Source organism: Syzygium oleosum, unplaced genomic scaffold, assembly GCF_021117445.2.
Source record: "Syzygium oleosum isolate NSW1041296 unplaced genomic scaffold, Sole_v2.1 Sole_v2.34, whole genome shotgun sequence".
Taxonomy (NCBI): domain Eukaryota; kingdom Viridiplantae; phylum Streptophyta; class Magnoliopsida; order Myrtales; family Myrtaceae; genus Syzygium; species Syzygium oleosum.
The window spans coordinates 85011-204435 of record NW_026607518.1 but is presented as its reverse complement, the minus strand read 5'-3'; the positions used below and the strand labels follow the sequence as shown (position 1 = coordinate 204435).

The window sequence follows — 119425 nt, the reverse complement described above, 5'->3', positions numbered from 1 at the left end:
TAGAAAGCTTTAATCTTAGTAACATCCATCACCAGAATCTTCTGAATTTCTTCATCCGTAGATTATAAAGCTTTAATCTTAGTCTGGATTTCTAGTTCAATCCTTAGCGTGGCTAGCAAACTCGAGACTTGACTTACTTCAAATCTAAATTTCGAGTCTCGCACTTTTTCCAACAAGGTCCATTCCTTGACCATCAAGTGTGCGATGCTTGACTTCCGACTCAATGCATCCGCTATCCGGTTAGCCTTTCCGGGATGATACAAAATATCACAATCATAATCTTTCAGCAATTCCATCCAACGACGCTGCCTCATATTTAACGCCTTTTGAGAAAACAGATATTTGAGGCTCTGATAATCTGTATATATATGAATTTCTCTCCGCATAGATAATGTCGCCAAATCTTAAGGGCGAATACTATAGCGGCTAATTCCAAATCATGCGTCGGGTAGTTCAACTCATGCGGTCTTAACTGACTTGATGCGTAGGCCACTACTCGTCCATTTTGCATGAGTACACACCCCAGTCCTTTTAACGACGCGTCGCTATAAATTTCATATCCTCCGGGTCCTGATGGAATAGTTAACACCGGTGCCGTCGTCAATCTATGTTTTAATTCTTGAAAGCTCCTTTCACATTTGTCGGTCCATTCAAACCTTGTTTCCTTTTTAAACAAATATGTCAACGGTGTTGCTATTGCCGAAAACCCTTCCACGAAGCGTCAGTAATATCCTGCCAAACCCAAAAAGCTTCGAACTTCTGTTACCGTCGTTGGTCTCGGCCACTTCATTACAGCTTCAATCTTTGTTGGATCTACTGAGATTCCTCCCCCAGAGATCACGTGTCCAAGAAATGATACTCGATTGAGCCAGAACTCGCACTTACTAAACAGAGCATACAGTGCGTTCTCTCTTAAAGTCTGCAAAACTTTACTCAGATGAAACTCATGCGCCTCCGGGCTCTTCAAGTACACCAATATGTCGTCTATGAAGACTATGACAAATTGATCTAAAAACTCCTTAAACACCCGATTCATTAAGTCTATAAATGCAGCAGGGGCATTTGTCAACCCAAACAGCATTACCGTAAATTCATAGTATCCATATCTCGTCCTGAATGCCGTTTTCGGTATGTCCTCCTTCCTAATCCTCAATTGATGGTATCCCGTCCTTAAGTCAATTTTAGAAAATACCGAAGCCCCTTGTAACTGGTCAAACAGGTCATCTATCCTCGGCAAGGGATATTTATTTTTAATCGTCACTTGATTTAACTGCCGGTAATCAATACATAATCTTAGTGACCCATCCTTCTTCCTCACAAATAAGACTGGCGCTCCCCATGGAGACGCACTTGGACGGATGAATCCTCTGTCTAATAATTCCTGCATTTGCACCTTTAACTCCTTTAACTCCGACAACGACATTCTATAAGGTGCCTTCGAGATTGGCTCAGTCCCAGGGGCCAACTCGATTACAAACTCCACTTCTCTTTCAGGTGGCAATCCCAACAATTCCTAAGGAAAGACATCGGGAAAGTTGCACACCACGGCTATGTCCTCTAACCTTGGTTCCTCAATGGTGGAATCAACCACTGCCGCTAAAAATCCTTGACACCCTTCGTCCAACAACTTGGTCTCTTCCAGTGACGAAATCTAGGGAATCGAGGTTCCTCCTCGATTTCCTACAAATTCGAATCTAGGATGTCCTACTGGATTAAATTGGATCACTTTGCTACTACAATCCATAACAGCCCTCTGCTTAACTAACCAATTCATACCCACAATCACATCGAAATCAAACATAACTAAAACCGCTAGATCTATCCTTTCCTCCCTATCACCAATCACAATCTTGCAATTCGGGCACCCTAACGAGATTAGCACCTTATCATTCAATGGGGTGGTAACACATAACACAATGTCAAGCAATTGTGGTTCCATACCAGTCAATTTAACAAACTGTTCTGACACAAACGAATGTGACGCCCCCGGATCGAATAAAGCATATGCAGCATAATCACAGAGAGAGACCATACCTGTGACCACGCCTGGCGCATTCTCAGCTTCCCTTCTAGCCATCGCATACACTCGTCCTTGAGCCGGTGGTCTGTTCTGGTTCGTTGGTAAGGGAGTTCCAACTTGATTTCCAATTCGGGGCGGTTGCGGTAGCACAGACGACCTAGCTTGTCTGTTATTGGGACAATTCCTCACTTGGTGGCCCACTCCGCCACATCTATAGCATATAATACTCCTACTCGGACAAGGTCCAGTCCCATGTCGTCCACCACACAACTGACACACCGCACCCTGATAACGGTTCGGCTTTCCGATGTTTCTCTTAAAGGAAGGAATAAAACGCTGATTCCCCGACATCGGTCTCTTCCCGAGATTACGATTGTCCCTAGCCAGAGCGTATCTCAATCCAGAAGCAGTGGCTCTATCCGCTAAGTCACGCTCAATCGCTTGAGCCCGCTCATAGATCTCATTATAATCCCTCAAATTCAGTGAAATCATTTGGCTGCGAAGGTCCGGCTTCAAACCATCTCGGAACCTCCGAGCTCTATCCAATGGGTCCTCCACCATCCTCGGGGCAAACTTAGATAACCGAGTGAACTCAGCCTCATACTGATCCACAGTCCTCAATCCCTGACGAAGCCTCATAAACTCAGCTAATTTCTGTTCCTTGGCACTCTCAGAAAAATACTTACTATTAAAGACTTCCACAAACATCGCCCAAGTCTGGGCGGCACCAACAGGGAACACCCTTCCTCTGGTGGCTTTCCACCAATCACTTGCATTGCCTTGGAGTTGGTATACCTCCAAGGTCACTTTCTCTTCCTCGGTGCACCCTAATACCTCAAAGGCTTTTTCCAACTCCTCTACCCAAAGCGATGCAACCTCAAGATCGCCTCTACCATCAAACTTAGGGGGCTTTAACTTCAAAAATTGCTCAACTAGCTGATGCATCTGCCTATTCATATTCACTTGCCCTTGCCCTTGATTCCCATTATTATTATTGGCGGCGGCCACAGCGGCCTCGGCAGCTTGGGCAATAGTGGCAGCTCGTTCCTAAGTCTGCCGTGCTATCAGACTACCAATCTCCTCGAGGATCCTCATGACCGCATCCATTCTCGGATCTCCTGCAGGTCGGCCTCGTGAACTGGATGGACCCCCGGTTCCTCTACCTCGCGAACTCATCCTCACGGTTTCTATCACTCACCCACCTGCTATAATTCCTCTCAGGAATTAGAGACCTAGGCCAGCTATACCAGTCTAGTCCTAGGCAGCCAATTAACATAATAATTCACTCAGCAGGTAATTATTCACAACAGCACAAGGCCACAATCAATAAGATTTGTGCACTTACCTTAGGTCCAGACGCACCTGCATTCCAATCATTATAACACTCAATTCATTCAGCAATCACAACAAACAGTATGGAGGCACACGTAGCTCATTCCACCCTATGACTCGCTAAGGTCTCCCTAGATGACTACCCCAAGATCTCTGCTTCTTATCACTCCAAGCTTCGACCAACTTAGATTGAGCTGTCCTTGCTCTGATACCAATTCAACTTGGGATGTCACGCTCCGAACCCCATCGAACTCGTGACTTACCTTTATGGTCGAATATTGCGACGTCCCAAGATGTCGCCAACCCCACACATCAGAGATGAAGCACTAGCGGAAGTAACATACACCCAGACAATACTTAAAGAGGGGTAACAGGGAGAATATATACATCCATCACCAATTCAAACTTATACAATACACCATTTACAATCCACAATAAACATGCACACCACACTTCTAGAGTTTATACCACCGATAACAAAAAGGATCAGCAGCCTGGGCATACCCTAACTCCAAAAATGGGACACTTCAAAACCTTCACTCTACCCCTTAACTATCCCCTACGCCCCCTGGATGGCGTCCACTCCGAGTCCGACTCCCCAGAACCCGAGTCTGAATCCCCTTGAGCAACCTGCTCCTCTTCAGACTCCGAATCAGCCTTGATCTCAATCGGGTATTCTACCACGTTATGGTCGGTGTGCATCGGTATTCCAAAACGCTGAGGAGGCGGCGGTGGAAGATTCATGGTTCAGGCCGGGGTTTTGAAATTGTTTGGTTGAAACAACCATGAGACACGTCTCAGCAAGTAACACCCTAAACCCCACCTAGGCTAACACGTACCTCCAGACATGACCAAACATAATATCACCCAATAAACACATCATGCACACAATTGCACTTACCTGGCTTTTGATACGCATAATCTGCAGGTTAGTCTCAAATATATATAATTTCCAATCACATGCACATTTCAATTTAACTTCACGCCCAATACCCAAGTCGAACACGTGGCATTTCATTTCTACATTTCATACACTCATTCATGCCTCATCACACTATTTTCACTCAACTCGCCAGTGACCCGCGTAGTAGTACCGCCTCAGATTCACTGCAACCATCTCGTATTTTTGCTCGACTCGCCAGTAACCCGCGTAGTAGTACCGCCTCAGGTTCACTGCGACCAACTCATATTCACAACACTTCTTAGCTCGCGTAATGGTACCGCCTCAGGCTATGTATCTTGCCCGCGTAATGGTACCGCCTCAGGCTCAACATCCACCACCTACGGCACAACCCGCGTTATGGTACCGCCTCAGGTTGGTCGTCTTCCGGTAATACCGGGCATCGTCCCGCGTAGTGGTACCACCTTTGGACGGCACAATTCCCCGCGTAATGGTACCGCCTCAGGGATTTTCGTAGCCACACATACAGCATCACACACAATTTCTCACTCGTTCACTCGCTGAACTTACATGCCAACATGCCAAATTACCAGCCGATTAAATTCGGCCCATGCACGCATCTAACCTCACGCATTTCACATGCTCAATTAACACCATTCATGGCCAATTGCCAGTCAATTCAATTCAGCCCATGCGCGCATATAACGGTCCACATTTCAATCAATCAATTCACAATCCAACGAGCATGCAAGGTCGCCATCGGGCCCACAATCACAGCCAATATCATGAGCATAAATTCAGCATTTCCAGGTCTATTTCAATCCATAATAAGCATCACAACCAGCCACGACACCACACACATCAACCGACACTTTTAGTCCTCGAATCGGACGATATTGCTCATCATTACGAGCCACAATTTCCAGCCTTCAATTCAGCATTAAATCAGCCCCGAAACATCACAATTCCATCCACAAACTAGCCAATCCAAATCAATTTGCACGTGCACAATTAACTCGAGTTTTTTGCATTTTAAGCCGAATTTCACCATTCACGGGCGTCGTACTCCTACCGACAACCCCCAAACCAACACGTACTTTATTTTAATCACTAATATGCACTAATTCGGCCACTGAATGAACAATAATCCGGCCACCATAGAAAATCACCATAACGGCACATTTAGGCCCGTTTTTCACGCAATAAGCCACAATAATCACCCGGAATCATTCCGATTACCTAACCAATCCATTCTAACCTCAATTCCACCTCAAAAACTATCACAATTCCATCCAAACCACTCAGCCAAATCAGTCCATCCATTAGTCCACGATTAACCCCTAAAACTCGCTAAAATGGCCCCAAACTAACCCGAAAATACCCGTTATCCTAGGCGAGAGTTAGGATATCACTTACTTGTGATTTCTACATGAAATTGAGGCCTCAACGGTGGCTGGACAGAGGGCAAGCAGCAGCGGCAGCAGTGTCTCACGAAAGGGGATACCGGCGACTCACCGGCATTCACGAGCGGCGGCGATCGGCGGCGATTGGCTCTTGGTTTTCCGCGGCTGAATAGGGGCTGAGATGGGGCTGGTGGTGTTTCGGTGGGGGAAAAATAGGGGAGAGAGACGGTGAGGCGGTGGTGTTGTGACACGGCAAAAAGGCGAGCGACGGTTCGACGAAACGGCGATGATTGGCCAACTCACGTGAGGGAGAGGGGGAGGGGAGCTCACGGCCAAGAGGAGAGGGAGAGAGGAAGATGGCGTGAGAGAAAATGAGAGAGAGAAATGAGAAGAAATAAGGATAATGACACCAATAATTGGTATCTAGCCCCCTAGGAAAAGACCATCCTACCCTCCTCTCTATTTCTAAATCAACGGCCACGATTCAATCTTATCCTAAGATCGACGGTCAAGATCAATCCTTTCCAAAAATATCCAGGGGCAAAATTGGAATTTCACAAAATTTTCAAGGGCAAAATTGTCTAAAAATTTCTATTTCTAAAGTTGGTGTGAAATGACCAAAATGTCCCTCTCACATAATACTTGGCCTTAACAAAATCCCAGTGGTAAAACGGTCATTTTCCATTTCTCGCCAGAATTCGATTTTTCTGAAGAATCCGGACAAATCTGAGGTTGACTAAGCCAATAACAACGTCGTCCAATTATCCTGTCGTGACCTTCATAATTTTCGAGGCCCCAAACTTGGTCTCTAATTAATGATCAAATTTAATTAACGTAACTTGAGCGTATCTGGAACTAACGGGTGGCTTTTGGGGGAAATTCGCATGTTCGACCCGTGGCCGATACTGAATCAAGCTACGTTTAAGTTCACTCGGGTCGTGACGACCTCGGTTGTCACTTAATCGCGAGGATCGATCGCTAGTTCCGACGGGCACGATCATTTGGTATAGGTTTGGGGTCATTCGTCAATTCATTTCGTGGTCAAGCGGAATCACCCGCGATCCACTCATATGACAATGGCGAACTGATCCCTAACTATCCTTGGATCGGCCTACATTGGCTCAAAATGTCACCTCGACAATTTTCATGGTCAAAAGTCGGTTCACAATCGAGTTCTTTGGTCGCGCGAATTTAAATCCCTAATTAGCCTTTCCCTAACGGTTAGTATCCCAGGAGTGATCAATTCCGGGCGAGATCTAACTACAAGCACGTCCATAAATCATCCATTTTGTAAATCCCAAGTGGGTTGATTTTCAGAATGTCACATTTATCATATCAGTATGCATATGCACAGGATAATTTAACTCTAGTGCTATACATGGGGCGTCAATGTTTCATTTTTTGTCACTTCAATTAAAAAGCATAAAAGTTTAAAGATTCAGAATAAACCTCAAGGAAATTGTTTGGATGTGGCATATTCTGTATCGAATCACCGTATCCCCTACCCACTTAAAGAAACTTTAGGATGGACATCAGCCGCTCAATGAATGAATTTTGTATCTGATGTACATAGAGAGACGGTTTCCGTGTGTTCGTAGGGATTAATCAAGACGAAGGTTTGATACCCTGTGTTATAAAATGACATAATTTCATTATTAAGTTCCCCAAAAAAAGATTTTTTTGTGCTGATAGATTTCTATAAGAGTTGGTAAGTGTCGAAAATTGTTAGTGAAAAAAATTACTTGTTACCGAATTTCCCAGTGACTTATTGATAACTTACCGAAACTTTTATGAAATATCAACTCTTTTAACAATTGAAAATTACTGAACTTTTTTTTTCTTTTACCAACTTCTTACCGCGTTTCTTACCTATACCTTAAATTTATTAACTTTTATATGAATTTACCAAATTTTATACGATTGACTCTAGTTTTTTCCCTATTCAATTACCAAGTAATTTCAGGTTAGCAACTCTCAGTTGAGTTACTAACCAATGTTCATTTGGTTTTATAATTTACCAACTTTTATTATCATTTACCAACATTTATTTGGAAAAAATTACAAATACTCCCCCGATCTTGGAGGGTAGTACACATTTGCCTCTAAACTTTTGATCGTTACACCCTACCTCTTGAACTTTCATTATGTTACAATTGATAACGCTCAGTTGTATTTTAGGTTAGCGCGTGCAATGCACATGAAGCGGTAAAATAGTTGCTTACCATGTGTTGGATTATTTTTTAAATTTATTGACTTATCTATTGAGTTACCACTTTTCATTGTGTTGCTGACCATTTTTTTTTTCAAATTATCAACCTTAACTAGATTGAATACCAACTTTTCTCCGATGAAGTACTAGTTTTGTGTTCTCGACTTATATCTGAGCTAGTTACTAATGTTTACTTTTTCAAAAAATTATTAATTTCTCTTATCTTTAACAAAAGAACTTCTCTTATCACCCAATGGCTTATGAAAGTAGAACTTCTCTTATCACCCAATAAACACATCGGAAGTTGAAATTTGATTCAACTTCCTTACCAATGGCTTATGAAAGTATCGACATTTATTTGCGTGATTTACCAACTTTTCTCTAAATAAGTCCCCAATTACTTTTGAGTTACCAACCCTCATTCGAATTGCTTACCATGGATTTTTTTGTCAAATTTACCAACTTTCCTATTGTGTTCACCAACTCGTTGGAGAAATTGTCAACCTCAATTAGAGTTATTACCAAATTTTCTCTTATACCAACTAGTTTTATGTTACCAATTCTTATTTGAGTTGTTTACGATTGTTTATTATTATTTTTAAATTACAAACTTCTCTTATTTCTGACTTAACGAAAACTTCTTTTATCAACTTTTATTTACCTTTCTTATCAACGCCTTAAAGTTTCCAATTACTATAAGGAATTACCATTTTTATGTCACTTATAAACTTTTCTCCGATTGAGTTGCCAATTACTTTTGAGTTATGATTTCTTATTTAAGTTGATCACCGACATTAATTTTTTTTTATTTACCACCCTTTCTATTTATTTTCCCTGCTTATTAATCCTTTTCCACGATATAGTTACCAATTAGTTTTGTGTTACTAACTCTTCTTTGAGTTAATTACCAATTATATTTGCTTGTTCTAAATTACTAACTTCTTTTATCTTTGAGAAAGAAAAGAAAATTCTCTTATCTTTTACTAAGTTCTATTTACTTTTCTTAATTACTTCTTAAATTTACCAACTATTATATACAATTACCACATATATTTGTATGACTTATTAACCTTTTCCCGATCAAATTATCCAAAAGAGAAGTTAGTAAATTAAAAAAACCAAATAAATGTTGGTAGCTAATTAAAGTGATAGTTGGTAACCTAGAACTAGTTGTTAAAGTACGTCAAGAAAATCTAGTAAAGATAGAATAGTTGGCAATTAGAAGAAAACTACATTTGGTTAAGTAACTCATGAAAATCGATAACCCAAAACCAGTTAGTAACTTAATAGAGAAAAGTTGATAAGTCACTCTAATTAAGATTGGTATCATAAAAGAGTTGGTAAATTTGAGGCATTGCCAAGAAACGCAAATAAAAGTTCTTAGATAAATTTAAGGCATTAACAAATGATAAGGGAAGTTGAAAAATTAACAAGAAAATAAACATAGATAAATAGTTCAAATCAGAGTGAGTAATTCAACCCTAGGTGGTAATTTAATGGGAGAAAGTTAGTGAGTCACACTAAATTTATTTGGTCACTTTGAAAAGGAGTTAGTAAATGTGAAGGTTTTTTAACTAAGGTAAATAAAAGTTGGTAACTCAATAGAAAAATTGATAAATTTGAAAAATGCCAAATGTTAGTAAGTAACTCATATGAGAATTGTTAACCAAAAACTAGTTGGTTATTTAATATGAAAAGTTGGTAGTTACATTGATTTTGTTTAGCAACTTACTGGCCCTTCGAATTTACTGACTCTTGTTTTAACTTAACTTATAATCAATAAGTAATTGCGAAAACCTTAACACAATATGAGGGAAAAATACATATGGCCAATCAAAATTTATATGTCTAGAAAAGAAGATGGATTTTCACAATAAACTCATTTTTCTACTTTTTTTTGGCTGAAAATCCAAGATAAAATGCTAATCAGGGGGCGGTTGTGGATTGCAAAACCTGTGGAGTTCTACATCTTCCACTGACACTGGCTCACTTAGAGCCTGTTTAGTAATGTTTCTGTTTTTCTGTTATTTTGTTCATCGGAACAGAAAAAGAACAGAAATCCGTTTAGTAACGTCAGTTAGATTTTTTGTTCCCCTGAACAGAAAAGTGGTCAGGAAATAGATTTGGAACAGAAATAAGAAGGAAAAAAAATCTACTTTTCTGTTTCTGGAACAAAAAAAGAAACAATAGAGAAACAAGATCAGCTTTATTTCTTTTACAAGATATTCTCATACTAAATTATAAACCCTAAACCTTAACCCTAAACCCCAAAACCTTAAACTTCAATACCCAAACCCTAAAACCCATAACACTAAAATTAAAAACCCAAAACCCCAAAACCCAAATCCCTAAAACCCTAAACCTTCTAAACCCCAAATCCTAAACCCAAACCCTAAAATCCCAAACCCTAAAATCCTAAACCCTAAACCCCAAAACTCCAAACCCTAAAACCTAATCCCTAAAATCGTAACTCCAAACCCTAAATCGGAAAAGGCTAAACCGCAAAACCCTGAACCCTAAACCATAAATCACAAATCCTAAATTGTAAACCCTAAACTCTAAATCCCAATACCCAAAACCCGAATTCCTAAAACCTTAAACCACTAAACCCCAAACCCAAAACCTCAAACCCGAAACTCTAAAACCTAAACCCCAAAATCCAAAACCTAAAACCCCAAACCCTAAGCCTCAAAACCGAAATCCTAAAACCCTAACCCCTAACCCCAAATCCTAAAATCCTACTCCCTAAACTGCAATTTCCTTGACCATCACTCGGTATTTGCTTTGTCTATAAGGACTAATTTTCTTAATGATTGTATTAAGGCCGTCCAATTCTATATCATAATGTATTATTATTCTATTTCTAGTCCAATTTTATCCAAACATGAATTGTTAAGTCCCCTAAACTGCAATTTCCTCGACCATCACCCGATATTTGCTTTATCTATAAGGAGTAATTTTCTTTATGATTATATTAAGGTCATCCAATTCTATATCAAAATATATTCTTATTCTATTTCTAGTTCAATTTTATCCAAACATGATTTGTTAAGTCTCCACCGACAATTTTATAATTAAATGAAAAAATTGGGAGTAGAAATTTTTAGTGTCCTACCAAATGAATTACTGTTCTTTTTCTACTCCAGAAATAGAAATTTTGCGCAGTTACTATACGCGTTTTTTTGCCTATAAACTTGTCTATGGAATAGAAATAGAAAAAACTATTTCTGAACAGAAATTGTTTCTAAGAACAAAAACGTTACTAAACAAACCCCAAACGTTACTGATTATGGAATCTTTGATGTGAGCCTCTGTCTGATCCCCAAATGGAATTGCAGCAAGAGGAAGAAGATAAGCCACAAGCCCTCGTGAGTGCTTGTACTCGGTCCTTGTAACAAGCCCCAGTTCTAATCACAGGTGTCTCAACATGGTTTGAATTTTTAGTGTCCTACTAACTATGGAATCTTTGTGCGTCTTCTTTTACAAAAGCTAGTTGCTTTACACATATGCCTAATGTAGTAGACATTGAAAGTATGCCTACCATGACAATGATCATTTTAGTTCTAGCTTCAAAATGTTTAGCAGGTCGAGTCCATTTCCATGTGCAGATGCTACTAGAAGTTTGGCCTAACCTAAATTTCTTTCTTAGGACATGCGATGTCTCAAAATTTCGCGTCAAATAGACAAGGTTCTATTGGATGGTTCATAAATATACACAAGCTCCCAAAACGATCACCATCTTGTCCAGTTACTCAAGAGTACTACTTTCGAAAGCTTGACCCAAGTGGAGCCAATAAAGTCATCAAAAATAGTGCCTAAGCACGACCCCATCATATAAATGTGGGGTTCGCGAATGGATTAGGCTTAGTAAATGTCTGGTTACTAAGTGTGGTTGGTTTTGAGAGTTAGAATGTGCTTGGAGGGCAATTTTATCCCTTTTCCACGAGGTTTTATCTCAAATGCAAAATCGCATTTTTAGAGATAGAGGAGGGAAAGTGGCGATGAAGTAAAAGTTGAGGATGGTATTTGGTATTTTCTCCATTAAAAATCTATCGTTTGTACCTTAAAGTCTAACACAATCAAGAAAAAGTACGAAAAAACTATACGGACAACCTAGAGCCTCCATGTTCCTCCCCGTCGTTTTTCCTCGTGGGGAGGAAGGAGTTTCCCCTTACGCTTTTACATCCTCTAAAACCTAAGGGAGAGATCTTAGGAGATGGAGCCTTTTAAGGACGTACTCAAGTCCAATACCTTGAAGTCTAACACGACCAAGAAAAAGTTCGAAAAAACTAGACGACCAAAGCCATTATGTTTTTTAAATATCGCATCATGCAAAATACACAGTTCTTAGATTTTGAAGCTAGAAGGTGCAAATATATGTACAAAGATATGTGTAGCATGAGTTTTGTATTTCCTTTGATTAAAAGTAAGAAACTTAAATATAGCAGAATTATCTAGAGGAACTTTCTTAGAAAGATCTTACTATTGACGGTCTAATTCCCTAAAAATGCTCAACTTTAGATCCAATCTCAATTATACTCGTAACTTTTTTTTTGTCTAAAAATATGACAAACTTTTACTCTAATCCTAAATCTATCCCCCGTCCAAAAATCGCCATTGATTTCCTCAAAATTATCAACATCAGAAGATTGTCGTTGTTCCATAAGAAAGTGCGAGTATTGTTGAAGACACAGGTTCTGATAATGAATCTCTAATTAGCCCTAATGTTGATAATTTAAAGAAACTATTGGCGATTTTTGCACATAGGGATAGATTTGGAAATATGGTGGAAGTTTGTGATTTTTTTACACAAAAAAATTGGGGCAAAAGTGAAATTGGACCTAAAATTGACGAATTTTTCTGGGAATTAATGCTAATATCATCATATATGATGATATATCAAAGGAAAAAGCCGTTCATAAAAAAATGATAGAGCTGAGATGATTGTCCTCCCCTCCTAGAATAAAGTCCCCACGATGACTGATAGCTTTGTCCCCCTGTCAATTCCATACTATAACTAGAAAACGGTACATCAATCATTGAATTATTTTCTCTTAATCAATTTATATGTGTTGCATCATATGCGATCGGTCCATCTATTTCTTTAGAGGGTTTTGTACGTTTAGAGCCCATCTTAGTTTCCAAAAATTGATTGGTTGGCTGGATATTCCATTGTTTTGTGTCTATGTAAAAATACTCATCAATCACACAAATTGAGCAAAAGAGAGAGAAAGATGATATCGGTTAGCATATCCATGTAAATGAAATAATATGTTCCGAACATTTGAATTTCTTTTTTGGTTAATAACAATCTTTGCTCACCGAGCATTTTCTCATTCTTCAATATCATCACTAAAAATAATCCCTTTTGTTAACCAGTTCATGAAACTTTAAGAAATCGGCTCAATGAGTTTTTATATGTTAAGTGCAGTGTCATGTCACGTGTCTGTTTTTTTTTTTTTTTTTTTTGACATGGATTGCAAGCTCAATGTTAACTAGGCAAAAATATCATGTTGACAGTAAGGGTGAGCATCAAGTCCGGTTCAACTCGAGAATCGGATCGAGCCAGCCTTGACCGACTAGTTCAAGGCCGATTCTAAGGAGAATAGGTTCGATTCCCAGTTCCGTGAACCTAGAACCGGCCTATGACTAGTTTGGTTCCTAGTTGCAACATTGTGGAATGGGTTCAACTAATGCAGCTCTCGAGTTGAACCAGTTTTGAAGCCTCTTTTAAAAACAAAAACTTGTGTGCCTATGGAGAATCGAAATCCCAGTCTTTAACATGAGCAAACACCAACATGACCACTTGGCCAACATATTTTTTATAGTGAGATTATGCAACTTTTATATTTTATTACAAGAATTTGATGTTTTACCCAAAACACAAAATTTTCGAAACTTGACTGGCTTGATTAACTGTTCCAATCTTTTGAAGCCGACCTGGTATGAAACCGATCACCCATAGCTAACAGACATTTTATATTTATTTTTCCAAGTTAGGAAAATCTTTTTTTTCTCCTTTTATCTCCTTTTTATTACTTGCCTATCTTCCTCCTTCTACCTTAGCTGCTAGTGCACTCTGCCAATCAACCGTCAATACCTGCCTCGCAGCGCCCTGGCATTACAGCGATCACCTCCCTCCTAATGTGGGAGCATCAAGCTCTATCGATCAACCCTCAAGCTCTACTCATATTTGGTCAATTCAACCAACCCATTCACAATTCGTGCAAGCGAAAGCCAGTTTTTGTCACAATTTAATTATGTGAGTTCAAGTATGAAGTTGTGCGTTGTGCAACATAGTTGGCGAATTACAAGGCTTGTTGCCGATTTCGAGACCCCTCATCGACAACTTAGGGCCCGTTTGGCAACGTGCCAAACAGTGAAAATTTCTGTTCTTTTGTTCCTAGAAATAGTTTGGGAACAGAAATGCGTTTAGTAAACTTTGTGTTCCCGAGCACATTTTTGCAAAAATTTGTGCCGAGAAACAGTTTTGGAAGAGAAACAAGAAGTAAAAAAAAATTTCTTCTTGTCTTTCGGCACAATTTTGAGAATCAGTTTTTTTTCTTTTTTTTCTTTTCTTATTTTTGTGTTGTTCTTCCCTGGGCTGGGCCGGCCGCCGGCGACCGGCCACAGCCCAGGGCCGGCGAGGGCATCACGGCCCTCGCCGCCTGGGCGAGGCGGCCTCACCCAGAGACGGCGAGGCTGAGCGACCCACGGCGAAGCCGATCTCGCCGTCGCGACCCACGGCGAAGCCAACCTCACCGTGGGTCTCGACGGCGAGGCTCGGCCTCGCCCAGGCGGCGAGGGTCCAGCCCTCGCCCTCGCCGGCCCTGGGCTGTGGCCGGTTGCCGGCCGCCGGCGACCGGCCATGGCCAAAGAAGAAAATGGGTAGAAAGAAAAAAAAAATTAAACAATTCAAAATATTATTAAAATATTATTTGGGAACAGAAATTTTGTGTAGTTACCAAACGCATTTCTGTTTTTTTCTACTCTATGAATAGAAATTTTGGACAGTTTATCAAACGCCTTCAAATACTCAGAAATTGTTTCCGGGCACAGAATAAAAAAAAACCATTTCTGTTCAGAAATAGTTCCCGGGCACAGAATGGTATTCATGCGCACCTTTAATGACTGGAGGCTATATTGGTCAATTTCCACAGTTGTTAGATTATCCTCTACAACGACTGCTCTACTTTCAAGACTAGTACACGAATTTAGAGAGTGTTACAAGTTTCAATGCATCTAATAATTAGTCTCATGCATCTAAGTCTCTTTATTCACAATTTTTATGAGTCTTTATTGTGGTGTTGCTTTTAAGAGTCATAATTATTTCCCAAGAGTATGTTCGGTTTTCAGGAATTCGAAGAGTCTTCCCTTTTATTTAGCATTATCTCTATATATAGAGGCATAATACTATTATAAAACAACGAAGACTTGAATATTGAGAGTATATAATATTTTCCTATGTGTGAGTGAATATCTTTAGAGAGCGAATAACTCATATCCCGATTTCTTTATCCTTTGAGAGTGGATTATTACTTGGTGGTTAACCAAGAAACTCTTTATTATCGGCTGGTAATTTTTCTCTAAGTCTTGATGATGAGCTTCTCCTATCTCAAAGTCCTTTATTATTGGCGAGTGGTTTAGCCTTTAAACCTTGGCAGTGAACTTTGTTAATCCCGATCTTCATCCTTGGCTAGTAGTGAGTCCTTTTAGGCATTGGTGGTGATCGTATTCTATCTTGTAGTTACGTTTATTCATCAACATTCATCTCCGCACACTTTGATCAATCCGTACTTCGTTCAACATCACTCAAAACACACTCGCCTGCTCCTGCAACCGCATCACCTCCACCCTTGCTCCCTCCCTCCCACCCCTATGATTGTAAATTACTCTATTGTTTTTTTAGGGTGGGGGATAATGACACAAATGGTCCGTGAACTTTGATCCAATGTGCAATATGGTCCATGAATTTTAGCCCAATGTGCAACGTTGTCCTTTGACTTTTGATACATGTTCAATTTAATACCTGAACTGTATAAAAATATTCAATGTTGTGCTTCCATTAATTCAAGTTCATAAACAATATGGAACATTTCATATAGTCTAGGGACTAAATTGAACATGTATCAAAAGTCTAGGGACAACATTGCAGATTAGGCTAAAGTTTAGGGATTATATCGAACAAATTTAAAGTTCAGGGACCATATTGCACAATAAACCAAAATTCATGAACCATTTATGTCATTTACCCTTTTTTTCCAAGAGAATCAAAGACAATTGAATATTGACAATGAGGGACACAAAGTTATTGCTTCAAAATAGATAAGTAGATAAATATCAATACGTATCAAAAGATAAAAGATTCTAAGAAGCAAATACATATATTTGAAATAAAATAGCAAAAAACATTGGAATATTAGCAGTAGCTTTCAAGGATGAATCTTCATAAAAGAGTTCGGCAAGAAAGCTATAATGTAGAATAGAACTTAACCAATAAATATGGTAAAAGATTGCAATGTAATAATTTAAATCAAGCCGATAAATAAAGCGGATACAATTACAATCCAAGGGATTACTATCCTCAGCTCCATGAATTGTTGAAACTCATAACATATGCGACTAGTAATGAAGATGAACTCGGATTTTGTCGGAAATTGGAAGGACCACCATCCTTGTCTCCTCCGAGCCTTAGCCCGTAATCTCCGTATCCGTCACTTGTGTCGCAAGCCGAAAGAGAAGGTAGGTTAACGTCGTTTTAGAACAAAAGAAAAAAGTAGGAAAGGATAAATTTCATGCGAAAAGTACAAACCGTCTTAATCAAAAGCCTCCAAAAAGGAAAATCACGGCTAAAAAGAAAGAAATCGGGTTACAAGAGAAGAAGGTAGCTAACGTCACTTTCGTGACAGTGACACCGAAAGCCTTTCGAATGGAGATTGTAGCTTAGCCGGCGCCTCGTCATGTGCCGGGGCGGGACCCGGCGCGAGGGGCGGTGCATTCCGGTTCACACGTTGGAGCAGTCACGATCTCGCAACTCCGGGGGGAAAAAAAACGATCCGACGGTCCCGACGCCTCCTCCTCCGACGTCGCCGCCCGCTCCGGAACGGTACGGGAGGAACCTCCACATGCCGACGTGGAAGCTTCTTTGACACCTGGGTGGGCCCCACGGAGCGTGGGAGTCCAGCTCAGCGTCACCGTTGGATGGAGCGGACGCGACGTGGGATCCAGCTAATCCAAGGGCGCACGTGTGATCTCACATGCACCGGAGATGGATATCGACCGGTCGGCATCGAGGGGCGGGGAGCGAGGACACGTGTCGGCGATCGGGAGGGCCGGTGGGGGATCGAGGACCCTGCGAGGAGGAGCTGGTACGGCGCGGCAATCTCCACGGGCGGTCGGGAAGATACTGCCCCTTGATTTGCCGTCATTGTTGGGTCTATCAACATGAAAAGACAAGTTGACGTTGCCCAGACACCATTGGCCAAACAAGGAAAAAAAAAATTAATATAACGGAAAATTTCAAACTATCCATATATGATAAATTTATTTTAAATTAATTTTTTTTATCATTAAAAATCTCATATTATTACACATAAGATAATTTTACTCTCCGTTAGTTTCCGTTAAATTTTACCTTCAAATTTTTGAGTTGAATAATACATGGCAGTTGACGGGTACCGTTTTGGGTTTTTACCCTTGATCTGTGATTTTTCGTGGTATTAATTCAATTTAACGGAGGCTAAATTTGTCACAAATGTATCAATTTGAGGTTTTTAGTGGTCAAAAAATTAGTTTGGGGTAAATTTATAACAGATATACCAGTTTAGGATTTTTGGTGGTCAAAAAATTAATTTAGAGTAAATTCATCGTAAGTGTACAAGTTTGGAGTTTTTCGTGGTATTAACCCCCCTAAAAAAAGAACTCCAGAAAACTAGGTCAACCAACGATGACTTTTGATCAATACCCACGATCATCGCCGGTCGCTGGATCGTCAATCGTCAATCGTCGCCTGTTCGATCGGCCCGGTAACTTTGCCGTGTTATTGCCATGGCATTATAGAAGTGCCTGGTACAATAACTATAGTTGGTCATTCTTCCGAATAAGTACGCGAGCTTTCAAACTGCGACTCAATGTGGTACCTCCGTAGAAAGGCAGATGGGTTCCATGTTAAGGAACGTCAACGGCTTTTTAAGTGGCGATTAAATTGTTCACGTCGGCGAGCCCGTGTCTGATGCGGCATCTCTCTCTCTCGTTCTGTCATATTGCTAATACTACCCTACCCACCACCCTCCCCTACTCCGGTCACCGCCACCATGCTTGCACCGGCGCTGCCATTGGTGGGTACGTTTACTTTCAGTTTATCTCTTGATCTCTCTATTGTCTGAGAGAGAGAGAGAGAGAGAGAGAGAGAGAGAGAGAGAGAGAGAGAGAGAGAGAGAGAGAGAGAGAGAGAGAGAGAGAGAGAGAGAGAGAGAGAGAGAGAGAGAGAGAGAGAGAGAGAGAGAGATTATGGGAAAGTTCTAGTGCAAATGACATTGTATTAATAGTTGTATCAAGTAAAACTGGCTTAATTGATTGGTGAAACCAACTTTATTAATTAATCGATAATGTAGAAAAAGAGATTCACTACAATCGGCCTAAATTTCGCTAAATAGGGGCCAAAAAGACTTGTCTAACGGGGACAAAGGCCCTCGGCTTAGTAAGAAGGGGTGCTGCGCAAGGGAAAGGGCACGTTGGGTTGATCGACACCGGTGCAAGGTCGACACTGTTGACCACTGGCCCTCGGCGCCCAGGTAACTAGCCAATGCTAGCCTGGCACTAGAAGCACTTTGCATTGCGTGCCCCTATGACATGTGGCGCCCAGACCTCGTCTGTGACCAGTGAGAGTTGCCCAGATCTAGGAAAGGGCTGGGATGCCCAAACCTAGATCTGGGCGATGGCCCGACGCCCTCGCCTGCAATCCTCGCCGACCCTCTCCTATCGGCCGGCAAGGTCTGCATCGCCTAAACCTGGATCAGGACGAGGGCCCCCGACGCCCTCGCCGGCCCAGAGTTGTAGGGAAAAAAACACAAAGAAAGAAAAGAAAAATATATATTTAACAAAATATTAAAAATTGTAAAATTTGTTCACGTCGTTGCCAATCGTGTCACGTAAGACAGCTGGTGTTCGTGTCATCGATTTTCAGCTAAAATTTACCGGATAGATTACATTGGCAAATCATCAAAAAATTTAAAAATCAATTGGTACAATTGAAATGTTTATGACTGAACTTGCACAAATGCAATAGGTTTAGGACTTTTTTTTGTACTTTTCCGTCATTTCCAAAACTTGAATTCCACCGACCAAGCTCGAGTCTTGTTTTTGCACTTATTCCTATACTTAATCTGCGCACTATCCAGATGGCTCTCGCTTCATAATTTATCGATGAAGTTACTTAAGCACTTCATAGCTTCGAAATTTATCTATCTAAGGCGAGTTTCTCTTGTCAAGCAATTATCATAAGTCTACTCAACAAGAGTCCATGTGCTGTAAGTCTTTGTATGTCCCACGTCTTCAAAAAAGAACAAAAAGGAATAGCATAGTCCAAGCGAACTCAATAACCAAGTTGCTGTAGCAACGTGCACGGATGTGCCACGGCTCTTGCTTGCTTTCTGCTGTATTTCGTGAAGCACTACCTACCTGCTTCTGCAAAAGGCATCGCAACAGATGGTTCGAAACGCTTGGTCTTGGTGGTCATACATCAATCATCACGAACAAAAATGGCCAGAGGGATGCTTATCTTTTGACGTTTCTTGCCCGAATGATTGCTTTTCTCTATATCCATTGAATCCCAATAGCTCAACCAAGAGTTATTCCCATGTGACTCGATTACCAAATGGAGGTGTGCTGTAAAAAACCTGCAAAATCTAGGGTATCTACGAAGAGGATATGGTTGGGTTAATTTTAGGATGGAGAATTATTTATCATCCTTTATCCTTTAGCTGCTTTAACTGTGACCTACAAAAATTGTAACTTTTCCAAAGATAGATATCTATGTCGTTGTGAATGGATAAGCCATTTTCTTTAGTAGTAACTCTAGAGACGCTAAGACTTCTTACTGAAACATGCTTTCCAAGAGCGTGTCACATTTTTTGGCGGATGTTTGGAAACGCCAATCATTAAAAGTGTGGATCTCGCTTATTCGAGCAAATAATCAAAAGAGTGACACATTACTTAGCATTATTCTTTTGCTTTTGTCCTCGATAAGAATAAGCATTTATCAGATCTATGTATGATATGACAACAAGTTCTTTCGTAAGAAGAGTCTATGATTGTGCCGTGTGTATTCAGTTGGTTAGACTTTAGACTGCGTTTGATGGATCGGATAAAACTCCGGATAGGATAACTTTTATCGTATCGGGTATTTTTTTTTTTGGTCAGAATCATATCCAGTATTTGGAGTGATGCGAAATTAGGATATGAGCGGATATAGTCCGGATAAACAAAATCCCATGTAGGAGGTCGAATGGACCTGGATAGAATATGTGAAATTTGGAAACTAAAAAAATAAGGGGTCATGCGTTCTTTCCCCATTTCTGCGCCTGCTAATCGTGCCACCATCATCATCATCATCACCATCTCTCTCTCTCTCTCTCTCTCTCTCTCTCTCTCTCTCTCTCTCTCTCTCTCTCTCAACTAGCACATTTTTTACTATACCTTTATAACAAAACTTAAGGTTTTCCTCTTAATTAGCAAACAAAAGCTTCTATGGAGATTATCTCATATGCTTTTTTGACATGGGAAATAATTTACGAAATGTAATAGTTCATATTACGTTCTTGGTTTTTTTGTGTACTAATTAGTTTCTCCAAATTCTAATAATTACTTATCCATCTATCTTTGGAAACATCTGATAAAATTGGTACAATATTTGTTAAAATATGCATAGTTTTATCATATAATGATACATTAATATAACACGTATCTTAATTTATATATTTCATACACCATTTTAACTATATATAGTATTATAATCCACACAATGCACGAGTATACGTCTACTTTGCATTAAGACTGGTAGCATGTTATCTAAGAAAACTTAGATGTAATATTTCACTAATGGTCATAGTTTTATGGGCAAAAGCCACTAAAAACCCTAAACTATGCCCACATTGACACATTTACCCTTCACTTTTTTTTGTGATACCAAAAATCCCAACACATTTACCCTTCATCAAAGTTCTATCAATAAGAACCGTTAAAAATATGCCTACATGGATGCCATAAGCAGACAATGTTGACATGGCATCCCTATAGCTTAAGTGAAAAAAAAAACGGCATTGTTTTGGTTGAAAAATAATCTAAAAAAACCTTAACGGAGGGTAATGGTGTTACATAGGTACAAGTTTAAAGTTTTTGTTGTCATAACAAAACAAATTAGAGTAAATGTGGCACAATAGGTATAATTTGGGATATTTGATGTCACAAAAGAAAGTTCGTGATAAATATGTCATACTGAGTATAATTTGGGATTTTTTGTGGGTTTTTTTCATAATTTTATACATTAAGTCTCCTTTCATCAAATTTTTCGAACTTCTAGTCTAGAATTTCTATTGTACTATCAAGGCTAGGTTTCAATTTGCCATGCTCCGTCTAAGTATATTTCATGCGGGGTTTCTCACTCCTCGATACGTGTGTTCTTCACAGAATTCAAATCAATTTGCACACGAGATAAGACTGCTAAAGAATTCTCCCACATTGCTTAAACAATGACTTTTACATGCATATAATTTTCTTTCACCTAACAGTTTAAACTTTTAGGTTAGAAATTCTGACACCATTAAAGGAAAGCAAAACAACATTCAAAAGTTCACTTTGTGCTCAAGCATGACCGAATAAAATTTGTTTTCGAAGTTGGCAAACTTATGACCTTTTAATTAACAACAGTAGTTAAACTTTCCTGCTTCCCTTATTGGAGGAAACTCTTATTCGAGGGTTCTTAAAAATATTTACAACATAATGACTTTCATCCCCGCAAATACAACACAATTAAAGAATCTCTCTCTCTCTCTCTCAATCACCCGCTTTGCTCAGCCATGCCCCCCTACCCACCCACGTCCACCCCCGCCGCACTCCGCCAGCCTCGACGGTGCCGTCGCTTCCGCCTTTTCCTTCAAAGCACTAAATAGTGCGGCCATGCTCACATCTCCTATCTCTATCCTATAAAGAAATCCATGTTGCTAGGGTTTTCGACGTCGCTCCTTTTTGGATTCTAGTCTGAAGTCGGCAAAACTCTATCCATAACGTACATATAAGAAGGTAGGCAAAGCATTTAGCAAAAAAGTGAGATATGGAAAAGATGCAATAGCCTCATGAGCAAACCGTGCTTTCAAAGAGGATCTTTCTTATAGATGTCTCTTTCCTTGACGCCACAAAATCATGATTGTCTTCCCCTTTCGGACGAATGCCCTATTCAATTGCTAGTTTTACAAGCAGCTCTTATCAAAGCCAAATACCCCTCAACCTCATGTAGGCACAGTTAATTTTGAGGCGTTGGGACATTATCGACTCGAAATGGCATTGGCAACCCACTTTGAGAGTTCCCTTAAGGATCTGACTACCGTTACGGAATATTCGGATTAAGTAATAATTCGCATAACGCGTAACCCAAAGGTCTGAAGTTGGCGAACCAATTATCATAACCTTCGCCAAGATGTTAACAGTCAGAAAATCTCTCCACACGAGGTATATGCCGCAGTTAGATAACGTAGCACGAGCTATTTAGAGATAGACTCACGACGTAAATCTAACTTGTGATCTAGTGAAAGACAAGTGGCCCTTTACCGCTAAGCCAACTATCTTAATGGAGTGCATGGATATGCATAGGTAAACCAGGAGAGTCTGCACTCGAAGTTTACAGCAAATATTATCTTTGACCAATTTTGTCTAAGCTGATGGCTCAAGAATCTCATGAAACTTAGCTTATTTTTTTCTCTCATCCGTATAAGGTAAAAGATCTCATTGACTAGTGTCCCAAATGCTCCAAGGGCACTAGTTAAGACTGCTAATTGGTCATAACTTATGAATTCAAAAAAGTAAGATGCTCCAAACAGAAATGTTCATATTTAATCCAAAGCACAATTTCTTGACTGTTCGCTTGAAAATCGCTTTCCTCAAATTGTCAACTTGACAATGGAAATTATCGTGCCTTGACTGATCAACAAAACATCATAGTCCTCATTCTTCCATATTGACAGACAATTGTGCACTAAGAAAGGAACAAGAACTTGATGATTGGGTTCTCATACTAATCAAAGTGAATTCATTAACGATAGCACAAATGTTTCCCAAAGAACAACAGCAAAGGTTGGATCGACTAAGGAAAATGAACAACTCAAATGACTATTTGCGTGTGCCTCTTCTTGGTCCGAATCTCCTTTTTATACTTGTCATCCATAACCGCTCCAAAGTCTTCATTGATCGCTCAAGTAATCGTCTCTACCCTTATCCGATGATATTATCCATTCCTGATCCGGCGCAGCAATAATCTTTGACTCTCTGTCATGACGAGTGTACGTGACTAATCTTTCTGCTGATCGCTCCGATCCGCCTAGACTCATCCCCATCCGAAATCTTCCCTTTAGCTCGATCGATGCCTAATTAACACTCTTTAACACTTTCCTAAATGGCACCATTCCCAACTAACTTCCAAGGTACTTTAAAAGAACTCTTTCCATTTATCTCCTTATCAGCCCCCATTGGAGCTCGTTGTTTCTTTCGATATAGTTGTTATTGTGAACATCGGGATTATTTATCACAATATAAAATCGTAATTCCTTTATGTAAAGACATGTTTATACACTGAGGTGTCTCATATATGTGTTTCGTCGTATGATTACTTGAATGAATCAGAACAACGTCACTATATGATAGCGACCGACCACATAGGGACAATGTATGGCAAATATTCGATGGAAATCCCACGTCATTTAGTTATCATTTCATCCTTAGTCATGCCAAGACGAAGGGAACTGCCTCTTTTTTTATTTTATTTCCCATGGTGGAATGACCACCTAACTCTTTCAAATTAGTCTCACGTCTTGTACTTAGAGAGGGGGGGGAAGGGGGGTAAATGAGTGGGTTAAGTCCAACTTAATTTGGATCGGGTCACATTAGGTTAAAGATCAAATTGATCTCTTTAACTTATATTGACTCGTTTTACATACAATACATTATAAGTGACCCTAACCCAATGCAGCTAACCCTAGGTCCAACCCAAGTTCTTGCAAATAACTCATTAAAAGTGCATTGGTGAAGTTACCACTGCCACCCCTGTACCCCTATTGCTACCGCCACTGCCACCGCCATCGCCACTTCTATGTGTTGTTGTCCTCACTTTAGTATCGGTGCAAAATATAGAAAGTCGAACGGCAAATTCCACAAAATTAACAAATATATGCAAACTAGCAACTCACATATTAGGCCAAAGAAGTTCAAAAAAAGGGAAGAAATTTGGGGAAAAAATGGCATATTTGCCTCATGTAGATTTGCATGCTGCAATCGCGATAACCACTCCGAGGTGGTCGTCGCACGCGATCAATCGTCTTACGGCGGTCGCTATCTAGGCTATCAACATTGTGGTGGTCATCAAGCTCTGTGTGTGTGTTTATTGGCCGAGGATGTGACTAACTCGTCATTGAGGACGGGGTGGCTCACAGTCATTGTCCTCTAATTAGGGCTTTTTACTTTTTTCGAAAAATCTAATGCCCGCGTCTTCTTTGTTTTAATTTCGCCAAATTGATCAAAATGAGTCAAAAATGGTATATTCTAGAGCCCTTAGACTCATTTCAAGTCTTTGATTTGTTTTATAACCTATATTTCAACTTATATAATAGAAGCTTATTAACCCATGTACATTATGGCCTAACAAATTGTGGGTTAAAAAATTCGTTACCGACTCATTTCGCCACCTCTGCTTTTATGATAAAGCTGATAAGACAAGGACAACGGAGAGAGCTTTTCTCAAACAAAGTCTTCACAATCCACAAGATCTCGAGTAGCCAAGTCAACCGGAGGCACTAATCCACGGGCCCATGAGCATAGTTGGCGTGTAAAAGCAATCCTCACACAAATATCTGCATAAAGTGAAGACAAAAACCCTAGAAAGAGAAGGAGAAAGAGTGCTTCAAGATCCCCACAATGATATCCATATCTCACCCATTTTAACCCATTCAAGAACCCATCTCCCCTGACGCTTTGATTCCATTTTTGGTGCATACGGCACTCCGCTGCTGCGCCTGTCACTCTTCAGAACATGATGCTGCTGATGCAGATGTGATGAGCTGCACTTTCTGTGAGGTGAGATCTTTGTAATGGGCCATTTGCAGGCGCTTTCCCAGTAGTGCATGGACACTTGGAACTCTAATCTTTATCCCAAAGAGATTGTGAAAAGCATTTTCTAAAGTCTAGATCTTCAGTTAAACATAAGACATTTTAGTCATTGATGCAGATGTGAAGAGCTTCACTTTCGTGAGTGTGAGATCTTTGTAATGGGCCATTTGCAGGCACTTCCCAGTAGTGCATGGACACTGTGAAATGCACTCTCTAAAGTCTAGATCTTCAGTTACACTTCAAGACATTCTAATCATTGACACACTGAAAATTCGTTAGGTAAAATCGGAAAAGACAAGCGCTGAAAATTTAATTACTGAATTTTAATTGCCGATAACATGAAGCGCTGAACATGAAAGTATAGATAGTTTTTGCAAGAGCCGGATATCGAGTTTTGAGTAACATTGACCTCTTTCAACATATGAAATGAAGAATATTATTGGTAGCTTTTAGGCTTTTAGCAAGGTAATAGGTAAGATTTTGATACCTTTTTAAGATGTCTACATTATTGAATGGCTTAAGTAATACACAATCTTACTGAGTAAGTTAAGTGTTTTTGTTACTTAATTGAAATAATTTAAGTAAAAAAACTATGGTTATCCAACGGGCTTAATTGCTTTGAATGCTGAATGTGTTAATTTTTAGCACATGTTAAAGCTATCAAACAGGCTGCAAAAGGAGGTTTGGACTGTTTTGAAGTTTGATCGACGGATATTATTGACTTGTTTCGACTAGATAATGGAATAAAGTCATAATGTAATACCAATTTAATTAGCTTTAGGTGATAGTCATTGCATGAATTGCCATGTAATATCTACACAAATACTTGTTGAGATAACGATCGCAAATATTAGTCGTTATTACTAAATAAAGCTATGCTACTGTATTGGGATCATCTTTCTCCGAAGTTACTTCTTATTCTTGATAGCCAGTCATTCGCTATTTGATTCGAGGAGTAAATGCAAACATCCTTGACGTTCGTGGAACATTTCTAATAGATACTACTACGAGATTAGGGGCGCGCATGGTAACATTTCTATTTCTCTGTCTTTCTATTTTTCTGTTCTCGAGAATAGGTTTGGAACAGAAATCCGTTTGGTAACGCAATTTCATTTTTCTATTTCTTGAACAAATTTATATTTCGGAAATAAGTTTGGAACAGAAATCAGAAGTAAAAAAAAATTACTTTTCTATTTCTGGAACAGAAATGAGAAATAAAAACTCTTCTTATCGCTTGCACTCGCTACTAGCTGGTTATCCCCTTGCCACTCGCTATTGGCGTCGGCCGCCTACCGCCTGCGTCCTTCGCCGACCGCCTACCGCCTCCTCCCACCGTCATCCTCCGTCGTTCGCCATCGCCCAACGTCGGCTGCAACCCGCCCACCGCCACCTCCCGCCGTCCTTCGCCGCTGCCGGCCACCTCTCGCTCGTCGGCCGCCTCTTGCCGCCGACCACCGTCCTCTGCCACCCGACGCTGGCTGCCTCTTGCCGCCAACCACCGTCCTCTGCCGCCTGACGCCGGCAGCCTCCCACCCGCCGGCTGCCTCTTGCCGCCGACCACCGTCCTCCGTTGCCCAACGCCGGTCGCCTCCCACCCGCTAGCTGCCTTTTGCCGCCGACCACTGTCCTCCGCCGCCCAACGCCAGCCGTCACCCGCCACCGGCCGCTGTCCTTCATAGCCGGCCGCCGTGCTCCACCGCCCGACGCTAGCCGCCCTCCGCCTCTTGCCATCGGCCGCCCTTCGTCGCCGGCCGCCTCTTGTCGCCAACCGTCCACCACCGACCGCCGTCCTCCACCGCCAGCCGTCGTGCTCCACCTCCCGACGTCGGCCGCCCTCCACCCCCGGCAACCACTACTGCTATCCGCCGCCGGCCGACATGCTCCACCACCCGACGCCGGCCGCCGCCCGCCGCCGGCAGCCGTCATCCGTTGCCACCGGCCGGCCGCCTCTCACCGCCGGCCATTGTCCTCCGCCCCTTGCCGCCACCCGCCATCCTCCGCAGGCCGCCCGAAAGGGAGAAATTTTATATCATTGTCAAACGAATTCTATTTCGGAAATAGAAATTTTGTGTTGTTATCAAACACACATTTTTGCTCAGAAACTCGTCCACGGAATAAAAATAGAAAAATCTATTTATGGCCAGAAATTGATTTTTGAAATAGAAATGTTACCATGCGCGCCCTAGTTGTCTGGTGCCATAGAATTAAAAGCCTTCAGTAATAACTAGTATAATGGTGACGAGACTAACACCATCTGTCAATGAAATGCAAAGAGTTCACAACTGCCTCCTCTAACTAGGGCGTATAATTTATTTCAATCAGTGTTTCTAATGGGTAGAATTTAAGTTATAGGCATTACTCATATAGAAACTTAACTAAGGGCCTATTTGGTAAAGCTGTAATTGAACTAGGGGTAATGATTTTCAAGGTCGATCGGTTCCAATGCCAAAATCTGGAACTGACTCTACGGGTCCCGGTTCCAAATTTTTAGAATTGGGAACCGAAGTGGTTACACTTAGAACTGGCTTGGAACCGAACTGATTAGTTCTAGGTCGATTTCAGTTCGGTTCCCGAGTTACACAAAAGAACTGGGTTTATTGTGTGAAAATCGAATTAAAGATAGTAACTCATGTCGAGTGATCTTTTGTTAGCAGAGTGGAAATACATGCTAACCTCGTAGCATGAGGCCATGGGTTCCACTCCTTAAGGCGGCAGCTTTATATTTTTCCAATGTAAGGTGTCAAACGGCATTTTAAAGCATTAACTTGAGAAGTGAATCGGCCTTGGCCGATATGAAGGTTTTTATAACGAAGGACCTGCTTGGTTCACCTGCATAGGTCAGTTCCCTAGTTAATTTGAGACCCATGCTCACCCCCTGGGTTGAACTATAGCTGTATATTATACATTTTTAAACTCACGGTATCTCAAAATCGGGTAAGTTAGTTTCCTAAAGCTATCGTAAGCTGCTATAACTTTGGAGTTGCTGCAGCTATTGAGATGTTTACTAAACACTTTTAAAAGCTGCAACACTCTTCTCATAAGATAAAATCATTCAATCTTCTTCAATCAGTTCCTGTCCTTAAAAATCAAGCTCGTCTTCCTCCTTCAATTCCCTGACTCATCAATCCAAGGCCAAATTGAAAGAAAGTTTCCTCCTATCTGGAATGAAAGAAAAACTTAGAGAACTTGTAAGAAATACTTGTCATTTCATACTACAAAAGTTCACGTTGGCAACAAATTCTTTCGAGGTCCTTATGGTTGAAATCAACGTCAAAGTTTGCACATGTGGTCACCTAGAGAATCCTGTGTATATCCTATCGACCCATATGAAACAACAAACTCCTCCATGCTTTTCAACAAGAGGTTAGGCATATGACTTCTTCTTCCTTTCTCTTTTGGATTTATGTACACGTAAAAAGTTATTCTGACACAATCCTCGAACAAATGAAAAAGATGTGCGCAAAGAGATGTCTCTTTTTTGTTTGTATTGGCCTACAATTTACCAAATTATGGGGAAAAGAAAGGAAGAAGAAAGCAGCCTCTTTGAAGTGAGAGACACAAACCCTGATTGAAAATAAAGTTAAAGCACAAAATGGTAATTAGGACAATTTATTACAGCTTCAACAGGTTAATGTGGAGCCCAAATTGGATCAGATGTCAATTTAGTTAGCTTGAGAGAGACCTTTCATTTCTCACTTTCAGCCCCTTGATAATGTCCTGAAAACTAACATTGTCCTTTCGGCAGGATAAGGAATATAACACTTTCTGTGTTGAACAGTCAGAATTCATCCATTCTAGGTTCGAAGTTTTCCATTTGATTCAATCAGATCCGATCCGAGTATGAATGCCGTGAATCTACTATGTGATGCTAGAATCCATTTTCTATACGTACCTTTCGGGATTCAAACTATATACATAGTCCCAGGAGCCCATAGATTTCATGCCTTTCTACTTTTGAGGGCGGGGAGTTCATGCAAAGGCTTTCAGAATGAAGATAGCGTGGAATATTTTAGTGCACAAACTTTTTTCAATCTACCTCTTATTCAAAATTAATTCATGAATAAAAAAGGCTAAGTTGTCCTTTCGACAATACTTTTATTCTTCTATATATGTAATTCACTGTAATATTCTAACAAAGCTAATTCGACCCTCATCACATTCTGGTTTTTGACCCCAGAAATTGATTTTGGCCACCAATTTTACCTCATAGATTACAATGAAACGAGTAGTTCTGTGAGCTAGGGTTCTCAAACTCTTGAGGGCCTTCTCAATAGTTGGGCTGCAAGATGATCCACAAGAGAAGTAAGATCCAACAACTGTAAGTCCTAAACTAATTTCAGCAACCCAATTTAACAAGCAAGATACTCTTTTTGTACCACTAGCGCAAGCGAAGTAAATTGGATTTTTCTCTACCTATATGAGCTGCTTAGGTGAATAACTTTCGAAATTCGGGTTTAGCTACGAGAACTCCCATGCTAAACTAGTGTTTCCCGCTCTCGAGAAGATTCCAATTAGTTAGATTTTGTAGACAATCTATTGACACATTGATCTTTACACATGAACAATTTTGTGTTACATTTGTATAGAACTTCATAACACAGATTACAAGATCAACCAAACACTATTACACTTCCATATTGAACATATGAGAAATCTTAGACACCTCCAGTTATTGGATACTAGGCAATATAGAACCTCGACATGAATCTTCTTTTCGCTTTATATTAATTTAAAGGGAGTGAATTTACCATATACCTCCTCTCTTTTTTGTTGATTTGCATAATGAACAATGCATGTGCTTAATTGGTTTGGAGACTTGATGTCATTAAATATTAACTGATAGGGAAATTTATTTCTTTACCCTCTCTCTCTCTCTCTCTCTCTCTCTCTCTCTCTCTCTCTCTCTCTCTCTCTCTCTCTCTCTCTCTCTCTCTCTCTCATATATATATATATATGGGTCATGGCCACTTGAGCTCGAGCTCGCAATGTCCATGTCCCCTTGTGATGACCATCGCCATGATCCACTTCTGCTCAAGCTCACTGCATCCAAGGCCACCTAAGCTCAAGCTCGCGGCATCCATGTCTGCCCAAAGCTCAAGTTTGTTGCAATGGCCACTAGATTCGAGCAACATAGCAACGAGGAGCGTGGTCGACATCGGCGAGAGGGCAATGACCAATGGTGAAGGTAAAACATTTTAAAAAGTAAAGAGACGGTTTTGAACCAAATAAAAAGTAGAGAAATGGTTTTGAATTTCGGGCAAGTGCATTTCACTTAATATTTAAAGGGGTTAGGGTGCGGGCGTTTCATGGGCAGATGACTAAATCAGAAATGCCCGACCCTGGCCTGGTTGGAATTGGGCTGAGTTGGGCCCATGGGCCCTAATGGGCTGGGCCCGGCTCGTCTTTCCATTTTTTGGGATTCGGACTTGGAGGCCGAATCCAAAAGTTGGGCTCAGGTGGTCATGGGACACGTAGGCCCAACATTAACTCTATTTTGGGGCCTCAGCTCAAAAGATTGCGTCACTGGATCATAGCACTTCCTAACGCTATTGCTCGATTTCATTTTTTTTTTCTTTCTCCTTATGACGACTTAACCGCGATTTAAATAATATAATGGAGAACAATAACAACTATTTCTTACCATCCAAACTCAGTCCGGACTTCACCGTGCAATTATCGTGGGACTTATTCAGTGAGTTTCGCGACGTGCCGGCGATAACGCTTACATGCCAGTTTCATCTCAGCAACAAGCCAAATTCGACAACGACGAGACACAACAAGCCGACAATCGGGAAGAATTGCAAGGGCAAACGCCACAAGCTAATCCCCGCCAAGATGATTTCCAAACCTAACCCCTAACCACAAGAAAAAACCCCAAGCCACTGTGGTGACGGCTAAGCAAAGAACCTGAGGACATTTCGGCTTAAGACTGATGTTAATGGTGTCAAGAATCGTTAAGTGGGACGGACCACTTGAAGAGACACCAAGCAAGATATGATACAGAAGTGTCCAGAACTGCGGGGAGCTCTTCAAGTACAATGCCATATACTAGAAACCTGTTCAAGTACTATATGTCAAGGAATTAGTCGGAGCTTACATTTAATTGTCTTATCGCCGAGCAATCCTCTAGCTTCGCCAAAGATCTCGACTTTGTCTGCTACATGTAGACATCTCTGTAACATTAAATGAAGCTCATTTTGTAGACAACAAACAACAGAAACTGCAAAGTACTGTACAAAGAAAAAAGGGCCGCGTCGGGGCATTTACTGACCACAGACTACTTTCGAGTCTCTTTAAGTTTTGATTTAGGTACTAGCTCTACAAATTACTTGCACTTTGACGTCACCGGCCATTGGGACGATAACAAATGGGAATTATGCCACCAAACTCTTACTTTAAAGAAGTTAATATTTCTAGATGATTCCCGAATTGTGGTCACCAAAATGGTGAGACTTGTCAATGAGTTTGACATCTCCAATAAAATCTTCGGATATGTACAGTAGAAGTCCTAAAACTTGTCACAAAAGTGCAATTGAGTCCTAAAACTTACAAAAGGTGCAATCGAGTCCTAAAACTTATCAAACTGGTTCAGTCGAGTCCTAAAGTTAACACTGTCTAATGTACTAATGGAAAATACTGACGTGGTGCTGACGTGTCTTATTTTATTACTTTTACTTGAGACATATGGCATCTAACAAGCGCCACATCATAAAAAGTTAAAAAAATATATAAAATAAATTAGAAAAAGCTAAAAGTAAAAAAAAAAAAAACAGAGAGCCACAACCAGCGGCTGTGGCGGTGGCCAAGCCCTCGCCGGTGGCCCTCGCCAAGCCATCGGGAAGGGCCGGCGGAGGTCGTCTAGGCCTTTTTGAAGCCCGGCCACCCTCGCCGGCCCTAGGCGAGGCCCCGATCTGGGGGAAGGTCGCCGACCCTCGCCCTCCCGCAGATCGGGGCCTATAGGCCCTCGAGGGAGCCTCGTCGGGGCCGACGTGGGTCGCCGGGCTTCGAGAAGGCCCAGGCGACCTCCGCCGGCCCTTCTCGGCGGCTGTGGCGGCGGCCACCAGCGAGGGCTTGGCCACCGCCACAGCCACTAGTTGTGGCTCTCTGGTTTTTTTTAAAAAAACTTTTAGATTTTTCTAATTTATTTTATATTTTTTTAACTTTTTTTTGACGTGGCTCTTGTTGGATGCCGCATGTCTCAAGAAAAGTAATAAAATAAGACACGTCAGCATTTTTTGTTAGTAAATTAGAACAGTCTTAACTTTAGGACTCGATTGAACCAATTTGACAAGTTTTAGGACTCGATTGCACATTTTGCAAGTTTTAGGACTCAATTGCATTTTTGTGACAAGTTTTAGGACTTCTACCACATATATCCCTAAAATCTTCAAGATCACCTTAAAAAAATGCCAATGTGAACACTTACCCGATCCGGACTTGATCATACAACTAAATGTTCTTTGTAATGGAATTTTTTTTTCCATGTGTTATGTGTGTGCCATTTCATTAACCTGCGCATGCAAGACTCTCCGCAAGTTTTACCATTGTATGGCTATTATAGGGATAAAGACTCCACAAGTGCCATAGCTTTTGTATAGCGCTTGGTTGAGTTTCATAACCCTTTTTCGACCACTTGATTGTCATGACTTCTAAAAAAACGTTCATTTAAGTACTATAATTTTCAATTGATCACTTGAGTGCCATAAATATTTGCAAGCATTCACCACGAGTAAGTTGAGTACATAAGTTATGGCACTTAAGTAATGGAAAAAAATTATGGCACTCAAGTGAGCGCCGTATGAAATTTATAGCACTTGTCCTTTTCCCGGCTACTATATGTGGACAGATTCAACACGTTAGGTCAAACCTGTTAGAACATGTTGTATAGTTTTGTAGGTTTTCCTTTACATCTCTTCTTTCTCTTTGGTCCCACATAGGAAGAATGCTAGGCTCCTTTACTCCTCTAAGCCTATATAAAGGCTTCTCATGTACATTGTTTCCTACACCATTATAAGAGAATAAATACCATTCTCTTTTAATCTTTCTTTCTTATCATGGTATCAGAGCCAAGATCATTGTCTTGAAGAGTATGCTCTGCGGTGCCATCAATTGGATCTTCCGCATCAGAAATTAAGACAATGAGCTCATTATCTTTTAAAGAATGCTCTGCGGTTGCCATAAATTGGATCTTCCGCATCAGAAATTAAGATAATGAGTTTAGGGCTTTTGGGCCATCATCCTTGCTCGTTCTAATCCGCGCTTCTTCTTTCTCGATTCTTTCGATCACCTCAATCCATATTTCTAGCTTTGCTAGTGATTTCTTTTTCTGTCGTCATGGGTGATTCTAGTGACCGTATTGACGTCAAACTCGATGGTTCAAACTATTCTCTTTGGAAATCATCGGCAATGGCAGCACTTGTTTACCGCGACTTGTTTGAGCATGTTGAGGGACTTTGTCCTTGTCCTGGTGCTCTTAAAAGTGAATCATCTGATGAAGTTACGAAACGTGCCGCTGAAATTCGAGCATGGAATGTTGCTGATCGGAAGGCATGGGCTATCATTTTTGGTTCCATTGATCCTGCTCTTCGCCCACAATTTTCTAATGTTGTTGAGGCGAAAAGTTTATGGGATCAGCTTGCCGAGATGTTCACCCAGACAGGGGACATTCGAGTTTATCAGTTGGAGCAAGAAGTTTACAGTGCTACGCAAGGGTCTCGCTCTATTCGAGATTTCTACAATTACATGCACTCACTTTGGAGTCAATTGGATATTCTTGCTCCTATTCTCTACCCATCATGCCTGAACTGTACTCGGTGTCCATCTACTCGACTTCAGACTCAAGATAGGCACCGTCTACATTCTTTTCTTATGAAGCTCGGCTCTCCCTATGAAGGTGTTCGCAGCCAACTTCTTCACCGCTCTCCAAGACCATCCCTCCTTGACGCTATCAAAGAATTACAGTCTGAGGAAACTCGTCTTGGTCTTCTTTCCTCCTCGGCAGTTTCTGATTCAACTGCTATTTTGTCTGCTCCACCACGTGTTCCGCCTACAGTTTTGGCTGCTCCACCACGTCCTTCGCCTACTCGTGGTCCTCGCCGCCTTTCATGTACGTATTGTCATCGTCCTGGTCATGACGAGTCACATTGTTGGAAGAAGAGGAATGCTTCACGCCTTTCTGCATCACCACGAGTCACTACCGCATCTCCAATCTCTCAACCTATTACTCTGGTTTCTCCCTCTACGAATGACCGTATTGCTGCTCTTGAGGCCCAACTTGCCCGTTTGAGTCCTTCTCTGCCCAGGTCTTTTCCCGATTCTGGTACTTCTACAACTCTCTCATCTGCTGGAAGCACCGCTGCAGCTACTCCACCTTCAGGTGATATTTCTACTACTTGGGTACTTGACTCAGGAGCTGCTAGACATATGTCTACTTCCGCTGTTTTTCTCACTAAGCTCTCTGAGCTCAAGCAACCAGCACATTTCTTTACTGCTAATGGTTCTCCTCTACTAGCTACCCGACAGGGTACTCTTACTGTCTCTGAAGATTTCAATGTCCCTGATGTGTTACATGTTCCCTCTTTGGCTCTCAATTTATTATCTATTTGACAACTCACCGATGCTAGATGTACTGTAAGCTTTACAAATAGCTCTTGCTTTGTGCAGGATCGTTTGAGTGGCAAGATGATTGGCAGGGGCAGTAGACGGGATGGACTTTATATTATGCAACATCTCCATCTTCCAACTTCCTCTCTTCCTCATCTTGTGTTGGCTACCCTCGATCTTGTTCGGTGGCATCAGCGTCTTGGACATATTCGGTCTTCTCGTCTCACCGTCCTTCACCAACAAGGTGCTTTGGGTCCTATTTCTTCTGGTAGTCTTCCTCCATGTTCTATCTACCCTTTGGCCAAGCAATCTTCTAAGCCTTTTCCTGTTAGTAACTCTAGAACTAGTGCGATCTTCGATCTTGTTCATTCTGATGTTTGGGGTCCTGCCCCGCTTTCTTCCAAGAGTGGTTTCAAATATTATATATCTTTTATTGATGATTATTCTCGTTATACATAGGTCTATCTTATGCGTCAACGTAGTGATTTCTGTACCATCTATCAGTCTTTTACTTCCATGGTTTCCACACAATTTAATACAAAAATCAAAGTTTTCCGTTCGGATTCGGGGAGAATATCTCTCTGGTGTCTTTCGTTCCCTCTTAGCTAGTGATGGTACACTTCCTCGGTTATCTTGTCTGGGGTTCCAGCTCAAAATGGAGTTGCTGAACGCAAGCACCGTCATATTCTAGAGACCACTCGAGCTCTCTTACTTGGCACATCCGTTTCCACTGAGTTCTGGGCTGAGGCTCTTCTCACGGCTGTTCATCTAATTAATCGTCTACCCTCATCTGTTCTCCATCAAGACACCCCGTTTCAGCGTCTCTACTCTCGACCTCCTAGCTATAATCATCTTCGAGTTTTTGGATGTACTTGTTTTGTCATTCTTCCACTCACTGAACATACAAAGCTTACCGCCCGCTCTATCCCATGTGCATTCTTGGGTTACAGCACTGAGTACAAAGGTTATCGTTGTTATGACCCAAATGCGCAACGTGTACGTATTTCTCGTGATGTTACGTTTCATGAACACATCCCTTTCTTTTCAACAAATACTACACCTCATATTTCGTCTCCTGTTCCATTTATGGATTGTCCTGTTGATCCTCTACCTGATCGTTCTAGTCCCTCTTCTACATCGGATCTAGATATATTGCCACCTTCTCCATCTTCACCTATCCCTTGTGCTGCACCTCATGTTGTATCTGCCCTCGACGATTCTGCACAACTAGAGCTACGCCGTAATCCTCCTCGAGATCGGCGTCCACCTGCCCGGTATGTTGCTGCTACTTCTTATTCTACTGAGTTTGGATCATTTTTAGCTGCTGTTCATGCTGTACAAGAACCTAATAGTTATCGCGAGGGAGTTAGGCATGTAGAATGGCACCAGGCTATGTCTGAGGAACTCTTGGCTTTGGAGAGTACTGGTACTTGGGAGCTTGTGCCTCTTCCTCCAGGTCGCTCCCTCGTATCTTGCCGATGGATATATAAGATTAAGACTCGTTCTGATGGCAGTATTGAGCGTTACAAAGCTCGTCTGGTTGCTCGAGGTTTCTCGCAAGAGTATGGTATCGACTATGAGGAGACCTTTGCTCCCGTAGCAAAGATGACATCTGTCCGCGCTTTATTAGCTGTTGCTTCAATTCGCAGTTGGCCTCTCTTTCAGCTTGATGTGAAGAATGCTTTTCTTCACGGTGATCTTCAGGAAAATATCTTTATGCAACCTCCGCTTGGTCTTGCTCATACCTCTGGACAGGTTTGCCGCTTGCGACGGGCTCTTTATGGTCTCAAACGGGCCCTCGTGCTTGGTTTGAGAAGTTCGGTGATGCTATTCGATCTATTTGGTTTCATTCAAAGTGAGGCTGATCATGCTATGTTTGTTCATACATCTTCTTCAGGCTGCACTATTCTTCTTCTTTATGTTGATGATATGGTCATCACCAGAGATGATCGTGACCATATTGAGCATACCAAGCGGCACCTTCAGCAACATTTTGCCATGAAGGATCTAGGACCACTGCGTTATTTTCTTGGGCTTGAGATTGCTCGCAGTTCACGTGATATTCTCATTTCTCAGCAGAAATATACCGCTGATATTCTGTTCAGGGCTACTCTATCAGATTCACATACTGCTGCCACTCCTATTGAGCTAAATCAAAAGTTTTGCCCAGACGATGGAGAACCTCTTTCTGATGTCACCCGCTATCGGACCTTGGTTGGCAGTCTTATTTATCTTACTATCTCCCGACCCGACATCGCCTATGTTGTTCATGTTGTCAGTCAGTTTGTTGCTTCTCCTCGAACAACTCATTATGCGGCTGTTCTAACTATTCTGCGCTATCTTCGAGGCACTTTATCGCGTTCCTTATTTCTATCATCCTCTTCTGCTCTCAAGTTGCGTGCCTATTCTGATGCTGATTGGGCTTCCAATGTCACTGATCGCAAATCTATCACTGGTTATTGCATTTTTCTTGGCGATTCACTTATTTCTTGGCGTTCCAAGAAACAGCATATTGTCTCACGCTCCTCTACAGAGTCCGAGTATCGTGCAATGGCCGACACTACTGTTGAGATTGTTTGGCTTCGCCGCTTACTTGCTGATATGGGAGTTTCACTTCTGGATCCTACTCCTCTGCATTGTGACAACAAGAGTGCCATTCGTATCAGTGCAAATCCAGTCTTTCATGAGCGTACCAAACATATTGAGATCGATTGTCATCTGACTCGTCATCATCTCCAAGCTCGCACTATTTCACTTCCTTTTGTTGGAACTGAGAATCAACTTGCCGATTGTTTTACGAAGGCTCTTACATCACAACGATTTAAATTTCTTCTTTCCAAACTCTCGTTATTTGATCCACCTTGAGTTTGAGGGGGGGTGTTAGAACATGTTGTATAGTTTTTTAGGTTTTCCTTTACATCTCTTCTTTCTCTTTGGTCCCACATAGGAAGAATGCTAGGCTCCTTTACTCCTCTAAGTCTATATAAAGGCTTCTCATGTACATTATTTCCTACACCATTATAAGAGAATAAATACCATTCTCTTTTAATCTTTCTTTCTTATCAAAACCCACTTAGGCATCAAGAGCTGGAGCTTCTCTACATTACACAAGGAAGGAAAATGGCGAAGTTCTATCTAGACGTAAGAATGAGATGGATTTTTATGTACATAACATCAAAGAAAGCATGCAAGGAGATAGATGAACTCACGCTTTACTCCATCACTCATAGTGGAAGTGTCGGCCTACTGCATCGTTCTGTATTTATATATTATGGCGGTTGAATTAGCACACAATGAGGGTGACTCCTTCAAGGAAAAAATATTAGCCATGATGGTGAAATTTCTCAATTTCTTTCGGTGTGCACTACATCGGGATCCCCGGCCCAAGTTGTAAGGAAATTTCAACAAGTATCAACTTAATGCCACTTTGCATGTTTTATTTTTTCTAAAAAAAATTCTTATCTCTCGTTTTTATATTTAGACATCAGATCACATATCACAACAACCAATCATATGGTTTATTTATGAAATCCAACCTTACTTATCTGATATTCCCTTGCCACTTTTCTTTACCTAATCACTTAGACCTACTTTTTAAATCTTAGCCTAGCTGTTCTTCCCGACACATACCATCTTTAGCCTCTCCCTCTCTCCCTTCTATGATGTCCTTCTGTCCTCTGAGCAAAAATCCAAGTGCAACGGCGGGAGAGTGGGGAACTTAATTTCGAAGAAGGAATTATTTTTTTATCTCATTGATAGAGGTAGAGGTTTCCTAATTAATAATCTGTAATATCGATATAAAAAAGTCTGAAAAAGTTACAAAATTTATATTAGCCCCATTGAGTATAAGTTCAAGACACATAAGGGCCCTACGGTACCCTAAAGGGGTGGGGCTCAACCACTAGGATTGATTCATTAGAGCGCCCACTAGTTTCTATCCAAACAATTCTTTATACAATTTACAATTAAATATTATGACTATGTTACCAAAGGAAAAAGAAATTTATGTTTAGAATTTTTACTTTGATTCCGATAAACTACCTAATTATTAGCTACAAATACAAAAATGTAAATAAATTGAATAAAAATAATTTTACTTAAGGCTCCACTTAACTTAATAAGTGAATTTAATTCAAAGTAAAAATGAGGAAACTCATAGGCGAATGGTGGTAGCAGGTGATGGTGGGTGATGAAAAAGATTAGGGTTTGTGGGTGGTTGCTATCATGGGGCTGCGAGGGATTCAAGTTATTGGGGTTTTTCAAAATAGAGCAATTTAGTCTTTTCAGTCGTGCGTTTTTTTTTTTTTGGGTCAGAAAAGGAACTTCTCATTATCCTTGTTCAAAGTTGGAAAGGCCCGAGAGATGGCATCATTACATAATAACTCCCAAAGAGCTAGGGGAGGGGAGGAAACCCAATTCGAAGGTAAGGTATTTTTCCGGTGGATTTTAGCTACCCAGTCGGCGACTAAGTTGGCCTCTCTAGGGCAATACAAAACATGGACTTTCGAGAGAGTGAGCAGAATTTCTTTGTATTTTCCAATTGGCACATGGACTTCCCAAGTGAGTTGGTGAGGGCACGTGAGAGCATTGACCAAGACCAAGCAATCAATCTCCACTTCAATCGCATCATGCAAGGGAGGGGAAAAGCCATTCTCTTCATTTTGAGGAGAGAGAACGTAATTGAGAGCATCCTCTAAGGCAAGGGCTTTGACCAAGAGAGGCGACGCCGCGGTAACCGTTTTCGCAGCTCCATGCAGCAAACGACCAACGAAAGCACGACATACCCACGCGATTGACCCCTCCATCGTCCTAGGTACAAAAGCCCCATCGATGTTAACCTTAAAGGTGCAAGTTGTAGGAGGTTTCCAGCAACCTGAGGCATTTCCTTCTTTGATTCCAAGTTTGCTCACTGAAAGGCTCCATTTTTGGAAGCTTCTGAGTGTGGTGAGGGCTGTTTCGACAACATCGCTCATGTCTTGGGGTTGGTCTCTGAAGATGGATGCATTTTTGGCTTTCCAAACACACTAGAGCACCGAAAGCAACCATGGCTAGATCTGGTAGGTTGTTCTTATGCTTCAATAGATTGCTGATCCATTCTTCGATTCAAGATATCCATGATTCGAAATTTGCAGATTCACCTCTGGATTTGCCCACACTACCCTGGTCCAAGGACAAAGGAGGCATAGGTGCTCTGCCGTCTCACTGTTCAAATTGCACAGGGGGCATAATGGGTCAGATACAATCCTTCTTCGATACAAATTTTCCTTCGTTGGGAGTGCATTCTGGCATATGTTCCACATAAAAAAACTTAGCTTTTGGAGGGACTTTGAGCTTCCAAATTTCTGTCCATAGGGTGTTAGGTTGGTGGTAAGATGTTGAGGCTTGCTACTCTTGTTGCTTGCTGGTTGATTCTCGGATGTAGTGATAACTGCTCTTTACTGTATACTGCCCTATTCGTGCACCTGTCCACACAAATTGGTCTGTTTCTGTTTAGGGTATGATTTGTATTACCAATATTTCACATAATGTTTGCTCATCAAAAAGCTCCCACAGTACATTTTCATTCCATCTCCCCTCCTCCCTTTCTATTAGCCCTGATACAAACTGAGGTTCGTTAATGTTGGCTGGGCCAATTAGCACTCCTTTCTTCAGCCACTTGTCTTCTCTAGTTCTTATTCTTGTCCCATTTTCTACTACCCACATAACTGATGGTAAGATTGAATCTCTTCCCATCATCAAGCTTTGCCAGCCCCAAGACAGGTGTTGTCCCTTTTCTGCAAACCAAAAGTCTCTATGTGGAAAGTAGAGACCTTTGAAAAGTTTACCCCACAAAAAGTTTAGGTTGTTGCTTAATCTCCAGGCTTGTTTAGCCAACAATACTTTGTTAAAGTCGAGCAGGTCCCGGAATCCCAACCCCCCTTTGTCCTTTCTTGTCTTCAACAACTCCCACCTTTTCTAGTGAATGCCAGCTTTTTTCTCATTAGTCTTCCACCAAAATTGTGCTATTTTCTGTTCAATTGCCTTACACACTGAAACTGGGATTTTGAAAACAGACATGGCATATTATGGTAGCGCTTGCACCACCGTTTTAATCAAAATTTCTTTCCCTGCTTTGGACATTAATTTTTCCTTCCATCTTTCTAGTTTAGCGTTGACTCGTCCAATTATCCATGCAAACATTTGTTTTTTTTATGTTCCCCAATTCGAAGGGATCTCAAGGTACTTCCCTGTCTTCTCTATGATAGGCACTCTCAATTCGCTTGCCATGTTTTCTTTTGATATTTGTTGGCAGTCCTCACTGAAGAATATCCCAGATTTGTTCAAATTTATCTGTTGTCCAGCAGCCATACAGTATTGGTGCAGGATTGAGGCCAAGTTCTGACATTTCAGAATTTTCCCATCCAAAAAAAAGATCAAATCATCTGTGAAGAGTAGGTGGGAGAGAGTGGGGCACCATCTATTCAGTTTGATTCCCCTTATACTTTCTTCATCCACCGTCTTCCTCATGAGCGATGTTAAAACATTGGCTACTAGGATAAATAGGTAGCGGGCGAGAGTGTCCCCTTGCCTAATTCCACGGGAAGGTTGAAAATAAGGAAGGTGCTCCCCATTCACTTTAACATTGAAGGGTACAGTGGTGACGCATTGCATTATCTAGCCCACCCATCGCTCATCAAAACCCATTTTAATCAGGCAAGCCTCCAAGAAATCCCATTCCACTCAGTCATAAGCTTTTTTCTTATCTAGCTTCAAAATGGCCTGAAATTTTTTCCTCCTCTTCCGAATTCTGATTTGGTGTAACACCTCCTGCACCACAAATATGTTATCCTGAATTTGTCTTCCTCCCACAAATGCACTTTGTTCTCTAGCTATGATTGCTGGCAACAGCGGTTTGAGTCTATTTGCCAACACTTTAGCAATTATCCAAAGTTGCACAAACTGATGGGTCGATATTGATCAAGTTTCTCAGGGTTGGGAACCGTCGGAATCAGGGAAATTAGGATCCTGTTGAGGTTTGGCAATATTGTTCCATTTCTGAAAAATTCTTTTACCTCCATAAAAATATCTGTTTTTAATACTTCCCAGTTCTGTTGATAAAAGAGGCCATTCAAACATCTAGCCCCGGTGCTTTCGCCGCCCCCAGTTGAAAAGTAGCATTTTTAACTTCCTCCATACTCAAATCAGCTAGCAATGAGTGCTTCATATCCTTAGTAACAGCCCTGGGGCATTGTTCTAGAACTAGGGAGAAGTTTCGTTGGCCCTTAGATTGGTACAACTCTTTGAAAACATCATTGTAGCTTGTTTAATCAGCCCTGGTTCTGAAATCCAAGTGTCGTCCGAAGTTTTAATCATCGAGATTCTGTTTCTTTGTCTTCGTGGAATTGTTTTTTTTTTGTAAAGGTCTTCGTGGAATTGTTGTCGCATGGAAAAATTTAGTATTTTTATCACCCCATTTCAACCACTTTATCCTTGATCTAGCTCCCAATACATCTCTTCCTGTCTCCACAGTGTCTCAATTTCTCCCTGCAGTTTCTTAACCTTTTCTCTATCGAAAGGACTATCACTTCTGTTCATGTATTGCTGGAGCTCTTGTTTCAGTGAACATATTCTTTTCTATCCATTCCCGAATGTCTTCTTACTCTACTTTGTCAGTGCAAAAGTCACAGCCCGCAGTTTCCCTGTTAAGTTCTTTTTAGCCTAGAGGGGGGAATCCCAAACTTCCTTTATAATTTCCTTACATTGGTTATTTTCAAGCCAAAAAGCTTCAAATTTGAACTCTTTTTTACGTTTCTCATGATTGCCTTGAAGAGATAGAACTATAGGGGCTATGGTCAGATCCTATTGCCGGGAGGGCAAAAGCTTCTGCTTGAGGGAATAAAATCCTCCATTCTATGTTGCATAACACCCTGTCAAGATGTTCTTTGATGTTTTCCACTCCATCTCTGGTATTCGACCAAGTGAAGGTGCATCCTTTGCTTTCCATGTCCATTAACAGGCAAGCATTCAGAAAACCCTGGAATTCTGTCATACAAGAAATTTCAACCAAACACTTCCCCACTTTTTCCCAATAGAACAGTACTTCGTTAAAATCTCCTAGACAAACCCAGGGCAATGAATTTGATAAGCTCATAACACGGAGTTCCTCCCACAGTTCACATCTTTTTTGAAAATGATAACGAGCATGAACAAAAGTGACTCTCATCCTCTTGCCACTCGATAAGTCTTTGCACCAGAGATTCATATAACTCTTTGTTTGCGAATCGAAAGTGAGTTCAACTCTATCATCCCACAAGATAGCCAAACCACCAGCAGTTCTTACCGGGTTAACGACCCTACAATTCTGAAATTGTAGTATCCTCCTTATTCTCTAAAGAACCAACTCTTGGTTTTTAGTTTCCATAAAAAAACCACAGCAGGCCTGAGTCAAGCCACAAGGGCTCTTAATTCTAGGACTGTCAAGGGTGTGCCCAATCCTTGACAGTTCCAGCACAGAAAATTCATAATTCCTTTGGTGGCTTATTAGGACTAGCCACCAAAGCCCATCCAATAGTATCTTTAGTCATCTAGATTGGAGTATCCAGAAGTTGGGTCTCATCCAGCCACCCAAGAGTTAAGGAGTCAGAAGTATAGGGACTGTACCTTTTTTGCTTTTTGAGTGAAGGGGTTTTTGGTTCCTTGCTTCCCTTTTTCTTGTTATTTGAGGATTTTTGTCCCTTGGAGAATGCTGGGAGCATCACAATATCCTTCCCAGCAACTAGTTTCTCGCTTTCAATTGAATTCCTGCTTGGAAATTTAATTTGCAGAAACTCAGATCCCCTTTTCTGTGAAGTTCTCGGGCAAACAAAGGTGCTTGGTCTAGCCTCCTCCGCCACAACTATCTGTCTTTGTTGTTCTTGTGTTTCAGGGATGATCTCCTCCACTTCTTCATTATATTCTTTGGTTTTTTTCTCATAGAATACATCCCAAAAGGGGCTGTGATCTTGAACTTATGCTCGCATCCAATTCCCATAACAGCTTCTCATCTTTGATGTGAACTTTTCTTCATCATAGGGTACCTCTTTACGGTAACTCGCATAATGCCCCACCTTTCCACATAAGTAGCAAAAGAATGGGAGCTATTCATATTTAAAATCTAGCCAAATCTTCCTACCCCCGTGTGTGGCCGACTATCCCACTTGCAGCTTAGCATACATATCTAGCTCTACCTTTGCTTGCCCAACACGTTGGATTGCCGGTCCTTTGTCTTCAAAATTCACTTCCAACACTAGCCCTGCCGTACTCGCGATTTTTGTCACCACAACTTCAAACTTCCATTCAAGAGGAAGGCCGAAAATTCTAACCCAGAAAGCACATTTGTTGAACTCATAGCAATGCAGTGGTTTATCAAGTGCCCAAGTCTTTAACATTAGTAAGTTATTCGAGAAAGACCATGGGCCCCCATTAAGCACTCTTGTTTTGTTCCTCTTCTTTGCTGAAGGTAAAAGAGTAAATGCCATTCTCTAAAGGTTTCACGACTACGTTTTCATTTCTCCACGCCTTTCTCATGGCTATCTGAAAAAGCTTGAAAATTGATGCTAGGGCTTTGGAAAAGATGTCCCACAAGGGTAAACTGACACTCGAGAATTTTTTTCCTCTGAAATATCATCATCCCAAATAGTAATGTCTTGTTTATGCAACAACTTACCCAGTTTATTGCAAAGAGTTTCCAATTGTTCAGAGGCACCACTGTCTTCATCCACGGGTGTGAGCTCTACCTTGAGGATTTTCCAGAAACGTAGGGCAACCAGAGGTACTAAACTTGCAGCACCATTAGCACAGAGCCGAGAACGTGGGAGACGCCGAAGATGCAAGAAAGAGAGGACAACAGAAATTTCAACTGGAGCTGCGACAATGGATGAGAATCGATCTTTCAGTCTGGTTGGGTGGTTAGACGAGCCATGAGGAGGTGTGCGCACAGAGAAGTTGGGAGGGGGAGAAAGCTAGGTTACATTGTGGAGTGGAGTGGAGAATCGAGAAGGGGGTGGGTACCAAGGTTCACTCACGATCACAGGGTTTTCTAGGGTGGTGTAATGGGAATCAATGGTGGGGTTTAGGTTAGCGTTTTGGATGTGGAGAGGGGTGAGAGGAAGCCATAGCTACACAAAAGGTAGAGAGAACAACACAAATGATAGAGAAAGACACCGGTTGTTGTTTTTTCGCCGTCTTCAGTCATGGGGTTATGTTCAAGGATATAATGTTATGCAAAATGGGGGGTTTTTCAAAATAGAGCAATTTAGTCTTTTCAGTCATGGGGTTATGCTCAAGGATATAATGTTATACAAAATGGCGGAAGCGTGGAACAAACCCAAACAATTAAGCGAGAAATAAGTGCGGAAAATAAACCCGATATGAAGCATTTATGTTGTAGCATTCTAAATTCTCTATCTACTAGTGGTATTTAGACTATTAAGATAATAAATGGTCGATTTGGATTTTGGACTGCACTGGAGAAATTTCGATTGGATCAATAAATTTGTGATGTTCGAAATATTCGAAAAATGCTTTGCATTTCCAAAGTCTTCCAAAATGAGACTTCATCGAGTATTATGAAGCTTACGATGAGTTGGAAATATGAGGTTACCAATTTCTTGTTTGCTTAAAGTTGTATTTAAGTTGATTATAGAGAGTGACAAGGAAAAATGTATTAGAATGCTATTCATTGAGGGAGATCGGTACACCACCAAATACTATGGGTAATTCTCAAAATTAAAATCTACTGAGTTAAGATTTCTCTAATTGTAAAACCCTAGCTAATAGTTTAGTGGTTTCATAGTGCTTAGAATGGACGGCAAGTTCCCTGATTATTTACCAAAATATAAAATATCTCCCATATATTACCATTTATGAGCTCTTTTTCTTTATTGAAAACCTTTCATTTGTCACTCAATTATTTTCGTACTTCTTCATAATTTTCACCATAAAATTTAACTAGTAGATGACATCATCCATGACATGTTTTCTTAACATGGTTTGATTGTTCTTTAAAGGTGCAAAATGAGAAAGAATTCATTCCCATCTTTCTTCACTTGGCTGAGTACTACCTCCCTCTACACATCTTTATCTTCAGAATTTTCTATATTTAATTCCCATGCGATTAAAAAATTTCCAACTCACGTTTTATTTGCAACCGGGCTCTAATGTTCACTTTGATTTGAGTTGTCTAAGCTTTTGTTATTACCTATCAACTTTAGTATAAGGTAAAACTTTCAAGGTTTGAGTTCTCAAATCAACTGTCTATTTTCCATTCCCTTGCGATAAAAAAAAATTTCCAATTCACATTTTATTTGCAACCAAGCTCTAATTTTCACTTTGATTTGAGTTGTCTAACCTTTTGTTTTTACCTATCCACTGTCTTATAAGGTAAAACTTTCATGGTTTTCAATTTTATTGACCAAGTTATGCTTTGAAAGATATATAGTTAACTTTTATTATAATTTGTTCTTGATTTCAAGACATTTAAGGCTTTGATTAGTTCCAATTCTTTCATTAAAGATAAATGAAAACTCTAGAGGCTAAACTAGATTGATATACTTGGCACTCTTGAACTTAGATTATTTTTTCGACCAAAAAAAAACTTGATTATTTGATGCTCGCTCATTTAGGTTTAGGTTTGATGTTAAGTTTATAAGAATTTCATGAATGAATTTACATCTTTTTATATTGAGGTATTGGGATCTCTTCGCTTGATTTGAAATTTTTTCTACATGTTTGAATGATTGCCAAAAAGATTACATTGCACTTGGATGGAAAAAGTGTGAAATCGTAAAAAGACGCCTAATAGTGGCATTTTAGTGATTCTTGAGATGTATAGGGGCAAATTTGTTAAAATTATTGAAGTAAAATGGCTCTCTGGGCAATCTTGTTTTATGTTAAGCGTAAATTAGCGGGTTATTGAGTTAGATTAATTAAAGGAAATCAAAATGGTTTAGAATAACTAGATTAAACTTTATGGGCGAATTAGTAGTTTCACAGTGCTAAGGGGACTAATATGCTATAGCTGGAAATTATAGGAGCCGCCGTGATAAGAAACCTTCAAGGTAATAATGATTAGGTTAGTTTTTAAAATCGATTGCTTAATCTACTCAACTGACCTGACTAGTCAAAATTTAGGCTTGATTGCATAGCTAAATCAAAAGTGGGTTGATTTGGTCTTTATAAAATATGAGGCGTGATTCTAGTGTAAATTAAACATTCCTATGGATTAGATAGCAAATGAATGGCCTTAGCTAATTAAATTGATTAGTATAGCTAGATTACAAAAAGAGTGATACTTAAGAATACATTTGTAAAATGAAGAACTTTGTAGGGGCAGTTATGATATCCTAGAAATATGAAATTATAGATAAATAGTTGTAATTTTTTCTATGATATTAATCATGATGTGGTCTCGGTAATGATATTATAAAAGTTAGCTAAAATAATGCCTAATTTCAACTAAGTAGAGAGAGTCATTTGATTTGAAATAGGAATCAAGGAGCATGATACGTAATTTATTCTTATAACATCAAATGAAGTGAGGCACCTTGCTTTTATTTTAGCGGAATATGAGCGAGTCCTTTTGGTAAATTTTGATTACTAAGTAACCTAGTCTATCAAAAAAAAAAAGTTGATGTTATTTGGGTGATGCATGAAATTGTATAAGTTGTTTATTAAATGATGTTGGCATGATAAAAAGGGGATGTGACGGTTATACATTTTTATAATATGTAATTATTTGGTTGCCACTGTTTATATGGGAAATGCCAAAAGATTAATGTGATATTATTTGCACTGTTATGATATAAACGCACATGGCAATTGTTACGTCGATGATTTGCATGTGAGCAATGTCGCGCATTCGATATCTATACCATGACCTATTCATCAAAAAGCAAACTCCACAGCATGAGTATATATGGATAAAACTTGGGAAAAGGACACGCGTTTTACCTTCTAAGACGGGATCTCTACATGGTTGAGTGGACACGAGGTCCCATAATCTGCACTTGAGATGATGTGGCTTGAGTAGCCTGCTATGTGATATTATGGACTTGATGCGAAATTCTAAAATCATTAAGTATCTGGTTGCCACCGTTCATATGAGAAATGCCAAAAGATGCGAGTGTTATATTTGCACCGTTATCATATAAATGATATAAATGTACATGGGAATTGCTATGTTGATGAGTTGCATGTGAGTGATGAGGACATTCGATATCTATGCTACGACCTATTCGTCGGAAAGCAAACTCCCTGGTATGAATATATGTAGAAAACTCTAGAAAAAAAAAAAGGAAAAGTCCCAAACCTATTGCATTGGTTTTGATACTAATTCGGTCCTAAACCTTTTAATTGGACCAATTTAGTCTTAAACATTTTTATATTGATATCAATTCAATCCATCCGGCCAATTTAGGCAAGAAATCATTGACGTGGATGTCGGCGGTCCTACGTGGCACGGTTGACGCTGACGTGGATATATTTAATAATTTTTTTATTTTTATAATTTTTCTTCTTCTTTTTTTTTTTCCGGCATCACCAGCACTCGCCCTCGCTAGCCATGGCCTATGGCCCATGGATGGCAATCGGCTACAAGAAAAGGGAAAGAAAACAAAAGGAAAAATTATTGAAAATGTACACATCAACGCCGGCTGTGCCATGTAGAACTGCCGGCGTTTACGTCAGCAATTTTCGGCCTAAATTGGCTAAATGGACTGAATTGATATCAATATGAAAATTCTCATGACTAAATTGGTCTAATTGAAAAGTTTATGACTGAATTTGTACCAATACAATAGGTCTAAGAATTTTTTGGTACTTTTCTCGAAAGACAACTGTTCTTCCTTCAAAGACGGGTCCCATAACTTGCACATAAGATGACGTGGCTTGAGTAGCCTGCTATGTGATATTATAGACATGAGGTCCAAGTAACAGAAATAGAGGGAATAAAAGAAAATAAGTATGTAAAAATCGTTATCATGCAACTGTATAGTGGTGTTTTTATTGACGTCGGTGTAGATGACACCCTTTATGGATGGGCTGAATTATGGCCAGATGAGTTTATGATTCTATTCTCCATGAGTTAGGTTGTGATAATGACTTGTTAGTCGAGATAAGTCATTACTAGTGACAACTACGGATAGATGTTCACATGTGTATACTGGTTTTGTACTACGAGATATTTTTGCATCATGAAATGATATGTCATCCGGTTACATCTAAATGAATAATTTTATGGCACATCAACAAATAATTTCCATTCGCATATTATGGTAAATCTACTCATATTATCGGATATACATATACAATTTGCAATTCGTCTTGAATTCATGTTGTTATGTTTCGATACTGCGTCAAGTGGGGAGACGATCTCTTATCTTACACCTGGAGATTTCATTTATCGGGCTCTAACTCACCCCTTTATTTCTTCTAGATCTCTAGCGATAAGATCCGTCTTTCGCGATTACCTCATTATGCCCCTTATCGCATTAATGGACATGGTCCCTTAGACCTAACCAACTTAGGCGCCCCGAAATCTTCCATGGCACTTCGAGAAAGCTAGTTTTTCAGTCAAACCGCAATAGTACGTAACAGTTCCTGTGGCAGATATCGCCAGAAAAGTGATTTACTTTCAAGACAAAAAAATGACATTTTTCGGACTTTGGCTATAACAGAAGCTGTTGCAAAAAAATTCTAAATTGATGATAGTAAAATGATGGTTTTTTTTTACACCAAAAAAAATGATATTTTTTAATCACTAGTGTCGCGAGCGCACCAACTTTAAAAGTTCAAGGAGATAAGATGTAATTTCTCTCGAAAATTTGTTTTCGCTATTGTGAGACAGGTTGTCCGCATATTATTTTCATTTGTCCCTATAAATCTAAAAGAATTTAATTAATTAAAAGGAAATGTGTGAGCTTTGGGGTGTCACATATGTGGTTCGGCCATGCGTGCTTATTTCACGAGGTGAGATCAACGAAATATTCCACTGAATCAACGTGAGGAGATTTCAATCACTCGAAACACATAACTTCCAAATGTTTTTCCAAACTCTACAAAAAGTCTTGAAAATTTCTATCGAAGATATACAAAGCGTTTGCCTCACATACTTACACTCTTTGGTGACTCCAGAGCTCTCTCATGAGTCGGGTTGGAACTTGTGAGCGACACGTCGACAGCTCTGTTAAAGAGTCGTTTCCGTATGCGTTTGAGCATCCGACCAAAGTGGTGGCCGGATGTCCGTCCTCATGCCGCTACAAATCGGAGTCCGACCAGTCTCGGCCGGACGTTCGATCTCTCCAATTGGACAAGAACGTCGTGCTTACTTATATCCTTAGCTCCATATCCTCCAAATTTCCGGGGCATCCAAGAACTTCCAAATAACAGGACATCCGCCTCGCCCGCCTCGCAAACTCCAGACCATTCCGCCCGCTCCAGACTTCCTCGGGCTCCGATCTCGAGTCGGTTCCAAACCGAACCGAGCCCCGAACCGGGAGCCGAGGCCGCACTCGACATGTAAAAAATCAAAAATCCTTTAAATGCAGGAGGCGAGGCACAATAAAAATGTTGAGAAGCTGCAAAAGAAGGAGGAAAGAAGAGGCGGGCTTGAGTGAGATCTACGTATTTTCCATTTCAGGAAAATCGTGAAAAGGAGGAAAAAGTCCAAAACAAGCAAGAAGAAGAAGAAGGAGAAAAAAAGAAAGAAGAAAAAAAAAGAAGAAGAAGAAGAAGGATTGGTGGTCTAAATCTCATGTCGTGCGCACGCGCACCACTCCCCGTTCCCCCGCGCAACCCGACAAAAACAGAGAAGAGATAAAAAAAAGGGGACACTCCCTACCCCCACTCGTCGCCGTCCAACCGCTTGTCGGAAAGAGATCATCCGACGGCCCTCCGCACCCCCACGTCGCGCGCCCCCATTGGCCCGCCGTCGCGTCGGGGCTCGGCCTGCCCCCATTGGTCCACGTCGCGCGATCTCCGCGGCCCGATCCTCCTTCCCCCCGCCCGCCCCCTCCTCCTTCAGGATCAATTAAAATAGCAATATCACGTCAACAACCGAACAAAAAAAATAAAAAGGAAAAAAGGGGGAGGAGGAGGAGAGAACAAGATGCGACCGGATGCGTGGCCGAAGCTCCTTAAATGGGGGTGGCGCTTCCGCGTCTCGCAGCAGCAGCAGCCACTTGTCGAGACCACCGCACCGACGACCGTTGCTTTTGGCCAGCTTTCTCTCTCTGTTGTCCCTTCCGCGGTGTCGCCACGACGACGCTGCTCCGCTTCGTCTCTTTTCGCCCGCATATATTTCCGTAAAAGAAGGTATTTTGGCCATCATTTTGAGCGTTGTTTGCGCTTGCGGTTGGTTTTGCGTGCGTATTTTCGTACTTGGGTTCGCGGGTTATACGTATTTTGTTGGGGCTTTTTTCCTAAATTTCTCTCTTCTCGTCGCTTTTGGGTTCGCGGTTTTTGACTGGTTGCTTTCTGCTTTCGTTTGTTTTTTTTTTGGCCTTTTTGGTTCTCACGTGGGTTCTCGGCGGTTGAGCGATTGACTCTTGTATACGTCTTTTCGAGTTGTTGGGTTTGTCGTTCCCTTTTGAATTTGAGCTCGATTGGAACTTTTAGCAGTCGTCTGGCGATCTTTGGTTTCTGGGTTCGCGTTGGCGTTGCGGTTTGGCCGTGAAGTTGGGAGGTTGGGATGATGCTCTGTTTTCTGAAGAGAGAGAGAGAGAGAGAGAGAGAGAGAGAGAGAGAGGGAGGAGTGCGTCGTTCGTCACGCTTCGCGAGAGGTCGTTTTTGGGGCTTTCGCCGGGTGGCCGATCGCGATGTTGGTCGGTTTTGAGATTGAAATGTTGTGGTCAGTTCAATCCCATGGGTCGTTCCTCAACTTGTGCGAAAAGCTGCTATTCTTTCCCTTATGATCTTAGAAAAAAAGTTATTATTCTCTTCTGATCTGCATCTTCTGGATGCTTTGTCGGATGTCATGTCAGTGCCGATTCTTCAGAGATGCCCTTTTGTCTATTTTCAATCCGGAAACTTCTTGCTTTTCATTTTTTGATGAGATTAAGATTAGTTGGCCTCAGTTCAGGAATTTGAAGTTAACAGTTTTGGTCAGATAAGTTTCTGCAGATCCAGTACACTGCCAGGATCCCTGAATATGCAGGACCTGTTACTGCAGAAGCTAAACCCACAAGAATTCCATGTCCTTTGTCTGAAACTTCGTCTGTGTCATGACACAAGCCAGTAGAGCCCATGCCCAAGAAGGAATATGTAGTGGATGTTTAATTAGCAAAGCATCTTAGTTATTTAGGAAAATCAAGTTACGAGTGACCAATTCTCTTCTCATCTTACTGTAGAATTTTTTTAGTTCGTTACTAATTGGTATGAGAGCGGTCGAACCTGTGAATCATGGAAGCCGATTAATCACAAACTAGGGCTATGGAAGATTGGATTAATTCATTTTCGCAAGAACTTGGAGGAGTTATTATGTCAGAAACGCTTGCACTTTGCTAACGGAATCCCCATGTGTCTAATTACGCTTCAACACTATTTATTCCTCCTTGCGGTTGGGCTGTAATGGCTGGGGGTTCATGACAGTCCGGAGATCGATCTACTGAACCAGTTCACATCCTGCACCAATCTGGTTTGTAGGTCATTATGTCTCTCATTGTATGCGATGATGACCTTCCCAGGGATTCTCCGTCTGACTCGAAATGATGCTTTTCATCTATTAGTTGATTTAGGTGAAAGATTGCCCTGAGTATCTAAACTAAGGCTATGGCCATAATTAATTTCTTTTACGTGTATTATAAGGTTAAACCAACTGCGAAATATTGTGTTGTTAGCATATTCTTGTAACACACATCTATTTTCAAATGCCAATTCAAGGCATAAATTGCTGGCGTTAATGTGATGAGTTTGAAAAAATCTTCCATGATTGTAAATGCTTTAAACAAGAAATTGTAGTAACTTAATTACTTGAGCAAGAAATGTATGCAGCTCTGCTTTGCAAACAGCTGGATTTGCGTTAGTTTTACCTGTGAGACGCTTCAAGTTTGCCTTTATTCAGAGTAATAACTGTTTCCATAAACGGGTTCTCACCAGTGCAGATATACATGCAAAATTTCTATTGTTTTAATTTTACTCGGGGATCTATTGGGATGTGAGTTATTTGTTCTTCATACAAGTTGAACTATAATTTGGTCTTCTATATTCTTCCATACTCATACTCATTTACACTTGATTTGATGGACATTGAAGTCTAGAAATCTGAAGAGAGGGGACTATAATTAGGGTGTTGAGAAGGATACTTCTTGTGACCAATCTTTTGGAGAAAGATGGCTTCTCAATATAATTTCAAAGGCATAGCTGATGCATCGCCTGCTGAAGGATTAGCTGGGAAACCACACGGAAATCACTCTTTAACTCGGCAGCCATCAGTATACTCTTTGACTTTTGATGAGTTTCAAAACACATGGGGTGGGCTTGGAAAGGATTTTGGGTCGATGAACATGGATGAACTTCTGAAAAATATTTGGACGGCTGAAGAGACTCAGGCAATGACGTCTTCCACGGGTGCAGGGGATGGAAGCCTTCCAGAGGGTAATATACAGAGACAAGGGTCGTTGACGCTGCCACGAACTCTTAGTCAAAAAACAGTTGATGAAGTTTGGAAAGACCTGCTCAAAGAGAGTACGGTTGCTAAGGATGGGAACAAGGGTGGAGGATTCAATATGCCGCAGAAGCAACCTACTCTTAGAGAGATGACCTTGGAGGAGTTCTTACTGAGAGCAGGAGTTGTAAGAGAAGATGCTCAACAAGTGGGAATACCCAACAACAGTGGGTTTGTTGGTGATTTTCCGCTGCTTAGTAATAGTACTGGTTTGGGTCTAAACTTTCAACATCCGAGCCAGAACAATGGATTTGTTGTGAATCAGGTTGCCGAGAACAGTAAGTCAATACGTGGTCAGCCTCATAATTTAGCATTCAATGTCGGCAGTATTAGATCCAACCAGCAGCAGCTCCAGCAACAGCATGATCTGCCCCTCCTGCCCAAGCCAGCGACTATACCTTTTGCCTCTTCCATAAGTATAGCAAATAATTCCCAGTTGCCTGGTTTAGGGTCAAGAGGGGCAGTCGGGATGACAGATGCATCCATTAAAAGTTCCTTAGTTCAGGGTGGCGGGCTGCAGACCAGTGTTGGCATGACTGGGTTAGAGACTAGGGGAGTTGCTTTTCAGACAGTATCTCCTGCTAACCATATATCTCCGGATGTAATTTCTAAGAACACGGTGGATTCGTCTTCACTCTCACCCGTACCTTATCCATTCGCCCGGGGAAGAAAATCTGGCAGTGCTCTGGAGAAAGTCGTCGAGAGAAGGCAGAGGAGAATGATAAAGAACAGAGAGTCAGCTGCTCGGTCTCGAGCTCGAAAGCAGGTCAGTACACTGCTGCGAAAACTCTTTTTCTGCTGCTCGTTCTTGTTGTTAATGTATTGTTTTCCCATGGTACCTGAAACTAAAGTAGTGGATTTTTTTTTCATATGCAATTTTCTTTGATATCAAGTTGGTTCTTGATGGCTGTTATTTCATGTCATCAAATAACTCAGTTGCTCATGAAAAATGGTAGATAAAGTTTGATTTCTGAATAAACTGAAAGCAACTCTTGAAGGAGTCTTGTTACCCACTAATGTGCTGTGAATTTATTTATTTTTTAAATCATGGTGTTTGTTTGTGCTATGGTCACCGAAATATTGTAACACTGAGTTGCCCCTTGTAAGCTTGTGTTATCCTGGAGGTCACTAGTTAGCTACATAGTGGAAATAACGAAGGTACAAAACCTGATAAAGTCGAGGCAATATAATGTCAACAGAACCAACTGTGCATCTGCTAAAGCAGTGTTGAAGCGGAGGACCACTTGAGAATGTAGAGGCTTGAGTTGAACATTGTTTTCCAGATAGGGTCGAGGAATTGATGCCTGGCAGTGGCAGTTTCGAAATTTAGATAGTTTTTACTTGGAAAAATTGGATACGTCATCTTATTGGGTATGGAATACTTGCAGGCTTATACTTTGGAACTTGAAGCTGAAGTTCAAAAACTTAAAGAACTTAATCAGGAATTACAGAGGAAACAGGTACCTGATCAAGTTACTAATGTTGCTGCCATACTGAAGAAGTTTGATTTTTTCAATGTGTCCTTAATTCATTCGTTTTTTGTTCTCTTGGGGTGTACTGATGCAGGAGGAGTTGATGGAAACGCAAAAGAGCCAGGTGCGTTCAATCTCTATAGTCAACTTGAACTCCCCAGTTTCATCATTAATTTAGTACATAAACAGAGAAATGACCTAAAGGGTCTACTCTTTTCGGTACAAATTCTGTTGGCTGTCCTGTCTCGATGTGATAATGTGACGGCAACTACAAGTGCTCCCCACGACATGCCTTTCCCTGCAAGTGCTCCTTAGAGCCACTACATGATACATTGCTATCATGTCGGCCTCAAGAGATTCCATCTGAATCAATTTTCCTTCCAGTATCTAGAACATTCTTTGGTGGATCTGTCCTGCTTGCTTTCTCTTTAGCCCTTCTCTATTGGAGAACACTGTTTATGCCAACGCTAGAATCTTCAAAAGTAAAGTGATTTGAAAGTGACCATCAGTTGAAAGCGACTTCTGAGGAGTTGAACTCTCCATAAAAATCTCTATAAAGCAATGATCTCTCTCTCTCTCTCTCTCTCTCTTTAACTTGTAGAAATGAAACAGACATTCGATATGTTAATTGGGTTCCAAGAAATTGTCCGGTTGTACAATTTACTAATTTAAATAGAAAAAACATCATATGAGTCTGCTACATATCTTTCCCAACTATGGGATCTCTCTATTTAAAAGTGCCAGATCCTCATTGGTTCCTTTTTGTGTTTGTGCAGATCTTAGAGAGAGTGAACCGGCAATGGGGAGGTAAAAGAATCTGCTTGAGGAGGACGCTGACAGGCCCGTGGTAGACCGCCTTGAGATTGAATTTAGATGTTCGAGTGCGGAGCGTTGGATATGTGGGCAACTCCAGTGTTGGGTTGTACATCTTATCATCTGATCGTGCTCTTTTGAAGAAGATTATGCAGAGATTAGGTAGCTGTATCTATAGATCGGCAAGGAGGGATGACCGGCTGTAAATAAGTTGTGAACCATACTTAGTTTGATGTCTAGGCGGAAGCGGAACTCTTTTGGATTGGTGTGCTATATTTGTGGGGTGAATAGCACCAACCAGTCGTGTTTTAGCCACCAAAGAGTTCTGAAGAAGTTGATGCATCAAATCTGTAAACATAGGATGATCTGAGGTTATGAATCAAAACATCTTTAGGTTTAATGTTCTTACATCATCACTCTTTGATTGTTCTCAGGGTTGCATTTGAACCATCCATAATGATCTTAGGTCGCGAATCCTCACATAGTCGTGTTGACAATCATTTCAGAAGTGATTATGGAGCTTGACTGATTGAGCAAATCAGTCTAACATCCTGTGCTCATTTACTTGCCAAAAAGAAAGAATAGAAAGATCACCTTGTGCTTAAACAAAACTGAATTTGTTTGTCATTTCTCAACTGTGGATAATTCATATAAAGAGGAGACCATCTAAACATACATATGGTGAGTCTACGAACTGTACGAATTCTACAGAAATGAGGGTATGTACAAGAAGCACTCATCAGAGACCTGGATCATCAGACTACGGACTAAAACAAGAAAACAAAAGAAAAAGAACATCTGCAGAAAGAAACGAGAAAAAGACACTCCCAACTTCGATCTCCCATTAGATGCGTAGCCTTTGCAGCTGAAAAATAGGATAAACCAAGTAAAAGCAGCTCTGCAGATACACTTAGCTTGTTTTGACATCTCCCCACTTTCTTTTTCCTCATCAGTCTATCTAGAAAATAGGATTGGATCAGGAGCAAATGAATCATCCACAGTCCATCTACATTAGGCGATGGCAGAATCTGTAACCAAACAAGTCCCCTCAGCCTTACAGTGGTTGAATACAAAGATTAACAATGTGAACTATAAGTCAAATGAGCATATACAGTGCAAGTAAATATCTTACCTGCCAATCAGCACCCGCGCGAAGTGCATGAAATTCTCTAGAATGAGCAGCTTTCACATGATTCTGCAATACAGGAGAAACAAAATTTTTCTCTCCATTCAGCTGAAGAACCATAAAATCCCACATTAGAGCATTGTCCATGCAAAAACATAGTTCTCTTAGTAGAGGGATAATGAGCCGGGAAACTGAGACCTCTGTGGAGTAAGCCCATGGACCTCCCTAACTTCTGGGGTACTCAAAAACGAGGCCTTCTGCAACACTTCTTGCCCTTCCGTGGCCGAAAAGTTTGCTAATGATAGCCAGTGCAAAATCTGTGACAGATGCGAGTCCACTGCTCGTGATCACCTTCCCGTCAATGACCACTTTAGCACCATCCATTCCTTCACAAGCAAGGTTGTTTGCAACAGACGGATGTGCAGTGACTCTCTTATCCTACACATTGGAGAAATTACATGCAATCCGATACAGGAGATAAGGGACAAAAGGGTACTGAGTAGGATTTTAAATACCTTCAGTAACCCCTGTCTGTGTAAGATTGCTGGCGAAGAGCAGATTGCTCCATATACTCTTCCAGCCAAATTTTGCTCTTCTAGCAGATTTTTCAAAATTCTGGACTTATGTAAACGGTCAGAGCCAGCAGTTTCTCCCTGTAATTCCACGTTGAATGACCCTTTCAATTAATTGTATACACACATGCAAGCTCGCACAATACTCAACTTTGATAATTTGAATCACAGAATAAGCATGCAACTAACAAGCTCAATAGGCAGGCAAATTGAGCACTCTATTATGGTCTCTCTTCACATATCTATATTACTGAAAACATGATGAGAAGAATCATCAAAGTAAATAATCTAACAACAGCAGAAAATCTATCTTCCCAGTAAAATAACAAGGAGCAAGGCTGTGATGTGCATAAAGCTCTTGCTCGATAGAGGCAACCTCTCCACAACCTTCCTCCACCTCAAGAAACCAAAATTTTCTATTGGAGCTTTTGCTTGGTTACTGCTCATAAAGCAACAAAAGTTTGTTGTCTTGATTTACTTTCGAGGTTATTAATCATAGAGCTCTTGTGAGAGTAACGCTTAGACAACTGCAAAACATAATGCTTATAAGAGCAAAACACCTAAAGAAAATCTCACTGGAAGAATGATCAAGTCATAGCTTGTTTCTGCAGCTTCACCGATTAACTTGTCGGCAACAATTTTTGTGCCTTGCGATGCCAAAATCTGCAAATTTCTTTCAACTGAAGCAACCACCACATCTACTTTGGCTCGTCGTAGAATGTCCACTATAGTTACCATTTCAATGTCCTCACAACCATTTGCAATTGGAATTAGGACCTGTTTGAAGTTTAAATAGAGAGAGACGTCATAAGTGTTACAAATTAATCCTTTCTATAATAAGGGTTATATATCGTAAACAATACTTAAATAAAAGACGTTCGAAAAATAAGGAAAAAAGGGAGACAAAAGAAAACTGGTGCATGGTGAAAATAAAGATTTTCTCCCATGAAAGTGATTTTTGCCGAAATAAGTCCCAAAGAACTCATAAATTGAACTGGACAACAAGCAACTTTTCTTTCAACTGACGAAAGTATAGCTAGAGAGTCTCTGATAGCACAAGCTATTCAAAGCGAAGGGTCTATTAAGACTTGCAAGTATAAGAATCAAAGACTTTTCACAAAATTACAGAAGATAACACGTCCTAATTACAGCCATTGAGCACATGGTAGATGTAACATGGCTTGATCAATCAATTTCATGCACAAATTCCACCTGATTAAGCTATTAGAAACAAAGGAAGGGTTCTGTGACTAATTTTTATTGCTAAGGTTTATGTGGAAGCAAAGCTTAGTGTGTAAGTCTCTATAAACTTAAAAAGTCTTTATTCCCACAAACCCACCCTCAACAATAGATCCTATAGGCTCAGTCAGAATGGGTGAAGCTAGCTACCTTGAAGAAAAAAAAGGGCCCTTCTATTTTTTCGTGCTGACCAAAATCTAGCAATGATAACGCAACTTCATTTCCAACTCTTTTTCAACTAGTACGGGTGGATAAACCTTTGGTTTTGCCTAAAAGCACTCACTTTCAAAGGAACAACCTCATTTCCTGCTATCCAGAAACTAGAGGTTACGAAAAGTATCTATAGTAAGATAACACCCCTTGAGGAAAAACATTGTCGTTCTCAATTCACAAATGCAGATATAAACCGATAACCCACTTTCTCAGCCACGGAGCCAGGGAAGGGAAAACAGGGATTGTCACCCCTGCCACCCCGCCAACAACACCCCCCCCCCCCCCCTTCTCTCTGGTCTTTGCCACTCGTCATAATAGGCCCAAAAGACGTTTACATAAACTTCTTTGGGTTTGAGTGGTATAGCTCAAGGGGTTAGTTGAGCCCAGCCCCTTGATTTCATGTCGGATGACAACGTCATTCCACAACAAAAACATTATTTGTTGTTTCAATTTTTATACTTGCAGAGTGTTCTTTTCTACACGTGATAATATCAAATGTAAATTAAATCTTTAAGTTAAGTACATTGAACATTTCTTCCCCCCTTCATTCGAATTCTAGCTTCGTCACTGCACTTTCAAGTTCAAACTTCACTACATATCCTACAACTGCAATCAAGGCCTCCATATGTTCCCATTGTCCCACTTTAAACCTGGGTCAACCAATTTCTTAGCCATTATTTTGTTACTGGAAACCTTTTCTTCTATATCTAATAGTATGTATTTTTCTTCCTCTTTATGATATGTCTTAGAGAGGAAACGGCGGAGGGAGGGCAATATAGAGATTGTTAGCATAATCACCTCAATCAAGGACTCAATTCAAGTTTAACCTTATACTACCAAGATTGGTTCAATGCCACATTTTTTCACCAGACTATGAGGTAGGTGAGATGACAAGTACTCTATTGCTAGGTGAGGATCTATTTCAACAGTGTTATAAAGTATATCTAGATATAAACCGATCTGAATGTCCAAGACTTTACAATTAGAAGAAGCATAAGCAACAGATGAAACATAGATACAAGAAGTCCGCTACTTCCCCGTTTCTCTCGGGTAATGAGTACTTCATTTTTCTTTGATAGTACCGCTTCAGGCAAGTATGACATGATATGATCCTATAGCCTTAGAAGATAAGAGGTTGCTATGAATTCAGAAGACACTATAACTGATGAGAAACAAACCAAGACATTGGTATATGGTGAAGAGGAGAGCTCAATACTTGAATACAAATTCAGAGATACTACTTACGCGAGGAGTATGGTCCACAACCCACTCAGCTTTGTTGAACTCTATGTTTTTAGAATGATCATTGGCTTCGTGCATCAGCTATAAATAAAAAAGGAAGGGAAGACATCAAATTTAAGAACAATATTCTTCAGGTAGTTCATTAATGAAGTCTTGGATGAACATTAAATCTTACGCAATATGTACTAGGCCCTTACCAAGGATTGTCCAACTTCTGCAGCTACAGACTCACCGAAGAGCTGCTCCACTAAGGACAGAGCAAAAAGGAATGAAGTTCCAGGACCACGGCTAGTTGTAAGCTCTCCTGAAACTTGAATATTTGATTTAACGGCCCAAAAAGTGGGGAGCTTGTCAAAGAATGCAGGGTGACAAGTAGTCTAGCATGAAAAACAATGTTATCACCAGTTACAGTTTGTGTATATATGTCTAATTTAATGCAAGACGTATCAACCCACCTGCTTTCTTTTTAGAAGTCCCCAGGGGAGAAGTGTGACTGCAGGAGCAGCACATATTGCTCCATATAACCTCTGTCCCTCAGCCTGTTTGCTCATGATTTTTCGAAGGATTTCGCAATCCCTTAGCCGTGCTGAACCAGGCATTCCTCCCTATAAATGCGGAAATATCATTATCATGAAACCGCAATTTGGTTGATTGCAAGATCACATTTTTATAGTTTTAGCTTCAGTCATTGTGATTTTATCACTACTTTCGCTTACTTTGATCATAGCATCACAGAAAAGCTAAGGGAAAATCACTTGCTTAAGAACAACATATGGATGCATCACGTATTCTCTTACTTGCTAAATCATACTATCACTTTTGGAAATATACATTAATGTGAAGAAATGTACCGGCAAAGCCACTAGATCATAAACTTCATCACAGCATTCTGAAATTGAGACATCTGCGACAAGTTTAACACCACCAGAGGCTTCAATCTGGAGCTGTGGCTCCACAGAAGCCACTGTCACACTTGCACCAGCTCGACGAAGCACATCAATTAGCACCACAGCTTCCATTTCCTCTGTGCCATATCCGATTGGTATTAGGACCTAGCAACAAAGAAAAGCCAAATAAGCACTCCAAAGGAGACCGCGGACATCGACGACCAAACTATCTTTTCTAACCAATGAAAACTTCCATCTTCCTGAAAGATATGTGTCACAACCAATCTAAATTGTGCCCACCATTTTTCACCTTTTTGCTGGAAATGCATTCGAAAAGACATTAGATTTCAAATTTTCCTCATTGACCCTTCCCTCCATATATTAGGAAATAATGGAGGATCATCAAAATCTTTTCAAAACTTCACCTTTTGTTGTTGTTATCCACTCACCGAGACAAACAACGTGGACAGCAAACAAAACAAGAGAATTCATCAAATGGGTTCTCCATTTTTCTCTAAACTTTCCTCTTCAAATGGAAATGGAAACGGTAAACCTGCAACTTTCAATGTCAAACAGCCTCTCCTTCTCTTGCCCCTGTATTCCCATCAGTTTACACGAAAGGAAAGACAAAAGGAGGGGAAAAAAAATCTCGAAGGGGACCTTCTTAGCCGCGACGGGAGGAGGAGCTTCCGCGGCGTCCGCCGTTAAGACAATCGGAGGCGGAGGAGGAGACGGCGTCTGCCTCCTGGAGGGTCTTGCAGAGCGTTCCCTCGACGCTTGCGTGGGAGCTTTTCTTCGCGGGGACGTGGCGGACGCGAGCGTCGGAGAAGAGAGCAGCGCAGGCGCAGACGTCGAGATCGAGGAGGGTCTGCGAAGGGACGTGAATTTGAGAGACGGATACAGAGGGAGGAGGGACGGCGACAGAGACTCCATGGCTGCTGAGCTCGAGCTCTGCGGGAAGGAGCATCCGCCGGCGCTTTGGAGAGGGAAGTATCCCATCCGAGCTGATTCTGAAGTTTTTGCAGCGGTAAGTACTACTCAATAAAAAATGAAAAAAGAAAGGAACTAATACTGAGTTTAATGAAGGTATTAACAAAAATCTGGATTATCACATCTAGTAGGACCCATATGGACCAACATGGGCCTATCAATTTCTAGGGACGATTTGTTTTAGGATGGGTTGGTTTCACTTTGGAACCGAGAATCAGACCAAAAGGGTTGATGCCCAATTTGTGGAATTGGGAACCGACCCATCTGATTCTGAAATCCGACTAATCGGTCCGATATGTTTCTCGGGTGGGTTCAAGAACCGACGATAATATATTCTCTTTTCATAGTCTAAACTCTCATTATTTAATATTTTGGATCTTTAATTAATAAAAATCTCGATAAGAAGACTCTAAAGGTGTGATAATATATGATCAAGTAACTAAACTTGCTAATAAAAATAAGACATCTGTCTAGTTCGAGTGATTTGACCCACACCTGGAATCGAGAATCGGATTAACAATCACTGGTTTCAAATTTTAGGAACCGGAACTCACCCAAAATTGGTTGAATTTGGTCTAGTTCCAATGCTAACCTCCACCATTTGCAATAATTGATATCTGATATAATAGATTTACCATATTTTATGAAAATGTCGAATGCTTGTTGTTTTCAGTATTGCATTGTTAGTGTTACATTTTCCATATGCAAAAAACTGCTTGGCCGGACCACAATAAATGGTTAGAACTGAAATAGCTATTGCAATGCTAGCCGACGTCTTGGGTGGCTATTTCCAATTAGTAGTATCTATGGATCTTTTCCCCAATTTTCATACTAGCAATATCAAACTTTCAAAATTCAGAACATCATTTTCATTACTAATGTTATGCGTTATGGTCTTCTATTACTAGGATTAGTTTTGAACTTGCTCTAGTGCTGGTAGAGGATATGTACCCATTATAATCCACCTGCAACAAATATGTATATTCATTGCAGAAGAAATTCAGTACACTACGCACTTTAGAAACCTCTACTCTTTTACACGTGTTTCTATAGTTTACTCTTGGATCAACCTCTTTCATTTACTCTACATGACAACACAATACAACTTTTTCTTGTTCGGTTTGACAGATTATTTCATTTATAAATGGTTCTGTTTGGGATAGGTAGTCTTGTTGATGAAACTCTATCCATCTAAATTTTTTTTTTGTTGTTACTTTAATTTTCATTTTGCTTGACTAAAAATGAAGAAATTAAAGAAATGAAAAAAAAAGGAGTTGGTCGGTTCTCCGGTAGTTCTTGGAATCGTAGGTGTACCGACCCGATTCAATGAGGATGGGGAGTGATCATCGGGGCTCGAGGGCATGGACAAGGAGTGCTCCGCTTCTAGGATGGCAAAAAAGACAGGAATAAACAAAAATGTGAATCGTATATAGGGAGGGCGATTTTGGAATATATATATGAAAACTAAAATTAGCTCACAGAGGTGCATTTTGACAAGCACTACTAGGATGGTGATCTCTTGCGAAGGTGCCTATATGTACGCCAAAGGATAAAATCGTGAGGCTCAGTACGGGACGGACAAAAGTTGACAATAAAATAGGCTTTCAGGTTTCAAAAAGTGGGAACCGATCCCGACATGATAAGTTTTAGGTTCCAAATGGAACATAGACCTACTTGGAACCGCAAAATTGAATCAATTAAAAAAAATAAAAAACAAAAATAATTATCCAGTAAGTCGAGTGTGGACGAAACTCCAACGTGGCGAGCTGATGCGGAGCCGAGCGGGCGGATATGAACACACAAGCTCAAGCTCCTCCTCCGCCAACGCTCTCATATAAAAAAATAATCGATCCCCTCGCCATTGCCAAAAATCCTCGAGCACAGCAAGCAACATACGCGACCGCGAGCGACGAATCTGCTTCGGCTCTCGATCCGGAGAACGACGATCGGCAATCGCAATGCTCAGGGCTCTCGCGCGGCGAGCGGTTTCCGCCTCCTCCGGCCGCGATCCGGTCCCGCCTCCGCCGCGAGGACGAGGAGGAGGAGGACGGCGGCGACGGCGGGGGTTCTGCTCGGGAGTGCTTCCCGACGGCGTCGATCGCGGGTCCGACGAGTACGCCCGCAACTCCGGAGCCATGGGGGACCTCGTCTCGCGGCTCCAGTCTCGTATCCAAACGGTACGAGGTCGACAGTCGTGTATCGTCGTCGTGATTGCGCGTGCGCTCGAGTGGTTTTTCTGTGGTGTTTGAGGAGTTTTGTGGTTTGATGGTTGGAAAGGTGCTCGGCGGGGGAGGAGCGGAAGCCGTGAGGAGGAACAGGAGCAGGAATAAGCTGCTCCCTCGGGAAAGGATCGATCGTCTCATCGACCCGGGCTCTTCTTTCCTCGAGCTCTCGCAGGTTCGGAGACTCTGGTTTTCCTCTTGGTCTCGCGCAGTGTTTCCGGTTTTTCGTATCGGGGCTGTCAGTTCGTCTTCGAGTCAATTCATGTCATTGCGAAATGTTGATGGTCTGTTGCTTATCCTGAGCCTATGGTTTTGAATTCATATCAAGGGAGGAAAGTTTATGACGGAGTTGATACGTTGTTGGCGCGCATTCTTTTAGATACTCTAGTCCAAGCCGCTTCTTGAACAGAATCGAACCAGCGGCAATTGGAACCGACCCCAGATCGAGATTGTATCAGATGCACATTAGGCTACTGCATGATCACGCGCCGTTGTCGGAACGGCAGTTAGTTCTGTGGTTTGGAAAGAAAAAAAATTCTGGGAATCAGAAGTTTCTTTTATCTTGTACTTCTCTTGAGATTCAGTTTGCACACCAATCTTTTGTCTTATTTATCGACTTCTTATTCTGCATCTTATTATGGGAAAAGCTTGCAGGCCACGAACTGTATGAAGATCCCTTGCCATCCGCTGGCATAGTCACTGGAATAGGTCCTGTTCATGGGCAGCTTTGTATGTTCATGGCTAATGATCCTACTGTTAAAGGGGGAACGTATTTTCCAATCACTGTCAAGAAGCATCTCAGGGCACAAGAGATTGCTGCCCAATGCAAACTGCCATGTGTATACCTTGTTGATAGCGGTGGCGCTTTCGTCCCAAAGCAAGCTGATGTTTTCCTTGACAGGGATAATTTTGGTAGGATATTCTACAATCAAGCTGTGATGTCATCCAAAGGCATTCCTCAAATTGCACTGGTATTAGGCTCTTGCACTGCAGGGGGTGCCTATATTCCTGCCATGGCTGACGAAAGTTTAATGGTCAAGGGAAATGGCACTATATTTCTTGCTGGGCCACCACTTGTAAAGGTTAGTCGTAGGTTTTAGTAAGTTGGGTGTTCATGTGTGTTAGCATTAAGTCTTCCATTTTTATGCTTCCACCATTAGGCATGAGTAGGTAAATGGTCTACGTTATGCACTTTTTAGTGTTTTGTGCTTGAGGATGTCAGTTTTAAACCTGGACATATTATGAAAGAGGAGTTTCAGTAGGCTGCTACGGGAGAGGAAGTTTCTGCAGAGGATTTAGGGGGTGCGGCAGTGCATTGCAAGACTTCAGGTGTTTCAGATTATTTTGCACAAGGTATATAGTTCATCTTTTCTGCGCACTCTGTTTCAGATGTACCTCCTGTGATTTCTCCGATGCTTTTTGCGCTCTCTGCTTATATATTGTTCTCCCTGCGATTCATGAAATTTAAGCTTTCCAAAATGGATACTTGAGTTTTTATTGTTTTAGAATTGGCTTCAGCATATATGTAAAAGTGTATTCTGTGATGAATTTTTCTACTCAAATGAATTATTGAAGCAAATACTCTCTCTCTCTCTCTCTCTCGCGCGCGCGCGCACGAAAGGTTGGAGTGTCTTCTTTTGCTGCCATAAGTTACATTTTCTATTTCCCATTTTGTAGATGAGCTGCATGGTCTTGCTCTTGGAAGGAACATCATTAAAAATTTGCACACTGCTGGGAAACTGGGAACTTTGGCTAGATTCCAAAATGTCTGTTCTGAGATTAAAGAGCCATTATATGATGTAAAGGAGCTTCGTTCTATTGCACCAACAGACCACAAGCAGGCCTTTGATATTCGATCTGTTATTGCTCGCATTGTAGATGACAGCGAATTTGATGAATTCAAAAAACTCTACGGCACTGTGAGGATACTTTTGTAATTGAATCATTTTGGGATTCTCTTTCTTTTTCCTGCTGTGTGCCTCTGAACTTGCTTGCCCTTGTTCCATTCTTTTCAGACTCTCGTGACAGGATTTGCCGGATTTTTGGGCAACCTGTGGGAATTATTGGGAACAATGGGATCCTCTTCAATGAATCTGCTTTAAAGGGGGCCCATTTCATTGAACTCTGTTCTCAGCGTAACATACCTCTTGTCTTCCTTCAAAATATAACTGGGTTCATGGTACGCAAGTTCCTCCCCTGGTTTGTTTCAACAATTTATGGTTAGGAATACTTTCAATTGCTTAATTCCAATCTGAATTGGGTAGTTATAACCACTATATGGTTCTTGAGGATGTTTTGGCATAATGTGACTCCCAGTTCAGAGGGTAAACTTAGATCTTATGGGTAGAGCTCTAGAACTTGCATTGCACGTCCGAGATATGGGTGATTAAGTGTACGAATATGGAAACTACCTTTAGGTTCTTCTCATGTACTTCCATATTAGCAGTGATAGACTGTATTTTTTTTGACATTTTTAACTCACTCTTGTACCAACTCAAGAAGCAGCATTTTCCTTCTAAAAAGCAATGGGCATCTCATGTCAAGTTAGAGTATGCTAGTTTCGGTGGGGAGAAAAAAGAAGAGAAACAGGAAGAAGTCCTTACTAGCATGTCCTTTTGAGATGACGACATGTGGCAGTTGAAATAGTGTTAGGAAATTTTTGATGTAGGCGGTAGTTGCTGTTTCAAGTAATATTTTCTTTTATGCTGAAGGAACTCGACTCTTAAGGACAACTTTTAGGGTGATTACACCACCGCAAGTGGCATTTTGGTCATGATTGATTTTCCACTCAAGTTGCATGCTATTGAAATGTCATGCTTCAATGTGCAAGGTTGGATCCAGATCGGAAGCAAATGGGATAGCTAAATCTGGAGCAAAAATGGTGATGGCAGTCTCTTGTGCAAAGGTCGGCTACATGCACTTTGTTTATTATGCTTATTTTTCTTTTCTTTCTGGTCAGTAGTTGTGAGTCCTTTTAAGGGAACTCTGAAGTATTATATTGAAAGTTAGCAATTCTTTTCATTTCTTTTCCCCCCTCTAAGAAAAGGGTGCATTTGTCTAACTTTCATCTGATCTGTAGATATCTCCTGATAAAGCCACCGAGATTTTGAGTTATTAGTTATGGCAATTCCTTAAGTTGAAATGCTATGAGGCTTTATTTTTAATATTTATGAGAAGTCTTCGATCACAGCTTACAGTTACTGTCCCTTGTCTGAAGTCTTCTTCAACAGCCATAAAGTATATTTTCCCTTTGAGCTATACGCAGAAATTTTATGCCTTTGTCTGAAGTCTTCTTCAACAGCCATAAAGTATATTTTCCCTTTGAGCTATATGCAGAAATTTTATGCCTTTTTAATTCTTTTTCTTGTGAATTTTTGCCAGTTGAGTTGGCTTTAAGACCTACTGAAAATGAATATGCTCAATAAATCTTTGTTGACTTGTTTTTAATAACAAATTCTTATAATCATGTGCTTATTAGAGAGAAAATGAGGATAGTTATCAAAAGAACTAGGGGAGACGTTCTTGAAAAAGTAATCAAAAGTGAGTTTTGTCATTGTCCTTATCTGTGTGGTTTAGCGTTCTATAGATGCCTGAACTCACCTTTGTTACTTGAAAATTGTGTTTATGATATAGATCTGTAATCATCTCTAAGTCCAGCAGTAGAATTTATAGAACTTGCAATGCTCATAAAATATGACGGCTGTCCTGTTCATTAGGACTTTATTCAAATAAGAAAGCATAAAAAGGATGCACAACATGAACATGCTTTCCAGAACGTTGGAGGCTGCAATGACCACTTTTCTATATATACCCTGGATGCTGATGTTCTTACATGTATCTATTCTGGGCATTGTGGCTATAGGCATATGACATGGTTCTAGTGTCAACACACTTTGTGATTAGCAGACCCGATCCATCTAGCTTTCCTTTGGTACTGCATTCTTATTCAGCTTGCATCATATTAAATACTTGACATGTCATCTGAGGTGTGTATGTAGGCTTTCAGCTGTGGTGTGGATGCATAACTGCAATAAGATCTAGTTCTAGCCAAAGCATGAAAAAGAAATCCATACTCTGTAAGCTTCACTAATTGTCTCATGTGTGTTTTGGCATCCTTACTATTTGGTAAGTTCAAGCATGTTTCACATATTATAAGACACCGAAAGTTTTGTGACAAAGAGGTGAAGAGGACATAATGAAGAAAGATAAATGGCTTTCTTGTATATTCCAGGTTCCCAAAGTTACAATCATTGTGGGTGGAAGCTTTGGTGCTGGAAATTATACTATGTGTGGCCGTGCATACAGTCCTGATTTTATGTTCCTATGGCCAAACGCAAAAATTTCCGTAATGGGAGGAACTCAGGTAGGCCTGCACTGCACATTCCTTTTTTTTTATGACTGGTAGATCCATTTGATGTTACGTTTTAGCTCCACAGTGCGCATGCTTCGAAAAGGACGGCGTGTATAATGTCTTGCTTTAAAGCGTGCATACTGGAGTATCAACCTACTTCATTTTCCATATTGTAGAATGTGTAAAGTGGACGACCTATCGACTTGTATTAACCAGATGTAATCTAATTTATCAAGGATGCACTGTCTTGCATTCTAACTGATACAGTTGAGCTCGAGTCATGAAAAGGAACTAAGAGAGATTCATAGAGTAATTTCGAGAAAATTTAATCTGGCTTCAGTACTCGTGGATTATGCAATCGACACAGGTGAATTATAGTAGATGCTTGTGCATGGCTTCTTTTGTTGGACATAACTCTTAATCCTACCTTACATGGGATTGTTGTCCGAGAGTTCTTTATCTTCCTGTTGTAAAGCTTTGTATTTATGGGTTCTCTTGGCAATACGTAGGCTGCCGGTGTACTGGCTCAAATAGAGAGGGCGAACAAGAAAAAGCAGGGAGTCCAGGTAAAACATCACATGCTCATGTTAAAAGAGCATCCTTAAGACTGACTGCGCGAAAGGCATGCTTATGCGGTTCGATCATTGCTTTTGCTGTAGGGGACGAAGGAAGAAGAGGAAAGCTTCAAGGCGAAAGTCGTGGAGGCATATGAAAGGGAAGGGAACTCTTACTACTCCACGGCGAGGCTGTGGGACGATGGGATCATCGATCTGGCAGACACCAGGAAAGTCATCGGCCTCTGCATCTCCGCCTCGTCGAACCGTTCCCCGGAAGACACCAAGTACGGGGTCTTTAGAATGTGAAAGTACCAAACAATGGGGGGGAGAAGAAAGAAGGAACTGCGCTTGTCGCTCTGTGTATAGGAAAAACTCCCGCGACAGCCACATCCATCGATCGGAATCCCAATGTTAACTCGCTGGTCAAATTGCAAATTTTTTTTTACATATCTCTCTCTCGCTTGCACATAGATCATGGCGCGATTCGCATATGAATTAACGTTACGAAATGTCGGTACGTTCCATCGATGTGTTTGCTAAAAGGGCGTGACGGTGCGAACGATCATTAGATATATAAAACATTTGTTAAGAGTGTCCATAGCAGCGCCAGAGGCCTAACGCATAAGGCGTCTGACTTCTAATCAGGCGATTGTGGGGTCGAGTCCCACTGGGCGTGCGTTTTTGCTGCCATTTTTATATTCCTCAAACCTTTTTTTTTTATAACATAAGGTTTTTATTTATCATTTTATTATTTCCTTAGTTATGTAAATTTGACACGAATTGATTTCATAATTTTGAATTCAAAAACAAAGAAAAAGTAAGTATATCATGTTGATGTGACACAAATTTAGATTAGAACATCGAATAAAATAATTAGAAAATCTAAGAGTGGAGCCACCTAAGATTTTTTTACAAGCCCATGTCCCACCAATTTGTAACGGTTCGAATTCCTAGATACTTTCGTGCTCTAAATATGTTTTTATTTTCACGAGTAAATTTATTTCTTTACTTATGGAAATTTGATACAAATCATTATTAAGAAAATAAAATATTTCGTAACGATGTCAACACGAATAGATTAGAAAATTGAGTAAAATAATTAAAAATCGAAGTGTATGGTACCTAAATCTTTGTGAGCCTAAATCCCCAATCAGTAACAACCCAAATTCCTACAATCTTTCGCGTTCTAACCTATTTTATGTACCACAATTACCTAAACCTATTTTTCTTTATTCGTTTCTCTACTGAAAATTGGAAAATGAACTTACATTATGTATTTTTATCTCAATTTTTCTCTTCATTTCTTATTCATTAGAATATTCAATCCCCCTCTTCCTTAAACATAAACTTTTCAAAAGGAAAAAAAGTGGTTTTTCAACAACAAAAAAAGAAAGTCACTGACCAATGGGGTGATTGGTCGAGTGGCTGAGAGTTTCTAGCCTTAGACAGTTAAACTGATGAGGTCTTAGGTTCAACTCCCGCCGATCACATCTTGGGGGCTTACCCGGTGGCATTGGTCTTGTACCCCACCACCCCGAGGAATAGTCCATTGCACGTGGGATATCTCGGTTATCAAAAAAAAGAAAAAGTCACTGACTTTTTGGCATCGACTTTCAACTGTGGCATAAAAAGACATCGAGTTTTACCCTAGAGACAATTTTGACTATCGTTAAAATTTTTTGTCAAAATGTACGTACAGGGCATCTGAGGTGGTAAACGACAAAGCCATGTCAACAGACATGATTTGCATAAACTGTTGGGAATCGTACACCGATTCCAGAAAAATAACTCAAGCAAACGATCATCACTAACAGAATATAATAATAAAAAGAACAGAATCGAAAGGATACACTAGAGAATTTGTTATCGAATTTTATCCAAACCTGGGCTACGTCTTTGCTTAGAGGCACTCTGCGAATCTACTAGATTTCGAAGAAAGTAGAAATACAATAATGATCTTCTCTCAAGATCGGGCACAAAGAGATTGAGAACACTCACAAAGAAAAACTCATTTTTTCTTCTCTCTTTTCTTTTCTCTCTATTTTCTTCATAGCGTTTGACGGCTAGCTTCTATCAATAGCTAATATGTAAAATGCAGCTTTTAACCTAAAAACAAAATTAATAGAAAAGACAAAAAAGCCCTCAATGATAATATTTGACTTCATCCTTCAACAATCTTCCATTTGAAGACAATGCACTCGATGCACCAAGCAACTTTTCATCCATCTACTTCAAAAGCTAGTAATTGGAACTTGTGCCTCTGCGATACTCCTCATCAATTAACATGGAGTAATACTAATGGTAGTAGTACAGAAAATAAGTTTCTGTCTGTCTACTACATTGGTAAACATATCAGCTGGATTTTTCGCGCCATCAATCTTATGTAACTTTAACTCATTATTTTTCAATGCCGATTTGATGAAATGATAACTCTTCTTAATATGTCTAGTCCTTGAGTGATAAGCTGCATTCTTTGCTAAGTGTACAACACTTTGACTATCACTCCATAGTGTGCTCACTGGCTGCTTTTGATGTAACTCCTCCATATAATCTTGTAACCACATGATTTCCTTGGAATCTTCCGTGATCGCCACGTATTTTGCTTCTGTCATTGATAGAGCCACTACTCACTGTAGTTGAGATATCCAACTTACTACTGTACCTGCAACTGTAAAGGCATATCCAGTGGTACTCTTACCACTATCTCGATCACCCGAGTGATTTGCATCCACATAACTCTGCAACTCTAGAGATGTACCTCCATAACAACGAGAGTAATTTTGATGTACCTGCTAGATATCTCAATATCCATTTTACTGCATTCCAATGCTCTTTGCCCGGGTTCTGCAAATATCGAATCACAACTCCCACTACCTGTGCAATATCTGGTCTCGTGCTCACCATGGCATACATCAAAACTCCCCATTGTTGATGCATATGGGACTGCCTCCATCTCATCTTTCAAAACCTGAGTCCTCGGACACATATCCTTGGAGAGTTTGAAGTGATTCGCTAGAGGAGTCGCAACAGGTTTTACTTTATCCATGTTAAATCTCTTTAACACCTTATTCACGTAGTCTTCATGCGACAACCATAATTTCTTATTTTTCTTGTCTCTGATGATTTTCATGCCTAAGATATCCTTGGCCTCTCCCAAGTATTTCATAGCAAACTGCGATGCCAACATTTTCTTCACTTCTGCGTTTCTCTTCGTATTGGAACTAGCCATCAGCATGTCATCCACATATAAAGAGATATATATGATATTACCATCGCTATATTTGCGAAAATAAACACAATGATCAGCTTCACAGTGTGCAAATCCTTTTTCTTTCATGAAACCATCGAACTTTAAGTACCATTGTCGCGGTGCTTGCTTCAAGCCATACAAGCTTTTCTTCAAGTGACATACCATTGCTCTCTACCTTTGACTTCAAAACCTTTAGGTTGCGCCATGTATAACTCTTCATCTAGGTCCCCATGCAAAAACACCATTTTTCACATCTAATTGCTCGAGATGAAGATCCTCCATTGCAACTATACTCAGCAAAACTCTGATTGATGTCATCGTTACTACTGGTGAAAATATCTCGGAGTAGTCGATTCCTTCTTTTTGAGAAAAGCCCTTGACCACAAGTCTCGCCTTGTATTTGATACTACCATCTGCTTCATTTTTTATCCAGTACAACCACTTATTTAGCAAAGCTTTTACCTGTAGGCAACTTAGTCAACTCCCAAGTTTTGTTCTGAATTAACAAACTCATCTTGTCTTACATAGCACGCTTCCAATGCATGTGAGATGTGTCTTTCTTTGCCTCATAGAACAGTCTCCGGTTCTCCCGAATCTATATATAAGACATGGCTTAGAACAACATTAGCTGATGGATCAAAAATTACCTTTGGCTTTCTCACACGTGTAGACCTCCTTAAGATAGGTACTTCAGGGTCATTAGTCTGTTCTAGATCACCATGTTCCTCTTGAACTACTTGTTCATTGATAATAGGTTCATCTCGAACCTCCCCTTTAGGTGCACTTTGATCCCCTGAAACCATCTTCACGAGTATTGTGCTCAGCGCAACATATTCTAGTTCTACTACCTTCTCATGCTCTGTCTGATGATCCTTATACATCTTTTCTTCATGGATTACCATATTCTGACTGCGGATGATTTTGTTATTTTCATAATCCCACAGCCTATAGCCATACTCATCGCCACCATATCCAATAAAGATGCACATTTGGGATTTAGCATCAAGCTTCTTCCTATCCTCCCTATCAATCAGAGCATATGCAATACAACCAAAAACTATTAAATATGAATAATCAATCTTTTTACATGACCACTGCTTTTGCGGTATTTCTCCATCAAGCGCACTAGATGGACTCCTGTTAATCAGATAAATAGCTGCATCAACTGTAACAGCCCATAAGTGTAGCAGAAGATCCACGTGTAGCCTCATGCATCTTGCGCGCTCTAAAATAGTCCTGTTCATCCTCTCAGCTACATCGTTTTCTTAAGGAGTTCTAGGAACAGTCTTCAACCGTGTATGCCTTCCCGGCTCAAGTATTCTGTAAATTCCTTGCTCGTGTGTTCACCACCATTATCATACTTTAGAGCTTTAATCTGATAACCTGTCTCGTTTTCTAACATGGCCTTTCACATTTTGAACATCTCGAATACTTCTGATTTTTCTTTGAGAGCATAGACCCAAGTCTTCCTTGTCGCATCATCAATGAATGTGACAAAATATCTATTACCACCATAAGAGAGTTCTTGAGCTGGTCCCCACACATCCGTATGAACCAATTCTAACTTTCGACCTTTATTCAGTCGCCCATTCAACGGAAAACTGACTGCCTTTTATTTTCCATAAATGCAACTCTCACAGAATTCCAACTCAACTTTCTGCAAACCTGGAAGTAACTTCCTTGAGTGTAACTGCTTTACACCATTTTCACCAAAATGTCCCAAACGATAATGCCAAAGAGTAGACAAATTACCTGTAGCCATTGTCGTTGCAACCATATTATTGATATTGTCTCCCTGGATAAGATAAAGTGTACCTGTACGCTTTCCTTTGCTACTACACTTGCTCCTGAGGTTATCCTCCACTCTCCGCATCCAAAGGTTGTTACCAAACTTTCTTGGTCAAATTTACTAGTTGAGATCGGATTTTTCTTTAACTCTGGGATATGTCTAGTTTCACGTCAAACTATTCATCCTCCACCTAAGATGTTCATACTCACAATTCCTTTTCCAATAATCGGACACATGTGGCTGTTTCCCACAACCACTTGCCCAAAATCTCTACTGGTATAATCAACAAATATGTCTCTTTGCGAGGTGCAATGGAAAGAAGCACCGGAGTCAATAAACTACTTGTTTGTCGTCAAGTCAAACCCTGTAGATAAACACAAGTTCTCTAGCAAAGGCTTATCGCTAACCACATTAGCTCCTTGATTCTCATCCCACTACTTTTTTTTTTGTAGACAAAACCAACACTCATCATTTGCAACCTCTCTCTTTCTCCTTGACCATGACTTGCCACGCTCGCTGAATTTTTCTCTACTTTTACTTTTCCCATGGTTCTCCATTGCTAATGTCGTGGACGATGTAGATGGCGGAAAATTATTTTCACCTGAGAATTTTTTTCGCATCTCTTCATCCATGATGTTGCTCACAGCATCATCCAGAGTCAAATCATCTTTCATGGTGCTTGAAATTCCTGGCACCGCGGTGTTATAGCTTTACGGAAGATAACATAAAAATAATAAAGCTTGAAGCTTCGTATCCAGATTTAACTGAGCTGTAACTTGCATGAAACTATTAATATGCTCTGCCACGGTACCTCTATCAAATATTTTCATATTAACCAACTTCTTCAGCAAAAATACCTAATTCGATGTGGACGGTTTCTCATATATATTCGTAAGAATGTCCACGGGACCTCTCCCTGTCTCTCTGTCTCTCCCGTTGTGTCGCCACGACGACTCTGCTCTGCTTCGTCTCTTTTCGCCCGCATATATTTCCATAAAAGCAGGTATTTTTGCCATCATTTTTAGCGTTACTTACGCTTTCGGTTGGTTTGCGTTCGTATTTTCGTACTTGGGTTTGTGGGTTATACGTATTTTCTTGGCCTTTTTCTAAATTTCTCTTCTCGTCCCTTTTGGGTTCGCGGTTTTTGAGTGGTTGCTTTCTGCTTTCGTTGTTTTTTTCCTTTTGTGGTTCTCATGTGGGTTCTCGGCGGTTGAGTGATTGACTGTTGTATTCGTCTTTTCGAGTTGTTGGGTTTGTTGTTTCCTTTTGAATTTGATCTCGATTGGAACTTTTAGCAGTCGTCTGGCGATCTTCGGTTTCTGGTTTCGCGTTCACGTTGCGGTTTGGCTATGAAGTTGGGAGGTTGGGTCGATGCTCTGTTTTCTGAGAGAGAGAGAGAGAGGAGTGCATCGTTCGTCACGCTTCGCGAGGTCGTTTCGGGCTTTCGCGGGGTGGCCAATCGCGATGTTGGTCGGTTTTGAGATTGAGATGTTGTGATCAGTTCAATTCAATGGGTCGTTCCTCAACTTGTGCGAAAAGCTGCTATTCTTTCCCTTATGATCTGAGAAAAAAGTTATTATTCTCTTCTGATCTGCATCTTCTGGATGCTTTGTTCGGATGTCATGTCAGTGCCGATTATTCAGAGATGTCCTTTTGTCTATTTTCAATTAAGATTAGTTGGCCTCAGTTCAGGAATTTGAAATGACAGTTTTCGTCAGATAAGTTTTTGCAGATCCAGTACACTGCCAGGATCCCTGAACATGCAGACCTGTTACTGCAAAAGCTAAACCACAAGAATTCCATGTCCTTTGAATGAAACTTCGTCTGTGTCATGTCACAAGGCAGTAGAGCCCATGCCCAGAAAGTAATATATAGTGCATGTTTAATTAGCAAAGCATCTTGGTTATTTAAGGTAAATCAAGTTAGGAGTGATAAATTCTCTTCTCATTTTACTGTAGATTCTTTTAGTTCATTACAAATTGATATGAGAGCGGTCGAATCTGTGAATCATGGAAGCCGACAAATCGCAAACTAGGGCTATGGAAGATCGGATTAAATCAATTTTCGCAAGAACTTGGAGGAGTTAATATGTTGGAAACGCTTGCACCTTGCTAACGGGATGCCCAAGTGTCTAGTACGCTTCGACACTATTAAATTTTCCTTGGGGTTGGGCTGTAATGGCTGGGGGGGTCATGACGGTCCGGAGATCGATCGACTGAACCGGTTCACGTATCTCATTGTATGCGATGATGACCTTCCCAGGGATTCTCCATCCGACTCGAAATGATTCTTTTCATCTATTAGTTGATTTAGGTGAAAGACTGTCCTGAGTACCTAAACTAGGCTATGGCTGTAAATTAATTTCTTTTACGTGTATTATAAGGTTAAACCAACTGGGAAATATTGTGTTGCTAGCATATTCTTGTAACACACATCTATTCAAATGCCAATTCAAGGCATAAATTGCCGACGTTATGTGATGAATTTGTAAAAATAACTTAAGCTTGTGTATTTCGGAAGTTACTTTATACTCGGAGCAAGAAATGTATGCAGCTCTGCTTTGCAAACAGGTGGATATGCGTTAGTTTTACCTGTGAGACACTTCAAGTTTGCCTTTATTCAGAGTACTAACTGTTTCCATAAACGGGTTCCCACCAGTGCAGATATACATGCAAAATTTCTATTGATTTAATTTTACTCGGGTCTATTGGGATGTGAGTTATTTGTTCTTCATACAAGTTGAACTATAATTTGGTCTTCTATATTCTTCCGTACTCATACTCATACTCTTTTTTTTTTTTTTTGCTAAATTCATACTCATACTCATTTACACTTTGATTTGATGGACATTGAACTCTAGAAATCTGAAGAGAGGGGGGCTAAAATTAGGGTGTTGAGAAGGATACTTCTTGTGACCAATCTTTTGGAGAAAGATGGCTTCTCAATATAATTTCAAAGGCATAGCCGATGCATTGCCTGCTGAAGGATTAGCTGGGAAACCACACGGAAATCACTCTTTAACTCGGCAGCCATCAGTATACCCTTTGACTTTTGATGAGTTTCAAAACACATGGGTGGGCTTGGAAAGGATTTTGGGTCGATGAACATGGATGAACTTCTGAAAAATATTTGGACGGCTGAAGAGACTCAGGCAATGATGTCTTCCACGGTTACAGGGGATGGAAGCCTTCCAGAGGGTAATAAACGGAGACAAGGGTCGTTGACGTTGCCATGGACTCTTAGTCAAAAAACAGTCGATGAAGTTCGGAAAGACCTGCTCAAAGAGAGTACTGTTGCTAAGGATGGGAACAAGGGTGGAGGATTCGATATGCCGCAGAAGCAACCTACTCTTGGAGAGATGACCTTGGAGGAGTTCTTACTCAGAGCAGGAGTTGTAAGAGAAGATGCTCAACAAGTGGGAATACCCAACAGCAGTGGGTTTGTCGGTGATTTTCCGCTGCTTAGTAATAGTACTGGTTTGGGTCTAAACTTTCAACATCCGAGCCAGAACAATGGATTTGTTGTGAATCAGGTTGCCGAGAACAGTAAGTCAATATCTGGTCAGCCTCATAATTTAGCATTCAATGTCGGCAGTATTAGATCCAACCACCAGCAGCTCCAGCAACAGCACGATCTACCCCTCCTCCCCAAGCCAGCGACTATGCCTTTTGCCTCTTCCATAAGTATAGCAAATAATTCCCAGTTGCCTGGTTTAGGGTCAAGAGGGGCAATCGGGATGACAGATGCATCCATTAAAAGTTCCTTAGTTCAGGGTGGTGGGCTGCAGACCGGAGTTGGCATGACCGGGTTAGAGACCTGGGGAGTTGCTTTTCAGACAGTATCTCCTGCCAACCATATATCTCTGGATGTAATTTCTAAGAACACGGTGGGTTCATCTTCACTCTCACCAGTTCCTTATCCATTCGCCCGGGGAAGAAAATCCGGCAGTGCTCTGGAGAAAGTTGTCGAGAAGGCAGAGGAGAATGATAAAGAACAGAGAGTCAGCTGCTCGGTCTCGAGCTCGGAAGCAGGTCAGTACACTGCTGCAAAAACTCTTTTTCTGCTGCTCGTTCTTGTTGTTAATGTATTGTTTTCCCATGGTAACCGAAACTAAAGTAGGGGATTTTTTTTTCATTGCAGTTTTCTTTGATATCAAGTTGGTTCTTGATGGCTGTTATTTCATGTCATTAAATAACTCAGTTGCTCATGAAAAATGGTAGATAAAGTTTGATTTCTGAATAAACTGAAAGCAACTCTTGAAGGACTCTTGTTACCCACTAATGTGCTCTGAATTTATTTATTTTTTAAATCATGGTGTTTGTTGATGCTATGGTCACCGAAATATTGTAACACTGAGTTGCCCCTTGTAAGCTTGTGTTATCCTGGAGGTCACTAGTTAGCTACATAGTGCAAATAACGAAGGTACTAGCCAGATAAAGTCAAGGCAATTTAATGTCAACAGAACCAACTGTGCATCTGCTAAAGCAGTGTTAAAGAGGAGGCCTACTTGAGAATGTAGAGGCTTGAATTGAACACTGTTTTCCAGATAGGGTCGAGGAATTGATGCCTGGCAGTGGCAGTTTCGAAATTTAGATAGTTTTTACTTGGAAAAATTGGATACATCATCTTATTGGGTATGGAATACTTGCAGGCCTATACTTTGGAAGTTGAAGCTGAAGTTCAAAAACTTAAAGAACTTAATCAGGAATTACAGAGGAAACAGGTACCTGATCAAGTTACTAATGTTGCTGCCATACTGAAGAAGTTTTCTTGTTTAAATATGTCCTAATTCATTCGTATTTTTGTTCTCTTGTGGTATACTGATGCAGGAGTTGATGGAAATGCAAAAGAGTCAGGTGCGTTCAATCTCTATAGTCAACCTGAATTCCCCAGTTTCATAATTAATTCAGTATATAAACAGAGAAATGACCTAAAGGGTTTACTCTTTTCGGTACAAATTCTGTTGGCTGTCCTGTCTCGATGTGATAATGTAACGGCAACTACAAGTGCTCCTTGGAGCCACTACATGATACGTTGTTATCATTCAGCCTCAAGAGTTTCCATCTGAATCAATATTCCTTCCAGTATCTATAACATTCTTTGGTGGATCTGTCCCGCTTGCTTTCTCTTTAGCCCTTCTCAGTTGGAGAACACAGTTTATGCCAACGCTAGAATCTTCAAAAGTAAAGTGACTTGAAAGTGACTGTCAGTTGAAGGCGACTACTGAGGAGTTGAACCCTCCATAATAATCTCTATAAAGCAATGAGATCTCTCTCTCTCTCTCTCTCTCTTTAACTTCTAGAAATGAAACAGACATTCGATATGTTAATTGGGTTCCAAGAAATTATCCGGTTGTTCAATTTACTAATTTAAATAGAAAGAACGTCATATGAGTCTGCTACATATCTTAACTAAACTATGGGATTTCTCTATTTAAAACTGCCAGATCCTAATTGGTTCCTTTTTGTGTTTATGCAGATCTTAGAGAGAGTGAACCGGCAATGGGGAGGTAAAAGAATCTGCTTGAGGAGGACGCTGACAGGCCCGTGGTAGACCGCCTTGAGATTGAATTTAGATGTTTGAGTGCAGAGTGTTGGATACGTGGGCAACTCCAGGGTTGGGATGTACATCTTACCATATGATGGTACTCTTTCGAAGAAGATTTTGCAGAGATTTTGCAGAGATTACGTGTCTGGTGAGAGGATGCATATGCGAGACCGACTCGGACAATACGCGAACCGTGATGTGAATGCACGAAAAACGCAAAAGTCAGTGCTGACTCGATGAATATGAGTACTAAGCAAACATAAAAACCGAGTTCAAGTCGCTGGTTCCACAAAAAATCATTCAGACCCCCATTTTGGCATTTCGTCGAACATGTGAGGGGCGTTTGAAAAATGTTGAAACAAGCTTGAGTTTAGCAAAGCTCAGGGCCTACCCTCGGTGTGAAACATTTAAAACAGCTTCTTTGAGTGTCAAACGAGCACGAGCATCTATCGACGGGGCCGGGCGACCACCGAACAAGCTCGGTGTGCCCGGCACCCGAGAGGCAAGGAAAGTGGGGGCGAAAACAGAGCAAAATGTGCGATCGTGACTCACTTGTTTCGTGAACGACCGGGCTAAAGAGCGGTGACCGGAGGCTCGACAGGACTGATGACGACTGGGGTGGTCGACCGGCGAACGAATCAAGCTTCCTTTGTCGGTGTCTCCTGACTCAAACGCACGGCGGAGAGAGGGAAGAGATTCGCCCGGCCGTCTCCTCGTTGATCGGGAGGCCGGAACACTCTCCTCTAAAACCCCTCAATCCTCCATTTTCTCTCTGTTTGTCTCTCCAATCACTCCCCGTTCCTCTTCTGTTCAAGCCCCAAAAAACCTCTCTGTTTCTCGTCTTTTCCCCCCTTTTAATGCTGGGAGAGAGGAGAAGCCTCCTCTCTTTTGGGGACCACGGCTGCCCCTCTACTTTGCGCCTCGATGTGCGATGATGCCGCCTGCTGCAGTGTGACGCCCCCTGTACCCATACGCGACACTCTCCTCTGCTTCATTGCAGAGGAAAAAGGAGAAAGAGACGGGAGATGGGTCGGGCCAGGCCGAAGGTGAGAAGAGTTGGGCCGGCCCGCGTGAGGGAAAAAGAAGGGGAGAACGATCGGGCCGGCCCTGATTTTTTTTTTGAAATTTTTTTTAAAACAAGAAAAATATGTCTAATGAACCCTATTAATACAAATGCACCTAATGTCTATATGCCATGTGATTTAATGAAAATTATTTTTGTTTAGGGGTTAAAAATTAACCCCTAATTTTATATGCAATTAAACTCTAAATGGATCGTCAAAATTTAGGTGTCAATAGCTGCCCCTCTTTGAAGGGGATTTCGAAGAAATTCCATTCAAAGACAAAAGACACCTAAATTTTGTTGGCAGAGGGCACGGGATGGTGCGATGCCTGGGGCAAGAGGTAGTCATGGCCACAGGCCGGCTTCGGCCCGGAACCGGCTCGTGGCCTACGGGCCCGGTTTCGGTTCCAAAAATTTTGGAACCGGCCCGGAACCGACGGTTCCGGGCCCGGTTCCAAAAAAAAAATTAAAAAAAATTAAAAAAAAAAAACCCTGCGGCGGGGCACCTGCACGTGCACAGCCTACTTTCGGCCCGTTGCCGGCGCCTTTGCAGCTTGCCTTGGCAACGGGCAAAAGTAAAAATAAAATTAAAAATTAAAAAAATTAAAAAGATAACCGTTGCAAATTGCAACGGTTATCTAGCTTTTTTTTTTTAATCCTAAATTTTCTTCTCATTTTTTTTCTTATAAATTCTCTAAAATTCTCTCATATTCTCTCAAATCTCAATACTCTCAATTCTCTCAAATTCTCTCAATACTCTCAATTCTCTCAAATTCTCTCAAATTCTCTTCTCTCAAATTTTCTCAATACTCTAAATTCTCTCAATTTTCTCAATCCGTGCAATTCTCTCTTAATTCTCCCAATCCAATCAATCCGCTCAATTCTCTCAATCCACTCGAAAAATGGCAAGTGGAAGTCGAGTGCCAACTGGCAAAGGTAAGAATATCATGACGGAATCCCATCATTCTTTTGATCCTCGTGATTATACAGATTTTGAAGATGATGAAATCAACATTTTTCCCGATGTGGAGCGCGTCCCGATGCAAGAAAGTCTTCATCCTCCTGCCGAAATATCTACAACAAAGGAGGCGGAGCGAGAACTTACATCTGACATTTGGGATCACTTCACGAAAATGGAAATGTTTGATATTGGTGAAAAAAGGTATGATATAATTTGTAAACATTGTGGGAAAATAAATAAATATACAGGTGGGTAAGGATATGGAACATTCAAACGATATCTTAGGAGTAAACATCCAACCCAAGCGGGAATCGATATCAGGCAACAACAAATTTCTGGGTACGTCAATCCTAACACTTCCCCTTTATTTCATTTTAATGAAAAAACTTAAAAGAAAGAATTAGGTAAATTTGTTTCCGTTGAGCATTTATCATTTAATTTTGGAGAAAGATTTGATTTTAATCAATTTGTACAAAAAGCATGTGCTCCACAAGCAAAACGTGTTCCTAGAAATTCACTTAAACGAATAATTAAAGATCTTTACAATAATGGAAAAAAGGATTTACAAAATTTTTTTATGCAATTTAATGGATGCGTGCATATAGGTAGTGATATTTGGAGTGATCATTGGTAAATGCATTCTTACATGGGCATAACATGTCATTGGATAGATGACGATTGGAGTATTCAAAAAAGAGTTATTGCATTTAGAGATTTCGATGGTAAGCATACGGCAAATAATATTTATAGAATGATTAGGCAAATTTTAGAAGAATATTATTTGCTTAACAAAATTTTTTTAATTGGTTTTGATAATGCCGCGGCAAATACCGCTTCAATTGCTGATTTAGAAAATATTTGTAAACCCGCTTTTGGTGGAAAATTTTTTCACGTTAGATGTGCTTGTCATGTTTTAAATTTATGTGTACAAGATGGTTTGAAAACTCTTGATATTTTTCTTGAACCAATAAAAACGACGATTCAATTTTGATGGAAACATCCCCAAAAAATGAAAGAATGGGGTAAATTTTGTAGACAAAATGCCAAAAGGCCAAAAAGATTTCCAAGAGATGTTTCAACTCGTTAGAATTCTACTTTCCACTTGCTTGGTGAATCTTATGAATATAAAGATTTATTATGTGCATTCATTTCTAATAATATACCTCAGATTAATTTATACCCACAAGAGTGGGGTATTTGCAAATTTTTTTTAGATATTTTAAAGGTTTTTAATGATGCAACTTATACTTTGTCCGGTGTTTATTATCCTACTACGCATTTATTTTTAGTAGAGTGTATTAATATTGTCGGAATTTTTGACGAATATGAAAATGATATTGAATTACAACATACTATAGTAACAATGAAAATGAAGTGGCTACATTATTATAGCGAAATTCCCATTATTTATTTAGTTGCTTGTGTTTTTGATCCGCGTTGCAAATTAGATGGTTTAAGTGATTATTTGCATACGTATTATCAATGTTTACATTATGATATGGTAAATGTTACAACCATACTAAGTGAGGTTAAAAACGTAGTAATATAATTATATAATGAATTTTATACTAAATATAATTTAGGTGATATTGGATCTTCTCAATCTACCGAGACACAAAATGAGAGTACAGGTAAAATTAGTAGAGGGTACCAACTTTTATTAAATAGACAAAAAAAACAAAAGGGAGTAATAGGAAATATTTCTGAATTAGAGATTTATCTAACCGTTTCCTTTGAGTTTACTGAATCCGAAGGTAGTACAGGTTTTTTAATTTTGGATTGGTGGAAGAGACACGCAAGCCAATACCCAATCCTTTCTCTTATTGCTAAACAAATTTTTTCAATCCCTTGTTCCACAGTTGCGGTCGAACAAGCATTCAGTACCGGAGGTAATATTTTAAACGAACATCGTTCAAGATTAGCTCCAGAATTAGTGGAGATGCAAGCTTGTGTCGATGATTGGACGAAGGCTCAATACCGACAATAAGAGATAGATCGGAATAATGAATCCGAATTCTTTAACGACGGAGATACCACCGGTACCGGTACCGCTACCGGAACTGGAACGGGTAGCGACGATTGAGGATAAAAGAACTGTTGGAGTTGGCAAATATTTCGGGGACCCTTATTTCTCATACCGGGCACGCCCACGTGAGCTTAGGGAAACCGAAGTATAATCCGACGACATGTGACCCCTGCGCACGGAATGCGCAGGTTCGGATAGGCTTAGGTTTTTGGGTTATTTTAGGGCATATATATTGTGCTCCTTTTTTTTTTATAGATCATTGTAACGAATTGTAAGGCGCTTAATGATAATTTATTAAGTTCAAGCCCTCTCATTCTCTCTTTTTGTCCCCAAATTTGATTACAATTTACATTTTGATTACAATTTATATTGAATAATTTATTATTTCATAATTTCATTACTTTTTTTATTTCATAAATTTTTTTTAAAATTTTAAATTATGAACCGGAACCGGCAGGAACCGGAACCGGAAGGAACCGGCCCGGAACCGGAATCGAACCGGAACCGGAACCGGACCGGAACCGGCTCGAAACCGGAACCGGAACCGGAACCGGACTGGAACCGGCCCGGAACCGTCCGGTTCCGGTTCATACGTGGCCAGGAACCGGAACCGGCGGTTCCTGAACCGTGGCCATGTCTAGCAAGAGGAGTGATTGGATTTATTTTAAGAAAAAAATAAAATAAAATAAAAAGATGCCTAAGGACTACAACCCTATGAACGTCAAAGGCTCCGCCTAGGAACTAAAACCTTATGAACGGCTAAGGGGATAAAACCTGACAGGACGTCTAAGGGCTAAAACCTTATGAACGTCGAAGATTCTGCATCAGGACTAAAACCCTATGAGTGGCAAAGGGGATAAGACCCTGAAAGTATGTATAGGGGCTAAAATCTTATGAACAGCAAAGGGGATAAAACCCTGAAAGTACATCTAGGGGCTAAAACCCTATGAACGTGAAAGATTCCGCATCAGAACTAAAACCCTGTGAACAGCTAAAATCCTGCCTAAGGGCTAAAACCCTATGAACGGCAATAAGAATAGAACCTTGAAGGAATGCCTAAGGTTTCTTGCCCGGGGCTTGATGGGCCTAAAGTTTTTCACTCGAGACTTGATGTTGTACAAAGCATGGTTTAAGGATAGACCCTTGAACCTTTTGAAATCAAGGTTTCATGTGAGAAGATTTGTCATGCAAGAATAGTTTCAGGCTGCCAATGCTCACCATGTCAGCCAAATACTGAGGAAATTCCGAGGAGGCACCTGCACATTTAATGTAACGTGTTATAACAAGTGCTTTGGTAGCGAAGGCGTACCAGGCAAAATCATAGAGAATATCATCATTGAGAAAGTGTTGATTGCAATGAGCAAATCAAACTAACTTCAATTGTTTGGAAAACATTTGGCCTCATTGAACATCACACAATTACCATCGGATTTGGAAAATATCATCAATTCTCAAATTCCCTTGGGAGACAAATCTTTGTCACAATGATCTTGTCTCATGAAAATGGCTCATTAACTATGCCAAACAAGAGCTCCTAAGGTCGGAAGGGACTTCTTATATACTATTGAGAAGGCAGTTTGATCCCATCCATTAATGTGGGAAGTAAATATAATCTCTTTGTATACCTCGCACTACTTGTGTCGAAGGCTTCGAGAATCATCCGTGACAAGTACACATCGACCAATCTAAGAGGTCTTTTAAAGGATTGTAATGTAGGTATGGTTCTAGTCTCGACAATGGATGAACATCAGCAGCTTAGGAATGAAATAATTATCGATCAGCATCTTCGTCAAGTTTATAAGTCAAGAAACCTTAAGATGAGATAAGATAACCTTGCCCCCATTTCTTCAAGCGGTAGCTTCTTTGGAGGTCTAAATTTCTGCTTGAACCATCTCGATCAGAAGAGACTATGGAAAGGATTGTAACGTTGGTTTGATGAAAGGCTAAAAAGGCTCAAGTTTTTTTTAAACGAGATTTATAAGTGGGTGATTATCATGGCATCATCATCATATTATCCAATCTTGTCAAGGGCAATTGATTTTTTGGAATCCAACTTGTCTCGAAAATCCATTGGCTAATCATTGCAACACAAGAGCTTCGCTCTTTTCTCTAATGACTTTTGCATTTGTAATGATTTTTGTTTTCTTCATACAAGCATTTCACTTTTGACATTTTTTTCACGAAAGAATTATTTTCTCGATGTTTTTTTTTACAATGGGCACTGGCCTTGCTTTTACCAGGCACACTGCTTTTTCATGCCCCCTAGTTTTCACTTGACTTTTGCTCTTTTGACTCTTTTGAGCTCCTAGGACTTTCAAGATTTTTCTACGCGTTGTCACACAAACACTAGTTGCTTTGGTAAATCGTGCACCTTGCCCTAGTATAGGGAGATAATCACAACTCGGCTTTTGAAATGAATAACCAGGCTCAACTTGGCTGAACAAAGGGTATAAGTGTTTGGGTGGAGAGATGAATGCTCTTCTTCATTTCGGGATGTTTTAAGCTTCCATAAGGACTCCTCTAAAGTTACCACAAAAAGATTGATGCGAGTGAGAGCAAAGAAATATTTCTCATCTTTTCCTCCAAGGAATGTCAATCAAAACATCCAAATTTATCCCATTGTGGGGTGGTTCTTGACAGTGGTATTTTGTAGAAATTCTTCACATGTGAAGGCTCAAAGGGGCTTAACTATGATCACCTGTAGTGTATAGGATATAAGAAGGAAATGCCTCTTTTCATTTCGGTCTGTGTACTATTCGCGAATGAATCTCTCATTCTTAAACAACACGAGTTTCTCTTTTTCTCTCCTCTCAAAGTGTTTACAGGGTGTGTTTAGGAATGGCTTGCCTTTCCTCATCCTAAGTGTTTCTCACTTGGCATGATTAACATCTCCCTTTCATTTCATTGAGATCATCATGAATCGATCAATCTCCATAGGGAATTTTGATTCAAAATGAATGATTCGTCAAGCATAAAGGCAATATTTTGGATAAAACAACATTCCAAACTTTTGTGTAAATTTTGCTCTTTCAATTCCCACTTCAGCGCTTGTTGTTTCTCAAAAACATCAAAGACTTTTTCTTTGCGATGAAAATTCTCCATTTGACTTCCCTTTGATTTTAGGAAGAAGGATACTTACCTGCGGTACGGTGACTTGGTAACCCTGCGAATGACAAAGGAGTAAGGATTAGAAATCATTTGAGGTGTGTAAGATCAGAACGATACATTACCACCCTTTCTTCACATTTGACTTGCTGGATATTTGCTAAGACTGTTCAGTCGATCGCGGGTCAATTCATGAACCATCTGGAACCTGCAAAACAAATGTACATGTATGGATGGATGGTATGCATGGTATGCGTGACATGAATAACCTACAATGACTCGGATTGCATTAAAAATGGCTCTCAGGCCTTGGATTTCATTCAAGGAAAGTACTTCTTCACCGAATCGGCATTTACAAGCTTTGGCAACTCTTGACCATCCATTTCTACAAGAACTAAGGCGCCCCCAAGTAGCGCTTTTTTAACTACATACGGACCCTCATAGTTCAGGGCAAACTTCCCACCCGGTGCCAGTATGGCGGACAACACTTTCTTTAGCACGAGACCTCCGACTTCAAAATATCGAGGTCGAACTTTGCGGTTGAAGGATTTTGCAACTCGCTTTTGGTAGCATTGACCATGGCACAAAGCCTTAAGTCTTTTCTCATTAATCATGTTCAACTGATCACATCTCTGTTGAGTCCACTCTTCCTCGGAGAGGCTAGCTTGTGAGAGAATCCTTAATGAAGGAATTTCAACTTCTATAGGCAAGATTGCCTCTATACCATAGACAAGTGAAAAAGGAGTTGCCCCTGTCAAAGTACAAATCGAGGTTCAGTACGCCATTAATGCATAAGGCAACCGCTCATGCCAATCATGATAATTGTCGACTGTTTTGGAGAGAATCTTCTTGATGTTCTTGTTAGTCGCCTCTATAGCTCCATTCATTTATGGGCAGTAAGGTGAAGAATTCAAGTGACGAATATGAAACTCGTCAAATAAACTATCCACAACCTTTTTGTTCAGATTTGAGCCATTATCAGTAACAATCACTTCCGAGACTCCATAGCAAGCGATAATGTCGCGACGAATGAACTTGGTCATGTTTTTGGCAGTGACGTTGGCATAGGAACTCGCCTCGATCCATTTGGTGAAATAATCAATGGCCACCAAGATGAAGCGGTGTCCATTGGAAGCCTTGGGATTAATTAGCCCAATCATGTCGATCCCCCACATTGAAAAGGGCCATGGCTTAAACATTTGACGCAATTCGTTCGGCGGTACATTGATTTTATCCGCGAAATCTGGCACCGATGGCAATAACGAACATGCCGGATACAATCAGCCTCCATAGCCATCCAGAAATAACCCAGTCTCATGATTTTTCTGGCTAAGAAATGATCGTTCATGTGCGGGCCATATTCCCCTTCATGTATTTCTCTGACAAAAGTATACTATAAGTGCCATAACTTGTGTACGGTGATCACTTTGGTGCCATAACTTTTTTTCGGATCACTTTGGTGCCAAGTCGGAGGAAAATCGATCACTTTAGTGACTCCGGCCAAAATTCCGGCCAAAAAGCTGACCTGGCATTTTTATTTAAAAAAAGAGTGTGAAGTGGATATTGGGGTCAACATTTGATGTCCACATGGACGAGCAAAACAACGTCCCTCAGTCCACGTGGACAAGAAGGACGACGTCGTTCCATTTAGGACAGCAAACGATGTCGCTCAGTTCAAAGGTCTTAGCATCGCGTCGCTCGTCACACCTGCTCTGTCTCCCTCGTCCAGTCGCCATCGCCTGTCGCTCGTCGCTCGTGGTGCCCTCATTTCGTCGCCGTCACCGTCACCGTCACCGTCGCCATCGCCATCACCGTCGCCAACGCCGTCTCTTGCCTTCCCCTCGCGATCGGTCGGCGTCGCTCTCTCATCCCGTGGACTGAGCATCACTCGTCCCGTCGGCGGCGGTCCCGTCTCCGTGGCAAATTACGAAGGTCGGTCTTCAAATAAGGGCTATTAATTTCTATTTTGCTGAATTGATCGACACATTGTGCTTCATTATCCTATGTTTCACTCAATTAATTGGTAGATTAGGGCTGCCTTCGGGAAATTAGGGTTTGAAGTAGGAAATTAGGGCTCGAACTTAGGAAATTGGGGCTCGAACTTGAAATTAGGTCTTGAACTTATGAAATTAAAGCTTGAACTTCATAAATTATGGCTAGTTGTTCGGATATTAGGGCTTGAAGTGGATTCGATTGTGTTGGTGCCGGGGCTGAGTATATGCGATAAACTGTGGTCTATGTGGGGACCTCTGTCATTGTCACCCATGTGGTCTGATGGTGGCTTTTTCAATCTTGTCGACCATGTGGGGGACCTTCATGTGAAGCTGTGCTCTTTTTCCTATGTGGTGTGGTCCCGAAAGCTAAAATATTGAATTTTTTGGCTTTTTTCCTTCAATGCAGGGTCGATAAGGGGGATAAAGACACAATTATCGGCATCATTGTTCGCTATGGAGGAGAATTTGTCATCGGCACTGACGAGTGGGAATACTTTGGGGGACTTGAAGGTATTATTTATTTATATAGAAGCAAGCTAGCATATATTAATCTCACGAGGGATATAGTTCAACAATTAAGATGTAAAATAGAAAGTTTGCATTATTGTGTTCCTGGAAGCAGCTTGAAGGACGGTATTAGAAACTTTGATGATGATAATGGTGTTAAGGATATCATCTACCATTATCTCCATGGAAAAGAAGCTGTTGTGTACGTTGAGTCCTATAGTGATGGTGAATCTGATGAAGGGGCTGAGGGAGGAGACGTAGGTGATGGTGCTGCTTTACCTAGTACTCAGGTTGGTGCTGGTTCTATTATAGATGAAGCTGGACATGAGAGGGAGGCAAGCCATGCAGCGAGTGAAGAGTTCATTGGATTGTCGTGGGAAGTTGCTGCATCTAGTGAATTAGATGATGAGGGTGTGACAAATGTAAATTTACCAAGTGAAGATGACGATGAGGAACTTGCACAGTCAAGGCAAAAGCAAAGGGAATTTGGAAAAAAATCAATAGCTGCACTTGGAGGATTGTATGAAGCTGAATCAGGACATAACATTGATGGAGCTCCAGCTGAAGGTAATGACATTGATTATGAAGAAAGTAGCTCTGATGAACAGAATGATAATTCTGAAAATCAGCATGAAGATGATGATCCCGTTGTGCGCAGAAGGAAGCGTAAGTATCCGTTATACGATCCTGGCTCTTCTTCTTCTGTGTTGACTGTAGGTCTGAAATTTTCTAATGCCAAACAATTCAAAGAAGGGATTATCAAGTATTCAATAGCTGAACAGAGGACTCTTCAGTTCACTCGAAATACGCAGGACTATGTTAGAGCAAATTGTTCTCAACGTAGTTGTTCGTGGAAGATATATGGCGCACGTTCAAAGAGGGATGGGTCATTCCAAATTAGGTCATTACAGGAGGAACATACTTGTTCCATCATGTTTGATAACAAAAGGGTAACGAGTGCTTGGTTGTCGAAGCACTTCTTCGATACCATTAAAGCGATGCCTGATGTGAAGAGTGTTCAGCTGAAGCAGTTGGTGAGGGAGCAGGTAGGGATTAACGTGTCACTCAATCAGTGTAAAAGAGCCAAGTATAAGGTGATGAGAAAAATTCTAGAGAGGTACAAGGAAGAATATGGTCAAATTTGGGAATATGTTGGAGAATGTAGGCTGCAAAACCCGGGTAGTCGAGTTTATGTTGAGGTTGTGGAGCGGCCACTGCCTAACCATGGGACTAACTTTGACCGAATTTATATTTGCTTTGATGCATGCAAGCGGGGATTTGTTGCTGGTTGTAGAGGAGTCATAGGGTTAGATGGATGTTTCTTGAAGGGTGTGTGCAAGGGAGAATTGTTGGCTGCCATTGGGAGGGATGGCAATAATCAGATGTTTCCAATTGCTTGGGTTGTTGTGAAGGTAGAGAGCAAGGACACTTGGTCGTGGTTCCTGAAAAATTTGATGGCGGACCTTGAGATCACTAATGGAGGAGGTTGGGCATTCATGAGCGACCAATAAAAGGTAATGCTGGTGCAACTGCACAAATAATATTTATGACATTTTATCTTGCACATGCCTTTATTAATGCCTTAATGTATGAATTCTTGTAGGGACTTCTTCCTGCTCTAGCTGAGTTGATGCCATTTGCTGAACATAGGATGTGTGCGAGGCACATATATGCAAATTGGGCAAAGATCTACAAAGGGGAGAAACTACAGAAGCAATTTTGGATGATAGCTAAGAGCACCAACATGGCTGATTTTAGAATTCACAAACAGCATCTGCTTGACTTGACGAAGGACGGTTATGAAGCACTTTTTCAAACTGAACCCAGGCATTGGTGCAAGGCCTTCTTCAGTGAAGAATTCAAGAGCGATATCATTGATAACAATCTCAGTGAAGCCTTCAATGGTAGAATTTTAGAGGCGAGGTGCAAACCAATCATCAGCATGCTTGAGGATATTCGAGTGATAGTCATGACAAGGCTGCAAAAACAGAGAGATGAGGCTGCGAAGTGGACTGGACAGTGTGGTCCTAGGATTGCTAAAAGATTGGATGACAACTTGGCGAGTAGTAGGTTCTGTCATCCTATCTAGAATGGAGATGATGGCTATGAGGTCATGGAAAAAACAGACAAGTATGTTGTCCAATTGGATAAACTAAAGTGCTCATGTCGAGCTTGGCAACTTTCTGGAATTCCCTGCACACATGCCATTTGTGCCATCCAAGCGAAGTACCAAAATCCCAAGGATTACTTGCATGGTTACTACCACAAAAGCACATATCTTGCTACGTACCAGCACATGATGCAGCCTATTAGAAGTACAAAATTCTGGGAGCTGACAAATCATGAAGCCCTTCATTCTTTACCACTTAAGAAACAAATGGGAAGGCCTAAAAGGAGACGAAGAAAGCAGGAGGGAGAGCCCAGAAGTAAGAAGATGAGCAGGTTAGGTGTAGAGATAAAATGCTCATATTGTCGTGAGGTAGGTCACAACAAAAGTGGTTGCCATTTGAAGAAGCAACATCAGTTGCTTTAAAAGCCAAGTGGAGGGACTCAAATTGGATCAAGTGCTGCGCCAGCACAAGAACCAGCTAAAGGGGCTGCTGAAAGGCCTGCTGGAGGGCTAGCTGATAGACATGCTGATTGTCTAGCTGAAGGGCCTGCTGAAGGCCAAGTTCAAGAACCAGCTGAAGAGCCAACCGGAGGCCTAGGTTTAAGGGCAACCTCCTCCCCGACTGTTGCACAGGCTAGGAGAAAATATCCAGTAAGCTATATGTATTTGTATTAATCTTTAGTGAGCAGACTTTGGCTTTAGTTGATATTGTTTTGTCCTTATCAGTTGAGAAGAAAACCAACTGAACAAGCAGCTCAGGTTCCTCAAAGTGAGGCACCATATCAAACAAGAGGGGTCCTTGGCAAAAGATTAAAGCAATATGGTTATGGAATTTATACGGACTTCAATACTGGAATGACTATTTTGCATGTAAGTTTTGTACATCTCATGCATTTCATTCGTGAGTTTTTCACTTTTATGACAATATTGCTTCTTCTCATCCATGATTATGTTGTAGCCTGGGAGGAGTTCAGAGATTCTCATATCTCAAGTTGGCCCAAGCCAAGAGTCAAGAGCTGCACCAAAAAGAATCTAACCAACGTCGCAAGCAGCTGGTCCGAAGAGAAGAAGGGCGGCTACAGAGAAGAGTGTTCGTAACTGCCACCAACAAAAAACTCAACACTAGTTCCCGATCAACCAGCATGCATGCTGCTCTCAAAACAGCCACCAACACCCGTAAGAAGAAGATAGTTGCTTTGCGCCTAAGAAGAAATCTCGAGCAAGAAGGCCAGTAGAACAACCTGCTGGTCCAGTAGTTGCAAAAGATACAGCTAGAGCAGTTCAAGAAGAAGCAGCTCTAGCTGTTGAAGAAGATGTAGCTCAAGCAGTTCAAGAAGAAGCAGCTCCAGTTGTTGAAGAAGATGCAGCTCCAGCAGTTCAAGAAGAAGCAGCTCTAACTATTGAAGAACCTGTATCTTCAGAAGAACAACCTGCATTTTGTCCAGTTCGAAAGAGTCAAAGAATTATGAATCAATTCAAGAAGCCGTCGAAGGAAAAGGAAATGGTGGACTTATCACTATTGACTAATGAGAGGGTGTTGAGGTGATTGTTAGTTTTTGTGAAATTAGGGAGGATTACCGTATTGGCTAATAGGAGGTTGATTTTTTGTAGTCCTGGAATGTTATTGACTAATGGGATGTTGTGTGTAATGACTAAATTTGATGTTTACCGTGGTTAAGGTGGTTGTGATTTCCATATTTTTGCACACGTGTTTGTTCTGTTTTAGTATAGTACTGGTGTAGTGGGGTGCTTGCAAGTTGCATCAGTAAGTTAATATTCAAAGAAACTTACTGATGTAGTTGGTGGGGAGGATGGGAATTGGTGCTGCTAGTACTGGTTTTTTGTGCTATTTTCAGGTGCAATATGGTGTTTGCACCAGCTGCTGATTTTGTGTTGTTTGGGAGTGTAGTATGGTGTTTAAACTAGATGCTGATTTTGTACTATTTGGGAGTATAGTATGGTTACTATTTGGGAGTATAGTATGGTAGCTGCTGATTTTGTCATATTTGAGAGTGTAGTATAGTGCTTGCACCAGCACGCCAGCACGTGCTGGTGCAAGCATTTTGAACCGGTTTTGAATATGGTTTGAGGGTTGTTTGGAGCTGCTGATTGAATATGGTTTGGGGACTGTTTGAACTAGTTTATGAGTATGGTTTGGGGCGGTTTGGTGCTGGTGAGTAGTGCTGGTACAGTTACTGCTTTGATTCTGGAATGATTTGGTTTAAAGATTGGTTTGTTGGAACCAAAGTTTCCATTTTTCAAAGAAACACACGGCATGACACTTAAGTGATCAACTTTCGGCCACAATTGGCACTTAAGTGATCACTTTCGAACCACGACTGGAACTTAAGTGCTCACTTTTGAACCACGACTAGAACTTAAATGATCACTTTTGAATCACGACTGGCACTTAAGTGATCACGATTAGAAACATTTGGCACTAAAATGTCAACCGCTGAACTTGTGACGACTTCATAATTTGCTGCTACACAGAGTTGTAGCACTTGCAGCACCTCATTTTTCAGTTGTGAGCCTTACTCCATAATATGCAACCATCTAACCAGATGAAAAAAATACAACAAATGAGCAAGTGAATATGCAGCAAATGAGCAAGTGCAGCAAATGAGCAAAAATATGAAGCAAATGAGGAAGTACAGCAAATGACAGCGAATGAGCAAAAATATGCTGCCAATGAGGAAGTGCAGACAATGATAGCAAATGAGCAAAAATATGCGAGTAAAATATCTTGCAAATGAGAAAGTGTAGCAAATGAGCAAAAATATGCAGCAAAATATGCTGCAAATGAGGAAGTGCAGCAAAAGACAGCAAATGAGCAAAAATATGCAATAAATATGCTGCCAATGAGGCAAAACTGCATCAAAATATGCAGCAACAAAATACTAAGCAACTCAACATTGAGAACCAATAAATTCCAACCTTCCATTTGTCATAGATTGCAGCAAACCTCTTGTTACATACAAAAATTGCAGCAAACTAATAACGCAACCATAGCTACAAATTGCCAAATACACGTACATAGTACAAGCCTATCTTAAATTATGGTAGACTAAGAAACTTTTGCTCATAACTGACATTACATTTGACCATAAAATAGGCTATGGAAAATATCAATAACACAATCAACAATCGATAACACTCTCTTTCGATTTTCATCCTTCGAACTTCCTTCTTCAAATGGTTGGCCAGAGATACTAAAGCCTTCATTTCAGCTTGCAATGAGTCGACATCGTCCAACTCGTCCATTAATGCAGGTGGAGGTTGATGTCGAGCTTCAAGTAGCTTCACTATTACCTCTGCTGCTCGATCTGAAAATTTCGCATCAACTCACTTGAAGAATTTGCACTTCGAGCCTTCTCTATACCTGGCGCATCCATGGAATCTTCTCCCGGGATTCAATCGAGTCCAAGATGTTCTTCTTGGACTCGGTAATCCATAATAGCAGAAGAACCGACCTTCTTCTTCACTTCGTTCAAACGAATTTGAGCCGCTAGTGAAGCTCCTGCCATCCATTTGTAACCTTTGGCTGTCAATTTCGGGGAAAACAAGGAAATAATATGGCCGGTTAGGGTTTGCAATTGGGGAATATGTCCAATTAGCCGATTTAGGGTTCCTATATTTGGGGGAGAAAGGTTGAACGACGTCATTTTCGCTATAAGGGCTTACTGGACTCTCCGGCCTGCTCCGGCCAGCCATATCAGCATCGAATATTAATAAAAAAGAGCCACATCATATTTCCGGCGTGCCATGTCAGATTTGGCACTAAAGTGATCGATTTTCAAAAAAGTTGGCATCAAAGTGATCCGAAAAAAAGTGATGGCACCAAAGTGATCGCCGTACACAAGTTATGGCACTTATAGTGTACTTTTGCCGTATTTCTCTCATCAACTGATTGGCTTCTTTAGCATCAACGCATTTCAACAAAGTTGAGTTAAAAGACCTCTTATAAAGAGCATTGCCACTTACGAAGAATTTTGTAGCTAGCTTCCTAATGTATTTCTGATCAGCCAGTTCACTCCCTTGAGGGAATTCACCCTTTTATAGGTAGTTCATAATATCATCATACCAAGGCTTCCCATCAAGTTCATCGGCGATCACCATACAGTAAGCCGGACGTCTTAGAATTTCAATTTTCAAAGGTTCGATGTCCAATCCTCCTGTAACTTGCAGCATCGATGACAACGTGGCCAAGGCATCGGCGAACTGATTCTGCGATCGAGGCAAATATTCGAAGACGATCTCATCAAATTCCTTTATCAACTCCTCTAGGAATTCATGGTAAGGGATTAATTTGGGGTCACGGGTCCGCCATTGACCCTTTATTTGCAGAATGATGAGGGCAGAATGATGAGGGCGGAATCACCATAGACTTGTAGCTTCCTAACTTTCATGTCAATGGCCAATTGCGGTCCGAGTATGCAAGCTTCGTACTCTGAGATGTTGTTAGTACAAGGGAACACCAATTTGGCGGCCACAGGATAGTGTTGACCCATCGAGGAAATGAGAACTGCCCCAGTCCCAGAACCGGTCAAATTAACAGCACCATCGAAGTACATGGTCCACTTATCACTCACTACCTCTGAAATGCGCTCATATATGGGATTTGACTGATGATGGTCCCCAAAGTTTTCAGAGTTTTCCGCCAACATGTCAGCTATGGCTCTTCCCTTGACGGATTTATGTGCCATGCTGTGGACATCAAATTCAGACACTAGAACCTGCCACTTAGCTAGCTTTCCGACCAATGTAGGTTTTTCCATTAGGTACTTAATGGGATCGTTCTCAGTCACAAGTAAAATTTGATGATGGAGTGTGTACTAGCGTAGGAGATGCAATACCCATACCAAAGCCACACACGTCTTCTCGACTCCGGAATAATTCATTTAAGAGGGAGTAAACTTTTTTAGTAAGATAGTATATAACACATTCTTTACCATACTCGGTCTTTTCTAGGCTAGCAAGGCTCCCAATGATTCGTTGTGAATGGTCAGATAGAGTACCAACGGCACCTTAGGAACAGGTGGCACCAGAATCGGCGGGTGAGAATGGTCAAAAGTCTTTTGACAGTCGGTATCCCACTCGATCTTGGCATTCTTCTTCAAGAGCTTGAAGAAAGGTTTAGCTGTCTCGGACAATTGAGAAATGAATCTCGCCACATAATTTAGCCTTCCCAACAAACTTCGGACTTCTTTAACAGTCGAGGGAGGTTTCAAATCACAAATGACTTTAACCTTCGATGGGTCAATTTCAATGCCCCGACTACTAACCATAAACCCCAATAGCTTTCCAGACTTTACCCCAAACACACATTTTTCGGGATTAAGCCTAAGCTTGAATTTTTGGAGTCTGTCAAATAACTTCTACAATACCTCGATGTGATTCTCCCCATGTTTAGACTTGGCAATCATGTCATCTATGTAGACCTCCACTTCCTTGTGCATCATGTCATGGAACAGGGCGACCATTGCTCCTTGATATGTTACCCCGGCATTTTTCAAGCCAAAAGGCATTACTTTATAACAAAAGGTTCCCCACGGGGTAATGAAGGAGGTCTTACTCTTATCTTTTTCTTTCATCCGGATTTGATTATAACAGGAAAATCCATCCATAAAGGAAAATAACTCAAACCCCATGGTACTGTCAACCAATACATCAATGTGAGGCAGCGGGAAGTCATCCTTTGGACTCGCTCGATTCAAATCACGATAGTCAACACAGACTCAGACTCGTCCATGTTTCTTCATGACTGAGACAATATTGGTGATCCAATCAGAGTAGTGTGATACTTCAATGAAGCCCACTTTTAGCAATTTCATGACTTCTTCCTCAATTTTCTTCGACAATTTAGGCTTCATTCTTCTGAGCCTTTGCTTCTTAGGCAGCATATCTAGATTAGTGGGCAGAGCATGTTCTACGATTTCATGATCTAATCTTGACATATCCACATAAGACCATGCGAACACGTCTTGGTATTCTTTCAAAAGAGCAACCATCCTTTTCGCTTCAGCTGCGGAGAGACCCACTCCGATATTAACTTCCTTGACATTCTCTATATCACCCAGGTTTTTTGTGACCGTCTGTTCTGCCGTCAAAGGTCTAGACTCTTCATGACGAATCCATTCTCGTTCAATATTTTTTTGCTCATTGTCATTATCGCCGCTGCGGACTCAGGAGAACTTTCGTTGAGCGAATCTGAACCACATACGTGACTATCATGCTTATGCGGAATGCTATGCCTGAGATGTCATGCCAGAGGTTAGTATCCAACAGGTAAATGTTATTGCAACTGATGATATGTTTCATTTTGAAATCATTTCGAAAGAGTTTTCAAAACAAGACAACGAGGGACTCATCCTCATATCCTTGGACATCCCTATCCCTAAAGATCTTTGAAAACTAGGAAGCGTGTGGAAGTCCAGGCCTCAAATCGTTATCATAGGATTGGTTTAGGGTACTTCCACACGTCCTTAATAAAACATGCTCATGCTTTTATTAACAGGACAAGGCCATTTACATGACTCAAGATCTTGGACCGACGGTTCACAGTCTGAGACTTTGATTACAAACCAAAGCAGCGACTAAACCTAACGAAGACTTCCCATGCAAGGGAGACACATAGACTAAACAAAACGAAACTAGAAAAAGCAGCATCCCTACTCAAGGCGGTTGGCGGCACTGGCAGAATACTTGGCTTCCTTGCTGCCCATGATGGCGTATGCAAACTCTCTCTCGAACAGCTCGGCTATGCCCACAATGGATCCCTCCTCCTCCTGCAGCAGCTTTGGTGGTCCCGAAAAAAATTTCCTTCAGCTTGGGCGGCAATAAGCCCTGACGATCTTCCTCTAACCCAAACAGACTTCCATGACCTCCACGGCCCCCAAGATTGGCTTGACCTCCATAGTCACCACAGCCATTGCTTCCATGGCCTCCATGATAACCCAGACCGGCCCTTCTGTGCCTTTTGGAAACTTGAATGGGTTCTCTAATGCCTTGGCCATGCAGTCCCAGGCCGGTCCCGGGGATATGACTGCTTTCAAGCAACACTTTGCTCGCCATTATCAATGGCTTGGCTAACTCTGGATTCCGCATGATAGTTCCAACATGCACATGGATCATCTAGACTAACTCAAAAGTCTGATAGCTCAATTCGGCCTTGCTCTCAGGCTCTATGAATGGGATTGCAGTGTCATGAAAAACCTTGAAGTCGGTCTCTCCATGTACAGTCACCAGCTTTCCATCTACGATAAATTTGACCTTTTGGTGCAAGCTCGAGGGCACAGCTCCTGCAGTGTGTATCCAGGGTCGTCCTAATAGAAGATTAAAGGCACTAGGGATGTCTAGAATCTGAAAGTTAACCAGAAAGAGAACTGGGCCGATCAGGAGTTCGAGCTCAATCTCACCGATAACTTTTTTCTTCATGCCGTCAAAAGCGCGAACAGTGGACCTTGAAGTCTGGATCTTCTCTTCATTAACCCCCAAGCGATGGATTGTGGCTAGAGGGCAAATATTTAGTGCCGACCCATTATCGATTAATACCCTCGCTACCATCTTATCTTGACATTTTACGGAAATGAGCAAAGCTTTGGTATGGTTGCGGCCCTCAGCAAGGAAATCCTCATCAGCAAACGAGATTTGATCCTTGAGTAAAATGGATCCAACAAACTCTTCTAATTGACCCTCATCGATGCTCTCTGGCACATGCACTTCATTAAGGACTTTGAGCAATGCATTTTTATATTTCTCAGAAGATTTGAAGAGATCCAAGAGCGAGATTTGGGCAGGCATCTTCCTCAACTGGTTCACTACATTGAATTCGATCATTTTAACAATCGTCAAGAATTGCTCTGCTTCTTCGTCCGAGACAGCTTTCTTTTCAACTGCTTCAGGGGGCGCGTAGCAACAGCCTGGACGTGTGACGGCATCAACCTCGTTCGTCTTATAATTCCAAGGGACTGCCTTGGCATTGCAGCTCGGGGCTCTTTCTACTATTAGGTCTTCTTCATCCTCAAGTGGGAGTTCAATCACTACTGGCTCCATAAAACGATCATTGATCTCTAGGGTGCTGAACTCTTCGGACGTAAGGTCAATGACTACATGTTCGACACCTGTCTCCTCATGTGTCAACAGATCATCCTCAACGGATAAGTCAATCACTATAGGGGTAATCATGTCAACCATCTCTTCCTCTGGCCTAGGTAAGTCATCCATACCCCCCATCCGTTCAGAATAATATCTTCTGGGTTAATAAAAAAGCTCGGGGGAGGCGAATACTTCACCATATAATCAAACTTCCCACTAGGCTGAACCAACATGCTGATCACTTCTCTGTCCACATGAGATGACCTCACGAGTTCGCTATCCCATTTGACTTTCATGGTTCGAGGCTCGGAATCAATGTTTAGATGGCTTCCTTCATTGTCATTTACAGTCTGAAACACAGCTTCACTTTTATTGGCTGCTTCTATAACTTTTAAAAGCTCAGCGAGCATCTTCTCAACTTCCTCCTCCTCAATTTCACAAACAAAGTCCTTGGAGGATAGGTCAAATACGGCTGTCGGCATCGTCATGTCGTCCGACTCTTCCTCTTCAACACCCCGGATTACACCCATATCCATCATTCTAGAGATGCACTCTAACTTCTCTTCCATTGAGATCTCATCTCCTCCCTCGAAGTGCCTAGCCAGTACGAGTAACTCGTATAACTTAGGGACGTCTACTTTGAAAGTTTGCTTAATCATGCTCCCCTCTTTGCTAACCATATTGACACCACCAGCATGGTTCGGCAAGGGATTCTGTTGGACATTAGGTGGCGGTTCCCTCAACAACAAAATACCCTTGTCTATTAAGTTTTGAACTTTGTGCTTAAGCGTCATGCAATTGTCTATATCATGGCCCTTCTCGCCCATGTGTAACTCGCAGTACTTTGACAAGTCGAATCCAGGGAACTTGGGAGGGTTATCTCGAGGAGTCTCTTTAGTTATCATCCCTCTCCCCAATAGCATGGGAAAAAGCTTTGATAGGGGCCTAGGGAGAAGAGTGAATTGCCTCGGCGTCTTTTTCTTGAACTCGTAGTTCTGATGCATCCCTCCTCAAAACACCGGCGGGTTTTGAGAAGATGTTGAGGGGATCTTGTCAGCACTGGAGCTTGCACATACGCCACCTCTACCTCTTTTTCTTTCTGACTTGGGAATTTCCGACTCATTCCTTTATTTAGCCTACCATTACGCATCGCTCCTTCCACTCTTTCTCCAACCTCCACTAACTGGGGGAAAGTCAGGCATCTAGAACCAACCATCTTCAAATAAAAGTCATTAGGCAATGCTTTGAGGAAGACGTCCACTAACTCTTTCTCATTGAGAGGAGGACGGACCTGAGCGACCAAGGTGTGCCACCTTTGGGTGAACGCTCTGAAAGACTCACTCCTTTTCTTCTCAGTCCGAGTTAGCACTTCACAAGTCGGAGCTATTTCAGTGTTGTACTTGTATTGAAAGATAAATACCTCAGCCAACTCCTACCATTTTTCCATCTTCTCCGCTTCCAACAGCACATACCACTGTAATGCTGAGCTAACCAAACTCTCTTGGAAAGTCTGAATCATAAGGGGAACATTCTGGGCATACCTTCCCATTTGGTTAAGATAGTATTTCAAGTGGATTCTTGGGTCTCCCGTCCCATCATACTAGCTAAAATCAGAGATTTTGAACTTCTCAGGAAAGTTCATGTGCGTGTATTGAGATAGATCCTCGATCACATGCTCTTCCTACCCTTGCAATGCTCGTAGCTTCTCCTCTATCTTCGTGAGCCTCTTGTTATGCTCCTCCTTCATACGGGCCGCAATGGCTTTCGAAACGGAATCAAGTTCTACCACTACGGGTGCGGCATTCAATGTCTTCCCGACACCATTCCTCCTTACAGACCCCTCTTCGGGATCGAGGGCAGCTTGTGGCGCAGCTTGATTAGCATTCGGCGCAGCCAGCGCGGCTTTAACTTCATTGGTGAACTGTGTGAGTTGAGTAGTTAGCTCATTGATCTTGTTGTCAAGCGCGGTGAAACGAGCATTTTGCTCCTCGATGTTCATCCTTACTACTCTTGAGCATGTACGAATAGGCGATCGCCACGAAGCCGTAGTTTCGGGACCTGGTTTTTCATAAAATAAAACAAGAAGGCCGAAATTATTACACATTAAAGCGATAGAACGGAAATTGCACACCTTTTAATTTTATATTTTCTTATGATGAAACTGAAATAAGAAACCTTTTGCATAAGCCGTACCTCGTGTAAACAATTTCTTATAAAAATTTTATTGTAAGAAATTATATAATTAAAAGGGAGTAACATATAGTGATTGATTAAAATGCCCGTGTCACGTTCCATTCAACATACAAAAGAGGGAATTTCACTAATTACATCAAAATTTGTGAAAGGAAATCCCTATACATTCGCTAAATAATAATAAAAAAGCACACCTAAACATTTGCTCTAAAAGTCCATGTAAGAAAAAGGCCTTATGCATCAATTCTAATACAATTAAAAGAAAATCCTAAAAAAAACTAATAGAACATGACCAGTCTTGGATATAGGGCCTCTTCACAGCATGTTGCGTGGCGCGCTTGTAAGCTTCCTGCCAATGTTCTGCCTCAGCCAGGGCTTCATCTCTTTCTCTTATGATCTGCCCCATTTGAGTCTCCTTGGGGTCGGGATCACAGGAAATTTTGGGATGGCGATGGCGAGCTCGGGTTCGACGCGTCGTGCAATGTACTCCTTTGATGCATAGTGTTCCTTCATGGATCCTTGCAACTCCGTGACCCATTCGACGTCCTCTGGTTGGCAACAGTAGAGTATGTTGATGATTCGTTTCACCTCGTTCTTCAACTCCTCAAGTTGGTCCCCCTTGACAACCCCATTACGAAAATCGAAACGAAATAAACCCGACTTTAGAGGGAGAGAGATTTCTTGAAGCACATAGAATTTACAAGCGACTCTTAAAAGATAATAAGAAGTCGATCCCATCAAACCTAAGAGTGGAATTGGGTCGCTATGGCCGCTTGTAAGACATACCTTAGGAAAATGAACCCAAAGGGCTTCCCAAAGAATTTGCTTAGGTGTAAGATTCTCGAGGAAGTCTACCCAATTACGAAAGGTCCAAGGATGAAGGAATTTTTCTTTCTCTCTGAATTAGGTAAGGGGATTTATGTCCTTGCTAACATGAGGAATGGCTAAGTTTCCTCTGAATTGCTTCAAGTGAGACATAAACCAAACTTGAAGAATACCTAGGGGGCTCTAAGGGCTACATGCTTGTCCTTCTTGAAACGATTGAGAGAAATGAACATTTCGGCGAGGATCATGTTAGTAAACTCTTTGAGGATGAGGATCCCATCGATAACATGAATGACAACGGGGTCCATTGTTTTTTGAGTGAAGGGAAAGATAACAAACCTGAAGAAGGCTAATAGGAAGACTTTAGCGGATTCGGCTCTAGGACTTGAAAGGAAGCTATCGAATTGTTGCTCGAGGAAAGCTATTAGGAGACCCTTGGAGTTTCTATCGAGGAGTGTCCTAATCTCGGGCGGCGGGACCCCTAAAAGTTGACTCAAATGAGGGACCGGATCTACGCCTAAGAAAGGATCAACAACACTTAGGGAATGGACATTGCCGATGATGATTTGAATTTCCTCTAAAGTCGGGGTTAATTCGTGACGACCAAACACAAAGGTTGAGGTTTCGGGGTTAACGCCTTGACCAAGGCCACTTGGGGTTCAAGGTGTAAGAGGAAGAGGAGGTAACCAATCTTCTTCTCCACGTAGTTTTTCCTGCTCGCGTTGAGAGCGTCCCACATGTCCAACAATGCTCGCTTTGGGATCGAGACGATCCGAAGCTCATCGAGACCCATGATATCTAAGCCTAGGGGCATTTAAACTAATCACTATTCGCTACAAAGTAAATTTAAATTCGCGTAAAGAAAAAGGGTTAGGATAACTGAATGCGAAGGAGATACAAACCTTTACAAAGAATGGTGGGTATGTCAAACACAAAGACAAGTCGCATGCCGACTCGTGAGGCTCACTAAAGGTGGGAGTTCTAAAGGCTAAAGGTCACCATCCCAAATAGATTAAAAGAGTTTTCCCCATTCCGCACTTGCGTCGGACAGTCCTCTTTATCACTATTTGAAAATGGGCAAAACCAAAAGGGGATAGCCATGGGTCCTTTCCCGCACGGTTTCCACACTTTTGGCACCTCCTATGGGTTTCCTAAGGCGATCGGGGTTTTAGATCGCGGATTATGTGTGAAAGGTGTAGTGCTAAAGTAGGTAAAAACATGCACAACAGTTGATATCAAAACAACACTTCAATTTTCATTCACATACATACACCCTTTACACCAACCTGCAAAACAAACATGTCAACAATCACTCCACCCCTTATAACTCCCAACCTCCAACAACATTTAACACAATGTTAGCGGACTTACCTTAACTTTCTCGAAGCGCTGCCACAAGATCACGTTAGTAAATAAACAATCAAGTTGCGTTAGGCCTAAGTCCTCAAGTCCCCAGGGGAGTCACCAAGCTGTCACAACCTTCCCCCCGTCCCGATCGGGTTTAGGCCAAGAGGTATTTGTCGATAGATGTGAACGACGATTGATTCGTTTGAAAGACAAACCAAATGGTTTATTAATCCAAAGACCGAGGCACTCTCAAGCCTCATACCTCGCACGATGAGAATTTTTTAATTTACGGATTCGATTGGAGTCGCCATTAGCCATGATCAAAGGTCGGCTAGAAATCCTAATCGAGACGTGGGAGTGTCGTCTCGATATACATGAAAACTAGAGATTCTAAAATTCGGGGACTTGATTACACTAGTGATCTAACTAGTGCCCTTTCGGTACCTAAACTTGAACATTCGCAAAACTAACGTACCGAGCAGCCCATCAAACGAGCTAAGATTCCACCTAACCATGCTAAAAATAGAAAATAACAACCAACGAATTAAATGTGCACAACCAAATAATCACAAAGAAAATAAACAACCAGCGACTTAACATCGTCTCTAGAAAGAAAATGAATCAAAAGCCCTAAAGTAAAGCCCTAATGGCTTATTCGATTTTTGAGAATTTATTTTTTAGGGTCTTTCTCATTTTTTTTATTTTTTGTGAGTTTTTTTTAAAGAAAAATCTAGTGAAATTAAGCCAAACACTGATTTCTGGATATTTCTTAATTTTCTGGATTTTTTTTTGGGATTTTTCTGATTTTTTCTGATTTTTTTTATTTTTTAAGTAATTAATTTTTTTGGAATTTTCTGAATTTTTTTAATGTTTTTTAATTTTTCAGACTTTTTAATATTTTTTGGATTTTTCAAACATTTTCGAATATTTTGGAATTTTTAATATTTTTTAATATTATTTTGAATTTTTGAATGTTTTTATTGACAAAATAAAGATTTCGGACTGGATCCCCCGACCCGATCCGCCCCGGCTATCTGACCCGAGTTACCGACCCGCCCGAGTTTTCAAATTTTGATTTTTTTATTCTATTTTTCTTTCTCTTTTCTTTTTTCTCTCTTTTCCCTTTTTTTTGTTTCTTTTTCTATTTTTTTCATTTCTCTTCTTCATCCCCTTTCGTGAACTCTTACTAGAATTCTTCTCTTCTTCAATGGCCTTCTTCATCGAGAACGTCTTTGCTGAGGCCATGCCGGGGTTTCGCCGAGGACACCTACCGCCGGCAGTCGGCTTGGGCCACCAGCGCCGATGACCGGCGCTGGCCCTACGCCGTCGCCGCCGGCCGATGTTCCGGGGACCGCCCCGATGACGACAGAAACACACCCCCTCCCCGCCGGCGACCACAATTACTCTCCGACTAACCTGCTCGGCCCCAGAGACTTTTCCTCCCGAACCCATACCATCAACCAGTAAATAAATGAGCAAACATACATCAAAACGAGGAGGAATGAACTGACTAAGGCGGCCTCAAACCGCGGGCTTCCTCTGTGCGGGGGGAATGTCTCCGGCGAAGGGATGCATATGGGAGGCCGACTTGGACAATACGCGAACCGTGACGTGAATGCACGAAAAACGCAAAAGTTAGTGCTGATTCGATGAATATGAGTACTAAACAAACATAAAATCCGAGTTCAAGTCGCTGGTTCCACAAAAAATCATTTGGACCCCCATTTTGGCATTTCGTCGAACATGTGAGGGGCGTTTGAAAAATGTAGTAACAAGCTTGAGTTTAGCAAAGCTCAGGGCCTACCCTCGGTGTGAAACATTTAAAACAGCTTCTTTGAGTGTCAAACGAGCACGAGCATCCATCGACGGGGGCCGGGCGACCACCGAACAGGCTCAGTATGCCCGACACCCGAGAGGCAAGGAAAGTGGGGGTGACAACAGAGCAAAATGTACGACCGTGACTTACCTGTTTCGTGAACGACCGGGTTGAAGAGCGGTGACCGGAGGCTCGACAGGACTGACTGTGACACCCCCGATTTCGGGCCTAGGAAGCCGAGGACTAGTAATAATGGATGAGAGGGTAAGTCGCGTCGAGGGTCGATAATGGAATGGACAGTATAATCGGAATGAGAGTACTGAGGGTTAGTCGTGGTTCGATCGAAAGATTGTCCAAGAATTGGCCTAGGGATCGACAGTAAAATGACCCCCTGACTACGCAAATGATTAGAATAATATGACTGTGGAATTACCCTTCGACCATAAAGGCCGTTAGTGGAACGATCCGGGATAACTGTGGATCAGTCCGGTGTCGGCATGTGTCGGTCGTGGGTGATACCGCACGGCCATGCATTAGTCCCGAGTGACCATGAGTTAATTCCGGGGTACTGGATTCCACGAGGCTACATGACAAACGAGGGTCGACCATGGGTCGTTGATACTCGAACGTGGATCGGTCACGAATCAGCCACGGATTGTTACGTTGAGTCGGGAAGGCCATGGACGAGACATGTGCCAGGCCGTGTGCCTAGTGGCTTGGTCACGGCCTGGGCAAAATTGTCAGTCGCGCCAGCCAAGGCCATGTGCTCGGTCATGACCGGCCATTGTGCCCGTCAGCCAGGCCACGGACCGGCTACATGCCCGGTCGTGTGCCGGCCATTGAGCTCGACCCTTGTGCCACGTATTGTGCCCATAAGATCCGATTCCGGTCTCGTCCCGTGCCCAAGAAATATGGCCATGAGTCGTGCAACGTGCCATTCACGGGCCGTTGCACGTGTTTGGCCGTGAACCGACCCTTTGCTCGTGTGACCCGGCGTGGTGCTCGGTGCGTTGCCCATACAGCCGGCAAGGCACTAGGTAAGCCGCCCGTGCGGCCAGGCAAGCCACTCGACACGTTGCCCTTGCGGCCCGGCGCGGCGCTCGTGCGGCCAGTCTCGCGCCCGGCCATGTGCCCGTGTGGCCCGGTAACGTGCCCAGCCGTGCGCCCGGTCAGGTCCGATTGTACAGGCCATGCGCCTGGGCAACCCAACCGGCCCGAACTTATACCATTGGACTTGGACATTGTCTTGGATGTGTTTGATCATATTTGGAGGAATGTTTTTTACACCGAACCTCGACCCTGATAGGATGATCGATTATTTGAAACCCGGAATTTCCCCGTTTACTTAGGTAATTTGCTAAGTATACTTAGTGATTTTGGAGCATATGCTTAAGTGTCATTAGCCACTTGATCTTTGGGACAAATCAGCAAATTTTGGCCAAGCTTAGGGAGCAAGAAGCCAAAGTTGACCAAGTCAAAGTTGGAACCAATAATTGGAGGGTCATCATGAGAAGAATCTTATAAGATAAGATCTTCATTAATGCATAGGATCTTCTCCATTAATGCATGAGATCTTGCAATCTCTAGAGATAGGGCAATAATGGGAGTCAAGACAAGGGTCATTATTGAAGAAAGGCTTAAGTGTCCCCTAGATAGGCTTATGTGTCCCCTAGATAATTAATGCATTCGGTGATTCATATGGTCTAAGATAGGGCATTATTAACCTAGATGGACACTTGGACTTCAATTAGGCCATCAAATAATGAAGTCTAGGATTTGGTCAAGATTCTCTAGAATTTTCCAAGATTGCCTCTAATAATTAGGTGCCACTTGAATGCATTTCATTGGACCACTTGGCATGGCAATAATTGAAATCTTGGCCTATAAATAGAGAGACACCATGCCATGCTCATTTTCCCCAAAAACCGAACAAGTCTCTCTCTCCCTACTCTCTCGGCTTCTCTCTTTCTCGGCCTCCATCTCTCTCATTCTCGGCCATTTCTTCTCCGGTCACTCATTCTCACCACCGCATCGTCACTAAATACCTTAGAGCCCCCGAGTAGTAAGTGAATTCCCTATACTTTGGTTAAGGTGTAGTGTTGCACGTTTGGGCTCGAGGAGTGCTTATGTTTGTGATGCTTGGCGTCTGCACGTGTTTGGTTATTTCGTATGTGGCCGTGAGTCATGGCACAACCGAGGCACGAAACGGGGTGTCGTATGTTTCGTACTCATGTTGTGGTGTTCTGGGATGAGCTCGACTTGGTGCGGATTTTACATTGAGGCGTGTAGAATCGGGCCAAGTCTGGCTCCGAGCCGACATTCAGCATGATGGATCGAGTCACGTGCCCTCGACCGTGCCTCACATGTTAGGCAAGTTGTCCTAGAGAGCACAAGTTACACGAGCACCGTATGTTTGCATGGGCTAATAAAATCAAGATAAGAATCGGAAATGTGTGTTGCTTGTTGCATGATCACACGAGGGACTATGGCTGTCACCGATGGATTTCGGGACGTTGCCGCCGCCGATAGATTTTGGGGCGATGCCGTCTTCGATGGATTTCAGGACGATGCCGCTATTCGATGGATTTCGAGGCGATGCCCGAGGGAGTACTCGGATGCTAGGTGGTAAGCCGAAAGGATCGATGGATTTCGATCATGAAATGATGAATCCCGTGTGTTGATCTTTTGCATGCAACGTTGAAAATCCTTACTTGATGTTTTCTCATTTGTTGAACATGCCATGTTTAATACAAAGGCAAGGTAAGATGCATTGCGATTGATCTACCATCGACAAGCCAATGATAATGTGTATTTCTCTTGTCCTATGCGAGGCTATTTCCTAGCCGGAGCATAGTGAATTTAACTTATTGAGTGTCCACTCACTTTTATTATTTTCAGCTTTGTAGGTATGGCCACACCACCTCCCGTTCGTTTTGATCGACCTGTAGAAATGCATATTCTAGTGGTAGATATTATTGATGTAGAAGCCGATGTCACCTATCGAAAGTATAGCACGACTGTTTGGGTCCAAGTGAATGCAAACGACATGGTCCCCCACCTTTACGTTGCATGGTTCGTTTTAATGGACGGAGATGTGGTCGGACCCATTGAGGGGTATAATGGACCACCCGGGGCCGGAGTGGAGGAACCGTAGGGAGATGACTAAGCTTTGGAAGGCGACTAACCTTTTTGTTTTTGTGAAGGGACGTTAGTGAAGCTAGGCGTAACTCGACCATACGGAATATGTGAGCGGATACCGGACGAGATCCGGATGTATGCATAGTAAGCGAGGCCCGAGTAAGAAGAGCTTGTAAGATAAATAATCCACTATCATGTAAATATAGTGTGTTTGTATAATATGTTGCTTAGCTCACTTATGTTCTCGTTATTGTTTGTTGATTGCTTCCGCTTGTGCTTAATGAAGAAAACAATAATGGGACGTTGAGATATATCCCCGGAACCTATATGAATCACGTTCAAGCCGGGATCAAATGCCACGGCTTTGTCTCGGGGCGTGACATGTAAGGTGAGTCAGTTGTTTTGTTATCAGAGCAGGTTCCCCTCCAGTAAGTTGTAGTTCGACGTTGAGCCGAGTGAAGGCTGTGGACTCCTAAAATAACCCAATCTGAAGAGGGCGGGGAGCGGCACCGAGGCCATAAAACCTGAACAAGGAGCGGCTTTTAACAGAGGTGGTGCCGGGCCAGGTAGCCTGATCATTGAGTGGCCTCTGGGCAAAAGTGGCACAGGGGTATATATATATATACCTGATCATTGTGTGGCTTCTAAATAAAAGTGGCGCCGGGGTGATAAGGCCTCATCATTGAGCGGCTCCTGGCAGGCTTCTAGGATGATAGGTAAGAGAGGAACAAACCGAACTCGGCACTGAATGGGGGAGAACGGTTCTGATATGAAAATGGGGATTGTTACTTGGAGTGATAAGGTGCGTTGGGAATCTTGGGATAGGAAGCTAGGAAAGAATGTAGCGCATGTGTTTGTCCGATTGTTCGATTGATTCTAGATTGAGGCTACTAACTTTTGTTTGTTCCTTGTAGACCAGCTTTCTTAGAATCCCGAGAACATCAGCATGAGTGCTCAGGACCTGGCCACGACCTCGAAGGGGAAATCGAAGCAGGACCCCCGAATAGACGGAATTCTGCAAGCTCTCACGACTATTGGAGACTTGATGGGACAGCAGGTTCAACAACGACTGCCTAATGCTGAAAATGTGGTAGGAAATGGGAATGGAAACGGTGATCGTGGGATGAATGGATTAGTTGAACAATTCTTGAAACTCCGACCCCCGAAGTTCAGCGGAACTGGAGATCCTGAAGAGGCGGAGTCATGGATTGATGAACTGCAAAAGATATTCGAACTCTTGAGATGCTCTGAGGAGGAAAAAGTGAACTTGGCGCTATTTCAGTTACAAGGTAACGCTAGCCATTGGTGGAAGGCAATGAAGGAAACGGTGTTCTCGGAAAACACTGCTGTGACGTGGAATGCCTTTGTTGAAACGTTCAATGGAAAATACTTCTCCGAGTGCGCACGTGACAAAAAGATGCAGGAATTTCTACAACTTCGGCAGAACAATCTCACAGTGGACCAATATGAGGCGAAGTTCGCCCAATTATCGAGGTATGCCCCTAGACTTATTGAAGATCCAGTGCACAAGGCAAAACGATTCCGTGATGGTCTCAAACCTGACATCCGAAGTCAGTTGGTACCATTAAATCTGAAGAATTACAATGAGATATATGAACGAGCCCAACTGATCGAGAAGGATTTGCTAGAAAGGGCGACTCTAGCGAGGCCCTACTATTCTAACCTTCGGATGAATCAGCGTCAAGGCAAAATACCAATGCCAAGGGGAAAACGTCCTTTCATTCCCAATAAGAAGCAGAATTTCCTGAAGGTAAATTTTGGAAATGCTTGTTCTATTTGTGGAAGACGACATGGTGACGCTCCGTGCCCAATTCGCACGGGAGCATGCTTCGGGTGTGGTCAGCAAGGCCACATGGTAAGAGACTGTCCATACAAGCGACAAGGAATACAGCCACAGCAAGGGCCAGCGAGATTATCAAATGGAGTTCAATCTCGGAATAATACCGGCGATCGTCCCTCAGCCCAAGGACGAGTATATGCACTTACCCAAGAAGATGCAGAGAACTCCGACACGATTATCACAGGTACGGTCTCTCTCGACAACCGTACTGCATATGCATTATTTAATACGGGAGCTACCTATTCATTTGTATCCAAGCAATTTGTACGATTGGCAAAATTAGAAACCGAACCTTTAGAAAATGTCCTTAATGTTTCCACCCCAATGAAAGACGAACTCCAGACCACTCTAGAATGCCAAGGGTGTAAACTCATTATAGGTGGATTGGAAGGAACCATAGACCTAGCTGTACTTGCCATGTATGATTTTGATATTATCATAGGCATGGATTGGCTTAGTAAACAACGGGCCAATATAGATTGCTATAGCAAGGTGATTCAGTTTAATTCGCCTAATCGTCCATGTTCTACATTTATGGGAAATGGAGGAGGGTCTTCCACTCCTCTAATCTCGGCATTAGAAGCATTCCGGCTCTTAGAGAAAGGCTGTCAAGGGTACCTAGCAACAGTAGAAAATAAGTCAAGAGAGGAAGGGCCAAAGTTAGAAGACATTCTGGTAGTAAATGAATTTTCCGATGTCTTTCCAAACGAATTACCAGGGTTACCTCTAGAACGGGAAATAGAATTTGCTATTGAAGTAGCCCCTGGGACGGAGCCTATTTCCAAAGCTCCTTATAGGATGGCTTTGACTGAATTGAAGGAGTTGAAAGTACAACTTCAAGAGTTACTTGATAATGGGTTTATTCATCCAAGTGCATCACCATGGGGTGCACCAATATTGTTCGTAAAGAAGAAAGACAGATCATTGGAGCTTTGTATCGACTATTGACAGTTAAATCGGGTTACTATAAAAAATAAGTACCCACTGCCGAGAATTGATGATTTATTTGATTAACTCCAAGGAGCATCCGTGTTTTCCAAGATCGATCTAAGGTCGGGGATATCATCAGCTAAGAATCAAGAAGGAAGATATTCCGAAGACGGCGTTCCAAACTCGATATGGCCATTATGAATTCACCGTTATGCCATTCAGTTTGACAAATGCTCCAGCAGCCTTTATGGACCTGATGAATCGAGTGTTCAAGCCATACTTGGACCGTTTCGTCATATTCTTTATTGACGACATCCTGGTATACTCGAAGAATTCGGCTAACATGAGCAACATTTGAGATTCGTGTTTCAGACGCTCAGGGAACACGCACTTTATGCAAAATTCAGCAAGTGCGAGTTCTGGCTATCTCACGTAGTGTTTCTCGGCCACGTGATCTCGGGAGACGGCATATCAGTGGATCCATCCAAAATAGAAGCGGTAATTAATTGGCTAAGACCAACAACTGTTACAGAAGTCTGAAGTTTCTTGGGTTTGGCAGGATATTACAGAAGGTTTGTGGAACGATTCTCTAGCATCGCTATTCCCTTAACGCGATTGCTAAAGAAGGAAACGAAGTTCGAACGGACTGACAAATGTGAGCGAAGCTTCCAAGAATTGAAACGAAGACTGACGATGGCTCCTGTTCTGACTCGACCTAAAGGACCAGGAGGATTTGAAATATACAGTGACGCCTCTCACAAAGGGCTAGGCTATGTATTGATGCAGGATGGCAAAGTGGTGGCTTATGCCTCGAGACAATTGAGGCCATACGAATTGAATTATCCAACCCATGATTTGGAGCTTGCTGCAATCGTGTTTGCCTTAAAAATTTGGCAACACTACTTATATGGGGAGCAATTTGTCATTAATACGGATCATCAGAGTTTGAAATATTTATTTTCCCAGAAGGAGCTGAATATGAGGCAACGACGTTGGATGGAACTTCTCAAAGACTACGACTGCGAGATATTGTACCATCCTGGCAAAGCAAACAAAGTTGCCGATGTTCTTAGTCGAAAATTAGCTCTCGCCCATTTGATGATCAAAGAATGGACCTTACTTGAGGAAGCTCGGGACTTGGACTTCAAGTTGGAAGTTGGACATCATTTGAATTTACTAGCTGCCCTCAGAATCGAGCCGGACATCATATTGAAAATCAAAGCGTTACAACAAACAGACCCAGAGATTCAGAAAGTCCGGAAGGAGGTAGCAGAAAAGAAGAAATCCAATTTTCATCTAATTGATGACGGAATCTTGAAGTTTAATGGACGTCTATGTGTGCCAAAGGATGAATAGCTCAAGGACGAAATCTTGACGGAAGCCCACAAGAGCAATTACAGTATTCATCCAGGCAGTACCAAAATGTACCAGAATTTGCGACAACATTTCTAGTGGAATGGCATGAAGACGGATATAGCCAAACATGTGGATAAATGCTTGACGTGTCAGCAAATTAAGGTTCAACATTGCAAGCATGGAGGATTATTGCAACAGTTAGAAATTCCAGAGTGGAAATGAGAATACATTACCATGGATTTTGTAATGGGATTACCGAGAAGTCAGCGAGGAAATGATTCAATATGGGTGATTGTTGATCGACTAACAAAATCAGCCCATTTTCTTCCGGTCAGGAAGGACTTCTCATTGGAAGGTTATGCCGAGTTATACGTTCGCAATATTGTGCGACTACACGGAGTCCTAGTAACGATCACTTCTGATCGAGATCCTAAATTTACGGTAACTTTCTGGCAGAGTCTTCAAACCGCTATGGGAATGAAGTTGCAATACAGTACAGCTTATCATCCACAAACGGATGGTCAAACAGAAAGAACTATCCAGACTCTTGAGGATATGTTGCGAGCATGCGTCGTTGATTTCAAAGGGAGTTGGGATGAACATTTACATCTCATAGAATTTGCATACAACAACAGTTACCAACAAAGTATCAGAATGGCACCATTCGAGGTATTATACGGTCAAGCTTGTAGAACTCCAGTCTATTGGGATGAGGTTGGGGAAAAGAAGGTCACGGGTCCATAGCTAGTCCAACTCACCAATGAGGTTGTGCAAGTAGTTAGAGATAAGTTGAGAACCGCCCAAAGCCGACAAAAAAGTTATGCCGACAGACGTAGGAAGCCTCTAGAGTTTCAAGTAGGCGACCAAGTGTTTCTCAAAGTGTCACCCATGAGGGGTGTATCGCGTTTTGGGAAGAAAGGTAAGCTAAGCCCCAGGTATGTAGGACCTTTTGAAATTCTAGAAAGAATAGGGAATTTGGCTTATCGGTTGGCGCTGCCACTGAAACTTGCTCAAGTGCATGAAGTGTTCCATGTATTCGTGTCGAGAAAGTATGAACCCGATCCGGCACATGTACTGAATTTCGACGAGGTTGAATTAGACAGTAGAGTGTCCTATGTTGAGGAGCCGGTGCGGATCGTGGATCGTAAAGAGCAAGTGTTAAGAAATAAGACCATTCCCTTAGTAAAGGTCCTATGGTGTCATCATGGTGTTGAAAAAGCTACCTGGGAAGATGAGGAAATCATGAAGCGGCAGTATCCGCATTTGTTCGAGGAACCAGGTACGTGTTTAAATTTCGAGGATGAAATTTTATTAGAGGGGGAGGAATTTGACATCCCCGATTTCGGGCCTAGGAAGCCGAGGACTAGTAATAATGGATGAGAGGATAAGTCGCGTCGAGGGTCGGTAATGGAATAGACAGTATGATCGGAACGAGAGTACTGAGGGTTGGTCGTGGTTCGATAGAAAGATTGTCCATGAATTGGTTTAGGGATCGACAATGGAATGACCCCCTGACTACGCAAATGATTAGAGTAATATGACTGTGGAATTACCCTTCGACTATAAGGGCCGTTAGTGGAACGGTCCGGGATAACTGTGGATCAGTCCGATGTCAGCATGTATCGGTTGCGGGTGATACCGCACGGCCATGTATTAGTCTCGGGTGACCATGAGTTAATTCCGAGGTACTGGATTCCACGAGGCTATATGACAACCGAGGATCGACCATGGGTCGTTGATACTCCAACGTGGCTCGGTCACGAATCGGCCACGGATTGTTGCGTTGAGTCGGGAAGGCCATGGACGAGATATGTGCCAGGCCGTGTGCCTAGTGGCTTGGTCGTGGCCCGGGCAAAATTGCCAGCCGCGCCGGCCAAGGCCATGTGCTCGATCATGACCGGCCATCGGGCCCGTCAGCCAGGCCATGGACCGGCTACGTGCCCGGTCGTGCGCCGGCCATTATGCTCGACCCTTGTGCCATGTATTGTGCCCATAAGATTCGGTTCCGGTCTCGTCCCGTGCCCAAAAAATATGGCCATGAGTCGTGCAACGTGCCATTCACGGGCTGTTGCATGTGTTTGGCCGTGAACCGACCCCTCGCTCGTGTGACCCGGCGTGGTGCTCGGCGCGTTGCCCATACGGCCGGCAAGGCACTAGGCACGCCGCCCATGTGGTCAGGCAAGCCGCTCGGCATGTTGCCCGTGCGGCCCGGTCTCGCGCCCGGCCATGTGCCAGTGTGGTCCGGTAGCGTGCCCAGCCGTGCGCCCGGTCAGGCCCGATTGTACAGGCTATGCGCCTGGGTAACCCGATCGGCCCGAACTTATATCATTGGACTTGGACTTTGTCTTGGATGTGTTTGATCATATTTGGAGGAATTTTTTTTACACCGAACTTCGACCCGGATAGGATGATCGATTATTTGAAACCCGGAATTTCCCCGTTTACTTAGGTAATTTGCTAAGTATACTTAGTGATTTTGGAGCATATGCTTAAGTGCCATTAGCCACTTGATCTTTGGGACAAATCAACAAATTTTGGCCAAGCTTAGAGAGCAAGAAGCCAAAGTTAACCAAGTCAAAGTTGAAACCAATAATTGGAGGGTCATCATGAGAAGAATCTTATAAGATAAGATCTTCATTAATGCATAGGATCTTCTCCATTAATGCATGAGATCTTGCAATCTCTAGAGATAGGGCAATCATGGAAGTCAAGACAAGGGTCATTATTGAAGAGAGGCTTAAGTGTCCCCTAGATAGGCTTATGTGTCCCCTAGATAATTAATGCATTTGGTGATTCATATGGTCTAAGATAGGGCATTATTAACCTAGATGGACACTTGGACTTCAATTAGGCCATCAAATAATGAAGTCTAGGATTTGGTCAAGATTCTCTAGAATTTTCCAAGATTGCCTCTAATAATTAGGTGCCACTTGAATGCATTTCATTGGACCACTTGGCATGGCAATAATTGAGATCTTGGCCTATAAATAGAGAGACACCATGCCATGCTCATTTTCCCCAAAAACCGAACAAGTCTCTCTCTCCCTACTCTCTCGGCTTCTCTCTTTCTCGGCCTCCATCTCTCTCATTCTCGGCCATTTCTTCTCCGGTCACTCATTCTCACCACCGCATCGTCACTAAATACCCTAGAGCTCCCGAGTAGTAAGTGAATTCCCTATACTTTGGTTAGGACATAGTGTTGCGCGTTTGGGCTCGAGGAGTGCTTATGTTTGTGATGCTTGGCGTATGCACGTGTTTGGTTATTTCGTATGTGGCCGTGAGTCATGGCACAACCGAGGCACGAAACGGGGTGTCGTATGTCTCGTACTCATGTTGTGGTGTTCCGGGACGAGCTCGACTTGGTGCGGATTTCACATTGAGGCGTGTAGAATCGGGCCAAGTCCGGCTCCGAGCCAACATTCAGCATGATGGATCGAGTCACGTGCCCTCGACCACGCCTCACATGTTAGGCAAGTTGTCCTAGAGAGCATGAGTTACACGAGCACCGTATGTTTGCATGGGCTAATAAAATCAAGATAAGAACTGGAAATGTGTGTTGCTTGTTGCATGATCACATGAGTTACTATGGCCGTTACCGATGGATTTCGGGACGTTGCCGCCTCCGATAGATTTCGGGGCGATGCCGTCTTCGATGGATTTCGGGACGATGCCGCTATTCGATGGATTTCGAGGCAATGCCCGAGGGAGTACTCGGATGCCCGGTGGTAAGTCGGAAGGATCGATGGATTTCGGTCATGAAATGATGAATCCCGTGTGTTGATCTTTGCATGCAACGTTGAAAATCCTTGCTTGATGTTTTCTCATTTGTTGAACATGCCATGTTTAATACAAAGGCAATGTAAGATGCATTGCGATTGATCTACCATCGACAAGCCAATGGTAACGTGTATTTCTCTTGTCCTATGCGAAGCTATTTCCTAGCCGGAGCATAGTGAATTTAACTTACTGAGTGTCGACCCACTTTTATTATTTTCAGCTTTGTAGGTATGGCCACGCTACCTCCCGTTCGTTTTGGTCGACCTGTAGAAATGCATGTTCGAGTGGTAGATATTGTTGATGTAGAAGCCGATGTCACCTATCGAAAGTATAGCACGACTGTTTGGGTCCAAGTGAATGCAAATGACATGGTCCCCCACCGTTATGTCGCATGGTTCGTTTTAATGGACGGAGATGTGGTTGGACCCATTGAGGGGTATAATGGACCACCCGGGGCCGGAGTGGAGGAACCGTAGGGAGATGACTAAGCTTTGGAAGGCGACTAACCTTTTTGTTTTTGTGAAGGGACGTTAGTAAAGCTAGGCGTAACCCGACCATACGAAATATGTGAGCGGATACCAGACGAGATCCGGATGTATGCATAGTAAGCGAGGCCCGAGTAAGAAGGGCTTGTAAGATAAATAATCCACTATCATGTAAATATAGTGTGTTTGTATAATATGTTGCTTGGCTCACTTATGTTCTCGTTATTGTTTGTTGATTGCTTCCGCTCGTGCCTAATGAAGAAAACAATAACGGGACGTTGAGATATATCCCCGGAATCTATATGAATCACGTTCAAGCCGGGATCAAATGCCACGGCTTTGTCTCGGGGCGTGGCACTGACGACCACTGAGGCGATTGACCGGTGAACAAATCAAGCTTTCTCCTTTCTGTTTCGCCCTCTGTTCCCCCTTTTCCAGCGCCCCCCCCCAAAAAAACTCTGTGTTTCTTGTTCAAGCTCCCTCAGTCGGTGTCTCCGGACTCAAATGCACAGCGGAGAGAGGGAAGAGATTCGCCCGGCCATCTCCTCGTCGATCGAGAGGCTAGAACACTCTCCTCTAAAACCCCTCAATCCTCCATTTTCTCTCCAATCACTCCCCATTCCTCTTCTGTTCAACCCCCAAAAAAACCTCTATGTTTCTCCTCTTCTTCCCCCTTTTAACGCTGGGAGAGACGAGGATAGCCTCCTCTCTTTTGGGGACTACGGCTACCCCTTTGCTCTACCCCTCGACACGCGACGACACCGCCTAATGCAGTGCGACACCCCCTGTACCCGTATGCGATGCTCTCCTTGGCTTCATTGCAGAGGAAAAAGGAGAAAGAGACGGGAGATGGGCTGGGCCAGGCCGAAGGTGAGAAGAGTTGGGCCGGCTCGCATGAGGAAAAAAGAAGGGTAGAACGATTGGGCTGGCCTGATATGGTTCGGTCGAACCGGCCTTGATTTTTTTTTGAAATTTTTTTTGAAATAAGAAAAATATGTCTAATGAACCCTATTAATACAAATGCACATAATGTCTATATGCCATGTGATTTAATGAAAATTATTTTTGTTTAGGGGTTAAAAATTAACCCCTAATTTTATTTGCAATTAAACCCTAAATGGATCGTCAAAATTTAGGTGTCAACAATGTTGAAGAAACATCTCTAAATGAATTTGATGATACCAAAACTATCCTTGGTTTAATATCTACATTTTCTAAGTGCAGATATATTTAAGGGACTGAGTGATATATCATGATGTTATTCATTGAAGAGAAGATCACAAAACTATCCTTGAAGGTTCGCAAAAATAGTACAATTGATATCAAAGATCAGCTAAATGACGATGTCTTGTTCAAACTGAAGAGATCTTGTATTTGGTGATGTTTTAGTAACGGTTTACTTGACATAACCGTTGTGTCACTATTATAGCTGTTGGGACTGGGCTGGTACCGCAGCAACACGAGTAGACAGGAAAAGAGTCGTTCTGATAGGTAGTCAGTATCGCAGCTACAGTAATACAACAGAAGCTACTTCGAGAAAGCCTGCAGAAGTTCAGGAATAGGCTGTACGGGCAGTCAGTTTCGAGGACAACAACTCCAACGACTCTAACGGCTACATTGGCTTTTCGAGACATCAACAACGACTAGTTTGAAGATGTCTATAAATGAAAAGGTCTCTGAAGCCAACAATGTCAGAGAGAGAGTGTGTGCTTACAAGAATTTTGAAATCTCTTTCTTACTGTATACTGAGCAACGTGCTCCTGTTCTGTTGATAGCACTTGCTGCATTATAATTGTGTTGAAGTTTCAAGTGTACCGAGTAATAGCAGCATCTACCTCCTGATAATGTGATCTACGAATTGATAGGAGTGGTGCTTGCTGAGTGTAACTTGATCAGCAGATTACTAGTGCAATCCAGCCCAACTTGTGGCTGTTAATGGTGAGAGTGGACGTAGGCTTGGGGATAAAGCCGAACCACTATATATCTTTGTGTGCAGCTGTTTATACTTTTATTTATCATCTCCTGCATACAAGTGATACTCTGTCTT

General features: G+C 41.6%; 5 protein-coding genes, 2 long non-coding RNA genes and 3 pseudogenes across 12 annotated transcripts; 8 read left to right on the top strand and 2 right to left on the bottom strand.

Annotated features, from left to right (window-relative positions):
- Nucleotides 1-26570: 26570 nt before the first annotated feature.
- Nucleotides 26571-27161, bottom strand: LOC115685725 (uncharacterized). The gene has a single exon (XM_030610816.1). The coding sequence runs from the start codon at nt 27159-27161 to the stop codon at nt 26571-26573; it is 591 nt and encodes a 196-aa protein (XP_030466676.1).
- Nucleotides 27162-33569: 6408 nt separating this feature from the next.
- Nucleotides 33570-35079, top strand: LOC130135542 (uncharacterized). Its single transcript, XM_056305005.1, has 2 exons — nt 33570-34611; nt 34899-35079. Exons 1-2 carry the CDS (start codon nt 33570-33572, stop codon nt 34934-34936), a joined length of 1080 nt encoding a protein of 359 aa, XP_056160980.1. The 3' UTR covers nt 34937-35079.
- A 4282-nt stretch (nt 35080-39361) lies between these two features.
- On the top strand, nt 39362-45102 carry LOC130135564 (uncharacterized). 2 transcript variants are annotated; one of them, XR_008814864.1, is made up of 2 exons: nt 39362-39895; nt 44658-45102. It is a non-coding gene; the product is annotated as an uncharacterized LOC130135564 (long non-coding RNA). The 2 variants fall into 2 exon arrangements; XR_008814863.1 differs by having other exon boundaries at nt 44653-45102.
- LOC130135565 (uncharacterized) lies at nt 42148-43320 on the top strand. Its single transcript, XR_008814865.1, has 2 exons — nt 42148-42208; nt 42240-43320. It is a non-coding gene; the product is annotated as an uncharacterized LOC130135565 (long non-coding RNA).
- A 7718-nt stretch (nt 45103-52820) lies between the features above and the next one.
- On the top strand, nt 52821-56210 carry LOC115685687 (bZIP transcription factor TRAB1-like). Its single transcript, XM_030610775.2, has 4 exons — nt 52821-54283; nt 54906-54977; nt 55084-55113; nt 55766-56210. Exons 1-4 carry the CDS (start codon nt 53183-53185, stop codon nt 55838-55840), a joined length of 1278 nt encoding a protein of 425 aa, XP_030466635.1. The 5' UTR covers nt 52821-53182; the 3' UTR covers nt 55841-56210.
- Nucleotides 56211-56403: 193 nt separating this feature from the next.
- LOC115685686 (protein DJ-1 homolog C) lies at nt 56404-62096 on the bottom strand. Of its 5 annotated transcripts, none has more exons than XM_056305032.1 (10): nt 61742-62096; nt 61046-61246; nt 60650-60799; nt 60392-60571; nt 60198-60275; nt 58077-58277; nt 57444-57581; nt 57127-57366; nt 56935-57036; nt 56404-56830 (listed from the first exon to the last, which is right to left on the bottom strand). In XM_056305032.1, exons 1-8 carry the CDS (start codon nt 62078-62080, stop codon nt 57154-57156), a joined length of 1500 nt encoding a protein of 499 aa, XP_056161007.1. In that variant the 5' UTR covers nt 62081-62096; the 3' UTR covers nt 56404-56830; nt 56935-57036; nt 57127-57153. The 5 variants fall into 5 exon arrangements, with proteins under 5 accessions (XP_056161007.1, XP_056161009.1, XP_056161006.1 ...); XM_056305034.1 differs by having other exon boundaries at nt 56915-56997; XM_056305031.1 differs by having other exon boundaries at nt 56935-56997.
- Nucleotides 62097-63973: 1877 nt separating this feature from the next.
- On the top strand, nt 63974-69539 carry LOC115685689 (methylcrotonoyl-CoA carboxylase beta chain, mitochondrial-like; annotated as a pseudogene).
- Nucleotides 69540-77096: 7557 nt separating this feature from the next.
- Nucleotides 77097-79909, top strand: LOC115685688 (bZIP transcription factor TRAB1-like; annotated as a pseudogene).
- Nucleotides 79910-90526: 10617 nt separating this feature from the next.
- LOC130135541 (uncharacterized) lies at nt 90527-93439 on the top strand (annotated as a pseudogene).
- A 16476-nt stretch (nt 93440-109915) lies between these two features.
- On the top strand, nt 109916-111778 carry LOC115664665 (uncharacterized). The gene has a single exon (XM_030586565.2). The coding sequence runs from the start codon at nt 109916-109918 to the stop codon at nt 111776-111778; it is 1863 nt and encodes a 620-aa protein (XP_030442425.2).
- The last annotated feature ends 7647 nt before the right edge of the window (nt 111779-119425 follow it).

Excerpts from the sequence above, each read along its gene's own strand:
- LOC115685725 (XM_030610816.1), bottom strand. The coding sequence starts at position 27,161 with ATGACGGCTGCCGGCGGCGGGCGGCGGCCGGCGTCGGGTGGTGGAGCA.
- LOC130135542 (XM_056305005.1), top strand. The coding sequence starts at position 33,570 with ATGGGTGATTCTAGTGACCGTATTGACGTCAAACTCGATGGTTCAAAC. Across the intron at positions 34,612-34,898 it reads TGCAGCTACTCCACCTTCAG|GATCGTTTGAGTGGCAAGAT; the intron begins GTGATATTTCTA and ends TGCTTTGTGCAG.
- LOC115685687 (XM_030610775.2), top strand. The coding sequence starts at position 53,183 with ATGGCTTCTCAATATAATTTCAAAGGCATAGCTGATGCATCGCCTGCT. Across the intron at positions 54,284-54,905 it reads GGTCTCGAGCTCGAAAGCAG|GCTTATACTTTGGAACTTGA; the intron begins GTCAGTACACTG and ends GAATACTTGCAG. Across the intron at positions 55,114-55,765 it reads TGGAAACGCAAAAGAGCCAG|ATCTTAGAGAGAGTGAACCG; the intron begins GTGCGTTCAATC and ends GTGTTTGTGCAG.
- LOC115685686 (XM_056305033.1), bottom strand. The coding sequence starts at position 62,080 with ATGGGATACTTCCCTCTCCAAAGCGCCGGCGGATGCTCCTTCCCGCAG. Across the intron at positions 61,247-61,741 it reads CTCCCGTCGCGGCTAAGAAG|GTCCTAATACCAATCGGATA; the intron begins GTCCCCTTCGAG and ends CTTTGTTGCTAG. Across the intron at positions 57,367-57,443 it reads ACAGACAGGGGTTACTGAAG|GATAAGAGAGTCACTGCACA; the intron begins GTATTTAAAATC and ends TCCAATGTGTAG.
- LOC115664665 (XM_030586565.2), top strand. The coding sequence starts at position 109,916 with ATGAGTGCTCAGGACCTGGCCACGACCTCGAAGGGGAAATCGAAGCAG.